At 42.2% G+C, this 114,083-nt stretch overlaps 2 protein-coding genes across 3 annotated transcripts; one reads left to right on the top strand and one right to left on the bottom strand.

The window, feature by feature from the left end:
• Nucleotides 1–4,480: 4,480 nt before the first annotated feature.
• Nucleotides 4,481–71,091, bottom strand: LOC133527255 (ATP-dependent Clp protease ATP-binding subunit clpX-like, mitochondrial). The gene is made up of 14 exons (XM_061864193.1): nt 70,767–71,091; nt 61,085–61,210; nt 58,261–58,462; nt 42,691–42,869; nt 40,169–40,285; nt 33,626–33,770; nt 32,592–32,683; nt 30,834–30,987; nt 29,597–29,678; nt 25,177–25,290; nt 23,064–23,156; nt 22,792–22,920; nt 6,306–6,452; nt 4,481–4,555 (listed from the first exon to the last, which is right to left on the bottom strand). The coding sequence occupies exons 1-14, from the start codon at nt 70,837–70,839 to the stop codon at nt 4,490–4,492; spliced, it is 1,719 nt and encodes a 572-aa protein (XP_061720177.1). The 5' UTR covers nt 70,840–71,091; the 3' UTR covers nt 4,481–4,489.
• A 264-nt stretch (nt 71,092–71,355) lies between these two features.
• LOC133527253 (sorting nexin-27) lies at nt 71,356–113,540 on the top strand. 2 transcript variants are annotated; one of them, XM_061864190.1, is made up of 11 exons: nt 71,356–71,827; nt 96,091–96,193; nt 96,806–96,948; nt 97,875–98,005; nt 98,352–98,449; nt 98,940–99,035; nt 100,995–101,145; nt 103,197–103,357; nt 105,176–105,365; nt 107,022–107,188; nt 108,519–113,540. In XM_061864190.1, exons 1-11 carry the CDS (start codon nt 71,559–71,561, stop codon nt 108,585–108,587), a joined length of 1,578 nt encoding a protein of 525 aa, XP_061720174.1. In that variant the 5' UTR covers nt 71,356–71,558; the 3' UTR covers nt 108,588–113,540. The 2 variants fall into 2 exon arrangements, with proteins under 2 accessions (XP_061720174.1, XP_061720175.1); XM_061864191.1 differs by lacking the exon at nt 71,356–71,827 and adding an exon at nt 87,860–90,562.
• Nucleotides 113,541–114,083: the final 543 nt, after the last annotated feature.

Genomic DNA, 114,083 nt, shown 5'->3' on the forward strand with positions numbered 1-114,083 from the left:
CAGCATTGACCGCTTATCATGGATACGCGTCATCTGTCCTTGGTTATGGGTTGATATTGTGGGGAAACGCAGTGGAAGTGGACAGAGTTTTTAAAATACAAAAAAAATGTGTCTAGGTCATTAGTAATTCGGCAGGATGAAAGTTGCGTGCCCCTTTTCAAAAAACTAAAAATCCTTCCATTACCGTGTCTATATTTAAGAGAGAATAGGTTTCAAAATAATAAACAAGTACATTTTTCATTATTTTAATTTGAAAATAGGCTTAAAACTATTTAATCCGTCGCAATGTGATTTTACAGCAATTTCTCATCCCTTCGGCATTCAGATGTACATACTCGTACATAAATCACACCACAACTTATCTATATAAATTAAAAAAATAACTATGTATAGTATAAGAAAATAACAAATGTCAAAACATGAAATTTTTATCAGTATTTCCCTTTCCGTAGCGGGGGACTAAGTTTACCTTAAAAAATATTAAAATGTTCTATTTTTAAGTACAATAATTTACATCACATTGTTGCTTGATGGATAACAACACTCGATAAATTGCCAACTATTTAATAACATATAACATAGCCAAGTTCACACGCGACGCACTCGTTATGACATTTCGTGACGCTTCGCAACATTTTGTGACGCTGCACGACATTTCGTGACGCTTCGCAACATTTTGTGACGCTGCACGACATTTCGTGACGCTTCGAAACATTTTGTGACGCTGCACGATACTTCGTGACGCTTCGCAACATTTCGTGACGCTGCACGACATTTCGTGACGCTTCGCAACTTTTTGTGATACTGCACGACATTTCGTGATGCTTCGCAACATTTTGTGACGCTGCACGATACTTCGTGACGCTTCGCAACATTTCGTGACGCTGCACGACATTTCGTGACGCTTCACAGCATTTCGTGACGCTTTATGCCATTATGTGACGACACGTGTGCGTTAAGCGCTCGTTGTTAGAACGTTTATGTCACAACGTAGTGCGTCACACGGGATTAGGCTCAACAAGGAACTACGCATTAAGATCACTGTATGAAGACTACTCTGAAAACACTTCGTATATTTAAAATCTTTGAATTTGATAAAAACAGTAATACTAGTTACTGTCTGACGTCCCTTCCACTTTATCATTTTACTCACGTCTTATTCTGGAGACTCATTTTCAAATGATGAGACAGTATAGTCGTAAAGTTAGTATAAATCCAAATGACAATTATTGATGTTATATGCGGGATTTTCAAGTTTGTGGCTAGCCTTACAGCTATAAATTATTAAATATATAAAATGTTTTCAGAGTTGTTCTCATGATATATACCTCAAAGGTCCGAATATGAATTAATTGCATTCTACTCTATCAGAAACCCATTCCATGATATTACTGTAATTTTTTGAAAACTCAAAAATAAAGTTCGTTTGCTCGTTTACATTTATATTTTTAATTTTATAGCTCTTTTGTAAACCTTAATTTTCCTTTTTTGTCCACATCTATAAATACGAATTTAAACACCGTGTTTTTATTGAATTCCGTTAACTTCGGGGTATCGGTAAGTATGTTTAAGGAAACTAAATGGCAAAGTAAATTTTCAAAAAAAAATATTTTTTTTGTTTTATTTTTTACTATTTTTATAAAAAGTAACTAAATGTTGCATATAGCGTTGTTGTAACACGGGCATTACATTTAAGTCAACCAAAAAAATTAAAAACTGTGACATATCAATGTCATTTCGAACATCGATCGTCCGAGATAGTATAGTAGCAAATGTATGAACTCGCACTAAACACGAATCAATAAGTAAACAGGCCCTAAGGCAACTGTACACGCTCGTAAGGGCCTTATAAGGTAAAAATTAATGATTGATTATCTCCGAAATGGAGTTGATTAGAATATCGGTGTCTTTGAAAAAGTTACTTAATTTAAGCTCAGGAATGCCTCGAAATTAACGCAAATCAAAAAAACACGGTGTATAACAGCCCAGTCTTAGTTTTTGAGATAACAGTTTTTACAAGATTTTAAGTTATGCCAGGGTGCTGACAGTACTTTTAATGGACCGTAAGGGTACACATATGTGTTATTATGTATATGGTGTGTTTGGCATATGTATCGGAGTGTACTGTCGAGTACACAGATATCTTTACAACCCAACATTTCAAATATATGTCAACGCGACCTTAAAGTCAGTGTCATAGAGGCGTGTAAATATATTATTGGCATGTTGGCTTGTAAAGATGTTGGTGACGTCGACTGTACATCTGTGGACTGGACAAGCTGCAAGAATTTGTGATATATCAGCGATGGTTCTTAGATATGATAGCGGTTTTTTTTTTGGTAAAATTACAGTAATATAATGCGTCGGGCACTTTCATGAAATGCTATCTCGAGTACTAGAAGACTACATAACAGTTTAGCTACGTATTATGCTAGGGCGTTGCGTCTTCGTAATCGATGAACAGATTTGGATTCAGTTTTGCAGATTTTTTTTTACAGTTTTTAACAAATTCGTCTTTTATTTGCCTTTTGTGTAGTTCGAACACGCTTCTAACATAATACTATAATTTATTGTACTTCGAACTAATTTTAACTATAGTAAAGTAGTTCACGAGTCAACGAGCAACTTCGTACGAATTTCACCTTTATGCGGTATTTAATAAGGTTGACGACAAGAGACTATTTATATTTTTTTGCAGTTTGCTTTATATTTTGTTATAACGATTTTTTTTTACTGAATCATCTTTTTACAAGTATTTGTCATATAACTTATGCTGCACGAAAAAAAAATGTACACGTGCAAATATATTTTTATAGAAGTTTGACATTTATGGTGGTACTTACACACTCTGTCGCCAGATCAGTGTATAAAAAGCTTGTACTCTAGTAAATTCTATGGTATTTTATAGATTTAACAGTTAAATGTGATTTGACAGAACAGCCAAACCTCGGTGACAGTTCGCACGACGTCGCTCGTCATTGACAGTACAGCGCTGAGCGGCAATTTAGTATGTCTGTCTGTCTGTCTGCTCACAGCGCGCAGGACTGCTCCACGGTCGTGTCTTCTTTCTGGTGATAAAATGGAAACCTATATTAGTCGTTATAGTAATAACATAAAACGAGGCAATCTATATGAATAGTGATGAAATGAGTAAAAACTGTTTAACTTTGTTGTTCATTAAACTACAGATGTACATAAGCGTGTATTACCGATAATTATGTTTAGAGCAATTTATTTTCTAGTTATTCTCACATCTAAATGTACAGTAAAACCAAAGCACTTATTAGGTAACCAAAAACAAATTCTGTGTGCTTAAAATATTAAGAAAAATCGGCCAAGTGCGAGTCGGACTCGATCACTTTTTTGTATGGGAGCCCCTCTAAATATTTATTTTATTCTGTTTTTAGTATAGCGGCAACAGAAATACATAATCTGTACAAATTTCAACTAACTATCACGGTTCATGAGATACAGCCTGGTGACAGACGGACGGACGGACAGCGGAGTCTCAGTAATAGGGTCCCGTTTGACCCTTTGGGTACGGAACCTTAATTACTAAACATAAAAGGATAAAACTAACATAAAGTATAAACAGCACAACAACAAATGACTTAATATAAGCTGGGTAAGATTGAAAGCACAAATTGCCCCACATGTAATAATTACCGAAGTAATAATCAATATCACAGATCCCTAATTGTAATAACACAATTGAATTGGGTCTAAAATTGTATATTAATTGCAAATTGTAATGTAATCTCCCGACACAAGTATTGTTATACTTAATGGGAGATTCCAGCCGTTTTATGTTTCGTGTATTGTAAGTTAAACCAAATAAACTATTTTGTATTAGTACATTACTATAGAGACCGGGAAACGTAGAGTTGCAGGCCAAGTAGATATAGACCAAGTAGGATATAGATACGCGGCCGGCAACCCCGTTTCTCGCCGAGATTTGTATAGTGCTTTCCTCGCAAGTAAAACAAAAAAAAAATAGTCAATTTGTTTTGTGGCGACCTACTCGGCTCGCCACTCTACCAGCGCTGTACAACCTTACGCGCGTGAGTCCGCGCGCCTGCGCGACGCGCCACCGCCGTTGCCTAGCAACGAAAATGTACAACAAATCACCGTACCGTACCTATATTTGTTGATGGTTGAATGCCAAGACGTTGTGTCACATTTGAAGTTAAAAAACCAAAAGAATGTTGCTTTAAAGTCCTAGGTGTGTAAGGCAGTATGAAATTCCGTTACATATCATCTTCACTAATTTCACCTGATATGTAGTATTCCGGACCTAATTTGACGTAAGTCATGTCATCATTTCATAGCAAGTTTGAGAAATATATTTTTTCTAGTAAGATTTTACGTACATAACTAATTAAATAAGATGAAATGTACAGGTATACAAACTTGAATGTTGTAATTTACTATCTAATTATAATTCTATAATAATAACGTATGATCAAGCATGTCAAATTACCGATGGTCGTTAAAATCCATTTTGTGAGGACCAAAAGCAATTAGTATTGTTCGGTTCGGCGGTGTATTCGTTCACCTGGGAAATGGTGGCACTTAATTATTAGGCGTTAGTAATATATTATTTTAATATCTAGAGGATGTTGTCGAAATAGCCCAGATGTTAATTTTCCGAAGAACGTACAGAGGGTACTTTTTTTCTGAAAACCCTCATATGTCGTGTAAGAATAGTAATTGTTACACGTAGAGCCATGAGTTTATCTCGGGCCAGTAGTCTCTCTGCGTCCGGGCGGGTGGTCTGTCTCCTCCGTTGTATGTCTAACATAAGTATTTGTGGTAGAGCCATATGTAGAGGTTACCTCGGGCCAGTAGTGTCTCTGTGTCCGGTCGGGTGGTCTGTCTCCTCCGTTGTATGTCTAACATCAGTATTTGTGGTAGAGCCACATGTCGAGGTTACCTCGGGCCAGTAGTGTCTCTGTGTCCGGTCGGGTGGTCTGTCTCCTCCGTTGTATGTCTAACATCAGTATTTGTGGTAGAGCCACATGTCGAGGTTACCTCGGGCCAGTAGTGTCTCTGTGTCCGGTCGGGTGGTCTGTCTCCTCCGTTGTATGTCTAACATCAGTATTTGTGGTAGAGCCACATGTCGAGGTTACCTCGGGCCAGTAGTGTCTCTGTGTCCGGTCGGGTGGTCTGTCTCCTCCGTTGTATGTCTAACATCAGTAGTTGTGGTAGAGCCACATGTCGAGGTTACCTCGGGCCAGTAGTGTCTCTGTGTCCGGTCGGGTGGTCTGTCTCCTCCGTTGTATGTCTAACATCAGTATTTGTGGTAGAGCCACATGTCGAGGTTACCTCGGGCCAGTAGTGTCTCTGTGTCCGGTCGGGTGGTCTGTCTCCTCCGTTGTATGTCTAACATCAGTAGTTGTGGTAGAGCCACATGTCGAGGTTACCTCGGGCCAGTAGTGTCTCTGTGTCCGGTCGGGTGGTCTGTCTCCTCCGTTGTATGTCTAACATCAGTATTTGTGGTAGAGCCACATGTCGAGGTTACCTCGGGCCAGTAGTGTCTCTGTGTCCGGTCGGGTGGTCTGTCTCCTCCGTTGTATGTCTAACATCAGTATTTGTGGTAGAGCCACATGTCGAGGTTACCTCGGGCCAGTAGTGTCTCTGTGTCCGGTCGGGTGGTCTGTCTCCTCCGTTGTATGTCTAACATCAGTAGTTGTGGTAGAGCCACATGTCGAGGTTACCTCGGGCCAGTAGTGTCTCTGTGTCCGGTCGGGTGGTCTGTCTCCTCCGTTGTATGTCTAACATCAGTAGTTGTGGTAGAGCCACATGTCGAGGTTACCTCGGGCCAGTAGTGTCTCTGTGTCCGGGCGGGTGGTCTGTCTCCTCCGTTGTATGTCTAACATCAGTAGTTGTGGTAGAGCCACATGTCGAGGTTACCTCGGGCCAGTAGTGTCTCTGTGTCCGGTCGGGTGGTCTGTCTCCTCCGTTGTATGTCTAACATCAGTAGTTGTGGTAGAGCCACATGTCGAGGTTACCTCGGGCCAGTAGTGTCTCTGTGTCCGGGCGGGTGGTCTGTCTCCTCCGTTGTATGTCTAACATCAGTAGTTGTGGTAGAGCCACATGTGGAGGTTACCTCGGGCCAGTAGTGTCTCTGTGTCCGGGCGGGTGGTCTGTCTCCTCCGTTGTATGTCTAACATCAGTAGTTGTGGTAGAGCCACACGTGGAGGTTACCTCGGGCCAGTAGTGTCTCTGTGTCCGGGCGGGTGGTCTGTCTCCTCCGTTGTATGTCTAACATCAGTAGTTGTGGTAGAGCCACACGTGGAGGTTACCTCGGGCCAGGCGTCCCGCTGCGCGCGCGCGGGCTGCCTCCGGGACCGCAGCGGCGGCTCGGCGCGCAGCACGCAGCCCTCGGCGATGTGCACGGCGCCGATGTCCGACCCCGGGATCTCGAACATCACTTCAAGGAGGAGCGATTCCTAGAAAACGAATGTTATATTATATAAACATTGTTAAACTAATGTGTTATTCCAATTAAAATTAACACAGCTTCTCAAAATGCTTAAAAAATATAAATATAAATATATATTATAGAACATTATTACACAAATTGACTAAGTCCCACAGTAATAAGATTTGTGTTGAGGGTATTTAGACAACGATATATATAAAATATAATTATATATAAATACTTAAATACATAGAAAACACCCATGACTCAGGAACAAATATCCATGCTCATCACACGAATAAATGCCCTTACCAGGATTTGAACCCGGGACCGTCGGCTTCGTAGACAGGGTCCCTACCTACTAGGCCAAATTGGTCTTCAAAAAAATGACAGAAAAGTGACAGACGCGCGTTAAGAATATGTACATTATTTAGAATGGTACAACGGTCGTGGTCTAACCCACGGTTTGAACAGTGATATCAGAATATGTCCGTATAAGTACACAGCGCGTCCTCGCTGAACGTCAGCTCGCACTTGTCCATCGCGAACAGCAGCTTGTATTGTATGTCCCTACAGTCGGAGCGGCCACTAACCATGATGGCGCGCAGGCCGCGCGCGCCGGTCTTGCGCTCCATGGCCAGCGCGGCCACGGCGCGCAGCGCGTCCTCGCTGAACGTCAGCTCGCACTTGTCCATCGCGAACAGCAGCTTGTATTGTATGTCCCTACAGTCGGAGCGGCCACTAACCATGATGGCGCGCAGGCCGCGCGCGCCGGTCTTGCGCTCCATGGCCAGCGCGGCCACGGCGCGCAGCGCGTCCTCGCTGAACGTCAGCTCGCACTTGTCCATCGCGAACAGCAGCTTGTATTGTATGTCCCTACAGTCGGAGCGGCCACTAACCATGATGGCGCGCAGGCCGCGCGCGCCGGTCTTGCGCTCCATGGCCAGCGCGGCCACGGCGCGCAGCGCGTCCTCGCTGAACGTCAGCTCGCACTTGTCCATCGCGAACAGCAGCTTGTATTGTATGTCCCTACAGTCGGAGCGGCCACTAACCATGATGGCGCGCAGGCCGCGCGCGCCGGTCTTGCGCTCCATGGCCAGCGCGGCCACGGCGCGCAGCGCGTCCTCGCTGAACGTCAGCTCGCACTTGTCCATCGCGAACAGCAGCTTGTATTGTATGTCCCTACAGTCGGAGCGGCCACTAACCATGATGGCGCGCAGGCCGCGCGCGCCGGTCTTGCGCTCCATGGCCAGCGCGGCCACGGCGCGCAGCGCGTCCTCGCTGAACGTCAGCTCGCACTTGTCCATCGCGAACAGCAGCTTGTATTGTATGTCCCTACAGTCGGAGCGGCCACTAACCATGATGGCGCGCAGGCCGCGCGCGCCGGTCTTGCGCTCCATGGCCAGCGCGGCCACGGCGCGCAGCGCGTCCTCGCTGAACGTCAGCTCGCACTTGTCCATCGCGAACAGCAGCTTGTATTGTATGTCCCTACAGTCGGAGCGGCCACTAACCATGATGGCGCGCAGGCCGCGCGCGCCGGTCTTGCGCTCCATGGCCAGCGCGGCCACGGCGCGCAGCGCGTCCTCGCTGAACGTCAGCTCGCACTTGTCCATCGCGAACAGCAGCTTGTATTGTATGTCCCTACAGTCGGAGCGGCCACTAACCATGATGGCGCGCAGGCCGCGCGCGCCGGTCTTGCGCTCCATGGCCAGCGCGGCCACGGCGCGCAGCGCGTCCTCGCTGAACGTCAGCTCGCACTTGTCCATCGCGAACAGCAGCTTGTATTGTATGTCCCTACAGTCGGAGCGGCCACTAACCATGATGGCGCGCAGGCCGCGCGCGCCGGTCTTGCGCTCCATGGCCAGCGCGGCCACGGCGCGCAGCGCGTCCTCGCTGAACGTCAGCTCGCACTTGTCCATCGCGAACAGCAGCTTGTATTGTATGTCCCTACAGTCGGAGCGGCCACTAACCATGATGGCGCGCAGGCCGCGCGCGCCGGTCTTGCGCTCCATGGCCAGCGCGGCCACGGCGCGCAGCGCGTCCTCGCTGAACGTCAGCTCGCACTTGTCCATCGCGAACAGCAGCTTGTATTGTATGTCCCTACAGTCGGAGCGGCCACTAACCATGATGGCGCGCAGGCCGCGCGCGCCGGTCTTGCGCTCCATGGCCAGCGCGGCCACGGCGCGCAGCGCGTCCTCGCTGAACGTCAGCTCGCACTTGTCCATCGCGAACAGCAGCTTGTATTGTATGTCCCTACAGTCGGAGCGGCCACTAACCATGATGGCGCGCAGGCCGCGCGCGCCGGTCTTGCGCTCCATGGCCAGCGCGGCCACGGCGCGCAGCGCGTCCTCGCTGAACGTCAGCTCGCACTTGTCCATCGCGAACAGCAGCTTGTATTGTATGTCCCTACAGTCGGAGCGGCCACTAACCATGATGTCGCGCAGGCCGCGCGCGCCGGTCTTGCGCTCCATGGCCAGCGCGGCCACGGCGCGCAGCGCGTCCTCGCTGAACGTCAGCTCGCACTTGTCCATCGCGAACAGCAGCTTGTATTGTATGTCCCTACAGTCGGAGCGGCCACTAACCATGATGGCGCGCAGGCCGCGCGCGCCGGTCTTGCGCTCCATGGCCAGCGCGGCCACGGCGCGCAGCGCGTCCTCGCTGAACGTCAGCTCGCACTTGTCCATCGCGAACAGCAGCTTGTATTGTATGTCCCTACAGTCGGAGCGGCCACTAACCATGATGGCGCGCAGGCCGCGCGCGCCGGTCTTGCGCTCCATGGCCAGCGCGGCCACGGCGCGCAGCGCGTCCTCGCTGAACGTCAGCTCGCACTTGTCCATCGCGAACAGCAGCTTGTATTGTATGTCCCTACAGTCGGAGCGGCCACTAACCATGATGGCGCGCAGGCCGCGCGCGCCGGTCTTGCGCTCCATGGCCAGCGCGGCCACGGCGCGCAGCGCGTCCTCGCTGAACGTCAGCTCGCACTTGTCCATCGCGAACAGCAGCTTGTATTGTATGTCCCTACAGTCGGAGCGGCCACTAACCATGATGGCGCGCAGGCCGCGCGCGCCGGTCTTGCGCTCCATGGCCAGCGCGGCCACGGCGCGCAGCGCGTCCTCGCTGAACGTCAGCTCGCACTTGTCCATCGCGAACAGCAGCTTGTATTGTATGTCCCTACAGTCGGAGCGGCCACTAACCATGATGGCGCGCAGGCCGCGCGCGCCGGTCTTGCGCTCCATGGCCAGCGCGGCCACGGCGCGCAGCGCGTCCTCGCTGAACGTCAGCTCGCACTTGTCCATCGCGAACAGCAGCTTGTATTGTATGTCCCTACAGTCGGAGCGGCCACTAACCATGATGGCGCGCAGGCCGCGCGCGCCGGTCTTGCGCTCCATGGCCAGCGCGGCCACGGCGCGCAGCGCGTCCTCGCTGAACGTCAGCTCGCACTTGTCCATCGCGAACAGCAGCTTGTATTGTATGTCCCTACAGTCGGAGCGGCCACTAACCATGATGGCGCGCAGGCCGCGCGCGCCGGTCTTGCGCTCCATGGCCAGCGCGGCCACGGCGCGCAGCGCGTCCTCGCTGAACGTCAGCTCGCACTTGTCCATCGCGAACAGCAGCTTGTATTGTATGTCCCTACAGTCGGAGCGGCCACTAACCATGATGGCGCGCAGGCCGCGCGCGCCGGTCTTGCGCTCCATGGCCAGCGCGGCCACGGCGCGCAGCGCGTCCTCGCTGAACGTCAGCTCGCACTTGTCCATCGCGAACAGCAGCTTGTATTGTATGTCCCTACAGTCGGAGCGGCCACTAACCATGATGGCGCGCAGGCCGCGCGCGCCGGTCTTGCGCTCCATGGCCAGCGCGGCCACGGCGCGCAGCGCGTCCTCGCTGAACGTCAGCTCGCACTTGTCCATCGCGAACAGCAGCTTGTATTGTATGTCCCTACAGTCGGAGCGGCCACTAACCATGATGGCGCGCAGGCCGCGCGCGCCGGTCTTGCGCTCCATGGCCAGCGCGGCCACGGCGCGCAGCGCGTCCTCGCTGAACGTCAGCTCGCACTTGTCCATCGCGAACAGCAGCTTGTATTGTATGTCCCTACAGTCGGAGCGGCCACTAACCATGATGGCGCGCAGGCCGCGCGCGCCGGTCTTGCGCTCCATGGCCAGCGCGGCCACGGCGCGCAGCGCGTCCTCGCTGAACGTCAGCTCGCACTTGTCCATCGCGAACAGCAGCTTGTATTGTATGTCCCTACAGTCGGAGCGGCCACTAACCATGATGGCGCGCAGGCCGCGCGCGCCGGTCTTGCGCTCCATGGCCAGCGCGGCCACGGCGCGCAGCGCGTCCTCGCTGAACGTCAGCTCGCACTTGTCCATCGCGAACAGCAGCTTGTATTGTATGTCCCTACAGTCGGAGCGGCCACTAACCATGATGGCGCGCAGGCCGCGCGCGCCGGTCTTGCGCTCCATGGCCAGCGCGGCCACGGCGCGCAGCGCGTCCTCGCTGAACGTCAGCTCGCACTTGTCCATCGCGAACAGCAGCTTGTATTGTATGTCCCTACAGTCGGAGCGGCCACTAACCATGATGGCGCGCAGGCCGCGCGCGCCGGTCTTGCGCTCCATGGCCAGCGCGGCCACGGCGCGCAGCGCGTCCTCGCTGAACGTCAGCTCGCACTTGTCCATCGCGAACAGCAGCTTGTATTGTATGTCCCTACAGTCGGAGCGGCCACTAACCATGATGGCGCGCAGGCCGCGCGCGCCGGTCTTGCGCTCCATGGCCAGCGCGGCCACGGCGCGCAGCGCGTCCTCGCTGAACGTCAGCTCGCACTTGTCCATCGCGAACAGCAGCTTGTATTGTATGTCCCTACAGTCGGAGCGGCCACTAACCATGATGGCGCGCAGGCCGCGCGCGCCGGTCTTGCGCTCCATGGCCAGCGCGGCCACGGCGCGCAGCGCGTCCTCGCTGAACGTCAGCTCGCACTTGTCCATCGCGAACAGCAGCTTGTATTGTATGTCCCTACAGTCGGAGCGGCCACTAACCATGATGGCGCGCAGGCCGCGCGCGCCGGTCTTGCGCTCCATGGCCAGCGCGGCCACGGCGCGCAGCGCGTCCTCGCTGAACGTCAGCTCGCACTTGTCCATCGCGAACAGCAGCTTGTATTGTATGTCCCTACAGTCGGAGCGGCCACTAACCATGATGGCGCGCAGGCCGCGCGCGCCGGTCTTGCGCTCCATGGCCAGCGCGGCCACGGCGCGCAGCGCGTCCTCGCTGAACGTCAGCTCGCACTTGTCCATCGCGAACAGCAGCTTGTATTGTATGTCCCTACAGTCGGAGCGGCCACTAACCATGATGGCGCGCAGGCCGCGCGCGCCGGTCTTGCGCTCCATGGCCAGCGCGGCCACGGCGCGCAGCGCGTCCTCGCTGAACGTCAGCTCGCACTTGTCCATCGCGAACAGCAGCTTGTATTGTATGTCCCTACAGTCGGAGCGGCCACTAACCATGATGGCGCGCAGGCCGCGCGCGCCGGTCTTGCGCTCCATGGCCAGCGCGGCCACGGCGCGCAGCGCGTCCTCGCTGAACGTCAGCTCGCACTTGTCCATCGCGAACAGCAGCTTGTATTGTATGTCCCTACAGTCGGAGCGGCCACTAACCATGATGGCGCGCAGGCCGCGCGCGCCGGTCTTGCGCTCCATGGCCAGCGCGGCCACGGCGCGCAGCGCGTCCTCGCTGAACGTCAGCTCGCACTTGTCCATCGCGAACAGCAGCTTGTATTGTATGTCCCTACAGTCGGAGCGGCCACTAACCATGATGGCGCGCAGGCCGCGCGCGCCGGTCTTGCGCTCCATGGCCAGCGCGGCCACGGCGCGCAGCGCGTCCTCGCTGAACGTCAGCTCGCACTTGTCCATCGCGAACAGCAGCTTGTATTGTATGTCCCTACAGTCGGAGCGGCCACTAACCATGATGGCGCGCAGGCCGCGCGCGCCGGTCTTGCGCTCCATGGCCAGCGCGGCCACGGCGCGCAGCGCGTCCTCGCTGAACGTCAGCTCGCACTTGTCCATCGCGAACAGCAGCTTGTATTGTATGTCCCTACAGTCGGAGCGGCCACTAACCATGATGGCGCGCAGGCCGCGCGCGCCGGTCTTGCGCTCCATGGCCAGCGCGGCCACGGCGCGCAGCGCGTCCTCGCTGAACGTCAGCTCGCACTTGTCCATCGCGAACAGCAGCTTGTATTGTATGTCCCTACAGTCGGAGCGGCCACTAACCATGATGTCGCGCAGGCCGCGCGCGCCGGTCTTGCGCTCCATGGCCAGCGCGGCCACGGCGCGCAGCGCGTCCTCGCTGAACGTCAGCTCGCACTTGTCCATCGCGAACAGCAGCTTGTATTGTATGTCCCTTTTTTTTTTTTTTTTTTTTGTTGACGCAGGGGTGAATGCCTTTACGCATCATCGCCCCCCGGGCGAGGGAAGCCCATTGGGGGGGCGGTATGTGGGACTCGCTCCTTCCGTAACCCCCTCTGCTATTCAGAGGGAGAGGAGGAGAATACCCACTAACCTCCCCTGCGGCGTTTCCGTCCATGCCGTTAAGGGGGGTGCTGGGGGCTCGCAAGCACGTCACCTCAGCACCCCCCCGGCGGTCCCGACCCGGATGAACCGGGACTTCACACCAGTTTGGGGAGAGTCAGCAAACGCATAACTGACTCTCCCCCCTCCCATGTAGGGCCGTGTTGCGGGTCCCTCACCCGCTGCCCTACTGGGGTATAGCGCGGTTCGCAATGGCGAACCGCCTAGCCCTCCTGCCCACTCGCTTTCGCCTGATCGGGAGCGCGTCCGGATCCTCCTCGCGCTCCCGCTCCTCGACCTCCTTTTGCGAGACAACCGCGTCACAAAAGGAGGTCACCGCCTCCCAGGATCTCTCGCTGCCCAGCATGGCCGCCACGACACTGTGCAGCGAGAGATCATTGGTCCCGATGGCTACCACCAGCGCACTCCGCTCCACCGCCCAGCGATTGCACACCTGCAGGGTGTGCTGGGCGGTGTCGTCCGTCTCGTCACATTGATGGCAGGATTGGGTAGGCTCGCGACCGATCCAGTGCAGGTAGTGACCGAAGCACCCGTGTCCGGTCAGTACCTGCACCAGTCTAAACCCAACCCTGCCGTGCGTCCGGTCAAGCCATCGGTCTAGCGACGGGAGAACTGCCCCTATAGTGTAGGTTCCATAGGGGGAGTTCTCCAGGTCCTCCTTCCACTTTTCACGGAGTCTCCTCTGCGCCATTCTGCGTGCCTCCCTCACTTCTTCAGGAGCAGGGAAGTCGCCCGTCTCCCTGCTCCTGATTCTCCATCTGTGCGCATCAGCGAGCACCTCAGCATCCAGTTCCCAAGGGGAGGTGCCCGCCAATACGCACGCTGCCGCCCAACTCACCGTCACATAGGCCCTGCAGACGCGTACAGCTATTACCCGTTGGGGCCTCCGAAGCAGGGCTTTATTCTCCCCATTGAGTTTGTCGGCCCAGATCGGGGCCCCATAGAGGGCCATGGATCGGGCTACTCCAGCGTACAGACGTCTGCAGGCATGGGACGGTCCTCCCACGTTGGGCAGCAGCCGACCCATCTCCGACGCCGCCGTCACTATTCGGGGAGCAATTTGGCGGAAGTGCTCACCGAAGTTCCAACATCTGTCCAGCGTGAGGCCGAGGTACTTTATATGGGGCCTCACCTGGACATCCTCGCCGGCTATTCTGAGGGAGGATCCGGCGGGCACCCTCCAACCTCTCCTCGCAAAGACTATTGCATCAGTCTTTGCGAGGGAGACCCTCAGTCCTAGGAGGCGGATCCTATAAATCATGAGGTCCGCCGCCACTTCCGCCCTCCGCATTGCCTCCCCCAGATCCTTACCCCGAATGGCCACCATCGTGTCATCGGCGTAACACATGAGGGCCATCCGGGGGAGCAGCTCTGCTCGGATGGCCCAGTCGAAGCCGATGTTCCACAACAGGGGTCCAAGCACCGACCCCTGGGGAACACCGCAGGCCATCCGCCTTTCCAGTCGCCCATCAGGCGTGTTGCAGACCACCACCCTATCTGACAGGTAGTGGTCTACAACTCGCCCCAGGTATGGGGGCACCTCGTGGTACCTCAGGGCCTCCCGTATTACCGAGTACGGGAGGGTACCGAACGCGTTGGCGATGTCCAGAGACACCGCAATGGTACCCTCCCCTCTCTTCAAAGCATTCTCACGGAAGGCCCGAAGTGCCCCCAATGCGTCCATCGTGGACCTACCGCTTCGGAACCCATATTGGCGTCCAGTGAGATTGGGGCCCGTCTCCTGTAAGTGCCGGTTAATTCTTGACGCCAATATGCGTTCCAGCATTTTGCCCGCTTCGTCCAACAGGACTATTGGCCTCCATCCGGATGGGGAGTCCGCCGGCCTGTTCTCCTTCCGGAGGAGGCACACAATACCCTCTTTCCAGCACCTTGGAAACTGTCCATCCTTAAGGCACCGATTAAAGATGGATTGGAGACAGTCTCCAAGGTGCTCCATCACGATGGGTAGGACCCTCCCATGGACTCCGTCTGGGCCAGGGGCTTTCCTGCAGGCCCTAACCCTGTGGGCGACACGGGCCATTTCGCCCTCAGTCACGAGGGGCACCTCCTCAGGATCCAGCGGCTCCTCCTCCCCGGGGACCACCATTGCAGGAGGGGCGAAGTCTGGGGCTGGAGGGAACAAACCTTCTAAAATACCCCGGAGGGTCCCCATGTCCATGGCATCCATGGGGGCGGCCTGACGGAGCTTCTTCCTTACAAGTTTATAAGGCCGTCCCCATGGGTCCTCATCTAACGAGGCCAAAAAGGCCCCGTGCGCCGCATCCTTTGCCTTGGCGATGGCAAGGTTGAGGGCCTTCTTGGCCTCATTCAGCGCCCGGTGGTACGCTTCCAGCTCCTCCTGGGAGTGCCGCCTCCTCCGACAGCGCGTGAATTGCCGCCTCGCGGCATTACTGGCAGTCCGGAGAGCGGCCACTTCCGGACACCACCAATACGTCGCCTTTTTCCTCAGAGGAGGCCCCGCTCTCCTCATTGAGGCGTCGCATGCCCGTGTGAGGGAAGCGCGGAAGCCAAGGGCCATACTGTCTGCATTGGCTTCCTCTGGCATTTGACGCCCCCATCTGGCCTCCACCATGGCCGCCTCTCTGGCCGCCTCCCGATCCAGGGTGGCCAGGCTCCACCTCGGAGTTCTCCTCGTGTCCCTCGGTTGCCTGGGCTGTTGACCTTGCTGGGCCCTGGAGACCCTCATTCTGATGTACAGATGATCAGAGAGGGTCTCGGTGTCCTCCAGGACACGCCAATCCGCAATGCTCGCTGCCGCCACTGGGGAGGCCAGAGTGATGTCAATAATAGACCCCCCCCCCAGGCGCACGCAGGTGTTGGCTGTGCCCTGGTTCACCACTTCAAGCCCCAGCCCGACCAACCACTCGAGGAGCTCTGTTCCCCTGGGGTCGGTCCTAGGGGAGCCCCATGCAGCGCACTTGGCGTTGAGATCCCCCAGGACCATTATGGGGGAGGGAGCCGCACCAGCCACCGCCCGTCCCAGCCTCTCCAGGTAGGCCTCGAACTCGTGTAGTGGCCTATTTGGGGAGAAGTACACGCCAATCAATACAATGTCCCCCAATCTGGCCACCACATAGCCAGGGCCCGTGGAGACTCTGGAGAGGGGCAGACCGCCCATGGCCGGCGCCACAATGGCTACCGTGGCTTTCGTGCCTACCCCGTCACCCACCCAGTTAGCCTGCTGCGGGACATAGTATGGCTCCGATACAGCCGCCGCAGCAACCTCCCACTCCGCCATGTGCTGGATCATAAGATCTTGTGCACGCGCGGAGTGGTTGAGGTTGCACTGGAGCAATTCCAGGTTTTGTCTGGGAGGCATTAACTTTCCATGCGCTGCTGATCCGTCCGGTTTTCAGGTTCATTCCTGGGCGCGGCCGCTGCTGAATTTGCAGGACCAGCAGCGTAGGCCTCCTTTCCTCTGATTGGTGGGGGGGTGCAGGCTAGCCCTCCCATCACGTGTCCCGCCTTTAAACCGGCATGGTGGCATACCGCGCACCAGGGGGCCGACGCGGAGCAGTCCCTGCTCATGTGGCCTGGTTTGCTGCATCTGTAGCACCAGCTGCCCCTATCCACCGGGGACGGGCACAGAGGCCGCGTATGTCCCGTCCCCATGCAGCGGTAACAGCGCAAAGGCAGCTGTTCCAACGCCTCCACCCGGGCCGCAGACCACCCGACGACTATGCGTCCTGCTGTGACCACTACCTTGGCCGCTGTCAGTGGGCACCGCAGGATGACCGAGCCGGTCCCGTTGGCCGCCATCCGTATTGCCCCCACCGACACCTGGTCTTCCAGGCATCTGCCTCTGGCGGCAACCTCCCTTTTTAGAATCTCCGGAGTGACGGATTCGTCGAATCCGGAGATTTTGATTTCGGCCTTCTTGACCGGCCGGTAAACCTCAGCTACATCGCCCACAAGACTCCGGAGCCGGTCCACCAGGTTGTCCGCCGCCTGACTGCTCTGCGCCCCTGGGACCTCTATGATGCGCGCCCCTGTGGCCGTTCTGCGCACATTCAGGTGGTCCACGCCAAGCTCCGCCAACTTAAGTGTGGTGGCCCTCTCCATAACCGACCTGTAGTCGGTTTGGGCGTCCGGCTTGAGGGCCACAACAACCGCCGCCATAGTTGGGGCCACTAATTTTGGGGCTGTCACCTTCCTCTGGGTTTGCTGTGGTTGGGGCTGGGGAGGGGCCTTAGCCCTAGCCTTGCCCTTTTTGACCACAGTGGACCAACCTTCTTGTTGGGGAGTAGGCGGCGCAGGTGGCGGCACACTCGGGCGGGCCTGTCTTCCCGGTACCCTGGGAGCAGGGATCGCCGGCTGGGGTTTTTTGCCCCTTGGTTTTGGGACCGGCCTGGTTTGGGTCTGTCCAGCCTGTGTCTGCCGCAGTGGGGGCGCTTCAGCCACTCGGGGCGCTCCTGCTGTTTGACTGGACGCCATTGGGGAGGCCAATTGAGATGCCCCTCCAGCCTTCCTTTGTGTCCTTGGGACACTGGGTACCTCCGCTTGGTGCCCCGTCACATCCAGGTCCATTTCCTGGTCCGGGAGCGTCCTTCTCCTATCAGCCGCCAGTGGTGGTCGGCGGATGGGCTCCGGCGGCAGTCGTCCCTCCACACTCTCGAGGCGGGCATTCACCATGTTCCCCAGGGATTGGAACATTTCCCTCTGGAAGCTCCCCAGGCGGACCTCCATGAGTTTGCCCAATTCCTCGAGAAGGGTTTGCGTCTCCGTCCCTGCCCTGATTGGCTCCGCCTGCCTGCGCTCGGAGAAGGCCTTGCGCAGAGCCTTCGTCTCCAGGCGGAGGTGCTCCAACTCACTCCTCATCCTTTCGTTGTCCGCTTTAAGCGAGCGGACAACTTCGGACTCACCGAGCGAGTCTGCCAGCCTCATCAACTCCCTACAGGCAGAGTTGATTCTCCCCCGTATGTCGCCTTTTAAATTTTTACTTTTGGCCGCATCACTTAATATCTCCCGCGCACAGGCCTTGATGCGGCCGCCAGGAGTTTCATACCCCTCCGAAGTCTCTCCCATTTGTACTGGGCTCCGCGAACGCCTACCGGTGCTCCGTCTCGGTTTCGGACTGTATGGGACTTCCGTCTCAGATACCGTCTCATAGTCCTCCAGTTGCGCCTTGGCGGCGCTGAGTCCCGTGTAGTGCCCTTTGCCACGGCCACGGCGGGAAGTGCTCAGTTTGCGCACTGGCGTCTCACCCTCACTGTCCTGGTGGTCTCTGCCCCTTTTCTCCCGTCTCTCTCTGATATTCCCCCCTGTTTCGTCCCGGTTCGAGCTCCTGGCTCCGTCCGTCACCACACTGCCCCACTCGTCAGTAGACGTCTCAGAGAGACGTCTTACCCCTCTTCTTCCCCCCGACCAGAATCTTCCCAAAGTAGGGGTGGGGGATACATCCCCCCCCCAATATACCCCCTTCCAGAGTCCTCGCCGTCCTCGCCTTCCTGGCTAACCTCCAGGCTCGCCTCCCTTTGGGACACCGAGTTGGTCCCCATTCCTCCAGATCGTCCGCAACCCCCCCTTTTTCTTGCCTCCCCCCCTTCTCCTCTCTTATCCCCACCCGGATCCGGCGTTTCCCCCTCCAAAACCATGGAGGAAGCGACCGAAAACACTAATTCCGTAAAAACGGTCAAGCGTGATCTGTGCCACACTTGACAAACTTAAGGAATTAGCGTTCTAAAATTATTTTTTCCCCCCTTGCAGTCGTCCGAAAATTTTGGGACTAGGATAGGAATACGGAGTTTCACCTCCCCTATCCAGATACCCAAACGCCCGGACACCAGCTAGCCAGGTTACGACGCTATCTTTTTTCAAAAGTTTACCAACTTAAGAAAAGTAGTTGGAAGCGCCGCAAAAACTGGAATAGCAATCCGGATTTTAATTTATAACTTCCGACTCTAACGTCGGAGAGTTATAAACCAAACGTTGCTAGGTAGGTCTTACTCTTACCTAACTACTCCTATCGCTCAAAAAGAAGAAAGAAGAAAGAAAAAGAAGATAAATTTTTATTTCCGAAAATTAAGACAACACACAAAACTTCAAAACAAACAATTGTTTCCCCTATAACTCCGGAACCAAGAGTCCCAGCGTTACCGGGAAAACGGAAGAAGAAAGAAGAAAAGAAATTTAAAATTACCAGCAAAAAACAAAGAACAGAAAAAGAAAGAAAAAGAAGATAGAAATTTTTTAACACAAAACAAAAACCGCACAAAAATCACTCCAATCGAAAAACACCAAAAATCCAAATAGAATGCCAAGTCGTAAAGTAAGCTGCGTTTCGGTAACCGGGATGAATAGCCAAAATTTGTTTACGTCTAAACTCCAAAAATCACCAAAATCGCACTATAAACACCTCACGAAAAAACCTCTGTATTGTATGTCCCTACAGTCGGAGCGGCCACTAACCATGATGGCGCGCAGGCCGCGCGCGCCGGTCTTGCGCTCCATGGCCAGCGCGGCCACGGCGCGCAGCGCGTCCTCGCTGAACGTCAGCTCGCACTTGTCCATCGCGAACAGCAGCTTGTATTGTATGTCCCTACAGTCGGAGCGGCCACTAACCATGATGGCGCGCAGGCCGCGCGCGCCGGTCTTGCGCTCCATGGCCAGCGCGGCCACGGCGCGCAGCGCGTCCTCGCTGAACGTCAGCTCGCACTTGTCCATCGCGAACAGCAGCTTGTATTGTATGTCCCTACAGTCGGAGCGGCCACTAACCATGATGGCGCGCAGGCCGCGCGCGCCGGTCTTGCGCTCCATGGCCAGCGCGGCCACGGCGCGCAGCGCGTCCTCGCTGAACGTCAGCTCGCACTTGTCCATCGCGAACAGCAGCTTGTATTGTATGTCCCTACAGTCGGAGCGGCCACTAACCATGATGGCGCGCAGGCCGCGCGCGCCGGTCTTGCGCTCCATGGCCAGCGCGGCCACGGCGCGCAGCGCGTCCTCGCTGAACGTCAGCTCGCACTTGTCCATCGCGAACAGCAGCTTGTATTGTATGTCCCTACAGTCGGAGCGGCCACTAACCATGATGGCGCGCAGGCCGCGCGCGCCGGTCTTGCGCTCCATGGCCAGCGCGGCCACGGCGCGCAGCGCGTCCTCGCTGAACGTCAGCTCGCACTTGTCCATCGCGAACAGCAGCTTGTATTGTATGTCCCTACAGTCGGAGCGGCCACTAACCATGATGGCGCGCAGGCCGCGCGCGCCGGTCTTGCGCTCCATGGCCAGCGCGGCCACGGCGCGCAGCGCGTCCTCGCTGAACGTCAGCTCGCACTTGTCCATCGCGAACAGCAGCTTGTATTGTATGTCCCTACAGTCGGAGCGGCCACTAACCATGATGGCGCGCAGGCCGCGCGCGCCGGTCTTGCGCTCCATGGCCAGCGCGGCCACGGCGCGCAGCGCGTCCTCGCTGAACGTCAGCTCGCACTTGTCCATCGCGAACAGCAGCTTGTATTGTATGTCCCTACAGTCGGAGCGGCCACTAACCATGATGGCGCGCAGGCCGCGCGCGCCGGTCTTGCGCTCCATGGCCAGCGCGGCCACGGCGCGCAGCGCGTCCTCGCTGAACGTCAGCTCGCACTTGTCCATCGCGAACAGCAGCTTGTATTGTATGTCCCTACAGTCGGAGCGGCCACTAACCATGATGGCGCGCAGGCCGCGCGCGCCGGTCTTGCGCTCCATGGCCAGCGCGGCCACGGCGCGCAGCGCGTCCTCGCTGAACGTCAGCTCGCACTTGTCCATCGCGAACAGCAGCTTGTATTGTATGTCCCTACAGTCGGAGCGGCCACTAACCATGATGGCGCGCAGGCCGCGCGCGCCGGTCTTGCGCTCCATGGCCAGCGCGGCCACGGCGCGCAGCGCGTCCTCGCTGAACGTCAGCTCGCACTTGTCCATCGCGAACAGCAGCTTGTATTGTATGTCCCTACAGTCGGAGCGGCCACTAACCATGATGGCGCGCAGGCCGCGCGCGCCGGTCTTGCGCTCCATGGCCAGCGCGGCCACGGCGCGCAGCGCGTCCTCGCTGAACGTCAGCTCGCACTTGTCCATCGCGAACAGCAGCTTGTATTGTATGTCCCTACAGTCGGAGCGGCCACTAACCATGATGGCGCGCAGGCCGCGCGCGCCGGTCTTGCGCTCCATGGCCAGCGCGGCCACGGCGCGCAGCGCGTCCTCGCTGAACGTCAGCTCGCACTTGTCCATCGCGAACAGCAGCTTGTATTGTATGTCCCTACAGTCGGAGCGGCCACTAACCATGATGGCGCGCAGGCCGCGCGCGCCGGTCTTGCGCTCCATGGCCAGCGCGGCCACGGCGCGCAGCGCGTCCTCGCTGAACGTCAGCTCGCACTTGTCCATCGCGAACAGCAGCTTGTATTGTATGTCCCTACAGTCGGAGCGGCCACTAACCATGATGGCGCGCAGGCCGCGCGCGCCGGTCTTGCGCTCCATGGCCAGCGCGGCCACGGCGCGCAGCGCGTCCTCGCTGAACGTCAGCTCGCACTTGTCCATCGCGAACAGCAGCTTGTATTGTATGTCCCTACAGTCGGAGCGGCCACTAACCATGATGGCGCGCAGGCCGCGCGCGCCGGTCTTGCGCTCCATGGCCAGCGCGGCCACGGCGCGCAGCGCGTCCTCGCTGAACGTCAGCTCGCACTTGTCCATCGCGAACAGCAGCTTGTATTGTATGTCCCTACAGTCGGAGCGGCCACTAACCATGATGGCGCGCAGGCCGCGCGCGCCGGTCTTGCGCTCCATGGCCAGCGCGGCCACGGCGCGCAGCGCGTCCTCGCTGAACGTCAGCTCGCACTTGTCCATCGCGAACAGCAGCTTGTATTGTATGTCCCTACAGTCGGAGCGGCCACTAACCATGATGGCGCGCAGGCCGCGCGCGCCGGTCTTGCGCTCCATGGCCAGCGCGGCCACGGCGCGCAGCGCGTCCTCGCTGAACGTCAGCTCGCACTTGTCCATCGCGAACAGCAGCTTGTATTGTATGTCCCTACAGTCGGAGCGGCCACTAACCATGATGGCGCGCAGGCCGCGCGCGCCGGTCTTGCGCTCCATGGCCAGCGCGGCCACGGCGCGCAGCGCGTCCTCGCTGAACGTCAGCTCGCACTTGTCCATCGCGAACAGCAGCTTGTATTGTATGTCCCTACAGTCGGAGCGGCCACTAACCATGATGGCGCGCAGGCCGCGCGCGCCGGTCTTGCGCTCCATGGCCAGCGCGGCCACGGCGCGCAGCGCGTCCTCGCTGAACGTCAGCTCGCACTTGTCCATCGCGAACAGCAGCTTGTATTGTATGTCCCTACAGTCGGAGCGGCCACTAACCATGATGGCGCGCAGGCCGCGCGCGCCGGTCTTGCGCTCCATGGCCAGCGCGGCCACGGCGCGCAGCGCGTCCTCGCTGAACGTCAGCTCGCACTTGTCCATCGCGAACAGCAGCTTGTATTGTATGTCCCTACAGTCGGAGCGGCCACTAACCATGATGGCGCGCAGGCCGCGCGCGCCGGTCTTGCGCTCCATGGCCAGCGCGGCCACGGCGCGCAGCGCGTCCTCGCTGAACGTCAGCTCGCACTTGTCCATCGCGAACAGCAGCTTGTATTGTATGTCCCTACAGTCGGAGCGGCCACTAACCATGATGGCGCGCAGGCCGCGCGCGCCGGTCTTGCGCTCCATGGCCAGCGCGGCCACGGCGCGCAGCGCGTCCTCGCTGAACGTCAGCTCGCACTTGTCCATCGCGAACAGCAGCTTGTATTGTATGTCCCTACAGTCGGAGCGGCCACTAACCATGATGGCGCGCAGGCCGCGCGCGCCGGTCTTGCGCTCCATGGCCAGCGCGGCCACGGCGCGCAGCGCGTCCTCGCTGAACGTCAGCTCGCACTTGTCCATCGCGAACAGCAGCTTGTATTGGTTCACCTGAAACAATTGTTTATGCTTTAAATAAAATTATAAACAAAAAAATTGTGGAAAAAATCATCGCCGCGAAAGTTACTGAAACAGCAGACGTTTATTAAGACAACAATTTGTCACTTGGCCATTAGAAGAGTATTAATATTTACCATAGCATTCTTAGGCTCGGTGAGTATCCTGACGAGCAGATCTTGGTTGAGGGAGTGGAACGGCACCAGCACCGGGAACCTGCCTACGAACTCCTGCAATACGACATACGTACAATTTATAAACTGAAATAGATATCATACACTAAAGAAGAAGGGTTCAAATCATATTTGAATTAGATAATGTTTGTTCATTTAAAACTTATGTAACTAACTACTTATGTAGCCAGCCATCAGCAGCCTTACCGGGATCATGCCGAAGTCGATGAGGTCCCTCACCTGCACCTTGCGCAGCCAGCCGTCGCGTTCCTCGTTCTCCAGCAACAGTAACAGTAGCCAGCCATCAGCAGCCTTACCGGGATCATGCCGAAGTCGATGAGGTCCCTCACCTGCACCTTGCGCAGCCAGCCGTCGCGTTCCTCGTTCTCCAGCAACAGTAACAGTAGCCAGCCATCAGCAGCCTTACCGGGATCATGCCGAAGTCGATGAGGTCCCTCACCTGCACCTTGCGCAGCCAGCCGTCGCGTTCCTCGTTCTCCAGCAACAGTAACAGTAGCCAGCCATCAGCAGCCTTACCGGGATCATGCCGAAGTCGATGAGGTCCCGAGCCTGCACCTTGCGCAGCCAGCCGTCGCGTTCCTCGTTCTCCAGCAACAGTAACAGTAGCCAGCCATCAGCAGCCTTACCGGGATCATGCCGAAGTCGATGAGGTCCCTCACCTGCACCTTGCGCAGCCAGCCGTCGCGTTCCTCGTTCTCCAGCAACAGTAACAGTAGCCAGCCATCAGCAGCCTTACCGGGATCATGCCGAAGTCGATGAGGTCCCTCACCTGCACCTTGCGCAGCCAGCCGTCGCGTTCCTCGTTCTCCAGCAACAGTAACAGTAGCCAGCCATCAGCAGCCTTACCGGGATCATGCCGAAGTCGATGAGGTCCCTCACCTGCACCTTGCGCAGCCAGCCGTCGCGTTCCTCGTTCTCCAGCAACAGTAACAGTAGCCAGCCATCAGCAGCCTTACCGGGATCATGCCGAAGTCGATGAGGTCCCTCACCTGCACCTTGCGCAGCCAGCCGTCGCGTTCCTCGTTCTCCAGCAACAGTAACAGTAGCCAGCCATCAGCAGCCTTACCGGGATCATGCCGAAGTCGATGAGGTCCCTCACCTGCACCTTGCGCAGCCAGCCGTCGCGTTCCTCGTTCTCCAGCAACAGTAACAGTAGCCAGCCATCAGCAGCCTTACCGGGATCATGCCGAAGTCGATGAGGTCCCTCACCTGCACCTTGCGCAGCCAGCCGTCGCGTTCCTCGTTCTCCAGCAACAGTAACAGTAGCCAGCCATCAGCAGCCTTACCGGGATCATGCCGAAGTCGATGAGGTCCCTCACCTGCACCTTGCGCAGCCAGCCGTCGCGTTCCTCGTTCTCCAGCAACAGTAACAGTAGCCAGCCATCAGCAGCCTTACCGGGATCATGCCGAAGTCGATGAGGTCCCGAGCCTGCACCTTGCGCAGCCAGCCGTCGCGTTCCTCGTTCTCCAGCAACAGTAACAGTAGCCAGCCATCAGCAGCCTTACCGGGATCATGCCGAAGTCGATGAGGTCCCGAGCCTGCACCTTGCGCAGCCAGCCGTCGCGTTCCTCGTTCTCCAGCAACAGTAACAGTAGCCAGCCATCAGCAGCCTTACCGGGATCATGCCGAAGTCGATGAGGTCCCTCACCTGCACCTTGCGCAGCCAGCCGTCGCGTTCCTCGTTCTCCAGCAACAGTAACAGTAGCCAGCCATCAGCAGCCTTACCGGGATCATGCCGAAGTCGATGAGGTCCCGAGCCTGCACCTTGCGCAGCCAGCCGTCGCGTTCCTCGTTCTCCAGCAACAGTAACAGTAGCCAGCCATCAGCAGCCTTACCGGGATCATGCCGAAGTCGATGAGGTCCCGAGCCTGCACCTTGCGCAGCCAGCCGTCGCGTTCCTCGTTCTCCAGCAACAGTAACAGTAGCCAGCCATCAGCAGCCTTACCGGGATCATGCCGAAGTCGATGAGGTCCCTCACCTGCACCTTGCGCAGCCAGCCGTCGCGTTCCTCGTTCTCCAGCAACAGTAACAGTAGCCAGCCATCAGCAGCCTTACCGGGATCATGCCGAAGTCGATGAGGTCCCGAGCCTGCACCTTGCGCAGCCAGCCGTCGCGTTCCTCGTTTTCCAAAGCTGCTGAATCCAGCGGAGACGCGTCAGCAGCCGCTGCCTGCAACCACAACAATAACATCTTATTTATTTATTTATTTAAACTTTATTGCACGATATAAAATTCTACAAATGGCGGAGAGAATGCCTTAAGGCATTTTCTACCATTCAACCATTGGGTCAAACAGAAACTTACAGTTTCCAGACCCTTCACAGTAGAAGAGATAACGTACGCTATCAAACTCCTTAAACCAGGCAAAGCAGCTGGAGAGGATGGCATATACAACGAATTTATAAAGAATTTGGGGCCTAACTGTAGAAAATGGCTGACGAACTTCTATGCGGACATACTGGCCAGAAATAAACTGCCTTCTACCTTTAACTACGCCAAAATAGTAGCCATCCTCAAACCAAATAAACCAGCAGATGATCCAAAAAGCTACAGAACAATAGCCCTGCTTAGCTCCCTATACAAACTATTAGAAAAGCTACTTGCTAACAGAATCACACCCCTTATTGAAAAAGTCGTTCCCATGGAGCAGGCAGGATTCAGAGAGGGTCGTAACTGTACAGATCAGGTACTGTCCCTCACAACGCATATTGAGACAGGATTTCAAAAACAACTAAAACAGTAGCTGTCTTCGTGGACTTATCTGCAGCTTACGACACGGTATGGCGGCATGGCCTACACTACAAATTAATGAAAGCCGTCCCCTGTCGAAGAATCACCAGCCTAATAATCAGTATGTTATGTAATAGGGAATTTGTCGTCCATCTAGGAGATAAGCAGAGTCGTCCTGGAAAACTACACAACGGCCTACCACAAGGATCCACACTGGCGCCACTGCTGTTTAATCTGTACACCCATGACCTCCCAGAAACAGCGTCCAGAAAATTTGTCTATGCTGATGACATTGCTTTAACCCACCAGCACAGCACTTTTGAATCGTCCGAAACGCAACTCACCACAGATTTGCAATTTCTTAACTTGTACTTTAAAAGGTGGAGATTGGTACCAAATGCTAGCAAGACAGAGATTTCCACATTCCACCTAAATAACAGACTGGCCTCATACACCCCCACAGTAAACTTTGACGGTAAAACCCTTGTGTACAATCCACAGCCAAAATATCTCGGCGTAACCTTAGACCGCTCTCTTACATACTGCTCCCATCTCTGTAAGTTGAGCAAAAAACTAGGAACCCGTAATAATATTCTGCACAAGCTGACTGGAACTACTTGGGGAGCCAGCGCTGACGTGTTTCGTCGGGACTCAGCCTAGTTTATTCCGCTGGTGAATATTGCGCACCCGTATGGCTCAATAGTGCACATGTGGAGAAGGTCGATGTCCAGCTGCGAAAAACCATGCGGTGCATAACCGGTACCATACAGTCCAATCCGACACAATGGCTGCCGGCTCTGAGCCACATTGCTCCGCCTCATCTCAGGAGACAACAAGCCCTGCTAAAGGAAGCAAACAAAATTGCCTCAATTCCAAAGCTACCCGTCTTTTCTGATTTTTTCTGTCCGCCTAGGCTACGCTTAAAATCCCGACGTCCACCGGCCAATACGGCACAGGAACTTAAAGAAAGCAGTTTTAACATCAAGGATAAATGGAGGGAGGACTGGATTGCTAACTTGCCCAGGGCATCCCATGCCAGCTACGATCCTACCAGCAAACCGCAAGGCTTTTCGGCTCCGAGACGGCAATGGTGCCAACTAAATAGACTTCGCACTGAAAGCGGGCCATCCGGAGAATTTATGTTTAAGTGTGGGTGGCGAGATATACCGAAGTGCGACTGTGGAGCACCGGTACAGTCCATTTACCACATTGTCCATGAGTGTCCAAAAAGAAAGTACAAAGGAGATCCTCTGGAGTTACTTAAGCTAAGCGAAAACGCAGACCATTGGGTGAAGACCTTAGATATTAATTTGTAAATTTGTAAAGCGACCAAGAATTGAAATATGCCATACGACTAAATAACCAATGAGTTTTTAGTAACTTATGTACGAAATATCATTGATATATACCAGTCGCTTTTCGGTGAAGGAAAACATCGTGAGGAAACCGGACTAATCCCAACAAGGCTTAGTTTACCCTCTGGGTTGGAAGATCAGATGGCAGTCGCTTTCGTATAAACTAGTGCCTACGCCAAATCTTGGGATTAGTAGTCAAGCGGACCCCAGGCTCCCATGAGCCACGGCAAAGACTATGCGCGTGAATCGCGGCGCGACTTCGCGGAGCGAACATACCGCGACGTTGACGTAGACTCCACACTCGCACAACTTCACGGCGATTTCGCAGTTTGGTTCGCGGCAAGATGGCGCCGAAGCGTCAGCTGATCGGATTTAGTTTGCGGCAAGGCACTGATTCAAACTGGGAACTGTCAAATTGATTTTTGGTTAATCAAGTTCGCACCCAATATAACCAAGTAGCCGCCATAGAATGTTATGACAGTTCAGATTAACCGACTCGTGAGCGAATCGCGGCGCGAAGCGATCGCGAGTGTGGAGTCTTGCAAGTTCGCGCTTCGCGTCTCCTTTGACGCGGGCCAAATACCGACAAAAAACGGGGAAAAAGGCGCGAAGGCGTGAACAATCTGCGAAATCGACGCGAGGGCCCTCCACACTCGCGTTCGCGGCTTCGCGCCTCGATTCGCGCACGAGTGTGGAGGGCCCTTAGAGTTGACAGCGATTTCGTGTTGCCAGGAAGATAGGTTCGAAGGCATCAGTCTCTGGAAGGTAGAGGCAGAATTGTTGCAAAAGCTATAAATAATAGTTCCAAATCTTTCCAGAGTAGCGCTAGAGTAGCTAAGAACCAAGGCGTTATTGACGAAGTGAAGTGCGCTGTCTATGATTAGTACTGACATATTCTGTAGTATGTATTAAAATATTGACCTATTTATTGTTTTCAACTATGGATTTTTTTTTAATTTATTATAATTATTATGTTTTTTTCTTAATTACTTCTGATTATTTTATTGTTTTCTACCTACTGACTGACTTTTACAATTTTTTTAACTATTTATGTTAAGTTTGACATTATGTTTCCACGCTTGCTTGAATAGTTCTAACATTTTTTTATTACTGTATATTTGCAAATAAATAAATGATTACTCGATAATATAACGAAAATTTAATTAAATTATCTATTAGTCCGACTAATAAATTGTTTCTTGTTCACTATTCACGTTTCTTTGTTTTATCTCTTTCGGTAAATCTTGAATAAAAAATAAAATAATATGCCAGCCCCTTAATGCCGATTGTCAATGTCACTATGCGAGGGTAACAGCAATATAATTATACGCGAGCAACAGAGATAGCAACAGGCGGCAGGCAGGCAGGTCCAGTCAAGTGTTAAAATATGGGTGTACACATCTTACTCAAAAATATGTTCCATAGCATCTTATTCCAGAGTAATAAGAGCGTAGTACCATATTTATGAGACGATTCTTTCGATACATATTTTTTCTCAAACTTGTAATGAAATGTTACATGACTTACTTCAAATTAGGTCCGGAAATACTACATATCAGATGCGATGAGTGAAGATGCTATGTAAAGGAATTTCATACAACCTTACACACCTAGGCCTTTAAACGTCAAATTATGGCACGTCTTGGCATTCAACCATAAAAAACCTATAAGCAAAATTCTGCTATTGTTTTTTTTATTTTTTGTGTTTGTTAAATATTATTAGCTGGAATTCAAAGGGGAACAAAAATTTCATTATTTTTGCGCTACGACGCACGGTTTAGGAGATACAGCCCTATAAAGTTTTTTTTAGCCATATTGAAATGCGTGCGTCGTAGCGTAAAAATAATAAAATTTTCGTTCCCCTTTCAATATCCCGAAAGTAATAATAACAATCATCATCATCATCATCCTATTTTTTATTTTATTATTTCTTTGCAAGTTTGAGAAAAGAAATATGTATAGTGCTTTTCTCAAACTTGCAATTAAAACAAAAAAAATAGTCAATTTGTTTTGTGGCGACCTACTCGGCTCGCCACTCTACCAGCGCTGTACAACCTTACGCGCGTAAGTCCGCGCGCCTGCGCGATGCGCCACCGCCGTTGCCTAGCAACGAAAATGTACAACAAATCACCGTACCGTACCTATATTTGTTGATGGTTGAATGCTAAGACGTTGTGTCATATTTGACGTTAAAAAACAAAAGAAGGTTGCTTTACAGTCCTAAGTGTGTAAGGCAGTATGAAGTTCCTTTACATATCATCTTCACTAATTTCACCTGATATGTAGTATTCCGGACCTAATTTGACGTAAGTCATCATCATTTCATAGCAAGTTTGAGTAATGTACTATTGCACTTGATTGCACAAATGAGTCAGGAGAGCGTGTTGTACCTGCAGCGCGGCGCGGCGGCCCGACCTGGCGTCCCAGGCGCCGAAGCCGAGGTACTTCTCGTTGTTCCGCCGCTGGACCAGCCTGCAAAATAAAATAAAAAACAATTTACAGTACATATGGGGCTACTTTATAGCACTAGTGCGAGAAGTAGCATATTACGTTACTGTGTCGAACATTTAAAGGGCCATATGTACTGTAAAACGTTGTACGATACATGTGCGAATAGGTAATTCGCAACTCGTGTCGATTTAAAACACTCCCTTCGGTCGTGTTTTAATATATCGCCACTCGTTTCGAATTTCCTATTTTTCGCACTTGTATCGTAATGTACTATTTTAATCGTCTATTAAATTTAGTAATACGAGGTGCCCGTGAGCATTGCGAGAGATTCCGGTGCATTCCTGATGGCAACAGAAGCAAAAAATGTTATGAATTTTTGTGAAATTCGACAAACGTTTTTTTTTTCCCTTTTTTTGAACACTGTACATAAAACGTATTTTTTATTGATAAACACATAACCTAAAATTGACTTAAAAGTTTTTTATTTATTTGGAGGTAGCCTCTCGAATACATTTTTTTAACAGGATGTTGGTGGTGTCCACCTGCACCGCGTCTCCCCTCAGCCGTCGGAGTTACATAGGTTGCCAGTAATAATAGTGACCTGTCGAGCCCGTTGTAGGCGCCGCTGGCCACGAACAGGATGTTGGTGGTGTCCACCTGCACCGCGTCTCCCCTCAGCCGTCGGAGTTACATAGGTTGCCAGTAATAATAGTGACCTGTCGAGCCCGTTGTAGGCGCCGCTGGCCACGAACAGGATGTTGGTGGTGTCCACCTGCACCGCGTCTCCCCTCAGCCGTCGGAGTTACATAGGTTGCCAGTAATAATAGTGACCTGTCGAGCCCGTTGTAGGCGCCGCTGGCCACGAACAGGATGTTGGTGGTGTCCACCTGCACCGCGTCTCCCCTCAGCCGTCGGAGTTACATAGGTTGCCAGTAATAATAGTGACCTGTCGAGCCCGTTGTAGGCGCCGCTGGCCACGAACAGGATGTTGGTGGTGTCCACCTGCACCGCGTCTCCCCTCAGCCGTCGGAGTTACATAGGTTGCCAGTAATAATAGTGACCTGTCGAGCCCGTTGTAGGCGCCGCTGGCCACGAACAGGATGTTGGTGGTGTCCACCTGCACCGCGTCTCCCCTCAGCCGTCGGAGTTACATAGGTTGCCAGTAATAATAGTGACCTGTCGAGCCCGTTGTAGGCGCCGCTGGCCACGAACAGGATGTTGGTGGTGTCCACCTGCACCGCGTCTCCCCTCAGCTTGCGCGAGTTCCTCTCGGGGACGGACACTACAGCACCTTCCAGCATTTTGAGCATGCCCTGCTGGACGCCTTCGCCTGGAACGAGAATACATACATATCAGCAAAGAGAATTTGAAATAGAGGTGTATTGTCAAAGAAAACTTTGTAGCGACGTAAATTTACTGCCATCTTTCGACGCATAATTAAAACTTTTAGAACGCCATTTGACTTAGATCCTTATTCTTTCACTGATGTGTGACTTGTTAAATATCAAAAAGCGGCAGAAATAAAAAGTCGGACTCGCGCACGAAGGGTTCCGTACCATTATTTATAAAAACGGCAAAAAAAATATGTTTGTTGTATGGGAGCCCCCCTTACATATTTATTTTATTCTGTTTTTAGTACATCATCTGTGAAAATTTCAACTGTCTAGCTATCACGGTTCATGAGATACAGCCTGGTGACAGACGGACGCACTGACGGACGGACAGCGAAGTCTCAGTAATAGGGTCCCGTTTGACCCTTTGGGTACGGAACCCTAAAAAGTTCAGCTATATTTGAAAATTGGTTAAATAAATAAACGAAGTGCATACTTAGCAAGAGTTAAGGTTCATAATTTATATTGATTACTTTGAAAAAATCGGACAAGAGCATGTCGGGCCATGCTCAGTGTAGAAGGGTTTCGTAGTTACCATTCTGTCAAGATAAGCTAAACGGGAGCTATAGTGAGTATCATGTACATTATAAGCATATGGACGCGTTTTTATTAAGAAGGGAAGAAGAAATTTTTGCAATAATTCAAAAACGGCTGGAACAATCATGTTCACTATAGTTTTCATTGAAAGTAATTGTTAAGCTTTTGTTTAAAGTTGTTTTTTTATTTATTTTGGACCCCATGATTGAAAAATTAGAAGGGGGGCACACATTTTTTTTTGCTTGGAGCTATTATTATCGAAAATATTCATGTCATCAAAAAATATTTATTGGAAACCCTTATGTGTTTTGGAACGATACCCACACTAATAGGTTAAATCGAAAAAAAGTAAAAAAAAAAAAACAAACATTACCCTAACTAATGATTAACGTATCCATTCCAAATTGCAGCTTTGTAGCACTAACGACAGGCGAACATGGCGAAACTATAAAGGTTCCTAGTTGACTACGGAACCCTAAAAAACTTAATGATAATTTCAGAACGGCTTGGTATCGACAAGGTATAATATAAATAAATAAATAATAAATAAATAAATATTATAGGACATTATTACACAAATTGGCTATGTCCCACAGTAAGCTCAATAAGGCTTGTGTTGAGGGTACTTAGACAACGATATATATAATATATAAATATTTATAAATACTTAAATACATAGAAAACATCCATGACTCAGGAACAAATATCCATGCTCATCACACGAATAAAAGCCCTTACCAGGATTTGAACCCGGGACCATCAGCTTCGTAGGCAGGGTCACTACCCACTAGGCCAAACTGGTCGTCAAAATAATATATAATCATAACCCTTCTAGTAGTCGGGTAATATTACCTCCTAAGACCCTGAGTAATTTTTTTTGTACTTAAACCAAAATCTATTTTGAACTTTTATTGTGTAACTAAGGAATCCAAATTCAAAAACAAAACAATTGCTTCTGGGTCTCAGGAGGATAAGCTAGGAAATAATTTGGAACGTAGTAGCGTACCCCCGACGTCCCTGAGTTGGTGTATGCCGGGCACGGCGCCGATCTTGTCCACCTCGTCCAGGAACACGATGCCGGTTTGCGCTCGCTCCACACTGAAACCAAACGGCAATAATTACTTAGGTTCTCTGAGAAGCATAAGACACTCGTAAACATTCCTTAATATATTTTACAGTACTTAAGCGCACTAGTGCGAAAATTAGCATATTACGTTACTGTGTCGATCATTTAAACGTTGTACGATACATGTGCGAATAGGTAATTCGCAACTCTTGTCGATTTAAAACAATTTCCTATTTTTCGCACTAGTATCGTAATGTACTATTACAGTACATATGGTGCTACTTTACCGCACTAGTGCGAAAATTAGCATATTACGTTACTGTGTCGAACATTTAAAGGGCCATATATACTGTAAAACGTTGTACGATACATGTGCGAATAGGTAATTCACAACTCGTGTCGATTTAAAACACTCCCTTCGGTCGTGTTTTAATTTATCGCCACTCGTTTCAAATTTCCTATTTTTCGCACTTGTATCGTAATGTACTATTACAGTACGCATGGTGCTAATTTGCGGCACTAGTGCGTTAATTAGCACATTACGTAATTATGTCGATGTATTTTGATCGATAAATTTAAAAGGCCATATATACTGTAAAACGTTGTACGATACATATGCGAATAGGTAATTAGCAACTGGTGTCAATTTATCGTCTTCAAATCACTCATCATCACTCGTTGCGATTTTCCAAATCTTCACAGTTGTATCATAATGTACTATTATTAAAAAATATGAAACGGGGGACCTTTAAAAAACAGACCTTCCATTCTACATGTAGAGGAGACCAATTGCAATATAACATATGATTACCAGTTTAATTTCAAAGTCAAAATCACGTCAATCTGTACAAGCTCGTTCTCGACGTGGCGTGGCCGACCAACCAGGCTGCCATATCTAGCCTACTAAGGATTTATTAAAATACTACAGGGCGACACTGCCACCGCCAACAATCTTCAATAAGGATAATACTGACTTGAAATTGGCGTCTTGGAGTAATTTGGCGATGACGCTCTCGATATCTTCTCCGACGTAACCGGCCTGCGTGAGGGTGGTGCAATCGCATATCGCGAACGGTACGTCGAGGCATTGCGCTATCGTTTGGGCGAGGAGAGTTTTGCCTGGAATTTAAAAAGAAAATGCAATTAGTTTGGTTGCAAGGAAAGAGTCGTGTGGTCTATCCCTAGAGCGATATTTATATTTCTTGGAACAAAGTTCCTTATCTCACGGTATGGACTTGGCGGCTTGGGGCTAGGCGAAAAAAAGTGTACGAGTTTTCCGTCACGACCCTTTCTTAAGTTCGTTCCAACCGAGAGTTCCAAAACACTCGCGCATTTTTTGAAACGAAGTTCCTTATCGCACGGTAGGGATTTGGCGGAATGGGGCTACGCGAAAAAATGTGTAAGATTTTTGCGTCACGAAAACCCGTAACGACCCTTTTTTATTTGGACACGGACACGAATATGACGAGTTTCCGTCACGAGCTTTTTTTTTAATTCGTTCCAACCGAGTGTTCCACGACACTCACGCATTTTTTTTTTCATCCAACTTTGATAAAAGTTGGTAATTTTGAAGAGCTCCTGATTTTTGGCAGAATTAACACGCCTTAATTTGGAACAAAACCATTATGTAATTTTGTTGAGTTACAAAAGTATCATGCGTGTTCGTCCTCTGAGTTATGAAGATTTTGTAGGACATACATTAAAATTGCGCTTACATGGTACAGAATAGGTAACTCTTTATATTCACCAAATTTTATCGAAATTTTCCGAAAACCAAACAATAATCGGCCGAAATTTCAATTGAATTGACATAATATAAATAAATAAATGGCCTTTCCGGGGTTTGAACAGGACAATCAGCTTTATAGGCCGGGTCTACTACCCACTAGGCCAGACCGGTCGTCAAAATACAAAATATTTGCAGTGACATAAGTAATTCAAACACGATTAAGAACAAATGCATCACCTAACAAACATGACATTTGCATTAGATGACGTCATGGACATAAACGAATTTTCATAGTATCTGTAAATACATTCGTTTGATTTCTATTTAAAATTTTAGTTTGTACCTTATGTGTAAGTATTAAGGTACAAATTGGATTGTGATAATTTATAATAAGCTAAGACAGTAGGGCTTCACGCTCTGTATCTTAATGTTATTAACCGACTACTAAAACAGTTTGTATTGCACCTTTGCATATTTCTGTTATTCTATCAACATGAAATAAACCATTCAATAATTCACGTAATCAAATTAATGCGTTTAGATTATTCGAAGGATTAATTACTCGTAAACATGTTAAGTCTAAGGGCGTCCGCTAGGCGCGGTTGCATGGAGCGGGTGAGCGAAAAATAGTATGAGCGACGCTAACAGGCGCGGACGCGTGCGAAGAATTATACCTACAATGGCACCGCCCGCTCCGGCTGGTGGGCGCCCTCAGACAAATTCGTGTTCAAATTCGTCTTGATGGCGCTGCCGCTGTACGGTTCCATACATTATTCGAGAACTCTGGTTGTCAAAAACGGTTTTAGTATTTCGTCAGTCATCGCCTCCCGGCTGATTCTTTGTCAGATGATAATCTAGATGCTATTTTAAATTTAAAAAACCGTCAGCCGGTTGTATCGCGGTGGAAAGACCGTCAGCTGTAAAATGAACATGTAAAAAATATGCGCCTTACCACTTTATGTGCGGCAAAGTATGCGTAATGTGTATAATGCGTAATCCGTTGATGGCTTTTCAGGCGTTACGCCAGATGAATGCTATATGCAGAGTTTCATGATTTGTTATTGCTATCATAAAAAGGTATAGAGCTTATTTTTTTACATGTTCAAGCGACCAGCTGATTTTCTTACCACCGCGATATTACCGGCTGACGATTTTTTAAATTAACAATATCATATAAACTATCATTTGACAAAGTATCAAACGGGAGGCGATAGCTTTTTTTTTGTTTTACGTGTTTCGGTGGCTGCCATTCCTCAACCCACCAACGGAGCGGCAGTTTACGTCTACGAGGGTTCACCATACCTAGCCGTTAACCACTACACGAGTTTTCGGCCGGGAGGCGATTGGTCATGGAAATCTGTTCCTGGCTCGCGGTCTACCGTCGCACGATATTTTGCTTAGACATAACGACTTTTTAACAACAATGATTTTTCACACTTTACGTGGTTATTCCACTGGATTCACATGCGGTATATGAGCGAGATAGCAGTATGTACATATTTAGGTATGTCCTGCTCGCACAACAGAACGGAACGGAACAGTCAACTTGCTTGCAATGTGAAGAACCCCAGCCTCAAAACCTTGTCATTCTCATCATACTCGTAGCTCCAGTACCAGAGGGTCTATCGCAAAAAATTTCGTTATCTGTCTCTATCGCTCGTATATGCAAAAGCGATAGACGCTTGGCAAACATGCGATTCGCAAGTGCGAGCGGGATGCTATAATACGCGCATAGCGTTGGCTCACTCAAACATCGGAGCGGCTTGAGAATCGGATGCAGTGTGTCATGCGCCATAGAAAGGCAAATAGCGAAATTACGAATTTCGCGGTAGGCCCTCAGATTCTCTAAATATGTAAGATAATAAGATAAGATAATCATTTATTTCATTTCAATCTTAGTTGGTAAATACACAGTGGTCAAGTCCTCCTATTAGGTATGAAGTACCTGTGTCAGGAGACCTCGCTCTTCCAGATTACAGATTTAGATCTACACTAAGAGAAGTTTTGATATTAACATTATAATTTTATAATGAATTTACAAATTGATAAAGTTTACAAAATTTACATTTGATTATATATTACTTATTATACTTTTTCGATTAACTTCTCTATTTCCGCTACCCAAAGGTTGTCTGGAAGAGATCGCTTTTTAGCGATAAGACCGCCTGTTGTCTGCCTCTAAATTTAATCAATGGTTTATTTTTCCTGTATATTTTTACTGAGGTGTGCCAAAAGAGTATTATATCTATCTATCTATCTTATTCTTTAATATATATATATATATATACTTTTAATATATATATATATATATATATATATATATATATATTAAAAGTATATATACAAATAAAGCATAGACTAAATGTGTGTGTGTGTGTGTGTGTGTGTGCGCGTGTGTGTGTGTATGTGTGTGTGTGTGTGTCTGTGTGTGTGTCTCTGTGTGTGTCTGCGTGTGTCTGTGTCTGTGTGTGTGTGTGTGTGTGTGCGTGCGCGTGTGTTGTATTGATGTATGTATGTAAGATTACGATTTACCAATAATCGACACTATAAATTAGTAGCCACGAAGAATTCCTCACAAGGTGTCAAGGTATACAGTAGACCTTGCTAGTACCTATTAGCGATCAAGGCGGATTGCTTAATGATTCGTTTCGTGTCATTAATCACTGCTACTACAATGATAGTAACAATACTAACAATAACATACTATATTTGTTGATTGTTCACGATTTACGGAAGTCCATCAATTAGCAGCATCGTTTCGTGTCCGGTAAGATGGCGCCACTTTTTTTATTTATTCAGAAACAAACAGTCATTCAATAACATTAATCAGTAGATTAAGCAGCAGTAAATTGACCTATAGTTTCCTTAATTTACATATCAAAATACGAAGCTAATGCACTTTTTAAATACAAAAAATTATCGTATATAAATGCAAACAATTTTTACAATACTTTAAACAAATTTCTACAGCTTGTCTATATACAGTACAAGTTGATTAACACCTAAAAATAAAAGTGAACATCAAAGTCATGTGAAATTTAAGCTAAATAACAAGGAAAGATGTATGTGTGATGTGTGTGAGATGTGTGTGTGTGGATGTTGTGTTTTTGAACACATATCAGTGAAAGTATAAGTATCAAAGTCAAATGGCGTTCTAATACTTTTAATTATGTTTCGAAAGATGGCAGTAAATTTATGTCGCTCCACAGTTTTCTTTGACGATACACCTCTATAGTAAATTCTCTTTGGTAACGTAAAGAGATGGAAATCGTGTAAGTCGCGCATAAACAACAGTTCTACCGTAAAACATGGAGGTTATATATTATTGGCCGGTACTGTACAGTCGCCATCAGATACGAGTATATCGGAGCGGCCAAGGTGCTCACAAACATCTGAACACGCCTCTATTGTCAAGGCGTTAGGTGCGTGATCAGATATTTTGACCACCTCGGCCACTCCGATATATCTGATGGCGACTGTACCAAGTCTGAACGAGATGGTCCTGTGAAACTTTTGTAGTAGTAGTAGAGGAAGCGCTATTATCGGTTGCCCTTGTCACAATGTCACTTTTTATGATATATTTTTCACTACATACCGGGAAACCCATCTCATCGACTACAACGTAGCGCTACGATCGTAGCTCAACGGTGAATGTGTTAAATCCCACGTCAAAAGGGTAAGCGTCTTGTTGTTCCCAACTCCCCACCAAAGCTCTGCAGATTAGCTTACACAAAGCTTTTTATCCCAGGAATTAACCCCTAAGAGCCTGAGGGGGGGGGGCAAAGTTCGTACAAGAGACAATAGTAAGAGGTAGCGACGAGGTACGAGTAGCTCTATAGAGGAGGTAGGTGTAGTACAGTCAAGGTATTAAATATCGACACGGACAAAGTGCCAAAAATATGTAAACACTACTTTAATGTATAGGCAATAAGGTCGTGTATACATATTTTTGCCACTTTGTCCGTGTCGATATTTAATACCTTTGAATGTACCAGGGGTCTATGAAGAGGTCGGCTGGCGGGAGTTTGCACCGTCCAGTCCACATTGGTTTATTCCCGTACAAAACGAAGACAAATCGCGTGTGGTCGCTATCCTCAGCAATGAGGGAACGAAGAGTACGAGGGGTTGGGATACTGTCTTACGAAATCTACGGGGAAAGTCGTGAGCAATGGCGCGAAATAAATTCCCAACATATCTAAAGTAAGATCTGTAACCAAAGACGCATCTGTAAGTCTTCGTCACCATTTTTAATTCATGTCACGTACGAATGACAAATGCACTTACAAAAATAGTTATAGCGAATATAGACGCACGCGCCTCCCATACTGATAGTGTTTACCAAACTATTGCCAGTACTGTTAACACGTGTGCGGTTTTGGCAACGGATATTTTTATAATATCTTTGACGTTGACAAAGTGTATAAATATAGAATTCGTCCGTAATTTTCGAGGTCGTCAAGAAAGCGTGGTATGTATACGTAGAATTGATATGTAGTTTGGCATAATGACAACAAAACACAGCTGACTTTAAAAATGATGGTAAACAGAAATATAAACAATTGTGTTTTTATTATTTGTAGGCCACATGAATAGTCAAGGAATTTGATTTCCTGTTCGCATCGTCACAATGACAATATATGAGACCGCTATCGTCTTTCATATTGGTTGTCTGATGACATGGTTGACAAGGTTCGAATTGGGACAAAAATCATTTGTACGAGTATAACATTGAGTATATTGTACATCTTGTCTTAAAACATAACAAAACGATATGGATTGAAGGATAGTATGTGTGAATCGTTTAAAAAACCTTAGCTAACAAAAATTTAGCCACTCTTTATAATGTTTCTAGAATAGTACCATAATTCACAGTTAACATTTCGAGAATTTCACTGCAAACTGCAATGACGTAAGATCTTTATCGTAAATAAATAAGACCGTAAGATTAATATTTATATTAATGACTCAACCTTAGTTCATGGTGTCGTCTCTCCAAGATATCGAACCGTCTGGTTCCCGTGACAGATCAATTCTAAACGAACCGTTACATTTGATGCCTATATTTATTACAGTTATAGCACTTTTAACAGTCGGAATGACTCAACCAGTAGGCCCCAGCAGGAGTACGTTGCTCGTATCTAGCCTTAGTTCATGCTGTCGTATCTCCAAGACATCGAGCCGTCTGATTCCCGTGACGGATCAATTCTAAACGAACCGTTACATTTGATGCCTATATTTATTACAGTTATAGCACTTTTAGCAGTCGGAATGACTCAACCAGTAGGCCCCAGCAGCAGTAGGTTGCTTTTGTCTAGCCTTAGTTCATGCTGTCGTCTCTCCAAGATAACGACCTGTGTGGTTCCCGTGACAGATCAACTCTAAACGACCCTTACATTTAATGCCTATATTTATTACAGATATAGCACTTTTAGCAGTCGGAATGACTCAACCAATAGGCCCCAGCAGGAGTACGTTGCTCTTGTCTAGCCTTAGTTCATCATGGTGTCGTCTCTCCAAGACATCGACCCGTCTGGTTCCCTCCACAGATCAACTCTAAACGAACCGTTACATTTGATGCCTATATTTATTACAGTTATAGCACTTTTAGCAGTCGGAATGACTCAACCAATATGCCCCAGCAGAAGTACGTTGCTCGTATCTAGCCTTAGTTCATGGTGTCGTCTCTCCAAGACATCGACCCGTCTGGTTCCCTCCACAGATCAACTCTATATGACCCTTACATTTGATGCCTACATTTACGACATTTATAGCAGTAGAAATGACTCACCGCAGCCAGTAGGCCCCAAAAGGAGTACGTTGCTCTTGTCTAGTCTCAGTTCATGGTGTTGTCTCTCCAGGACATCAGCTCCGCCGGTCTGGTTGCCGTGACTTAGATGCAGGAGATCTGAAATAAAAAATACAATTATAATTTGCGTCTAAGCTAACATGCACGCCGTTCCATTTTTGTGTTGATTAGTGGAGGGTAGGGTTTATACTTAGGATCCATTTATTACTTGATAATTATCTGGATCTAAACGATCCGACAGGTCTTCCGTAGGTAAATTAGTGGACGGTAGGGTTTACAATTAGGATCTTTATTCTTTATTCTTTCTTTATTGCATCCATGGTTTGTACAGGTGTTACATACTCGTAGTAGTTGTGAGTTTCACATGGACCCTGATAGGATCTATTTATTAATAGAGAATTATCTGGATCTAAACCCGGATCTGACGTCTTTCGTACAATCAAATCGGATTGAAAATACTTGCAGAGGTGCGTACATATTGTATTGGTTTTTCTCTAAACAGTACAGTCATAGATAACTCCCAAATAAAACGATCGCTCGCTTTGGTTTAGTTTGTGTTTTATAGCTGGTTTTTATTTTTTACTTTGTTGTTCTAATCATACACTCAATTTTACGAGCATCATACGATTGCACGGCGTGTATTAAATATTGAAAAACTCTTATAATCCATCAGCCAAATTGAAATCCCCGCAACAACTTGAAAATGCAAGGACGTGTAATAAAAAGCCACACAGCGCGTTAAAACTTACAAAACAACGATTACATCTACCGAGATGGCATACTAAACAGCTTTTTTATCGAGTGGAAAAACCGATCCACTTTCCTTGAAACGTGAGAGTGTGACCAATCGATAGCGCCCGACCTTCGGAGATTAGTTGAGCTCTCATTTAGCAGGTTTCCATTTTACAACCCTTTTATCATTATTTACTTGTTACTAAGGACACATACTTGACATTTAATTGTATTACAGAGATGAAAAAACGATGCATTAGCGGCCACCTAGCCTAGTTGGTAGTGATCTACGAAGCAGGAGGTCCCGGGTTCAAATTCTGCTAAGGGCATTTAGTTGTATTCGTCACAGATAATTTGTTCCTGAGTATATGTCAAAATGTGAAATTGTGCAACGTGAGAATCTTTGTCTCGTTCCCTGAGTCGACTTCTGGACAGTTTGCCTTTCGGGCATCTGAAGCAACCTCATGAACCTATCCTACCTATCTATTGAGACTACCATGAAAAAATTACGCAGGAACATTACGATCGGCAGCCGTCATATATATCGCCATCTAGTGCCCACAACACAAGCCTTATTGAGCTTGTGGAACTAGGTCAGTTTGTGCAATATTGTCTCCTAATATTTATTTGTTTATTATCTGATCTTTCGTAGGAAGACCCTGGGAGATGGAATAGTTGCACACAATCAAGCATGGCTTAACTTCCTTCACACTGGGCATGACAATCTCCTGCCCGCTATGTGGTCGCGGCTGCCGCTCTCGTATTGCACTTACTAGTCATTAAACTCATTAATAATCTCTGCCATCCCTATCCGTACTAATATTATAAAAGCGAATGTAACTATCTATCTGTTACCTCTTTACGCTTAAACCGCTGAACCGATTTACATGAAATTTGGTACGGAAATAAAGACATAGAGCGGTCTTATCAATCATTATCATCCCACGCAGACGAAGTTACAGGCTTCTGCTAGCTAATACTGCATACGTTAATTGGTAACTGCAGGATTGTTAGTTGTTCAAGTTTGACAGCATAATGTAAATACAAGATTCTGCTCGAGACTAGAACTAAAGTAAATAAATCAATATTGTTTTTGTTACCAGGCAAAAATTGTATATCTTTTTTACATATTATGTCCCACTTGGACTATTATTTTACTTTAGCTTTCTTCAAAATATACATGTACCTAAAAATGTGGCTGTGTTTTAGTGCATTGAATACATAATTGAATTATTATTTTATTGCGTTGCTTTTTACGCCCTATTTATGTAAACGAGCTAGAAACTAGTTTCAAGACGACTTCCTTATGATTTAATTCAAAATTCAGTAACATTCGTGGCGAGTTGCACGAATATATAATCCTTTGCTGTTTGCTCTTTCGTAAAATGTTGGTCCAAGAAAACGAAATGTCACTACTCTTTTTTTATAAGCACTAGAGATCTAAAATCTCTCACGTACGAGAACAATCGCTTAATAGCTGTGAATTAAACCTGAAAAATTAATATCCCTTTCTTAGAGGCGTCATTATAAGTAATTACATTATAATATTACAAATTAAGTAAGCGTTGACGTGTCAAAATGTTTGCCCAAGAACACTTCCTTGTGGTACTCCAAGCACAAATATAGGTTAAACTTGTTATGAACTCTAAGTTCAGAATCCTTCACAAACGAGTATAATAGTTGTGAAACAAACCTCATAAATAATAATCTAGTCTTAAATACACTTACAAGTAAGTTTAGTTTCGACTATGTTTAACATGTCAAAAGCTTACCTCTGTGCGTGTGGTGTAAGGGATGATGTGCGTCGCTAGGAGTGCCGCTGGTGACGTTGTTGTATATGCGTTTGTAGTGGTTGTATACGGCGACGGAGAGCACTTTCTTTGCGTATTCTTGGCCGACGACATGTTTGTTAAGGTATTCGAAGATCTTTTTTGGAGGCGGTGGCGGTTTTCTGCAACAAAATGCATGTTTAGAACTCTGGGATTTTGAAAACGCATTGGCCCAGAAGTTTGAGACTAAAATCGACTAAGAACCAAGCAAATTAAAATAAATAAGAAAACCCGACATCATAATAAATTATTTAACCAAATTTTAAATCGTTATAAATGTCAAATAATTATTTATAATGAAAAATTATAAAGGAAACCTAAAGATTATTTTCAAATCTCTATAAAATGACCCACTCGATACTTGACATTGACAGTAAAATGTATTTCTCTTTTTCTAACACTATTACACGGAGAGAAATAGACAATTGGTTACTATTTGGCATGAATACAATTCCAGGTCGCAAGAAAAGAGCACGGAAGCATATATTAACACTTTGTATCCGAAGTTCGTTCCATACGAACTCGTAGGTATGTTTATAATAGTGTGTCAATGTTTATCCGTCATCATCAATATAAACAAGTATGGGTAGGTAACAAATTAAACGATCTCAATTAAGCAGCGTTGCGTCACAACTGCGTAATTCCGGGTTACAAAGTTTTCAATTTTACGATCACTTTCACGTCTCGCTACGTGGTTGGTGTAAAACAGTTTTTTACACGTTAACTACTTTAGAAACTCACCCTTTGAGTTTCCTCGGCCGATTCGTAGTATTCTCGATGTGATTTTCTATAGAGAGATCTTTAAATGTATAAGTACCCTGTTACGTGATTATTTTTACAAGCTTTTATTTAACTTGCAATGTACCTATGTACGGTCACGTCTGAAAATATCGATACGGACAAAGTGCCAAAAATATGTATACACTACCCTAATATATGGCCATAAGGTCGTGTATATATATTTTTTGGCACTTCGATTGTGTCGATGTTTTCAGACGTCACTGTATGTTTGTACGGGTCAAATCTCACAAGTTAAATTTGATCTACTTCCCGGTTTCCGATGAATCTAAAAATGTGCATATGTAAGTGGGCGACAATGCAATATTATGGTACCATCGAGCTGATCTGATGATGGAGACAGAAATTGGCCATAGGAACTCTGTGATAAAACTATACAACTTAATTGAGTTTGGCTTTGAGTGTAAAAGTACAGTCGGCGATTAAAGCTAGTATCATACATATACCGGTAGGTATGATTCAAACCTATGGATTTCTAGGGAGACAGACAGACTGACGGGGGAAACTTTAAGAGTTTATGTTGATTACGGAACCTTGACCCCTGAACATGAACCAAATATCACAAAATGTCAATATGGGGAAATGAAAGTATTGCTAAAGAGGTTCAATGGCAATGGCAAATGGCAAAAATTTGACCGATTTTGTTATTTTCACTCAAAATATCAATAATTAATATTGTTACTATAAATTGATATAAATAAAAGATTTAAGTATATAAATTGTTGATAAGATCACGGTTTTCCTTAAAAAGTGCGAGATTAAGTATTGAAGGTAAATTGGTTCGTTTACATTATTCGCAATTTCTACTGAACTCCATTATACTTATACACTTCGACTGTTCTAATCTATTTTGCACATCATAAAAAAACATGTATAATTAGCAGTGATCGGAACTATGGGAGTAAAACTTGTTAAGCGGACATAAAATAGTGCATACAGCCCTAAAAATATTCATGTCCATAGGGATAGGAATAGTATAGTACTTACAGCCATAAAAATATTTACATTCATAGATATTCGAATATGTTTAAGGCTATAAGCACTCTTTTTACGTCCGCTTGATAAGTTTTGTTAAAGTTTTACTCCCATAGTTCCGATCACTGATAATTAGTATCATTAAAATGAAAAACAAACAATGGAAGAAAATAACATAATAATATAACCCTCACCATATTGATTACAAAGTGGTTAATTAACATTAATAGCTTCCAATCTGAATGACTTATGATTTGCGATATGATAACAAGTTTAAACGAAAACGATCTCAATAACTACAATAATAGAGTTCTATTTATAAACGCTACTACAAAGTCAGTGATCTTTAGTGAAGGTCAAAAAGTTTCTTACGTCAGAGGGCCTACCGAAGTTGGCAAATGGCGGGCATCTTTCTCTGTCACTCTAATTACGCCCTAATTGGAGTAAAAGAGAAAGATACCCGTAATTTGAGAACTTCGGTGTTCGCGGTAGGCCCTCAGAGCTGAGGAAGTAGACTTTATGATAAGGGAGTAAAGGCGATAATAATTTGACTGGATTTTAGTGCATGAAGACGTGATATCTGCACGTGTATGAGTGGTGTCAGGAAGAACGTAGCAAGCGACATAACGACATACGTATGTGGATGTAATTATATTATGTGGAGTACTTTATAACGTAGATGTCTCAGTGATCGGTATAACCCCAATAGTTGCCAATTTCATTACTAATTTCTAGTAATACACCGTGTTTTTTTTATTTATCGTAAAACCACCCAACTATAGTCCAATACTGCAACTATGGTCCACAAGTTCAAAAGGAAATTAAGTATCTATACCATTGTTCCTTGTGGTTTACTCCTAGTTTTACCTTCCATTTATAAACATCCTTGCCTTAGAACTACAAAAATATAGTAAAATACACACCTGAACGAGAAAAATTGAGTTTATTTGTGGACCATAGTTGGGAGCTTTGGACTATAGTTGGGTGGTTTTACGGTACGTTAATTTCAAGGGTGCATTCCTGAGCTTAAATTAAGTCACTTTCTCAAAGACACCGATATTCTAATTAACTCCATTTCGGAGATAATCAACAATTTATATTTATCTTATAAGGCCCTTACAAGCCCGTAAACTTGCCTTAGGGCCTGTTTACCTACATATTAATTAGTGTTTAGTACGAGTTTATACATTTGCTACTAAACGTACGTACTATCTCGGACGATCGATGATCAAAATCACATTGATATGTCACAGTTTTCAATTGTTTGGTTGGGTTAAATGTAATGCCCGTGTTACAACAACGTATTTCTATAGTAATCTAAATTGTATTTTTTTTCTTATTTAATATATTTATATATTTTTATATTTTATCTCTGACACTTAGAGACTTATACATCTCTAAAGAATTTAGTATTTTATGGTTTTATTTTTTTATCATAGTTTCTTTTGTGTAATTTGACATTTAGAGACAGTATACATCTCTAATAAAGTATTTATTATTTCATAGATTCGATATTTGTAATTGTTTTTTTTTTTTTTAATTTATTGTTTGTAAAAATGGACATGTAAAAGTGCCCCTGTGGCCTATTTGCTGAATAAATGTTTGATATTTGATATTTGAATGCAGCATGTAAATTTTTTATAAGATGTAATGTTTTGAAAGGATGTGTCCCGCCGAGTTTCTTGCCGGTCCATATTGGGATTCTCCAATTGAGAGGGGATTTAAATCTTCTCGGGTCGGAGGTGTAGGGTTAGAGCCGGTGTAGCTTTTCTTCTTCTTCTTATCTTAACGCTATATGCAACATTTTACATTACAATGCGACTTACAAAAAAAAAAAATTTTTTTTGAAAATTAAGTATGCTATTTAGTTAACGTACTTATCCATACCCTGAAGTTAACGGAATTAAAAAAAAAAACACTGTGAAGAATTGACAAACCAGCTGTGATATATCGGAATTAGGCTATCAAATGAGCGTTTAAAAAAAATACTGAAACCTGATTCTTACAAATCAGGATTTTCTTGGGCTTATTCTACTCAGAATCGTCAGCATTCTTCATTCTACCATTTTAAAAAGATTTCCTTAAATGTTCGTTCCATTACGTCACGTTTTAGTGTGAATTTTTTCACTTGTATGTGCGTAACGTACTGGAAATTAATATTTCCATACTGTTCCATTTCCATTAGTACTCTGTGTAGCTGTGTGCGTAATCATTCCCCTAAACTCTCCTCGACCTGTACCTAATATTATTCATACAATCATGGACCTTATTGCGACCAAATAAGGTTGACAAATGTACCCTATGTAACAGACAGGGTTCGAAATTATCCATATAATTATAGAGTATTTGATAATTATCTGATAAATATGGATGGTGCTATATTTATTTTCTTTGAATTATTTGATAATACAAATAATGTTTGGGGCGTTTTTGCTTATGTACGGTCACGTCTGAAAATATCGATACGGACAAAGTGCCAAAAATATTTATACACTACCCATGTATCTAATATATGGGCCATAAGGTCGTGTATACATATTTTTAGCACTTCGATCGTGTCGATGTTTTCAGACGTGACTGTACAAATAAAAACTGACCTAATATTGTTTTTTTATTAACTATTGAAATATAAGATATAATCATCATGTAGATCTAATAAGTAATACTTACAAAACTAATTACTATTTTTTTTTACTGTATTCAACTATTATAGTCCACTTTTAATTAGAACAAATTAAATCACACATAATCAATAGAAATCATTACAAAAAAAAAACTTAAATAAAACACTACTATTACAAGAAAAAAAAAAAGCACCACTATACAAACACAAACTTATAAGGGCGAGTGGCATGAATCGCCGCCTCACAGCCCAGCACAGTGCCGAAGCCCAGGGAGTAAATAACTAAATAGCCAGACATTACCTCCCTTACTGCTCGACAGCAACAGCAGATCTAATTATATTTCGTAAAATTATGGGTTATTATTAGATAGATAATTATCAGGCACAAAAATCACGATAATTATCAAAATAACTACCATTGATAATGATAATTATCAGTGATCGGAACTATGGGAGTAAAACTTTAACAAAACTTGTTAAGCGGACATAAAATAGTGCATACAGCCCTAAAAATATTCATGTCCATAGGGATAGGAATAGTATAGTACTTACAGCCATAAAAATATTTACATTCATAGATATTCGAATATTTTTAAGGCTATAAGCACTCTATTTACGTCCGCTTGATAAGTTTTGTTAAAGTTTTACTCCCATAGTTCCGATCACTGATAATTATCCTTTCGAACCCTGGTAACAGAGAACCAACAAAGAACAGCTACAAGTTCGAAGGAACAACAAAATTTCTTCCGCAATTTCGGTCAAGCACCCCACTATCAATCATGGCAACTAGATATCATTGTTTAGGAGATACTTACCTACAGACAGACGAACAATGACCTTTGTAGGGGCATTGACATTTACAATGAGGTAATCATGAGAAATACGATAATGGTTTGTTGGTACAGATGTAAGGAAACGCGGTGTAAAGAGGTTGTCAACACCAAATTTCGTTGAAACTGATGTTATTTAAGCATTTTTAAAGAAAAACTATTTGTATTTAAAAGCAAAAAAATATATGTTAATATTCATCATCATAATATATGACGACCGGTCTGGCCTCGTGGGTAGTGACCCTGCCTATGAAGCCGATGGTCCCGGGTTCAAATCCTGGTAAGGGCATTTATTCGTGTGATGAGCATGGATATTTGTTGCTGAGTCATGGGTGTTTTCTATGTATTTAAGTATTTATAAATATTTATATATTATATATATCGTTGTCTAAATACCTACCCTCAACACAAGCCTTATTGAGCTTACTGTGGGACTTAGTCAATTTGTGTAATAATGTCCTATAATATTTATTATTATTATTTATTATCATATTTCAAGGACCGTACTCGATACATGATTGCACGAAATCGGCTAGATAGAAAAGAATTGCAAAGATTGGTCTTAAAGTCACCATTAAACTCTGTCTTTATTTGTTAAGGGGCTCCCCGCGGTTTTCATCGATTTTTGGCGAGTTTTGAGTCGTTACTCCTTCCTTTGCACTACAGATAGAATTATAAGACAAACGGCTATCGGTTCTTTAATCTCTTATCTCCATTTTTGTCTGCCGGATTTTGAAAGAAATTAATACTTATTTTTTTATGATTTTTATAAACATTTTCTAAACACTATTTACGTTACTAGATTGCTATGAAGGATCTTCCATATATGAGATCTACATACACTATGAGATCTTGGGTTCGTCTTTGACGTCTCTAAAAATTTGTCAGAGAGTTATATTTTAAATTAATTAACAAAAAAGTTATGGTCAGAAAACCAGTTTTTTTGCCTAAAATTCTTCAAATTTGATGCCAAATATCTCGAAGAGAATGAACTTTGAAGTAAATTTGGGATACTATATTGCTTACAGCCGTTGCTGTGAATATGATTAGCTACTAAAAACAGAAAACTAAGGGATTCAGATCGAAGGTCATTTGCGTTAGGGACCCCCTTAACTTATGGTTCTGCAATTAAAATCACAATTTCAATATATATATATGTATATATATATATATTAAAATAATAAAAAAAGTAATATTGACAACGAAATAAAAATTGGCCCCTTATTAGCCCGCATGGATCTCTTTTTTTTTGTATGTTCCCCAATTTCCCTGGGATCCACTAATATGCGAGTACAAGCGAAATGCATAGAATGTTATTTACGCTCACGTTAACGAATATGTAAATGTGACACTGGTGGTAGCCGTACTATAATAATTTCTGTATTTTTTATGGTAACTTGTGCATTAACTTGTGCTCGAGAATAATTATCATTAAGTAAGAATCATTTGGTAAAGATAAAGATAGTAAATTTTTTCATGTAGCCATTTTTTTATACCACGTCGGTGGCAAACAATGCGCTTAAAACTTATTTGGTCTGAAATAAATATATATTGATTAATTGATTGATTGATTAAAACGCCAAGTAACCTCGGGCAGAGGTGTAAGTAGTGAACACCTCTGCCCGAGATTTAAACCCCTCCAAATTGGAGAAGAGTATCTCAATATGTGACCGGCAAGAAATTCGGCGGGACACTTTTTTTAATGCTGTGTCGGTGGCAAACAAGCATACGGCCCGCCTGACAGTAAGCAGTCTCCGTAGCCTTTGTACGCCTGCAACTCCAAAGGAGTTACATGCGCGTTGCCGACCCAAACCTCCACACACATCTTATAAAACATTACTTACATCTTATAATTAAATGCACCGCCTACAATCTTTTCTGCTTTGCCCTAGGATTGACTGGTAGAGAATGCCTCATGGTATTAAGTTCGCCTTTTGTACGTTAAATTTTCTTTTGGGTAATAAAGTTTAAATAAATAGTTAAAATAATTAACATTTATTTATTTGGTAAAGTGGAACTGCACGAATTTTTGGGCAAATACGATTACATCCATGTGTGGCACTTGTATAATACGAATATTGTATGTATAAGTGCGCCATTAATTCTGCGCTTGCGCAACGGATGAAATAAGAATATAATTTACGTTGCAAAACTTGCTACACGGAATTCGTTTGCATAACGATTGTTTATTATTGTCATTTGATACTTTTATTTAATAGTAGTAAGGGCTTGTGCACAAATCACGCGAGGTTCGATAGGAGGGGAGGGGGGTCGCGAAAAAATCACGACGGAGCACGTTGGGGGGGTTATAAGGAGACCTCACGTGTATTTTTCTATAGTGAACGAAACTAAGACAAAATATCTACCACATACTTTTTCTCGGTTTCGTTAAACATAAATCTTCATTTGGCACTTCAAAATAGCGAGTCTAAACAAGATTTACTCTATACAGTATTATTTATCTTAAAATTAGGTCGAATGAAAAAAATACACGTGGGGTTATGTGGGGGAGGTGGGTTAGCCAAGAACCTCACCAAATATCACCAGGGGGGGGGGGGGGGGATTCAAAAAGTAGCCGAAAAAACCTCGCGTGATTTGTGCACAAGCCCTAAGAAGGAAAGTAAATATTTTTGGTAAATAAATTGCCTAACTAGCGAGCCTCTAATGGTTGCGATTTATCATCGTCTGTCACCGTAGAGCAATTTAACGTTATTTACTTGACGACCGGCCTGGCCTAGTGGGTAGTGACTCTGCCTATGTAGCCGACGGTCCTGGGTTTGAATCCCGGTAAGTGCATTCATTTGTGATGTGCACAGATATTTGTTCCTGAGTCATGGGTGTTTTCTACGTGTTTATGTATTTATATATTGTATATATCGTAGTGTAAGTACCCACAACACAAGCCTTCATAGCTTACCGTGGGATTTGCGTAAGAATGTCCCCATAATATTTATTACTTAATAATTTAAAGCCATGAGTTATGGAAATTTGAAATAATCACTGTTCATCCAGGCATGATGGTCATAATTAAATATTTTAAAACGGGTCACTCACGTATTACGTACACGCTGAGTGACCCGTTTTAACATATTTAATATGTCTGTGTCTCACGGAAGTTTTGTTATTAAAATGATGGTCCTAAAGCTGCGTTTCTATCAGAAATATGTGAGGATGCGTAGCGAGAGATGTACAGTATGGGGTTCATCAAAAAAGGAGTGTACAGGTTTTTAAAGGGTCGGCAACGCGCATGTAACACCTCTGGAGTTGCAGGCGGCCATAGGCTACGGTGACTGCTTACCATCAGGCGGGTCGTATGCTTTGCCACCGACGTGGTGTAAAAAAAACTCATCCTCGTATATCTCTGGAGGAAACGCAGTCTAAAGATGACTTGCAACGCAAATAAATACATTAGGTAAAAACTGGAAATTTCACAAAGTAGATATAGCAATCTAGGGATTAGACATCCAAAAACAGACTAGACCATTTATCAGACGTCAGTTAAAATCATTAATTATGCATATTATAAAATGTTTTATAACCTACGTTGCCTAGGTCCTACTTTCAAATGATTACAAAACGAAGGAGATTATTTATGATATCAAGACTCCTAGCTTGAGCCGTATTCTTACGAAACATTAACATAATAATAAACCTCCTTGTGTCAAACTAGTTTAAAATGTCATCATTTAGTTAGTTATAATCAGCAGTTCCACTTCACCAAATGGTGCTTTCCTACAGCAAATGCACCAGTTACTAAAATATAATTGAAGTAGTCAATTGTGTCGCAAGGGAGCAAAATGATGCCTTGATTACGACGTGGGCGTACATAAAATCCTGAACAAAGTAAATTATTATGTTCAAAATATTATTTACCCTAAAAAATAGTATGCAAAAAAGGAAAAAATCGTGTCGAAGAACAGAAAAGTGCTACTTTGATCCCTCCTAGCAGGGAAGAAAAGTCCCACTTTGTACCCTCCTAGCGGCGAAGAAAAAGCAGTTTGCATAAACACTACATATAAAACGTTCGTACGACTATGTACAGTCAGCGTCAAATATTTTGTAGCAACCAAAGTAGCCAAATAGTTCGGTACACCATATATTTAGTATGGTGTACCGAACTATTTGGACACGATGACTGCTACAAAGTATTTGACGCTGACTGTACCTACAATTTGTAAGCAGCAACAATATTCAAGTTACCAATTACGTTTCAAGAGGTTTCCAAGCGTAACTAAACCGAACCGAATGCGGGACATTTGGGGACATTGTATCAATACAAATGTCAAAAGGCTAACGTGTAACGAATGAATGTCTTTTAGTTCACGGAATACTAGTAATTTTAACAGGTATATGTAAACGTAAGGTACGGTCGAGGAAATTGATACTTTAGCAATTTGCGGTTCAAGTAAATTTGGTTGTACGTACTTATGCTTAGAGCTGTCCAATGTAAAGTGAACCGTAAACTGCTATTGAATCAATTTTCTCGACCGTACCTGTCCGACAGCCAAGGTGTATGATTTTTTTTTAAGTGCTCGGAAGTACTGTCAGCAGTTAGCGACGAATAAAATCCGTAAAACTTTTATTCACACGGGATTTACACGTAAGTAAATTGCGAGAAAATTGTCGATCGCAAGACCATTTTTTACTGACGCTCGAAAAACGATAACATTCAACGAACTGACTGATTAAGAGGCTGTCGTCACCCAATGTCCTTGAAATAGATGTTACTTAAATAGTTTTTTAAGAAAGACTATTTGTTTTAGTCAAGTAAGAAAAATATATGTTCATATTAATTATATTTCAAAGACCGTGGTTGTACTCGATACATGATTGAACGAAATCGGCTCGATAGAAAATAATTGCAAAGATTGGTCTTAAAATCACAATTAAACGGTTTTATGTCTTTATTGTTTTGATTTATGGGTCTGCAATTAAAATCACAATTTCAAAACATTTATATCTAAACCGTGGTTGAGTAAAATATTACACTAATAATCCACTTTTTTTTTTTAATATTTTTTCTTATTATTCCCTTGCCCAGGCCCAGTAACATGCGACAGTGCTATCTCATTTACTCCGATACAAATAGACAGTGTGCGCGCTTTAGGTATTGACAGCCTCTTAACGTTAAATATGTCGGCAGCAGCTGTCATCCCATAGGGAACTGTCAACATATCGCACAAGCAAATTTTAACCAAATATCTACAAAGTGCAGTCGCTATCAGAGATATCGGAGCGGCCAAGGTGCTCAAAAATATCAGAACGTGCAGTGTAACGCCTTAACAATCGAGGTGTATTCAGATATTTGTGAGCACCTCTGCCGCTCCGATATCTCTGATAGCGACTGCACTTTGTAGATGGCGACTGTACAAGATTGCCTGTCAAAAATGCCACAGAAATCGGAATAATGTCAAGCGTTATTGGAAGTATTGAATTTTAAATGACGACCTAGAGTTTGGCCTAGTGGGTAGTAACCCTGCCTACGAAGTCGATGGTCCCAGGTTCAAATCCTGGTAAGGGCATTTATTCATGTGATGAGCATGGATATTTGTTCCTGAGTCATGGGTGTTTTCTATGTATTTAAGTATTTATAAATATTTATATATTATATATATCGTTGTCTAAGTACCCTCAACACTAGCCTTATTGAGCTTACTGTGGGACTTAGTCAATTTGTGTAATAATAATAATGTCCTATAATATTTTTTTTTTTTTTATTATTATTATTATTTATAATTTTTATAAATAATATGTATGTGATTGCTTAAATTATTTACAATATATAGTTTATTCCTATTTCCTAGATATAACCACCCACCAGTGTTGGAACGGGAATTCGAATCATTTGAGTCTAAATTTGAAGAAGTCGACTCGTTATTTACGCGACATTGCGCTAAAAACTTCCGAGTTTTTAAAGTCCCCAGTTCAATTTCCTATCAAGTTTTTTTCAGAAAAAGGCGAACGCTACGATGTTTTGATTTCTCTATTAAGTCTGAACAGGAGAAAACTGCATTCAACCAGTTAGCGGACATGAAGTTCAAATGAATCAGCTAACGATCTGGCAATTAGGAACTAGCAAATCACGACTTCACCTGATTCTGGGGGAAAACTATTCGCTGACGATATGGTTTGTTTCACACGCTATAATTTTTTTTTTTTTTTAATTTATTTAGGAAACAAACAGTCACATATTAATATATATAAGCTTAAGTGATAACAAACAGACCTTTAGTTCCATTGAAAATAAAAGTATACATAGTAAATTACAGATCGAAACAGGGAAGGTGTTAGGCATCTTCTTGTCTATTATTTACTTAAACGGGTATAATTAAGATTTATTACCTCTGACGTTTCGTAAAAGACATTTCTTCGTGGTCTTGAGGAAAGGCTTGCTAGAGCTGACATCAACATGTAGTTGCGCGGTTAGATGTAGTGTTATATCCTCCCAAAACCCACCATACAAAAACCGGCCAAGAGCATGTCGGGCCGTGGCCAGAGCGTGCTCAGTGTAGGGTTCCGTAGTTACTCTTCCGTCACAATAAGGTAAACTGGAGCTTAAAGTATAGTAAATTGTTTTCCAAGGGATGAAACGGTACCTTTCATCCGAGTTAAACAAATAGGCAAATTTGCATAATCAGTACCTAATTAAAGTAAGTCTTTTTACTATGAAGGGAAAACTTTTTGCGATAACTCAAAAACAGCTAAACTGATCATGTCCGCTATAGTTTTCATTTAATGTCTTTCTTAAGCTCTACTTCCACGATTTTTTTCATATTTTTTGGACCTATGGTTCAAAAGTTAGAGGGGGGGGGGGCATATTTTTTTCTTTTGGAGCGATTATCTCCGAATATATTCACTTTGTCGAAAAATGTTTCTTGAAAACCCCTATTAGTTTTGAAAGACCTTTCCAACGATACCCCACACTCTTATTTATCGATAGGGTTGAAGCGAAAAAAAAAATTCACCCCCACTTTACGTGTAAGGGAGGTACCCTAAAAAAAATTAAATTTTTAGATTTTATTGTACGACTTTGTTGGATTTATTGATTTATATATCCTTGCCCAATTTCAGTTTTCTAGCACTAACGACCACGGAGCAAAGCCTCGGACAGACAGACAGACGGACATGGCGAAACTATAAGGGTTCCTAGTTGACTACGGAACCCTAAAAAACAAGCCATTTGAATTTGAAATCCAGAGTGAAGAAAATATGATTGAATTTCTATTGTTTTGAAATCGAATGAAACAAAAGAAATGTAGCTATGTTCCAAACACAAAAGGATCTCGACTCTTACGAGGATATACAGTCACCGATAGATATGCGGCAAATATGCTCAAAAATATCTTAACATGCGCTTTAATGTTTCAACAGAGCGCCGGGTTTCTTACGTCGCGTCGGTATCTTCTTGAGGTAGGTTAGGACTAGTGGTCGTTTTTAAGATCAGTGCATCGAAGAATAAATATATTTTCGGCGATGATCAATAACTAAAATAGTAATAAAATAACAGTGGTTTAGAATACGTAAAAGTACCAACGTTCTTTCCTGAAAAAAAAAAAGTTTAGCTGCTTTTGGTTTAGGTTTAACCCGTTCGCTCTTATGTAAAATAGAAAGGAAGAACTACCGAAACTACTTAGTTTTTGAACCAAATAAACTAATTCGACGTTAAGCTCCGGACGACAAAGACCGCAGAACAATTTGGGTAAAAGTATATTAAATAACCGACAGTTATAAATAAAGACATGAGCGTTGCGTCACAGCGCGAAAGCGAAAGGTACCCTGTGTGTTGCCTATGCTGAGAGCGGAGGCGAGTCGAACCAAAAGTATCTGAGTACTGAAAGTTAGAGTTAGCAAGAACTCGAGTATTTCAAGTCTAAATTTGAAGACTTGAGCGAAGTTTTGAGCGACTCTGCGCTTAGTCTTTTAAGTCCCGAGTCTTTTAAGTGCAACTCTCGAGTCTTCAAATAAGGAATTCGTCAACAATTTTATGTGTTTTTGCTACTATTTGTTTTAATCATTTGTCCATATATATATTGTTATATTTTTGTTTGTGTTTCTATTTGCGAGTTCCTGTAATTGGCTCTGTACTACTATCTAAAAAGTTTAATGTATTTTTTATAGCTGTTGGAATTCCTTGTATAAATAAATAAATAAATAACCCATGAATTAAATGTGGAGACAATCCTTTTCGAAAACTTTTGTAGATAATTTGAGAGTTCTCTTTAAAAGGTTCAAGTCTTAGAAAAGACTTAGCTCTCAATAAGACTTCGAGTTTCGACTTATGACTAGAGCAGAGGACTCGAAGGACTTGAATCTTAACCAACACTACTAAAAGTAACACTCAAAATTGAGTCATCGGTAGATCTTATATTACATCTTTGCAATAGTGTGGATGGTGGTAACACATTTCGTCTAAAAACTTTTCGTTTATTTTAGTTCAACTATTTTTTATACCACGCGGTCACCGTGGCCGATGGACGGATTCAAGTCCAGGGGTGTTACTTGCGTATTGCGCTAAACATGTACGCTCCTTTTTCGAAGAACCCCTGTAGTCGGAGCTCATTCTACAGCCGGAGCGTCCGCGCGAAGTGATACCTCCTAATCTTAAACCATCATATTATCCTAAAATTACTTCACATAAGTAAGTATTCACTTAATATTGTCTTCGGTTACCACCAAAGTTATTCATGAATTAAAACTATTTAGATGGATTAATATCCAAACTTTAATACGGAAGATGGTTTTTTTCTCCACCACCAGCTTGAGATCCAGTTGTCCATGTAATTAAGGAACACGCAAGACAGGACTTAGACCGGAGGCGTTGTGTTAAATAAAGTGAACATTTCAGTATAGTATAATTTTACTTAAAATTGCTGTAATTTTTAACCTTTTCAACGCCAAAGACCACTAAAACGGTCATCGTCTGTCGTGCCCGCGACGCCAATGACCATTAAAAAGGCTATGGCGGACGTTGTCAAAGCGACTTTCCTACTGTCAGTTAAGCTTCATATTCGCTCTTCACCAGTTAACTTTTTGGCGTCCATGGCATTTCTTGACACGTGTGGAAAAGCGTTGAAAAGGTTAAACCTATATAGTTTTAATTGATATTTACTTTTTCATGTAATTTAGTAAAATTTCACTTCGTAAAGGTAATCACTTAAACGGTTCAACGTTGTCGTCGTTTTCATTATGCAATTAAATTGTATAACGTTATGTTATTTTGTTTCGTCTTCTAACCTGAGCTACCCTAACGTAAACCTGATGTTAAATTTTAGTGAAGGTATGTAAATATTTCGTTGTTTGCATGGCATAACATCCACGACCTAGGTATATAATAATAGTTTCGTAACGTAACAATATTTTTCTAACAACCGTATATATTATTGAAAAGTTGATAAAGAAACTGAAATTACTGGGCTCCTGAGCATTCGACACGCTACTGTATCATACACAATAACATCAGTTAGTCGCGAGAGAGCGGCAAATCTGACTACAGTAACGGTATAAAACGATATAAAACTACTCAAATTATGATGGAGATAGGATGTTTTGAAAGCGTGTGTGCGAAAGGAGTATAATGATATTAATGATGCTTGAATGCAAATTGCAGTGGTTATTTACGCGAGATGACTCAAGGAGGAATTCCCTGTTCGGGAACTAACATACATTATAAACGTACATACAATGCTCTAAGAATATTTATTAGAAACTCTTTGAACTATCGTAATATGGGGTCGGTAACAAAAACACTAGTTGTAGAAAGACACAAACTCCTAGATCCGAAAGGACAAGTAACACGCAATGTGACTGAGAGTTATTGGCTTGGAGGCGCAGACGGTGAAACGGGACGCTTACTTTACAAAGCCTAACCTCGCAAAAATCGAAGTTCGTACATTTCGAGCAACTGTCTCTGTCACTGTAATTAAACGCCTTAGTTGGAGTAAAAGACAAAGCCCGCACTTTGCGAACTTCGGTGTTCGTGATAGGCCGACAGTTCCAACACAAGGTCCGAGGAAGCAATTCTTCACCTCGCTTTCCAAGAGCCAAATACCTAACCAACGGTAGCGCATACCGTCCTACTTCTTCAGATCCCGAACCCATATTTTTATCTCTGTTTACGTTCGAAATGTCCTCATTCAATCATAGGAGGACATGACTGAATGAAGGAGAATTCGTTTCTCAGCATTGTCTTGCTCTTTAATGCTCTTCTTCGTGTCTACTTCGCTAAGTACGACGAAAATGTCATACTTGTCACACTTAACGAAGCACGAATCACAAATGTGTACTAACCTGTAGAACCCGGACTTATTCTCAGCATTATCTTTGATGCTCTTCTTCGTGTCCACTTCGCTCAGCACGACGAAGAAGTGGTGACACTTGTCGCATTTGACGAAGCGTGTGGAACTGACGAAGGTCTCGACGTGGGTGCACGGGTCGCCGCATTTTGGGCAGGTAAGGACGCCGGAGCCGCCTTTTTTGCCGCCTGAGGTGCCTGTTAACAATATCGGTTAGGTTAGTCCCAAATTTGCAGGTTTATTAAGTAAATATCCTAATGGCGCCATCTGGAGAATCGAAATCTAAGGACAAGCTGGTGTACATAATACAGTGGAGTAACATCTCCCATAGCTCGGCGTCGGCGAAAGCTGCCGTGAATCCGCGCAGGACCAAACAAAATTACGTGCTGTATTCCAACATAGCCAAGACTCATTTTTATTGATTTAACCGAAATAATTCTTAAACACGGTGAAGTTTCAAACATTCTTCCGCCATATTGTTATTTTTCAAAGATTAGGCATCGAAGGCACAGACTTATCCGGCATTCAGCCACGATTGAAGAAATGTGACGTTATTAGGAAAAGGTTCCACATTATATCACAATGTTAACGGTCGATAAAGACACTTCTAATTGCAAACTTACGCAGTAGCGCCTTATTTGACAACCGGCAACGATTTACCTTCTGCAAAATTGCACATTTATTTTGCTTTAAAGGCAATGCGAGTAAGTATAATGTAATACATTAAAGGAAGGACATGACTATAAATAAAAATGCGTATTTAGAGGACGGGGGCGACTAGGCAATTTAATCGCAAGGCAAGGGCAAGGTAACCTCGTAACTCGTAAGCCGGTTTGATGACCGCTTTAATTTGACCTCAAAAATGTGTAATGAGATATCATATACAATAACAATGCTAACACGTACATGTGACACGGATAAAAGAATTAGTTCCTGCAAAACAATTTTTTTTTTTATGTATTCCCATTCCTCAAAGACAGCTGGACCGATATTTTCCTTGTTTAATCTGATGATGGGATCCTGGAGAAATTAAGGGAAATCTTCATTTGAATATTTTATATAGTCAGTTGTGCTTTTACTACTCCCGGAAACATTTGGCGAAGTGAAAATGCTAGTGAAGACCTAAAGAAAGTCTTTGAGGTACTTATAGAGGAACACACTGAAAGAAATGTTTGCATAACTGTAACAAACATTTTGGTTACTGTTTACACAAAAATTGGGACTTGCGAACTATGTGTTATATGTTACAAAACCGTGTTTGGCTATCAGTGTTCAGTGGCTGGGTATACACTACAAAATAAGTTTTGTAAATTTATGCAAAGTTTATTTTCTTATAACCGTAGTTTAGTTATTTAGTAAAGTTACAAAACCAGTTCGGCTATTAATTTTTTTCAGTGCACGATAAAAATGAATCCCGACGAATTAAGAACTTATTCCTTTGCAATTTTTGACAATAACACAAAAAAACTACCAGGAGAATGATACCAATCAAAGGCAAAATATTCAAAGACTGAATTACCTCTAGGTTACGAAATGAGGGCTCTCTCCTTGATGTTAATCTACGTAACAAATTTTATGGGTACTTTATTGGGTAACTTCATTTTGTCTTTAGACGGCAAAGGGATTTACATTTAATTGCTTTGAATCCTTTTATGGGCAAGTGAGTTAATTGTCTCTTTCGTATTCGATAAGTGTTTAACATTTAGGAATTAATTGCCTTAAATCAATCTGGCATGTAATTTGGAGAGAAACAATCCAGAGTATTGTGGTTGTGCTTATAGAGCAAGATATGGCATGATGTTCGTTCATCATCGTTCAACGGATGTTGGACTTATTATTAAAAAGGCCATAGAGTTAAAAGTATATAAAAGTTGTCTCTTCTTGAGTTCTGTTACAAAACTCTCGGTCTCCCAGATATTTTGTATTTACCTTCGTAACAAAAAACATGTAATGTTATCGTTATACAGGTTTAATGCGTGCCGTTACGTAGTTCATTCGCCTATTGCCTGAATTCGAAAAGATAATAAAAATAATGATTTTAACTAAACAATATTAATCTAGATATAGTTATAGGAAAACTGTTTACATATCCAGTAAAATCTCTCCCAGAGGCCAGTATGAGAACATTGGTCACTTTACTTCATGTTTTACAGTCACATTATAGCACAAATATGTACTGCAGCGACACATGCGGAGATGTGACATTAAACCATCGCACTTAGGGAAATTCGGCAGTAGATCGGTCGAAGTTAAGGCATAAAATCAAGACAAAATTGCAAGAATTTTTAAATTAAAATAACATAGTCGAGTTGTATTCGCCTTTAAAACCTGTTAAACGTGATCAGTATATTTGATGATTAGATTAGAGGCTGCCAAGAGCTCATAAAGGTGGTTATCACTAGCTTGTAGAAATCCAGTCGATTGGCGACTGCCCTTTCCAGCATGGCCCTATGGGCAAAATCCGCCAAGACAAGACGATGATGTAAGCTGGGATTAGCAATAACCCTCGTAGAAATATATGAAAGAAAGTTCTTTATGACTTACCATCAGAACTGATAGCTTCCTTTGGCGGGTGTGGTACAGGGGGCTGCTCTGCCTGCTCTGTGCTCCTGCAGAGCGTTCCGTTTGAGCTGAGACATCGCTTGAACGCTGTAGATGAAAGAACGTTGAACTTGGTTGTAACTTACCGTCAGAACTGACAGCCTCCTTTGGCGGGTACGGTCCGGAAGCTGCTCTGTGCTCCTGCAGAGCATGGTGCTTGTGCTGAGACATCGCTCGAACGCCGTAGATGAAGAACGTTGAACTTGGTTATGACTTACCGTCAGAACTGACAGCCTCCTTTGGCGGGTGCGGACCGGGGGGCTGCTCTGTGCTCTTGCAAAGCGTGTTGCTTGTGCTGAGACATCTCGCGCTCGAACGCCGTAGGGAACGGCATGTTTGGACGGCTGTGGACAAAAAGAAGCAAGTCAAGTCGATATAGAGAATATCTGATAATACTGCATGGTGTATTTCCTAAAATGAAAGTATATTTCCACCTGGAATAAACCATGGAAATTGGTTAAAATTTGCGCCTCCCATAATTTGAAAACCTTAAGTCCTTGCAACATACTTCAAACTCCTCAAAGGCAAATATTGCAAAGAATTTGAAGTAGAATATATTGTTCATTTTAGTTGGAACACTCGTAACTACAACTATGTATTTATAAACTGACACAAATGGACGGAGTATGGCGCGGCCAGACATTGTCGCTGCCAAGTCAGACAGCGTATACAGACATTACAGGCTAGACATACTGTCCGAGTGAATTACCTGACCACTGTCACAATACGTTGACAATTTATCACTTGATCATACATCAAGTAATAAAATCAATAATGACCCTCGTACCTAACTTACTAATCCAGAAATCTGCAGGAAATTGTCTCAAATCAACAATAACACAATTTGTTGGTGACAATTTTTAAAAATAAGTAATTTTCATCTTGACTTGGTTGAAGCATTCACTGCCAGGGGGCGTGGCCTAGGAACAAATTTGTATGACGCTGAACGCATAAATGCGTTGGTGGCAGTGAATGCATTATTCCACTCAGATGATCATACTAGATATGTATGAGATCTCATTTTTATCACGTGTAAACTATCATAAGCCCAATATTTATGACTAATGCTGACAAAAATGCATTGATTGATTGATTATGGATGTTTTCCACCAAAATGAACCAAACAATCAAAGGCAATTGAGTAATTCTTCTTGTTCCTGGCGTTTGTCCCGGCTTATTGCCACGGCTCATGGGAGCCTCGGGTCCGTTTGGCAATTACTTAATCGCAAGAATTAGCGTTTTTACGAAAGCGACTGTCATCTGACCTTCCAACCCAGAGGGGAAACTAGGCCTTATTGGGATTCGTCCTGATTCCTCACGATATTTTACTTCACCGAAAAGCGACTGGTAAATATCAAATGAAATATTTTACATAAGTTCCGAAAAACTCATTGGTACGAATTGAGTCATTGTTATTCCTAAATAAAGGTCAATGGACGTAAGACCTTGCGGACTGTGTGTGATAATAATTAACACGATTTTTAAGGTTTTCAGTCAGTAATGCCATATAAATGATGATGAATCTTTTCTTTCCGGCCGATTTCGACCATGGCGACCACTTCAACTCCTAGTTAGTTCGGCGCTCATGCGCCCGAAGATGGCTGACATAGCCGATCTTCCGAGGTGAACCCCCGCACACCAGCCATATAAAAATAATAGCATGAATTGGTTAAGTCTTGAGATGAGTGGATATAAAGAAAATTAAATACGAACGGTGTGGAGATAGCTTGTATTTAATTGGATATCAGCTCCCTATTCCACTAATATTATAAATTAAAAATAAGTATGAGGGTTTCTATGTTTGGATATTTAAATATTTGTGTCTTTTCCAAGCCAAAAGTCCCACTTTGTTGCTTGCCATAAGGACGCTTTGACAGATTATTCGTATAAAAATAAATCTCATCTTTATGGTAAGCGACAAACTGGGACCTTTGCCTAGAATTCGACACATTTTTTTCTTCATTAAGCAAAAAACGGCTGAATTGTTTCGGTGAAATTCGGCAAACAGATACAGATGTAGTGCATAATTTTCCATCGTATTTCTCGGAAACGTTCGTATTTGTCATGCTAGTTCAGTCAATGTCAGTACTTTTTGTACCGAGACTGACTGAAATAGCAAGACACGTTCGTAAGTTTCCGTGAAAATACGATGGAAAATAATTATGCACTACATCTGTAGTTTATGGTCTGGTAAAAGACATTGATATATTTAACCACGAATGGAGGGAGGGGTTGCAAGTCAGTGCGAGAGTACTAAGGGAAGGGGGCAGTTTGACGACTTACCCCCTACATTTCTCATTTCATTTTTAGAATATGGTACAATATTGGTTAGTAGAGGGTGTTCCAGCCAAGCCTGATGGTATCCTTTTCGAACAAAAATTAGGAACACAACACAACATTAAGAGTCTTGGCGATAGCGAGTATATGAATATTGAATAACGCTATTATAAGTACATTGAATTTGCAGGAGAGGTAGTAGTGTATAAATGAGTGTCATAAGTTCATAACTGTCTTACATAACTACTTCATATTCAGTAGGAGTTTTCGTCTGATGATGACATTGATGATAAGCGTCAAAATTTGCAGTCAAAAATACAGACAAAAACCCCAAGCACGTTGCTGTTGGCCATGACCCAGAACATGCATACATTGTATGTCTTGTCATTTTGACTGCCAACTGTGTAAATTGTGTAATATCATCATCATCATCTTCCTCGCCTTGTTCCGGCGTTTTGCCACGGCTCATAGGAGTCTGGGGTCCGCTTGGCAACTAATCCCAAGAATTGGCGTAGGCACTACTGTATGAAAACTAATGTCATCTGATCTTTCAACCCAGAGCGGAAACTATTTATATATAGTCCGGTTTCCGCACTCATACTAATCTTTCTTACCATATTAAATATGTTAAAAGGTCACTCACGTATTACACCACGTACGCGAGCTCCTGATGACACTCTTCGGTACGGTACGGTACTCCGTAGTGAAACATGTCGAGCGTCTTCTTACCATATAAATAAGAATATGGTCCGATATATTTGGGCACTTTGGTCGTCAATATCTATTTGATGCTGATTGCAGACAAACATATATTTGGGTCAACAACTACTGAAGTCAACAACATATGCCGGATGATAGAGCTCATTGGTAGCATTATGAATTCCTTTGGTTCCAGGTAGCCTGCTCCAAAGTCCTTCAATATTTGTCTGGCGAGGGCGTGACATTTACACATTGGGTGTATTACTGTCTCTTCCTCTTCGCCACACATTCGACAATCGGTGTTGTCAGAGTGTCCATCTTGGCCAAAACTCCTTTGACCCCGTAATGGCCAGCAAACACCCCTGTTGTCATTTGGAGTTATCTTTAGCTAAATTTCCATATCTTTTTGCTCAAGCCGGAGTCTATTACTTGCATAAAGAGGTTTGAGCACTTTACCTTTAGGAAGCGATATGTCAGAGTCACAAACAGTAATTAGACTTCAGTATTACTTTTGCGTACGTATGATCTGCCTTTAGCCAACTTCGCGCGGTTTAACACTACGGTCCAATTACCCTGTCCCATTGTTTTCTTGTATACCAACATCAAAGCAAGTTAAACCTTCGTGCAAACACCTAAGATCTACCAATTATCAGATTGTTTTGCTGTCAGTACCGGAGGTGTCATAAGAACAATGGATTTCCACTGTGAGTAATTACGAAGCTTTAGCTCGAATTGACATTGTGACAGTTTTGTGAACTTTCTTCGGTTTTTAAACATTGGTGCCGACGCCGACGTCTGTAGGTTCATTCAACTGAGGCAGTTGGCAAGAAGTTATGATGGATTGAAGGCTTGACTGCATCAAGCTGATTTGTATTATGTGAAGTAAAGATGTAATATACAAACTAGTTTTAGTTCCACACTCAGCTAGCTTTTTCCATACTATCTTGCCATATGAAAAAAAAAAAATTCACCCCCACTTTACGTGTAGGGGAGGTACCCTAAAAAAAATTAATTTTTTAGATTTTATTGTACGACTTTGTCGGCTTTATTGATTTATATATCCATGCCAAATTTCAGCTTTCTAGCACTAACGACCACGGAGCAAAGCCTCGGACAGACAGACAGACAGACAGACAGACGGACATGGCGAAACTATAAGGGTTCCGTTTTATGCCATTTGGCTACGGAGCCCCAAAAAGGAACACCCTGACAAAAGTCCGGATATCACCTAAAAATCCTGATATTTCCTGGGAGGTAATGTCACCCAAATAAATCCCTTATTCCAAAACCTTTCGTGAGCCACTAGCCCCATAACTCGCCACCATATGCTGTAGCTACAGCATAACCTTCCCTTCTCTGTCCAACTTCACAGTTTAAATACCCTGATACTCACCAAGTCTCTCCGCAATTCTGATAAGGAACCAAAAATCCTGACAAGTCAGGAGAAATCCTGACGTATGGCAACCCTACCTGGGATAAATGGTAAATCTATGGGCGATTATATGAGCATTATTAACAGATAGACCATTATTTAAGTTCTCATTTTAAGTGAATTGTACAAATTCTTATGAGAATAAAGAATCTTTAAACCGATTATTTAAATCTGCAAACGTCATTGTGGATAAATTGCGCGGTCGGTGCTATGGTAATTGGTAAGCAGTCGAGAACCAGTAAGAGCATTTCTAAAAAAGTTTGTAGAAAATAGTCTGCACATACGGTGAATAGTTCGATACGTTATTTGAAGTATTCTTTGTAGGAAATGAAACCCACGAGATGCATACTTGCAATGATTTTAGCTTAGCCAACTAGGGGTCAAAGTTAAACTGAGTTTTCTTTTTAAATTTAGGGAGGGTTTAAATCTCGGGTCAGAGTTATAGGGGTTAGAGCCGGTGTAGCTTTATTGACGTTCATAAGCGCATTGCAATATGCCTACTTGGAAAATAAACTATCTTTATTTGTTGTGCGGCGAGCGGATAACATACAGTAAAGAACCTAAGAAAATGTATGACATTTTTTGGACACTTAAGGTCGCAAATTCTTTGGCTTGCGATTCTGAGTAAAATGGCGATTTTGACAATAAAGTGTTACTTAAGTTTGAAGAGCTCCTCATTCTGGGCGAAATAAACACGAAATAATTTGAGACAAACAAAATATTATGAACAATTTTTTAGGAAAAACGGTGAAATAGCGCTAATACGGAACGTGCATGACCTGTAGATGGCAGCACAGAAGCCGCCTATTCATTGGCGCGAAACATTACGTCATGGTTCCATCTTTAGATTTAAGCCACTAGATGGCAGACCATACTATACGAAATAGAGCCAGCGTTTAGTGGAAAGTGCAACTACTTAGAAGCTTGAATTGTTTTCTCTTTCGATTCAGGTCACGCGATGGTAGACCCTCCAACACGCGCGGCCTCTATATCGTACAGAATAGGGAACTCTGTTCACCAAGTTTTATTGTAAATTGAAAACTAAAGAAAAAAAATTGCAATATCGGCACACGTAATATTACTCATTCCACAGTCAAATTTTTTGAGGATTTTTAAAAAATGCAAGGGGTCATACGTGGGTTCCCTTGACACGGAAAAAGCCGCCTTGACACGCAAGCATCAAACATGTTTGCACGACTAGCAGTGACCCTACAGTAGTATTTTCCAAACTATGGGGAGCGAAATTTGAGTAAGCCCTGAAACATAAGACTATTGCCGACCGATCGGTTTACCAGCCGGTACCTACTAATAATATTTAATGAGCATGAAATATAGCATGTACGGTCACGGTGAAAATAGCAATACGAAAAAGTGGGCTAAAATATGTATATACGACTTTATTGCCCATATATTAAGGTTATTCGTATTGATATTTTCAGACGTGACTGTACTCTTCCATACAAAAATATTATCCATCCTCCATGGTTTTTTTGTATGTTGTTGACACAATGAAAAACTAGGTTTATAGGTTTTCCTTTTTTTCAAAATTTGCAAAACAAAAAAAAAACAATAAAGCGAAACCTATAAACCTAGAATACTCATACTCATTTATTGACAATATTCTTAAAATATTACATTTCAACAACAGAAAACACATTTAAATGATAGGAAGTTGTAAAAATAACAAAAAAATTTCAATGAAATCGTTATGTTAAATAAATTAAAATTTACAATTTAAGGTGGTTCGCTTTCCATACAAAAAACAATTGAGTTTTATGAAGTCATTAGTGTCATTCTCATTACACAATATTACTACATAAATATGTGCGCATCTATCTACTTTAGAATATTAATTCACACTAAATTGATAAAAAATACAGAAATATTTCATACAGTAATCACGCAAAAAACTGTTATATTTTTGATCAATCAATGTAACACCAAAATAACGTTTTTTGCGTGATTTCTGTATGAAACAAAGTTTTTCTATCAAATTGTTACAAAAAACCTGCCTGGCACCTATTTTACTAATACTAACTTGACACTTGACACTGTATTTTCCTGTTATGTACTTGAAAATGCACAAGAAAATCTCAGTGTCAGATCAGGTGTCAATTGTCAAGTAGGTTTGTCAAACCTGATCTGTAATTTTTTTTTATAACACGACGGTGGCAAGCAAGCATACGGCCCGCCTGGTGGTAAGCAGTCACCGTAGCCTATGGACGCCTGCAACACCAGAGGTGTTACATGCGCGTTGCCGACCCTTTAAAAATCTGTACACTCCTTTTTTGAAGAACTTCATACTACATTGACAATGTGTACTGGTACTATGTAGGCACGGTGAATTGTCAACAATGTGTACTGGTACTATGGAGGCACGGTGAATTGTCAATGGCAGGGTCTGGTGACAAATTGTCGGCATGGTGAAATACACAATTGTCTAATATAAAAAAAATTAACAATGACAAATAATGCAAGCCATTTACACACAAAAACCTTTCAGGTCTCATAGCAATCATAAGTTTACCTTTATATTATGTAAAATAATGGCATAATGGCCATAAATTATATAATTAACAAGGTACGGTCAACTTTAAGATTTCAAGGTTTAATTTCGTAACCATTGTGAGATAACAGACTGCAAAAATTTAATTTCAATATCTTGAGGTTTGTTGTCAAAACAACAACTCATGGCGCAACACTACACCTTTTATAACACTATTTATCATATTCTTGTTATTTCAACTTAGGATCATGAGTTTTATTAAATCCTAATAAAAGAGAAGTGCCCCAAGATTTTTCGATTCCATTAGAATGCCTTTCCACTAAGGCAGAGATGAGCAGAAATGAAAAAAAAAATCTTTATTTATTTGCACCAAAACTTCTCCTTGGTAAAGGTTGCTAGACATTCAGGTGGAATGCTCACCACAAAAGAATTAAAAATGAAGAAGAATTGAAAGTAATCTACATCACTTCTCCATTCAGCTAGTTTACAACTAATGCTATTGGTAGATTCCCATATATTTCCTTTTATCTCTTCTGATCTCCGCATCAGGGAAAGGGCAGCCTATCATTTTTCAATGCACTGATGATTTGGGATATTATTTTTTTCCTATTAGAATCAAAGTGGATTAAGGTTCCAAGTCGAAATAACAAAAAAGGAATCCCTTCAAAAACTATCAACAGTTTTAAGATTATGGGCCCTACCACACTAATGAGATAAATACTACACACTTTAACAAACTGAAAATTAGGTTATAATTGCTGCAAGCAACAAATTCATCCTAAATTTTACCACTTAACCACCACAACTGTTCTACATATGATCATCATAATCAATATAACTTTTAATGCATGCAAGTCGCTGACTGAATATTTGTGATTGGGCAAAGATTAAAGATTAGACATGCATCTATCTGTATAGGCCATAATAATATACCTATAAGGTCTTTTTTTCTAAAATATGTAGTTTTTAGCTAGTTGGTTGTTGCTAGCTTTTGACATTAACCTCACCTAAAGTTCTGGGTTTAAAGTTCTGTTTCATTACATAAACACTAAAACAGTTACTCCAGTGCAGAGTAGAATTATCATTGTTTACACACACTATCTATGTCATAGCACCAATATCAGTTACATGCCTTTTAATTGGCTATAAAATATTACAGCAATTTAAGCATAAATACGTTCGAAGACCTGAGGGCAGTGTCAAGCATATTATGCGTTAATGACCTTGACATAACTAATTACACTGACCTATCACACACAGACAGTTAGTCCTCATAAGGCTAATCTGCCAAAAGTGAAGCCGAAACTCGATCGATGTGTGCGTGCGACGCTCGTGTCTTACGCTCAGCGACACACACATATATACAAAAACGGGTTGCCAGAGTTCATTTATTCCCCTTAAAGTAGATGGATTTTAACCACATCCTTATACTTGGCTATCAATCATTTGGGAGTGTGTATGTAGATATTAAATTTGTAGCAAAAGCTTTCAAGGTTTCTTTTAAGGACTTTGCATTTCTGTACTTTGTGAAATAATGTTTAAATAAAAAAACGTTTATTTTTTTTATTTTACAAATGTACACAGATAATAGCTGGTAGAATTGACTTCGGAATAATGATTTTAAATGATAAATATTTAATGACGATCATTTGGATTTGATTTGGTTTGATTTTATTTGACTAATATTTTCTTCGGGTTAGTGTGGTGAAAAGTTTTGTGTTTCACTTGGGGCAAAATTTGTTTAACTCTCGTAACTTGAAACCCTCGCAACGCTCAAGATTCCATTTTTCGACATTTTGGATCTTTATTTAGCTCGAGTAGCAATATTAGCACGAGCGGTTAAACAACAACTTTTCCACTTGTAAAACAAATAACTATTTATCGTCAGTACTAGTAATTGTACCTGCAGGCCTAGCCAAGATGGCAATCGCTATTGCTTCGAACAACGAAACGCTTTGTGTCTCTCTATCAGTCTTCCATATAAGTGCGACAGTGACAGTTGCGTTTCGTTTTTACAGACCTTAACTGTAACACCTGTGTTCCACACATAAAATTTACTTTACTTGCTCATCAAAATGGCGAGAGCATATTCGACTATGTTTAGTCGGTTTCCATATTGCATCGTTCCTATTTAATCTAATTTTTTCCGTCCATCTCGCAGACAGAAGCGGATCAATCGGAAATCTAAAACGAATATCACACAAAATAAAAATATGAATTTAAACTGTAATTTTATAAAAGACAAAACATAATTTGAAATAAAAGAATGAAAAACTAAAAAAGAATATTTTCTATAGTCATACAAGGAACTTAAAGTAAGCATATTAATTTTATCAATGTAATCGTCATGCCTCATTTGGAGGAAAAAAGATTCATATCACCTGGCAACATTTATAAGTAATGGCGGCTGACGAAAATTTGGATTTTTGTATTTACAATTACGTAAAAATATCACATTAAACTGGATACTTACGCATGAAATGTTATATCAGGCGGTTTGTTTTTATTCACTGATGTGTTGTGACACCAATTCACCGCACAAACAACCATCTTTCTTGTATTTTTTAATTTATAACCGGGAGGTGTACACAAACCAACTCGACCTTGAGTACTGCGAGGGCCGTTCGGATACGATGACACGAGGGCGACATAATGTCGTACTCGAAATGGCTTCACTAGGGATGTACAGACTAGGCATCTAGGTTAGTTATAAATCTATGACTAATTATGAATTTTAAAAATATTTGCTTAATAAAGAACCAAATCGTTTCGTCATAAAACGTATGACAATAAGCGAGAAGCGCCTATGATAACCAATTTATTTATACTCCCTGATTATTCTACGACGATCTGTTATCAAACATTCGTTGTAATGTAGATTACGCGTGAACATGGCTAGGAAAGCGGACTGCGCCACTAAACTTTGGAGCGTAGCCAATGCATAAAGAAAACAAAACCGAATATGAAAATGTAGGAAACCACTTACCTGATGTCAACTTGCAATTTCTCCCGACGGCCAATCTCCCCACAGACACTAGACTCAACCTCACACTACTCATTGCTCGTATGTTTTGACGCGGTTCACAATAAACATCAGCTCCCAACACTTAGGCGACGATCGAATGAAACGCGAACCAAAGAAATGCTTACTATACTCGCCGTAATTCGCTATTCGCAATTTTTATTGTATTTTGGTTGTCAGTGAGAGAATCACGATTCTGTCATGACGCAACACTTTTTATTAGTCAACACCGACACTGTTCGTAAAAGATACAACTATTCGGTGTAAGTACGAAAACTGCACTTTCCTATTTTTTTGTATGATTTTACAAAAACAATTTATTTTCTACATATAAGAGCGGCCATACTGAAGTTCACAGCTGATTTTGATGTGAAAGAAGTTGAAAATTTCTTGTACCACGTTGTTTCGAAACTTGTGCTCTCTAGCGACGGAAAAGAAAAACTGAATTACTGCTTTACCATCTCAGCAACATGTTTTCCGTGGAAAATGTGTAGAGGGCGCTGCCAAATGTTGTCAATAAAAATAAAATCATCTTGCAAATATATCTAACCACTCTATAATATTGTTTGTTAAATTATGAAAAAATGTTATTATTTAAACTAGGAATTACTAAATGTATTAGAACTAACCGTGTGAACTATTAAACAAGTCCAATTTACATAATTAATATTTTCTGTTGAACGTGAACGCATCCATTTCGTGTTGGGTTGAACAATCTAGCCAACACAACTACACAAAACGTCAAAGTCGTCCAAAATGGCTGAGACAGAAACTGATAATAACAGTATTATTAGACCTGAGAGAAATAATATCGTTACAACGGCTACCAATGGGCCCCGTCGTGTTACCATCTATAAAACGGACACTGGGTTCGGTTTCAATGTGCGCGGTCAAGTGTCTGAGGGTGGGCAGTTGAGGTCGATCAATGGGGAGCTTTATGCTCCTTTGCAGCACGTAAGCGCTGTTTTGGAGCAAGGAGCTGCTGAACAGGCTGGTATCCGGAAGGGGGACAGGATTCTAGAAGTGTAAGTACCTGGGCTATGTAATCTGTAAGCAGTAGGTGGGTGGTACTGGCTGGGAACCTCCCATGAGTGTTCTCAGTATTGTTTGGCAATTTTAAGCCTAGCAACGCCTTTTGAAGCCGGTTGGTTTGTTTTAGAACGGTCTGTAATCCAATTAGAATCATTCCAATCTTATGAGAATCAGTAGTGTCCTGCATATTATTAAAAAAAAAACAAATACAAGTTTTATACATATAATTGACATTGTTTTTTAATTTATTTATTGGACCATGGCCCTCATAAACATCTCAATTATACTATTTTTCTATGTTAAATCATGTCTTGCATTTATATTTATTGGGTGAAATCAGACAAATGAATGAGTCATAGTTTGAAACTGGTTTGTTTGGTCAATGCAGGTCAGTCAGCTATGAAATTGGTTGTTAAGAACATAATGTTGCTATTTGGTAACTTATGCAACAACAAAAATAAAGAATGGTTATGTAGTTGCAGTAATTATTTATTGGTGTGTAGCTGTATTTGCGGAAATTAAGTAGGTCATAGTCTGATTGTGTAATTATAATTATGTTGTTATGAAATTTATTATCTATTTAAAAACATTGTTAAAAAAACTTTGTCATACTAAATGTATGTACTAAGTTTATTTTTAACTTATTTATATTTGTTGCTGTTCTTTGATATGATCAAATAGCATGGCTTTTAAAAGTTTAGCTGGGCTATTTTATTTAAAGTTATACAGATGCCACAAAATATAACAGAGCTGCAAAGGTGCAAAAAAAATATCTTAATATGCACCTTAATGTCTTGATAATAGGAGTTTGTTGAGATATTTGTGAGCACCTTGACAGCCTGATATATCTGATGGTAACTAGACTACACTTTTTTCAAATTCTGTTTTTTTTTTTACTTCCACTCATGAGCTCTTTCCTTATAGGAGAAAATAATTCTAAAATTTCCATGCATTTTAATTTTGACCCACTGTATTAAGGGGCATTCCACAATAAGGTCTACTTTGTTGGGGATGCAACACTTATGGCAACTACCTTAATAACCTGCAGAAATCTTCGTATATATACATCATATTATATACATACTGTTTTCAACATTCCGTTTCTTAGCTATTTACAGTTTAAATAAAAGTGCAGTCAGCAATAAAAAGAAATATCAAAATAATTTTATTGAAAGAAAAATCATATATTGTATAAAAACTCTGGTATAAAGCCTCTTCTGACATTTCATATGAACCATAATACCGACGACCCGTCTGGCCTAGTGGGTAGTGACCCTGCCTATGAAGCCGATGGTCCTGGGTTCAAATCCTGGTAAGGGCATTTATTCATGTGATGAGCATGGATATTTGTTCCTGAGTCATGCGTGTTTTCTATGTATTTAAGTATTTATATATTTATATCGTTGTCTAAGTACCCTCAACACAAGCCTTATTGAGCTTTCTGTGGGACTTAGTCAATTTGTGTAATAATGTCCTGTAATATTTATTTATTTATAATAGAATGCTGGTAAAGACACAGTAGAAAAATGCCCATTCTTTAAAAAATAAATGTAGTCATAATAAGCATTCACTTATGCTGTAGTTCTTTTTTTGCATTAGAAAAAAAGGTAAACAATCTTGACATATCTTTATATTGAAAAGCGCTTTATAAAAATTTGTAACTATTACTTATGAAAGCAAAGAAATGTAAATTATCGTATATGATTTGTTTTTGTCATGTGGGCTGTGTGGCACACTTGTTGAGGCTTGTTTTTAGACGACCGGTTTGGCCTAGTGGGTAGTGAGTTAGTGACCCTGCCTACGAAGCCGATGGTCCCGGGTTCAAATCCTGGTAAGGGCATTTATTCGTGTGATGAGCATGGATATTTGTTCCTGAGTCATGGGTGTTTTCTATGTATTTAAGTATTTATATATTATATATATCGTTGTCTAAGTACCCTCAACACAAGCCTTATTGAGCTTACTGTGGGACTTAGTCAATTTGTGTAATAATGTCCTATATTATTTATTTATTTATTTATTTATTTATTTATTTATGTATACATTTTTCACCTTATTGCCATGGAGAAATTTATACATATTTATGAACTTGACTGTACATATTTCTCCCTTCTTATTCGTTTTGCTTGTCTCGTCTCGTGCTTCTCCGATTGGATCAGAGCGGTGCCGAGACTCTCAGCTAGAGTTTCTCGACTAGTGTGTACAGTTGCCGTGATTTATTTTTTTACATGTCTTCAATAAAAATACATGTTGTAATCACTTATCTTCCTTCTAATGCTAAAAAACGAACTATAACATCAACTGTCAATACTGACATGATAGATATAGATGATAGATTCTAACTGTGGCAATTGTAAAAACAAATACTGCTGTTATTAACAAATATACTGCCATCAAACAATCACATGTTTCATATGGCTTCCTGAGAAAATCTTACAGTAACTTAATTGGTTCACACAGACATAATATAATAAACTATGCTCTGCCTGCAAGTTTGTCCTCATAGAAGTTGTTTATGAGGGGCTAGAACACAATTGGACATGGAACAGACAGGCTACTGACAAACGAATAGGAATAAGATGGGGGACGCCTTTATTTATTTAATCTTTATTGCACAATACATGAAGGCACAAATGGCGGACTTAAAAAAAATGCCTTAAGGCATTCTCTACCAGTTAACCAATGGGTCCCAACAATGCCTTTGCCCAACAATGAGATTCTTTGTATTACCTATGTATTACTAGGCTAAATGAATAAGACAAAATTGAAGATTTAATATTGGATTTTTACAAGTTTAAATCTAGAGCAAATACCATGAAAAAATTCACACAGAAACTACACTATATTTGTAAGGGTAGATGTCAAATAAAAGATGACAAGACGATAAAAAAAAACATGAAAACATCAAAACATGTCCACTTTGCATTTTAAGGTTTCGATTGGAAAGTCTAGTTTTCTTCTGAAATTTTCACGCCATTTCCCTGTAAAAACTCAATATAAAAACTAAACTTTGCGTTACATGTTACAATACCGTTAATTTATGTATACAGTCGAGGAAATTCATTCTTTAGCAGTTTACATTGGACAGCTCTTAGCATAAGTATGTACATATACAACCAAATTTACTTGAACCGCAAATTGCTAAATCAATTTCCTCGACCGTTCAACGCTATCATTACTTATTAGTACAGTCAAAAGATTTAATTAGTGACCCATTTCGTACCTTGTCACAGTGACAACATTATGGGGTCTCTAGCGACTTTATTACGGTCAACCAATTTGATTCCTAGGCCACTATAGAACCATGTCATAATCATAATGACTTCTACGACAGTGCTTATTGAGTGATGCATGTCATGTATAGACTAGTTAAAGCGACAAGGTTCTACAGGATGATTCAGGAGACGTGAGCAGGATCAAGCTTGAGCATTCAGTAAGTTATAAGCAACTGTTTCGTACCAGTATTTGTGAGATTAACGTTCTTTTATTTTTTACTGTTCGAAAAAAAAATGTTTTAATTTATTTACGCCATGTATGGTCACCCTCTTTGTTTTATCCATAACAAGTGACAAATTGAATGTCTGGTTCTTTGAAAAATCGTATCTCACTCAAGTGTGACATTTTGTTTTCTTCATAATCAAACTGCTGTCATAACGGTTAAAGAGGTTTTATCTTTCTTAATTAAGTGTTGTAGGGTGTCCATGATTGTAGATTATCAAATTTGTCCTTCCCAAAAAGTTAAATAACAGAAATAAAGCGAGATTGTTTTACTTAAATATGATGATGAACGGTTCATTAACATTTACTGATTGTGTAGGCTTAGTCCTGCTCACGTCTCATGAATCACCCTGTATAGTGGCCTAGGATTCAAATTGGTTGACTGTACGTAATGGGTCACAAATTAAATCTTTTGACTGTACAAGGGGATGTGATACAGACGTTATCGCTATGCAAATGGGAGCAGGACTGCAAACAGAGCCTAGAAAAACTATCCGGTTTGATATCTATATGCTTAGGTATAAATTTGAAATAGCCGTGTTATATTGGGTCACCAATTAGTTTATAAAGGGGTCCGGTTTTTAAAATATAATTACCATCGCGGTCCGTTTCTACTAGTGTTTATTATGCATATGTAATGTGCAGTATAGTACAGAATCTATTACCTTCTTTATATTTATTAAAACGCATAAAATACAAAAAAGAATATAACTAAAGTAAAGAAACATATCTAAATACATATATTTACAAATAAAAAATGGGGGCTAGCTCGTCGCCCGATGGTAGGGTGCCCAGAAGGCTGGTGGCATTACCGCGCTGTATGGCGATGCCAATTCGCTGGGCAAGGAAAGAACCAGCCCTCTGGTCACCCGTAGCATCAATGAGACGCTTCGCCAGTATAGTACATATATTGGACCTTGAAATATGCAACACATATTCTTATAATCGAATTTAAATTGTCGTGAGACATGCTAATATTAAACTAATTCTACGGATTCCACTCACGCGGTTTTAGTCACTCGCGCGACATGTTTCGGAGACTCTAGATAGGTTTACATATTAGTTTTAGAGCTTTTCGTATTTTCGCGGATTGTTCCATCCGTTCCTATTGATTAGTGTCGGTTTCGATAGCTTCGGCAAGTTTCGGTGTAAAAATTATGTTTCGGCCGAAGGTTAGATTTCAGCCAAGAACCTGCGGAATCCCTCGACTGCGCCGAAATCGTATTTTTGTTAGTGCCCGGCCGAAGTTTCTGTTATCATATTTTCGCCGAAGGTTCAGTTTCGGTCGAAACTAGCGCAAAACCGAACAATAACGGTTTCGGTTTCGGCTTTCGGACATTACCATTAATGCTGGTTGTATGTGTGTGCCTTCGTGTAGTCAAAAAAACGTTACGTACCATTGCAAAATCTTCGATTAATCCAAAGATCTAGTCCAACGAAACCAACAAGAGCGTTATGTGTTGCTGTGTCTAGTCTAATAGAATATACAGTAGAATTCATTTATAACGACGTCGCTTATAACGACTAACCGTTTTTAGCGTCGATATTATTTACTCAAGTTCGGTTTAATACATAATTACATACATATGTAAATAGTATCCGTTTTATACGTCATCCGGTTAGTACGACATAATATCGCCGGTCCCTTGAAGGTCGTTATATCCGGATTCTACTGTATGACATAAATAAATAATAATAATAAATAATAAATATTATAGGACATTATTACACAAATTGACTAAGTCCCACAGTAAGCTCAATAAGGCTTGTGTTGAGGGTACTTAGACAACGAGACATATAATATATAAATATTTATAAATACTTAAATACATAGAAAACACCCATGACTCAGGAACAAATATCCATGCTCATCACACGAATAAATGCCCTTACCAGGATTTGAACCCGGGACCTTCAGCTTCGTAGGCAGGGTCACTACCCACTAGGCCAAACCGGTCGTCTAATGATATCTTTAGATTCAAAGTTGGGCAACGAATGTCTTTACCTGTTGCGCTGTGCGTATTATTGTGTAATGCATTGTCTACGCGTTTTCGCAAACGGAAAGATTTATGCTGCTATAGGTGACTATGGCTGTACATAATATGATTGCCGCTATATGTTCCACTGGATGTTATTGAAATAAGTTTTTGACAAAAAAAAAATGCATTTTGGATACAAACTTTTATCGCTGACTGTACTTTTCCACCCACAGGCAACAACCCTAAACTCAAACATACATAGGTGCATTGCAAGTTAAATAATAGCTTGTAAAATTTGCCCAGTATCGCTAAGTTGGTATAAGTATTTGTACAGACGACTCAGACAAATTCAGGTGATACAAGATATATGTCCCTATTGTACTCATTGCTATAATCAACTTTTACTATAAGAGTAACTATGAAATCAAAAAAAAAAACCTGGTCTTCGTACAATTGTCGAATTGAACTAAGTATTGATCACCTCATTACAAAAGTTGCTTACAGTAATGTATATCTTGTTGTTGTATGTTTGTGTTGTTGTTGTGTTGTGTTGTGTTGTTGTTGTTGTGTTGTTGTTGTTGTTGGTGATCAGGTGAAGATGAGGTGATTATTAAGAAAAGGGACCTTATTGTCGATGGCAACGCAACGTTGTATTTGCATCGAAGCATCGTTTATGACGGCGGAAGCGCCATTGACAATAAGGTCACCCTTTTCATGGATAACGTCACATTTGTGTAACATTGTAAATAATGTTATTAATGTCCAAAATTGTAAATAGTTTTTCAAAATTACTTATAGTTGTCATTTTTTCTGAATTATTTTTCTCACTGCACCCACATTCGAGAATTTCTGTTTTGGTTTTACCCTATGGTTGACTGGTAGAGAATGCCTTAAGGCATTAAGTCCGCCATTTGTACTTATTTTTATTGTGCAATAAAGTTTAAAAATAATTAAATAAAAATAATAATTACTTGTGGCGAATATATAGTCCTCCTCATCGTTTTCGATAACGGCGACCCCAAATAAACACATTATGGACGTTGTCTAGCGTGAGCCCTAATGTGGCTGGCCAGGCCGAACTTGCTCTTAAATACTCTATTGCACGCGTGACAATAAAGTTGGCCAGCTGCGTTGAACGTGTTCACGTAGGAGGGCTTAGGTCTCTCTTTCCGTAACTGGCGTTTTATGTCTAGGCTAGTGAGGCGGTTATCTTCGAATGTTTTGACACCGTTATGGATGGTAGAATGCCAAGAAGACCTCCTTCCAGCAAGCTCCTCCCAACGCTCAGGGTCGATGGCGCAAGCGCTCAGATGCCGTTTGAGCACGTCCTTGTAGCGCAGGTGCTGACCACCGTGCTGTTGTGGCGAATACATGGCATATCGAAATACATAAATTATCGTTATACATTTATCATAAGATGCATAACTTGACCGTTTTATGAACCGTAAACTTTACCGCATTTAAAACATTCATACTTCAATAGCTCCTTTCAGTGAACGTGTTACATAATAATGTTGTTTTTTTATAAATGTGTTGCAATAAGTGAAAGGATATCAAAAGGCCAATATACTCATAATCTTACTCCTTTTGTGTCAACTTAAAGCAGGGGTTTCCATGCTACGGCCCGCGGACTAGGTCAGGTTCGCAGGGATCGGAACCGGAATTTGCAAAAACATCGAAATAACCATATATTTCGGTTTATTTTATACTCTAAATGTAGGACTCAGTTGTGTTTTCAGATAACGACTTCGTATTATTAGATTGCCTAATTAGAAATGAAGCCATTAACAAAGAATGAAAAAATACCGTTTTCGTTCCCATACAAAAAATACCGGTTTCCGATCCCTGCAGGTTCGACCCGCGAGTCCTTAAAATGAAGCCCGCGAAAAGTAAGAAAGTATAGGTAATTTAATTACCAATTAAGGAAGCGTGGCAATGGGCGCCAGTCGTCGAGTTGCGGAAAATCGCCCGTACTACAATACAATACAATACAAGGAAGCGTGGTGCCTCTTAACATAGATATTTGTTATGTATTTAAAAAGAGGCGCGAATATGTACAACTGTCATTCACCGAATAAACGATTTTCTTTTATTAATAATGTGAGCAATTTGCACTTGTATTTAAATACAATTTTTGTATTAAGTATATCAAAATAATTTTAAAAATAAAATTGATCTAGCATTCTATACCTATTTTTAAAGAAGATTAGGTAATATACCTTTAATATTTAATGCATAACTTGAATTTGAATTTTGTTTTGACAAGTTTTTGTGTAGTTAGTTTACTTGTTAACGTGTGAAATGCTCTTATGGCTGTTTTTAAACGAGAGAGTTCTAGGTCTGTAATTATACAAGGACTATTCTTACCATGAAAGTTTTTTTAAGAACCTGGCCCTTGGGTCAAAAACATTGAAACCCCTGACTTTAAGGATAGCTCGGTACACGTTTCGTAATAATTATGTCGAACAAACAAGCGATAAGTATTTTATAAACAGTATCATTTTATTTGCAATCGGTTTCAGTGTTTTCTTTGAGCGCTAGAGATAGATTTACACTTAAAACGTAAAAACCTAGAGTATTATCAATACACAATATTTTATGGGTAAAATACCTTTTTTTCGCAGTGTCAGTTTGATCAAGTGTCATATCATATTATTAAATACTCATTGTTCTAGCTTATTTGTATATGTGTGATACGTTTGTCCTGTATATTTGTGTTTGAGAACTTTAGAAGTGTAGTATTAACAATTTAAGTGAAAAATTAGATTTTTTGACGGTTGGTTGGTGAAAATGTTTAACAATATGTACTCCTTGTACGAACATCAGTTGACTTGTAGACATTCTGAAGTTGGATACACTTCTTTGCATAACAGGTAAGTCAAAGACACTCTAATATACATTGATAGACTACACGATTGGCTCGAATTCGTGTGCGTGAAACCGCTGTACTGGCCCCATTCCTATTGTCCGTAAGGATCGTAAAATAAATAAATAAATATTATAGGACAATATTACACAAATTGACTAAGTCCCACAGTAAGCTCAATAAGGCTTGTGTTGAGGGTACTTAGACAACGATATATATAATATGTAAATATTTATAAATACTTAAATACATAGTAAACACCCATGACTCAGGAACAAATATCCATGCTCATCAAGTCATCACACGAATAAATGCCCTTACCAGGATTTGAACCCGGGACCATCAGCTTCATAGGCAGGGTCACTACCCACTAAGCCAAACCGGTCGTCAAAAACACTATTACCACCATCAATCAATTATATTATAGCATTAATCGTCTATGTATAGCCATAGACACCTACGTCCGCCTCGTTTCCTCTGTGATAGTCACAAAACTAGATAAAAAATCCAGCGACCATTACATTGTATTCGTATAATAATGGCTCACATGCATAATCATTCATTATCTACGTAATCTAACACTAGTTTGTACTTTTATGTACTTACATAAATATTCATGCCAAATTTCATGTAATTTAAGCATTTTGCCTCGGCTCATGGGAGCCTGGGGTCCGCTTGACAACTAATCTCAAGATTTGGCATAGGCACTAGTTTTTACGAAAGCGACACCATCTGACCTTTCAACCCAGAGGGTAAACTAGGCCTTGTTGGGATTAGTCCGGTTTCCTCACGATGTTTCCTTCACCGAAAAGCGACTGGTAAATATCAAATGATATTTCGTACATAAGCTCCGAAAAACTCATTGGTACGAGCCGGGGTTTGAACCCGCGACCTCCGGATTGCAAGTCGCACGCTCTTACCGCTAGGCCACCAGCGCTTCCTAGGCCACCATGTTATTTTAAAATGAGAGCATAATGATCGACTATGGGCGCGGCTTTTTGGTGGAGGGTTCGCGTCACTTAAAAGTCCAGTGGCAGCATGGTTAAATTTTTATCACTTGTCACTATGACTGTCACTTTCGAGCTTACATACTTGTTACAACGTGACAAGCATGGTGACAAATGATAAAGAGCCGACCATCTTAGCACTACAGACCTCACCCGGTTGCTTAATACTTTTGCTCCTACGAGTAAAATGTCGTTATGTGCGGCCTCTCTCCACATTACAATATTGGGACCGTGCGAAGTGCATGGTGTTGGTGGGGGTAAGTAAAGCGATCCCAGCGCATAAGGTGGTGAAAATTAGAACTCACTGCAGATAGCGTCTTTAACATTTTGTGCAAGTTATATGGCTCGAAATGAAACTTTGATTTACGATTACTCCTGAAATATTCATTCGGACCCGGGACGTCCTTAAACTACGTCCAAAAGAGAGGTATGGGCATTGTGAATGTCATCTCGCTTTGTGTGGTAGGGCATAGCCAGTGGATGTCATTCCAGATCTAGAGCAGAGCCCAACTGGAGAAGTACCTCCACCTTACAGAAAACAGCAGCCAAATAACACTAGACCCTACTCATAGTGTTGTGTTCCTGCCGGTGAGTAAGGTTGCCAGAGCTCAACGAGGGGGGGGGGGGGGGGGGGGTTTAGGGTCGGCAACGCGCATGTAACTCCTCTGGAGTTGCAGGCGTACATAGGCTACGGAGGCTGCTTACCATCAGGCGGGCCGTATGCTTGTTTGCCACCGACGTGGTATAAAAAAAAAAATTGTATGGTCCCTTTATTGTGATCTGTATGAAACGCTGAATATAACTAATGTATTTAATTTGATAATTATTAACACTGTATCCTTGTAAATGGCTTTGCAAATGCCACATATTATGTGATATTTTTCTAGAAGTTAAGAATGGGTATAGTAAGTTATCCTTAAAAGATAGACATTCAACATCACGGACTTTTTTGTAGACCCATGAAAGAGAGACAACCCCACCATACATTTTGTTGTTATAGCTCAAACGGATAAGGCAGCGTTTTCGATTAAAGCTCCTAGCCAGTGTGACTTTTTCCGACAACATCGTTATATTTCAACCAATTTATAGAAAACCTTAACAACTTATATACCTAAACCTTCCTCAAGAATCACTCTATTGTTAAATGAAAGACGTATGAAAATCCGTTCAGTAGTTTTTAATTTTGGAGTAGTTTTATAAGATGTAGTGAATTGACGTTTTCCCTCAGACTTGCGGACGCTAGATTGCGTGAGAGTCGTGCACATAGCGAATATTTCTGCGACGCATTTTTTCCGGCTTAAACCGATGTAATAGCTGACATTAATCTTGTGCTAATTACTAATTAGTACTCGTGACATGTAGATTGTGAGGACCTAATAACCTATTTTGCTATCTGAAAGTTGTTCGCTTTGTTGCAGCTGTATTAGACCCTTATAGTGCCGTTCATATAGCCAGCAGAGTTTTTGAATTTTTTAAGTGAAAACTTCTTTAAAATAAAAATAAAATTTGTTTATTTCAGACCATCCGATCCATATTTTGTTAGTAAATCAAAACAACTTACATCCTATATTAGTACTTACATAAAACACATATACACAAACACTTATAACTATTTACTACATAACATCCCTGCGTGTAGAGAGGACCACGGGGCACGATGGTTTATTTGGCCCTGCCTATCACCACCTCAACCCAGTACTTTGTGAGGCGGCAATCGGCACGTTCGGACAATTTCCTCAGGAGGCTGTTGCTACTGCCACGCACGCGCTTCAGCAGAGACGCTATTCTTTTACGCCTAATGGCGTAAAAGTCATCTATTCGCGCCTCTGCAAAAATGCCCGAAGCACTACAGTGCTTCGGCAGTTTCAACAGCATCCTCAGAATGTTATTGTACTGAACTCTCAGCGTGTTATAGGCCCTTTGTGTAAATGTTGCCCACAGACTGCACGTGTAAAAAGTTTGACAGTATGCCCTAAAGAGCGTTAACTTTACTTGTGTGTTACAACGTGCAAATCTGCGGGCAACCATATTGCCCCTTACCGCCATAGCCCTCCTCTCCCGCTCCAGATTTACATCATCCTTCAGATCTCCGGTGAGCATATGCCCTAGATATCCAAAGCTGCGGCGCTGTGCACTTTTTGTGATGGGGAAAAAATGTTAAACTCGCGTCAGGTGTCACGTGACCTTCAGATTGAAAATTCGTAAGACGGACACGTGACATCATGGTGACGTGCAAATTAAATATCATCGAAGCCTGGTTACCACTTTGGAAGTGTCTCTCGCGCAAACTATTCAGTTTAGAAAAATATATATTAGAAACCGCAATATCATTTTTGAAGACCTATCCATAGATACCCCACACGTATGGGTTTGATGAAAAAACTTTTTTTTTTATGACCTATTAAAAAAACTACGTACTAGATCTCGTTCAAACCAATTTTCGGTGGAAGTTTGCATGGTAATGTACATCATATATTTTTTTAAAGTTTTATCATTCTCTTATTTTAGAAGTTACAGGGGGGGGGGGGGGCAAGGACACACACATTTTACCACTTTGGAAGTGTCTCTCGCACAAACTATTCAGTTTAGAGAAAAATTATATTACAAACCTCAATATCATTTTTGAAGACCTATCCTTATATACCCCAAACGTACGGGTTTGATGAAAAAAATTTTTTTCAGTTTCAGTTCTAAGTATGGGGAACCCCCCAAATTTATTGTTTTTTTTTTCTATTTTTGTGTGAAAATCTTAATGCGGTTCATAGAATACATCTACTTACCAAGTTTGAACAGTATAGTCCTTATAGTTTCCGAAAAAAGTGGCTGTAACAGACAGACGGACATGAAGAATCCATAAGGGTTCCGTTTTTTGCCATTTGGCTACGGAAGCCTAAAAAATACAATAATACTTTCTCCGCGGAACGCTCATTGTTTGAGCTCTTAACGCTCGACTGAGGCCTTCGAAGTTCGGGGGGTTTGAGATCGGGGGATTTATGTTCAAGAAGACCCGTTTTCTGGTTTTAGAGTTGTGTCCAAATTTTACATTGTCTTATGTTGACATCATTCCTTGTTGTATTTGTGGAGACCTAAGTGTGAGCTTCATCGGCGAAACGAAATGCCACAGACTTCGCTGGTTCGGCCATTTACTGAGGATGGGTGAGGATCGGGGTGTTAAGAGAGCTTGTTTGGGACAACCGACTGGTCGCCGTCCAGTGGGTCGGCCCAGATACCGCTGGAGCGACAGTGTACAGGCGGATCTGTGCCAACTCAAAGCCGATAACTGGCAGGAAGCACAGGATCGGGACAGGTGGCGTTCTCTCGTTTTGGAGGACAAGACCATCTTTGGATCACTGCGCCACAATAGTTAGTTAATTGTGAGCTAAGTGTGACCACCTTGTGGATCATATAACAAAATATTGTGACATATAGACTCCCGATAAAGTAGTCGCCATCAGATATATCGGAGCGCCTCTGTTGTTAAGGCGTTAGAGTACGTGTTCAGATATTTTTTAACGCCTTGGCCGCTCCGATATATCTGATGGCGCCTGAACTAAAAATGCTTGTACTTGTTGATCGAGATTTAGCGAAGGTGCCCATTTCAGCTTGGGCAATAAAGCTTTCGGCTACAGGTCGTATTTCTCAACCGATTCTCGTGAAATTTTGTGAGCAGGCTTGACAGTTTTTAGGGTGCCGTAGCCAAATGGCAAAAAACGGAACCCTTATAGATTCGTCATGTCCGTCTCTCTGTCCGATTCTGTCACAGCCACTTTTTTCCGAAACTATAAAAGCTATACTGTTCAAACTTGGTAAGTAGATGTATTCTATGAACCGCATTATGATGTTTACACAAAAATAGAAAAAAAACAATAAATTTTGGGGGTTCCCCATACTTAGAACTGAAACTCAAAAAATCTTTTTTCATCAAACCCATACGTGTGGGATATCTAAGGATAGGTCTTCAAAAATGATATTTAGGTTTCTAATATCATTTTTTTCTAAACTGAATAGTTTGCGCGAGAGACACTTCCAAAGTGAAAAAAGTGTGTCCCCCCCCCTGTAACTTCTAAAATAACGGAATGAAAAATCTAAAAAAAATATATGATATACATTACCATGCAAACTTCCAACGAAAATTGGTTTGAACCAGATCTAGTAAGTAGTTTTTTTAATACGTCATAAATGGTACGGAACCCTTCATGGGCGAGTCCGACTCGCACTTGGCCGCTTTTTTTGTGTTGTATTGATCATTATTATTAAGATAATCAGTAATTAAGATCATTAGTCCGCTGTGATAATGACTGAACGACGAATTTATTTTTTATTTTTCAATCTTTTAAAGCTTATCGCGAGGTCTTCAGCTCACAGAGCCAACCAGTGTTATGAATTTCTAAAAAAAAAATTTTGTGCACAAAGTAGACTAGAAAGTTGCTAATTAATTAAAATTAACTTGTATTTCAAAAGTTTAGAAATATTTATTTATTTATCGTTTAGTGCACAAAAGAAAAATATTACAGTACAAAAGGCGTACCTAATGCTATTAGGCTTTCTCTACCAGTCAACCTTAAGGCTAAACAAACTTTGTATGAAATTGATACATTACATAACGTATGCCGAAACGTTACCCAATGGAATACGAGTAGGTAGTCTAGTTCTGTCATAAACTTGAACGTATTAATGGAAGTCAATTAAGATCAATTTTTGATCGATGGGACTAAATTGATGGAGTTACAGGCAAATAAATTTGGATGGTATTGCTATTATTGAACTAAAACGTTTTTTTTTTGTTTCGTTGTTCTTATTATTATCTTTATATCTTATTTCTTTCATCTACTTGTCCTGTGTATGTGTGCTATATGGAATAAATGTCATTTCTTTCTTCTTTCTTTCTTAATATCCACGGCGTGTCTAAACAATTCGTGTTTTACGATTAGCTAGCTTCTGGGGGTCTACCGCGAAAACCGAAATTAGCAATTTGCGGGGATCTTTCTCTTTTACTCTCACTAAGACGAAATTAGAGTGACAGAGAAAAATGCCCGCAATTGACGAACTTCGATTTTCGCGGTTATAGCCCTGCTCGCTTCGTCTGCGTCGGATGAAGATGGTATAAAAACTATCCTGTCTTTCCCCGAGCCTATATATGTAAACCAAATTTCAGCCAAATAGGTTCAGCGGTTTAATACCGGTTTTATTTATTTATTTATGTGAGCCTAGTGTGTCCCACTGCTGGGCAAACGCCTCCCCCTCCCTTTCCACGTATTCCGGTCTGGACCTGTCTCGCACCAGTTCCTGTCGAAGGCGTCAAGGTGGCATGCGTTAAACTGACGTGCACTTTTAAGTGTATTCTGCCAATTTAGGGCGCATGAAAAATGTGGGCTAGTTTTGTCGACTGGTGCCAAGACAGGGTACTAGTTCAGGGTGGCAGCGGATGAACGTCTATGTCAACGGTGGCGCTCACCAGCCGAGTTAGCAGGCTTACTGTCTACTCACCAACACGCACGGGACGAACGTGGTGAATTAAACGTCCAAACCCCTCCAATCCCTCCAACATTACTGGTAATAGCGGTATATGACCAGATACATAATTTTACACCATATTTTTGTATTTTTTTTTGTAGAGCATTTTTACAAGCTTTCAATTAGATTCAATTTAAAAAAAATATTTTAGACTACATGCCCATAAATAATCACAAATTCAAATAAAAATAAAAAATCATGTCAACGACTAAAAATAAAAATAAAGAAAAAATACAATACAATACAATAGTGTATGTGCCTGGCTCCAGTTTTTAAACCCTTAAATATCGTAAGTTTAATTTATTTCAATAATAACTTAATATAATTTTTTAGAGTAAGTCGTACTAACACTGTATGGACCAAGGTCTGAAATAAATGATTTTTATTTTATTTTTATTTTATTTTATTTAATACAATTACACACTATGTCAAAAACAAGAAAATTAAAAAGAAATACATAAAATAATAGATTAAAATTACAATACATAAAATTAAAATTACAATTACTGTCTGTCTAAACAATTACACACTTTACATAATATTGTACACTGTGCCTCTAGAACCCATATGTACAGTCAGCATCAAAAGTAGCGGATCAAATAACGTTTCATAAGTATCTACCATTCTGTAACAGCTTACCAAAAAGTGATGTCTTTAATATAGAATAACTAAGACTGTAAAATATATACTTTTGAGCGCGAATTTTAACAATTTATCTATATTTGGAAAAGTTATCCGGAATATCAGATACTTTTGGCGCGTTGTTTCATCCGCTACTTTTGATGCTGACTGTACGTCATTCCAGTGCCTCCAAAAATTATACTTAACTATTATTATTATTATTTGGAGCCTGTTGTGTCCCACTGCTGGGCAAAGGCCTCCCCCCAATCTCTCCACTGATCTCTGTCCAGTGCTATGTCTGGCAACTCCTTCAAGAAGGAGTCCAGTTCATCCCGCCATCGCCGGTGAGGTCTGCCAGATCCCCGATTCGAGTTTGTGGTATACTATACTTGTGCTTTTATTTAACTTGCATTGCACACACTTGCACATTCATTTTATTGAATGTCATCTCGCCTTGTGTGGTAGGGCACAGCACAGCAGATGTCATTCCAGATCTAGAGCAGAGCCCAACTGGGGAAGTACCTCCACTTTACAGAAAACTGCAGCCAAATAACACTTGACCCTACTCATAGTGTTGTGTTCCTGCCGGTGAGTAAGGTTGCCAGAGCTCAACGAGGGGGGGTGGGGTTAGGGTCGGCAACGCGCATGTAACTCCTCTGGAGTTGCAGGTGTACATAGGCTACCGAGACTGCTTACCATCAGGCAGGCCGTATGCTTGTTTGCCACCGACGTAGTATAAAAAAAAGTGTCAAATCTTGGAAGCAAAATTTGACCCATTATCCGGTTTCCGATTGAGCTGAAAATTTGCGTACATATGTAAGTCGGGTCACAATGCAATATTATGACAGCATCGGATGATGGAGACAGGATATAGCCATAGGAACTCTGTGATGAAACAACGCAACCTAATTGTGTTAGGGGTTTTTAGAATCGTCTCTATGAGTATTAGTTGCCCGTGGTAAAAAAAAGTACAGACAGCGACAAAAGCTTGTGAAAAATTAAATTATTGCCAAAAACTTAATATGCTTTATCAGGTGCAAGAAAGATTTGGATTGCACAAAAGGGTTTCTTGAGGTTCTGAGGCGCGTATGGCAGCTAACTTAATAATCTGCAGAGATCTGTATTTGACCGTTGAATTTACAACTAAGTTATCAAACGTTATTAAGCCAAATACAGAGATCAAATATCAAACATTTATTCAGCAAATAGGCCACAGGGGCACTTTTATATGTCAATTTTTACAAACAACAAAAATTACAAAAAAACAATTACAAATATGGAATCGATGAAATATTAAATACTTTATTGGAGATGTATACTGTCTCTAAATGTCAAATTACACAAAAAAACTATGATAAAAAAATAAAACCAACAAATACTAAAATTATTTAGAGATGTATAAGTCTCTAAGTGTCAGAGATAAAATATAAAAAAAGATATTAAATTATCCTTAGAGATGTAGAGGGTCTCCAAGGCTTGAATTCTTATATAAATAATTAAAAGACAAAAAATTTAATCAGACAAGAACCGAATGAAGTGTCTCACGTTAATGCCACTCAAAAGTAAAGTTACATACTTAAACATAACATGTAGCCCGTGTAAGCTTAAACAGACCGGTCTCCACAAACAGCACCCGTTCACGAGTATGACGTGTATCTCAGCCATCGCCTCCCTCAACCTTCATTCGGGAAAGTGGCGACCCGATCAACGACGCCACCGTAAGTAAAGACTTAAGCGAGCATTATTGCCAAAAAAAGCGAGTGAGATTCAGAGATAGCTTGGTCTAAGTCGAATATCCCTAGCTGAATATCATTAGTCCCACACGTGCTATTGTTATAGTAAAACCCTAATTATATTTGAGTGCAGAGTCTAACTCCCAGGCATTACTGCGAAGTATAAATCATTATCACATCCAATTACAGTAACACTTGTAATGTATTTACAATTTGTACTGTATCAATACCGACACATATACTTCGGACCTCTTGCGATTCGCACTTATCCTTAGTTTTTGAACAGTGTTTTCATTGGTATTTAATAATAGTTGTTGCTATTATTAAAACAGGTGATATTTTGAATGTGACATTTCGAAAATTGATTGAGTTTAGTTTCTAAAAACAAGTTTAATATTCGTATGTTGTAGTTTACTAAAGTGTAAATTTTTCCTTTGTGATACATTTCCACTGTGTAACAGAACGCTTTTTCGTGCAAAAGGACTAGTAATCGTATTTATCCGATCAAAGGACAGAAATGAACTCTTTTGCATAACTCAACTATGTAAAAACGCTAAGACTATAATCGAAACTTTTGATAGATGTTATATGAAAAGTGAAAATTTTTCTCTGGTATTCACCAAGGTTCACACCTAAATTGTGAACCACTGTGAACAACTTTTTGACTTTCAACATTTGTTTGCTTATATGCCTATTGGCGCCCAGATATCTAAAAAACGATCTTCTCATGAGTGTATAAACGCGGGAAAGTAAACATTTAGTCAAATCTTTCAATGGGTGCTTAAGTTATTGTAGTATCAGTGAATTGACAGTTTGGTGTCAATGGTGAGAGAAGCATACGTGAGATTGGAATCATGTCGGTACGGAGGGGCGGGCGGGGCAGCTTCCACTACAAGTACTACTATTGCACGCGGATCGGCTTCGAGATATACGATCTGGAGACAGAGGCGGAGGCCGAGGTCCAGGAGGCCGACGAACCGGGGTTAGTACCTATCAACTAGAAGCTCTTCCTTCCTTCATGACTAAACACTTGTCGGTACAGAGGAGCGGGCGGGGCAGCTTCCACTACAAGTACTACTATTGCACGCGGATCGGCTTCGAGATATACGATCTGGAGACAGAGGCGGAGGCCGAGGTCCAGGAGGCCGACGAACCGGGGTTAGTACCTATCAACTAGAATCTCTTCATTTCTTCATGACCAAACCCTTGTTGGTACAGAGGAGCGGGCGGGGCAGCTTTAACTACAAGTAATATACTATTGCACGCGGATCGGCTTCGAGATATACGATCGAGACTGTGGCGGAGGTCGAGGCCTAGGAGGCCGACGGGCCAGGGTTAGTACCTATCCACTAGAAGCTCTTCAATCCTTCATGACCAAACTCTTGTCGGTACGGAGGGGCGGGCGGGGCAGCTTCCACTACAAGTACTACTATTGCACGCGGATCGGCTTCGAGATATACGATCTGGAGACAGAGGCGGAGGCCGAGGTCCAGGAGGCCGACGAACCGGGGTTAGTACCTATTAGGGCTCGCGGTCGTGTCCGTGATTCGTGAACCCGTAGCCGTGCGCCCGGTTTCGTGATTCACGGCTACGGTTTTCTGGTCCGTTCCGCACGTGACATTCGGCTACGTGAAATTAGGGTACGTGAATCCGTGTAGATCCGTGTAGGCGTGATCACGGCTTCACGTATCTTAAGAACACGCCGGTTCGGTCCGCCCGCGACGTTGAGTGAAGATACGATGCGGTCTCTAAGAGCTACGAATAAATATTTATCATGAATTTTTTATTCATAGCTCTAATTCCGTTTAATTACTTTTCAATTAAAATTTATTTTCAATAATAAATGAAAAGAACCAAACATTAATTACAATGAATAGCTACTTTAATATTTTTTTTTATACTACGTCGGTGGCAAACAAGCATACGGCCCGCCTGATGGTAAGCAGTCTCCGTAGCCTATGTACGCCTGCAACTCCAGAGGAGTTACATGCGCGTTGCCGACCCTAAACCCGCCCCCGCCCCCCCCCCCCTCGTTGAGCTCTGGCAACCTTACTCACCGGCAGGAACACAAACGAGTTGCTAAAATAATACAACAACACTGTGTGTCAGGAGACCAACTATGATGTCAGGAGTAACTAATGACAATGAATGTGAGTTCAAAATTCTAAACTGCTCCCTCCAGATTAAATAAAAAATACCACGAATTTGTAAAACAAAACATCGCGGTCACTTCTTTCAACATCACGAATAAAAGGTAAAGCCCACAGCTACTTATGTATATTGTTTGTTTCATTTTAATAAGTCGCTCGCAAATCTTATTATCTTTGTCTGCACGTGCAACTGCACTTCTTATCTCCAAAAAAAAACACCCGGTATGTTGGCTTAGCTTGTTAGTCATACAATAAAACGCTCTAACAATAATATGTCATTATTACCTTCAATCTAGAAATAAACAGTACTCTTTAATGTCCCGAAAGTCCGAAACTGATAAGAACTGCAGCTGCGTACTTTTTTTCCGTGGCCCCGTACATATGTTTTTGTTGAATTTGTTTACCTGTATTACCTTTATCAATTTTATCATACCTACCGAAGATTTGCAGACCCTTTTGTTTCTTTGGATTAGGATTGCTTTGTTTATATTTAGGCTACGTTATATTCTTTGATAGTAGCAAGCTTTTACAAGTATGTTTCATTCATTTCATTAATACTTAACAGAAAAAAATGTCTTCTCATGATTTAATAATGACAACCAGTAGCACAGCGTTGCTTAAGTTCATAATTATAATGATACTTACTAGGGGGTTTTACACCTTATATTTATATTAGTGCTATGCAACGAGCAGGTCGCTAGTTTTGACTATTAATCATTAGCTGGTTATACAAAAAACAGGATAACCCCATAAATTATTTAGATATAACCATTATATTCAAATCGATGCAAAAAATACAATACTAAGTGGTAACTCAATTCAATAATACCTAGGCCTTATTTATTTTTCTCCCGGGCGTGTCGAACCTACGAGACGTGCGATAAGTACCTATCCAACGGAACCGAGCACGAAGCTCCGCACACGAACGCAGGTACGGGCTACGTATCATGGCGTGTCACGGTCACGGCGTGTCACGTGAATCCGGTCGCGAACGCAGGTACGAGGTACGTACCTTGGCGTGTTCGTGAAATTCGTGATCTTAGTACCGCCGGGCTTAAGAACCCGTAGCTACGGATCGGCGTGTATCACGGATATCAGGAGCCCTAGTACCTATCCACTAGAAGCTCTTCCTTCCTTCATGACCAAACACTTGTCGGTACAGAGGAGCGGGCGGGGCAGCTTCCACTATAAGTACTACTATTGCACGCGGATCGGCTTCGAGATATACGATCTGGAGACAGAGGCGGAGGCCGAGGTCCAGGAGGCTGACGAACCGGGGTTAGTACCTTATCCACTAGAAGCTCTCCTTCCTTCATGACTAAACACTTGTCGGTACAGAGGAGCGGGCGGGGCAGCTTCCACTACAAGTACTACTATTGCACGCGGATCGGCTTCGAGATATACGATCTGGAGGCAGAGGCCCAGGAGGCCGACGAACCGGGTTAGTCCCTATCCACTAGGAGCTCTTCATTCCTACATGACTAAACCCCGTTATCAATGTTGAAGTTCATTGAAAGTCCTACTGGAGTTGCAGGCGTACATAGGCTACGGAGACTGTTTACCATTAGGCGGGCTGTATGCTTGTTTGCCACCGACGTAGTATAAACAAGTAACCGTCAAAAATATTTTTGACACAATTTTATTGCCGACTGCACTTTCTCTTTTTTGTATGTCTATCAAGTACTTCTCGAGACCTTTCAAATGAGCCTAAACTCAATGTGTTTAAGTTTTCCCATCGTAGAGTTCCTTTCGCTACCTTCCGACTGCATCATCAGATCAGCTCCATTTTAGTATACTACTGCATTGTCATCGGAAATACAGAAGTATACCAAATTTCAGCTCAAACAGACACCAGGAAGTGGTTCAAATTTAAGTTACAAGATTTGAAGCACATGTATATATGTGAATGTATACAAAGAAGATACGCGGTGAAGCTAAATAAAAGTGTGTAAAAAGTGTGTAAAAAAAGGGGGGAAATTCTTAAAAATGTCATTTGACATACAGGTCGCATTTGTAACGAGAACGTTTAGATTTAGTTTTATAGTTTATAGATTAAATATTATTTTATATATAATTAATTTTATTAACAATTACATTATTAACAGTTTTTATTTAACAATGTAGTCGAATTGTTGGGTAACTATAATATGTGCTGGTAAATTTAATGTAATTAAGTAAATTGTGCCCATATTGTATTTTTAGGACGGCGCTTCAGGAGATTTATTGTTGGATAATAAAAATATGTGCATTAATATAAAGTTAATCAACTTTTATTTGTAACGTGATGATATGTTGTCGTTTTAACTACAATGAAACATAAATTGTCCTTATCTCCCATATACATGACCTAAAGCAGTTATTGTTAGTTCCCGTGATCCTGTGCAACATTGGATTGAATTGCATAAGCTAATAGTCGTTTAACTGACATTGTTTACGGGATATAAATTATATCGATAAGCCGATTATTTACTTGACTTTGTATGATTTAATGACGTTTGTGTACACACAACACTTTTTTTTTATACCAAGGGCGTAGCCAGCCAGTGAACTAGGGGGGCGGCAAGTTGATATCGCCGGACGCCTAAGCAGACGCCGCTGAGGGGCATACATTGTATGTAAAATTTGAGCTCTAGGGGTGAGGGCAGCTGCCCCCCCGCCTGTACATGCCTACGCCCATGTTTGATACTGTGCGGCAACAGGAAATTATATAATTTTTAGGGATAGGGATTTCTATAAAAATAAGATTTTTGAATTTCGAAATGAAAAAAAAAACAAACAAAAAAAAAACATTTTTCTATTTAAATATAAGCTTGTCCATGCTTTTGGCTGGGAGTGTATCTAAAACATTATTTTTATAAGTCTCACATCCAACGGTTTATGTTGTGCGTTGTCTGTTAGTATCTATGTAACGAAACTGATTTTTAATACATTTGCTCGACAATCAGTAATCACCACTGATCATAATACAACAAAAAAAATCACTTGATGATTTCGCCCGCGTTTACGAGTTTTTTCTTGAGATTAAAGGATAATTGTAAATTCTGCGGTTAATAATACTTTCCGCGGTTTTGCATTATTCACAAGAGCTCATTTCATCAGTAAATTAAATGCATCAGAAAATTTAAACATGTGACATGGTTTTTTGTACTTACGAGTATTTAATGTGAAATGGTAAAACAAATGTTTTTAACATATATTTTTAGTGTGGACTGAAATCTGTAACCTAGAATACATAATGATAATAATAAGGTGGATATGGATAGAGAAAACGTTAATTAACTTAATTTGTTGCTACAATAACATCATATACAATAATATTAAAATCGCAAAAAAATTTCGCGAGCGCTAAAAGTACACCATTTTAGCATTTGTATTAAATAAGTACAGTCGTGTTCACAAGCATCTTTACAAGCTAACTTTCCAAAAATATATTTTCTCGACCTTATTGTCAGTCTTAGAGGCGTGTTAATATATTTTTGAAACTTAGGCCTGTAAACATGTTTATGGACTCGATTGTACATTTCCTAACACACGCCTATAATTCTCAAACCTTGTTATGGGCACCTTGATGCCTCGATACTTTGATCCGGCCTCGATCCTCGTACGCGCATCTCCTATATTTAGCCTATCGATAAACCGCCTGCTCGTTAATTTTATACCCTATTGCCTTAGAAATAGAGTTGGAACTTGTTGCGTTGTTTTAAGATTAACAATTTTCCTTATAGATCGTTGGGAGATAAAAACATCCCGGGGTTTTTAAGATTGGTCAGTTTTAGAATATTGAAAATTAAAGGTTGTTTTGTTTTTACAAGTTGCCATTGCCTTTGTCTGGTCAACGCTCTGTAGGGCTAAGATGGTCGGCTCTTTATCATTTGTCACCATACCTGTCACGTTCTAACAAGTATGTAAGCGCGAAAGTGACGAGCATAGTGACAGGTGATAACAATGGAAACATACTGCCACCGCTGGTTTTGTGTTTTATCTAGACAATAGGTCTATTTTTACTTTCACCTGTTCACTATTTCAATCGGTCTGATTTTGGGATAATCCATATTGTTGCGAACGCAATGATCACGTTATAGTCAGACCAAGCTAAGTTGGCAACGATTTTGATAGCCCAGCCTGTGCAAGTGTTAAGTAAACGTCATAATTTTAAAGAAGTTTGACGTTTAAAATAACACTCGCACTGTCGGCAAACGGTTCAAATGTTGTTCCCAAAATATGACCCGCACTAACACGGTAAATAAAATCTTGTAAAAATTTGACAGTGAATTAAAAATACTTCCACTCATAATCGAATTATAATGGGATGTTCTATAGCTGGGGAGCCGGTGATCCTAAATGTGTAGTTACTCGAGCGTCGTAGAAACCTATTGGAATAGAACTATTAGATGATAGGAAAAAGTTATAGACTCCACGGGGTTGCAAGATATCACTCATGTCTTGAAAATGCCTTCAGGCATTAAGCGTTTCGCTACCGTGCCGGGCACATTTGAGCGATTTTAGTATCAAAAACAAAAGCGCGGCGATCAATTTGTTAAATCCACCATTTCTAAAAAAAATATCTGCAATAAAGTTGATTTTTTTTAGCCTTCTATAGTGTCCCACGGCGGGGCAAAGGCCTCCCCTCGTTTTCTCCACTCGACCCTGTCGTCGGCATTTTCCCACCATTTTGGGTAGAATGCGTCCAAGTCGTCCCGCCATCTCCTTTTCGGTCTGCCTGCACCGGGGTGCATGCGGGCATAAATAAATAAAATAAATAAATATCTTAATCGAGCTCGAGTAATTACAGAAGTCCCTTCTTTGGCTCCCGGACTACTATGGATGCCACTGTTTCTTGCCAGTATGGTTTCAATAATATGCCTAACTTTGTATAAATTTGTTTCAGAAACGGTGTGAACGTCGAAGGTGCTACCCACAAGCAAGTGGTCGACCTGATCAAGTCCGGAGGCGACTGTCTCACCCTTACAGTCATCTCTGTCACACCTAAGGTAATTTATCTCATCCTCTATCTCTCTATCATAAAGTCTACACTATTTCATGTTGTCTAAATAACTTCTTGTATATTCACGTGGCAGTGTTTTAGCTTAGATGGAAAACTGTGTCCTTTTGTAATACCTAAAGAATCTGGAACTTCTTGGATTCCACGGGCATTAGTAATGAGCTTTAAAGGGCCGTCACAATAGATCACTGCTTGGTCGGCGTGGCACTCAAAGGCCCGCAACACTCCCATATAATAATAATAATAATGTATGTATGTATGTCATTTTATTGCACATAAACATAATACTTTCACGGCGTAGATGCAGCATAACCTTTTAGCTCGGATTTATTTTTATTTCGCGGATTCCTTTTGTTAATATTATGTGCAACCAGCTACAAAAATGTGCAGCTACAGTCATACAGTGGGTATGCCCTTTTGCAGTACATATATAGAACTGATTAGTACATTTTGCGTACTAAGTAGCTCCTAGAAATTCACTAGAACCCTGCGCCTTATGTGTGGTCGCAGTGTGCGCCTTCCAGCTACCTCTGTCCCCGAATCTACGCACTTTCTACGCGAACTTTAATTTATATTGCCTCACAATGCTATTATCCAACAGGAGGCCGAACGCCTAGAGCCATGTGACGACGGCTCAGCGCCGGTCGGCGTGATCGGCGGCGCCGCCAACTCCCGCGCGACCGTCTACCAACGCTACGACTACACCGACAAGCGTTCGCTACCCGTTTCCATTCCCGACTATAGGTATGTATAGTGAAAACAATAGAGTAGTTGTAGTAGTTGGTAGTCGGCTAGCTGATTGTTAAGATGGAAGCAAGACACCTCAGTCTTGCTCGTACTTGGCACAAGTCTCCACGCGCTGAAATATGCGGCCACAGCTTTGAGATCCTATGTCAGGATTTTGCCTCCAGACTCAGAGTCTTTACTCTGAGTTACGAGTGCGATGGCATCGGTATACATAAACCTGACAGAAACTGTATGCGGGAGGTCGGATATGTATAAGTTAAAAAGTATTGGTGCCAAGACAGAGCCCTGTGGGAGTCTATTGTTGAGCTTGCATTTTCGGCTCTTCTTGTTGCCCAAGAAAACTTGAAAAACCCTTTCAGTTAACATGTTGGACACGAGGTCGACCACTTTGCTTGGTATTACTGATAACATCTTGTGGATCAGACCTTGTCTCCAAACTGTGTCATAGGCAGCTGTGTCATAAGCAGCTGTGAAGTCAATAGAGGACGCCTTATATATCGGACTGGCCGAGTCGGAGATAAGGGAACATGTCCATAGGGACCGTGCGGGTTGGAGTGTCTGCCATCTTGTGACCTGAATTGGAAACATAATCATATACATTGATACTTCACGACAAAGCAAATACCGTCATCTACCATTCCCGTACGTTTTCTAGTGCATAGTAGGTTCTGTCATCTTGTGTAGCCCATTGGAAGCACAAACTTCACATTTACACCTCGCGCCAAAAATCTGACGTTTCCTGTGCAGCCCCTTACAGTTTATGTACGCTCCTTATATGTACTACGTGACCCATTTTACAGAACCCTCTAGATTTGACGTAGTAATTCAAACATATGACAAACAGGAAAAATAAAACTTTTTTCCTATCTCTTTTGCTACTGCTTTTGTCCTCGTCTGTACTAATTGTTTTTTTATACACACAGGGTGGTGATGGAACGCAACAGCGGACGGTCATACGTCGCGTTCAACGTGCACATGGCGGGGAGGCATCTCTGCAGCCGCCGTTACAGGGAATTTGCTGTTTTACATCAGCTGTTGAGGAAAGAGTTTCTAGGTTTGTTAACGCTTTTAACCTTGGCGCCTTCATTCTGAAAGAAACTGAATAATATATTAACCAGAGTAAGCGTAGGAGTTGAAAATAGAGTACCGGTTACTCTGGTTATAATATTAGCGGAAAATCGTTGAGCATTAGACTTTTTGTTTCCCGCGATATCTATTATCGAGTAGCAGTACTGAGAGTTCCGCTATTGATGCTAGATGTCGACTGCGAAAATAATAAGCATTTTGTTATCAAATCTGATGTATGGAGTGAGCACTCTATTACTTCTTATTTCTCTATGGCCGAGATAAGAATAGTTTAAAATCTCGAGGTAATGTAGACCTTATGTGTATCGTTGCAGGGTTCAATTTTCCGAAGCTGCCGGGCAAGTGGCCGTTCACACTGAGTGAGCAACAGCTAGACGGGAGACGGAGAGGGCTCGAACAGTATCTTGAAAAAGTATGTACTTTCTTTATTCTTCTGTACTATGGACTTATTTATCTTACTTGTGTTAAAGATAATTTAGCGAAAGGACCCATTCTTAAAAAAAATGCCGTAGGGTCCGGCTTTACCCTTTGGGTACGGAACCCTAAAAACGCGGATGGTCCGCGTAACTCTTAAATCCAATAAGAAATGAGAAATTCAATCCAGAATTTTCGCAGTTTTATACCCGTGCCCTTATTCACCACACTGAACGTATTTACTTATTTTACAGTACATATGGCGCTTCTTTACCGCACTAGTGCGATAATTTGCACATTACGTAACTATGTCGAAAATTTAAAAGGGCCACATGTACTGCAAAAGGTTGTACGATACATGTGCGAATAGGTAATTCGCAATTCGTGTCGATTTAAAACATTCCCTTCGGTCGTGTTTTAAGTCATCGTCGCTCGTTTCGAAATTCCTATTTTTCACACTTGTATCGTAATGTACTATTAATTTACAGGTATGCGCAGTACGAGTGATCGCGGAATCTGATGCAGTACAGGAATTCCTTACAGACTCGGACGACTCTTCCAACCCATCACCAGTCGACCTAAAGGTACATTTAAATAAATAAATAAATAAATAAATATTATAGTGTCCTTATTACACAAATTGACTAAGTCCCACAGTAAGCTCAATAAGGCTTGTGTTGAGGGTACTTAGACAACGATATATATAATATATAAATATTTATAAATACTTAAATACATAGAAAACACCCATGACTCAGGAACAAATATCCATGCTCATCACACGAATAAATGCCCTTACCAGGATTTGAACCCGGGACTATCGGCTTCGTAGGCAGGGTCACTACCCACTAGGCCAAACTGGTCGTCAAAAACATTTACCTAGTTGGTTACTAAATTCTGTTACTGTAATAATCTTTATCTACATAAAATATACGAACGAAAGTTGAATACACTACATACATGCGCGTTGCCGACCCTAACCCCGTCCCCCCCTCGTTGAGCTCTGGCAACCTTACTCACCGGCAGGAACACAACACTATGAGTAGGGTCTAGTGTGCTATCTCTTCCGTGAAAGAATAAGTATCAAAGTCAAATGGCGTTCTAAATGAAGCACTAATTTCGAAAGATGGCAGTAAATTCACGTGGCTACAGTTTTCTTTGACAATAGGGTTGTTTCCATCTACAAATCTTAGGGCAGAATTGTATCCCAATAAATTCTTTTGGATTATAAGAACATGTTAAACTACTTTTAGGGGACCTGTAATGACCATATTTTTGTAAATATTGAATTTAAAATACCTTTTGGCACACGTCACGTGACCAAACTCGAAACGTCATTGAAGATTCCGATGACGTCACAACTCTCGGATTGACACTGTTGACAGTTAGGCGATAAACAACAAATGACAAATGTCAGTTGACAGTTCGTATCTTCTACGTGTGTATGCAGTTATGTGTCAAACCGTAAACTGTGACGTCACACAATTTGCAAAGAGCGTTTTGGGCGCGAAAGCATCTGTCAAAATATATTTTGTTAATTTAACATATTTAAAGCCGTTTTTAGTATAACAATTAAATTTTAGGGCAACTTTTAGTTAATATATAACGTACTCGTAATAAAAGCGTTTCAAAAAATTGGAAACAACCCTATTTACCTCATTTTCAAATTCTCTTTGATATAGATATAGGTGCTTGAACAAGCCAGCAACACAACCTTCTTAGGGTTTGAGATAGACACGTGCCTGGCATGGAATCAGCACGTAGACAGACTTTGTGGGAAATTGGGGAGCGCGTGCTTCGCACTGAGCCGGGTTGCGAGGTCGGTGTCTGCGGAGGCGGCGCGCACCTGCTACTTCGCCACGGTGCACTCACTGCTGCAGTATGGCGCTGAGCTCTGGGGTCGCTGTGCAGAGTGGGAGCGGGTGTTCCGCCTCCAAAAACGCGCAGTGAGGATTATCGCTCGAGTTCCCCACGATACCCATGCTAAGCCTCCTTTTATTAAGCTAGGCATATTAACACTGCCGGCAATAGTCATTCTGCAAGTGGCCGTATATGTGAGAGTGCATCTGGCGTCATTTAAAACATTTAGAATGTTAAGCTTGTACGAAACGCGGAACGCAGATAAAATTGTGGGTATAAGCCGGAAGTTGACCAAGTCATCTAAACTCACTCACGTCATGGGTCCCACTGTCTACAATAAGTTGCCAAAAAACATACTTGATGCTCCAAGCTTGGGCAGCTTTAAATTTCGCTTAAAACAGTGGCTTATCGAGCAATCCTTTTACAGCTACGACGAATTCATTGCGTATAAAGCGCAATAATTATACTGATTATTATGTTATTGTAATAACTATCATAAGTACCATGTATTTACTACTAGTAAATTATTACTAAAGGTACTGTTACTAAATTATTTATTAATGACTTATAAATTGGTTTTATGAATAAATTATTATGATTATGATTATGATAACAGAGCTATTTTTATTTTTTGGATATTCTCAGGTATTCTGAACCTAAAATAATTAATTTCTCTCATTCAGGTGCTCCTTCCCGACAAAGAAGTGGTAACCGTCTCTGTTCTCAAGTCCACCAACGCCGATGACGTATACCGGGCGGTTTGCGAAAAGATCGGTCTATCCAAGTCCGTGCAAAAGTACTTCTACCTGTTCGAGATCGTCGAGTATAATTTCGGTGAGTTAATTTATATATATGTTATAGGTACGGGCTCAGTTTCCGCAAGTCGACGTCATAATTTGCGCCTATTTTGCGTGGTTGGTGGGCAGTACTCTTGCCAACCCAACTCTACCAAGAAGTCTAGCAGACCCTTGATTGCCGAAGACTTCTTGGAGAGACTCCGGCGAGCCGAGGTATTGGGTACTGGGCCATCGCTGGGCAGTGGAGAATGACGTGGGCGGCTGTCTCTTCTGTCTCCACGCCCTGCAGAGGGCTAGCTGTAGTGCGTACGGGCCCTGCTATGGGGCCTGGGGGCTATCTGTAACACGTAGGGTTAACAGGTGCTTGTTTAGTGGGGCGTGGCCGGTTGTGGCCCCAGTTAGAAGCCGGAACTGTGGCTTCTTCAGCTATCTCTGCCTCCGTGACAAACCGGGATTAAATGTCGGTGGGTTACACTTCATAGGTCTTTCTTACTGTTATCTGCGTATTATATGTATATCTATATCTACTAGCACTTTGAAAAAAAATCCAAACATTGAATCGGACATAAAACATGTAAACATAAATAGAACTTATTCAAAATGATTCACGAGAACCTGTTGAGAAATGCGGTCTGTGGAGGCAAAAAAAACCCTACGTCTGTTTTTTTTTTGCCCAAGCTGAAACGGACTTTCAACAATGATTTATTTTATATTACGACTTGGACTTACGGTCCTGTTGAGATCTGGTATATTCTTATGGAAGTTGTCGATATGCTTATAAATAAATAAATGTCAAAGAAAGAGATACACCGGGTGTTATCGTGAATGTTTTTAGGGTTCCGTAGCCAAATGGCATAAAACGGAACCCTTATAGTTTCGCCATGTCCGTCTGTCTGTCTGTCTGTCTGTCTGTCTGTCTGTCTGTCTGTCTGTCTGTCTGTCTGTCTGTCTGTCTGTCTGTCTGTCCGAGGCTTTGCTCCATGGTCGTTAGTGCTAGAAAGCTGAAATTTGGCATGGATATATAAATCAATAAAGCCGACAAAGTCGTACAATAAAATCTAAAAATTTAATTTTTTTTAGGGTACCTCCCCTACACGTAAAGTGGGGGTGAATTTTTTTTTCGCTTCAACCCTAGAGTGTGGGGTATCGTTGGAAAGGTCTTTCAAAACTAATAGGGGTTTTCAAGAAACATTTTTTGATAAAGTGAATATATTCGGAGATAATCGCTCCGAAAGAAAAAAAAAATGTGTCCCCCCCCCTCTAACTTTTGAACCATAGGTCCAAAAAATATGAAAAAAATCGTGGAAGTAGAGCTTAAGAAAGACATTAAATGAAAACTATAGCGGACATGATCAGTTTAGCTGTTTTTGAGTTATCGCAAAAAGTTTTCCCTTCATAGTAAAAAGACTTACTTTAATTAGGTACTGATTATGCAAATTTGCCTATTTGTTTAACTCGGGTGAAAGGTACCGTTTCATCCCTTGGTTAACAATTTACTATACTTTAAGCTCCAGTTTAGCTTATTGTGACGGAAGAGTAACTACGGAACCCTACACTGAGCGTGGCCCGACATGCTCTTGGCCGGTTTTATATAGTTGATTTGATTATATTCTGTCAACTTAAAATAGATTTCAATTGAAATGGCAAATAATGTAAACAAACCAATCTACCTTCATTTCTTTGTAATCTTGCACTTCTTGTCGACAGCCATGATTTTATCAACCGTTTATATACTTCAATCCTTTATTGATATTAATTACTAGTTAAAATATATGTTAGGTAATTATTAGTATTTTAATGATAACAATGTGATACGTCAAATGTGAACAAAATCTGTCATATTTGTTTTACTTGACAAAATTTGTCATTTTTTTAACTTCACTTTTTAGAGAAATTGGGATGTTACAAATCTGATAAGATGCCTCGGATTTACCAAAATTATATTTTGCCAACCAATGGCCATTATTCTTTTTTTACACTAGGTATGTCGGTGGCAAACAAGCATACGGCCCGCCTGACGGTAAGCCGTCTCCCCCCCCACCTCGTTGAGCTCGGACAGGTTCAGTCAGCAGTCAGCGGACGTTTCAGAGCGCAAGCTGCAGCCGAACGAATGCCCGCACTCGCTGTACATCCAGAACTACTCGACGGCGTCGTCGTCGTGCCTGGCCGTGCGGCGCTGGCTGTGGAGCCCGCGGCGCGAGGCCGCCGTGTGCGCCGACCCCGCTGCTAGGGCTTTTGTCTTCTGGCAGGTAGATAATATTATTATTTTATTTATATTATATATTGATAGATATATAGATAATCCGTTTATTTGTTTGCCACAATACACACAGGAAATACAATTAATAAAATGACAAAAAAAAACAGATAATACAAAATTATATGAGAGAAATACACATTTATACAAAATAGTAGTAGAAAGAGAAAAAAAAAATACATTTAAATAATACTGTTCCATACATATAGGAAATGTTGTGTGCGTCGCAGCAAAACAAAAGGGTTCTGGCTCAGTATTACGCTTCACCCTATGGGAGAGGCACTGATATTCTGCCAGGACCAGATCACGTCAACCAAGATACAGTGTAAAATATGCAATATTCAAAGTTAGTACTTACCTAAATACCTTGTTTATAAAACTAGTGACATAATTATCATTGAAAGTGTATATATTGTATTGTATAAGTTAATATATTGAATATTTATTTATTTTTATTTATATATATATATATATGTACCTATGCATTATTTTATGGTTATTTTTCTATCTATGTATATTTGTATCAATGTGTATTCAAATCGTGCATTTCATTAATTTCAGTGATTGTACACTTTTGTTTGTGTTTGTCATTCATTCACCGTTACTTCTGTTTTACTCATTTCCTCAAAGGTTAACTGGAAGAGATCCCATACAGGGATAAGTTCGCCTTTGTTGTATTTAATTTACTCTGTAACTGTGTTTTTCGTGTTTTTATTTCTATGTACAATAAAGTATATACATACATACATACATACATACATAATATATATATATATATATATATATTTGACGACCGGTTTGGCCTAGTGGGTAGTGACCCTGCCTACGAAGCTGATGGTCCCGGGTTCAAATCCTGGTAAGGGCATTTATTCGTGTGATGAGCATGGATATTTGTTCCTGAGTCATGGGTGTTTTCTATGTATTTAAGTATTTATAAATATTTATATATTATATATATCGTTGTCTAAGTACCCTCAACACAAGCCTTATTGAGCTTACTGTGGGACTTAGTCAATTTGTGTAATAATGTCCTATAATATTTATTTATTTATATACAAGGTGCTCGTGAGCATTGCGAGACATTTTAACTAAGCATTCCTGGTAATATTTACAAACTAAAACGTCATATAAAATTTTCTGGATGAGGCCTAGTTTCCAAGATAATTAAATGTTTTTCGAAATCATTATTTCGCCATAAGTCGGTACAAAACACATTTTTGACTGCGGTATTGCCACTTTGAGGCCTAGTCTGGATATACCTATTGATTGACATCAAAAAATGTATTCGAGAGGCTACCCCCAAAGAAATACTTTTTAGTTAATTTTTAATAATAAAAAATTACTTTTTATGTACAGGAGTGTTCAGAAAAAAGGAAAAAAAAAACAAAAAAGTTTTTTTTTTAATTTCATAAAAAGTCATAACATTTTTTGCTTTTGTTGCCATTAAGAATGCACCGTTAAAATCTCTCGCAATGCTCACGAGCACCTTGTATATATAGGATATTATTACACAGATTGACCAAGTCCCACAGTAAGTTCAATAAGGCTTGTGTTGAGGGTACTTAGACAACGATATATATATAATATATAAATATTTATAAATACTTAAATACATAGAAAACACCCATGACTCAGGAACAAATATCCATGCTCATCACACGAATAAATGCCCTTACCAGGATTTGAACCCGGGACCATAAGCTTCGTAGGCAGGGTCACTACCCACTATGTCCTATAATATTTTTTTTTATGAACAAAAACGCCAATTTCATAAGCAATGACCCAATATAATACAGTATGTGTTTGGCAGGCCGTGGAGGACGTGAACCGCGGCGTGTGCGCGGCGGGCGCGCGCCTGTACCAGCTGAAGGCGCTGCAGGACGTGCGGCGCGCCGCCGACTATCTCGCGCTCGCTCGCACGCTGCCCGGCTACGGCGACGTCGCCTTCCCGCCGCTGCGGACCGACGCCTGTCTCACTCCCACGCTGAACGTTACCGTCGGTGAGATATACAAATATCGTTACTTCTTACATTGTTAGCTCAAAACTTTTTGGTGCCAGACTTTTAAAAGATGGATCAATTATTATTATTAATCGTGTGGCAAGATTTGAGTCGCTTAAGGTATTAGAAAGTATATTAAGAGTTAGAGAACTATATCCAATGTCTTGGCCCATAGGGCTGCGTCTTCACTAGGAGCGAGCAAGTCTTCGATGGATCAATTATTTCATCATATAATCGGACTTCCGTTTTCTTTCGTGTCCTCGGCTCAGTTTCATTGGTCGATATAAAGCGTGCGGGGACTCCCCGCAGGTTGTAAAATGACTAGTGAAACTCAAGTCGATAGTTCGGTCGATATACAACGACATGTGAAACTCGTAATGGCATGCGTTTCGGAAATCTCCCGCACCCCGCATACGGGCCCTATCGACCAATGAAAACAGTTCCCCGATTGCGGGACCTATGGCATGCTTTATGAAAATATCCCGCATCCCGCATGCAGGCCATATCGACCAATTAAACTGAGTCATTAAGTTATGATTTAAATAAAACTATACTTAAAGTAAATTAATGTCAAAAAAGAAAATGAAAGAGAACAGTCAAAGGCGGCTTGAAACAGAAATCAATTGCCGTTATTACAAGTTCCGTATTTAATGTTGTTATACCCTCCATACTTGCTACCATAAAAAAAAAATATACACCAAATCTGATAATTTACTATCCCTACCTAAATACCATTCAAGAATATGAAAGAAATATGATGAAAAAGAAACATGTATACAAAGATATATTTTGTGTTTTTGCAATGGTGCAGCTTTAACAGGGAATAAGTATCACGTAATTATCCATGCCAAAAAGATAAAATGTTCTTCCACAAACATTTTCCAATCTCCATGATTTTATAGGATGTTACTGACACAATGAAAAACTAGGTTTATGAGTTTTCCTTTATTTATTTATTTGCAAAACAAAGAAAAAAGCGAAACATTTAAACCTAGAATATATAATGCTGAAGCGATCGACATTAAAATCAAAGTGATTTGTTAAGATTTGGTCAGTGGAAACCGTTTTCTCTCGAAATTGAATTTCATACAAAAAATACCGGTATAGATTTGTGCGGTATTTATTATTTTGAATCTATTTGACGACCGGTCTGGCCTAGTGGGTAGGGACCTCGCCTACGAAGCCGACGGTCCCGGGTTCAAATCCTGGTAAGGGCATTTATTCGTGTGATGTGCATGGATATTTGTTCCCGAGTCATGGGTGTTTTCTATGTATTTAAGTATTTATATATTATATATATCGTCGTCCAAGTACCCTCAACACAAGCCTTATTGAGCTTACTGTGGGACTTAGTCAATTTGTGTAATTATGTCCTATAATATTTTACAGTACATATAGTGCTACTTTACCGCACTAGTGCGCAAATTGGCATATTACGTTACTGTGCCGAACATTTAAAGGGCCATATGTACTGTAAAACGTTGTACGATACATGTGAGAATAGGTAATTCACAACTCGTGTAGATTTAAAACACTCCCTTCGGTCGTGTTTTAATTTATCGCCGCTCGTTTCGAATTTCCTATTTTTCGCACTTGTATCGTAATGTACTATATTATTATTATTATTTATTTATTTATTTGACTGCGTTTTCCCAGGTTGGAACGGACTGAAATTAACAGCGTGCACGGACGGCAGCGCCCAGACGGCGGAGGTGCCGTGGCGCGCGGTGCGCGAGTGGCGCGCCGACGACGACGCGGCCGCCGCCCGGCTCACGTACGCCGCGCTCGACCACACGAGGACCATCGCTCTGTTCACGCCATACGTAAGTTTATTTAACGATCTTTGAACATATTTATAATTAACAAAATAGGTTTTTTGAGGCCCATTGACTAATTTTTTTTTTTTTTAATACTACGTCGGTGGCAAACAAGCATACGGCCCGCCTGATGGTAAGCAGCCTCCGTAGCCTATGTACGCCTGCAACTCCAGAGGAGTTACATGCGCGTTGCCGACCCTAAACCCGCCCCCCCTCATGGAGCTCTGGCAACCTTACTCACCGGCAGGAACACAACACTATGAGTAGGGTCTAGTGTTATTTGGCTGCTGTTTTCTGTAAGGTGGAGGTACTTCCCCAGTTGGGCTCTGCTCTAGATCTGGAATGACATCCACTGGCTGTGCCCTACCACACAAAGCGAAATGACATTCACAGTGCCCATACCTCTCTTTTGGACGTAGTTTAAGGACGTACCCGGGTCCGAAAATAAATAAATATTATAAAGACGCCGACGATATATTGGGGCGGCGGTTGAGTGAGAGAGGTCATGCCCCTCGTTCCGGGTCACTCCTGATGCGGAGGCTGTCTATCGAGATTCAGCGTGACAACGCGGCGAGCGTGATGGGCACCTTCGCATCTGGTAAGGCTCGCAACGGGCTGTTTGACTAGGTTTTTGTATTTCTGTCTTTCTTTATGTTTAGTTTTATTTCAATTTAGTTTATAGTCTAATTTAATGTTTTTTTTTTTTTGTGTGACCAATTAAATTATAAAAACATTATTATTTATTACACAAATTGACTAAGCCCCACAGTAAGCTCAATTAAGGCTTGTGTTGGGGTAAGAGTTGTAAGGGTACTTAGACAATGATATATATAATATATAAATACTTAAATACATAAAAAATACCCATGACTCGGGACCAAATATCCGTAATCATCACAAAAATAAATGCCCTTATCAGGATTTGAACCCGGGACCATTGGCTTCTTAGGCGGGGTACCCACTAGGACAGACCGGTCGTCAAATGATTATATTTTCATCAAGCACCAAAAATCTCCATGAATTTTTTTCATGTTTAAAAAACTTATACTTAGAATATAATACCAAATAAGCCCTTAAACAGATCCCACTATTTTTGTTACACCTTGTATACTAAAATAATAGTCGATTGGCTCTCGGGCCATCAAGAAACTTATGATTAAATTAACTCTTTACCGCATAAGAAGCCATATATGGCGGATATGATAATCTACTCTATCGAAAACTATTAAAGTTCAAGTTTCAACAAATATTTTTTATTACATGCAGTAAGGGTTAAAACTTAGGAAATTCAAGAAAATTAGGAAATATTAATCACGAAACTATATTTTGTTCACAGTACCAGTTCCTGTGTAACTGCATGGACAGAATAGCCGAGGAGATGAGCTGGGTCGACACAGGCGACTAAGGAATACTCAGCGCGCGAGCATAGTTTGTAAGACCGTATTACGCCATCACAACTCCCGAATTGGTAGAAAACTACTGGCAACATTATCAACACAACTGGAGACTAAGGAACCCTCGGTGCGCGAGCATAGCTAGTAAAACCGTATTACGCCACCAAAACTCCCAAATTGGTAGAAAACTACTGGCAACATTATCAACACAACTGGAGACCAAGGAACCCTCAGCGCGCGAGCATAGCTAGTAAGACCGTAATATGCTATAAAAACTCCCAAATTGGTAGAAAACTACTGGCAACATTATCGACACAACTAGAGACTAAGGAAACCTCGGTGCGCGAGCATTGCTAGTAAGATCCTATTACGCCATAAAAACTTCCAAATTGGTAGAAAACAACTGGCAACATCACCAATTCAACAACAATTAAACGTAGATATACCAAACGGGACAAAGGCAAAAGGAGTAGTAGAGTATTATGTCATAAAAACGACTAAATTAGTAGAAAATACTGGCAACATTCCGAACCCACACTAAAGGTAAGGAACCTATAATAGACGCAATTCAACCTGACGACGGGTCATATTTCCCTCTCTCTTACTCTACCTACGACCACGCGAGTGTGAATGAGAAGTTCACGACCCCGGTCGTCCGTAGTTTGCGTCTACTATAGCAACTGAGAACGTATTACGCCATCAATACTCCCGATTTGGTAGAAAACTACTACTACTGCTTACGACAGTATCTCGCGTGCGTGATAGACTACCCATCCCTTTCTAATTAATACAGTTTGAAAAAAAGGGGGATACTAGAATGACGACTTGGAATTATTATTACGTTAAAGGTAGACCTTGGTCTTACTCTATGAAGTCTGTCACAAATCTAATAGTAATCGATGTTGTCACAGAATAAATAATTGCACTACCGTACAGAAATGACACTTGCTACAAAACCGAAGTTTGACAGCGATTCAGGGACGAATTATGCTGTCCCTTTCTAATGTATGGCACTATCCCTTTCGGCCATTTAGGGTTGTTAAAATTCAAGTCATTATCTGTGGTCGTGCACGGAGCAATGCTGATGCGAACGGAGCCGAGGAAAGCCGAAAGGAGGAGTGTCGCCCCACTGGTTATGTTTTTGAAAATTTGGGACAAATAGTGAAAATATAATCAATGTTGCTAGTGAAAAAAAAAACTACCAGAACGCGATTAGTAGTTCGATGTTCTTATCATTATTATAAAATATACTAATGTTAATATAATACGTTTATTTATCTTGTAGTTAAAATATTTAGGTAATGTTACTCTATGCAATTACTCGAAGCGTTAAGTATTTCTTTATGGTACCATTTCTAACAAATATGACAGGTCTTTGATCGATATGAATTTATGATTTTAGTGATGGTACCATATATGTTTATGTAAGGTATTCTATCAAATATATGAGAATTAGTAGGTACAGTTGGACACATTTAACGTATCTTTATAGCATCTTTTGGGCCGATTTTTTTATGGTCATTTTTCGTCAGATTTTGATAATATTTGCTGGATAGACAGAGTTGCCTATTCTGTACAATATAAACGCAATTTAAATGACCCGAAAGCCCGAAAATCTCATAACTCCGTGGAAAATTACGTAACTAACTTTTTTGTCCTTAATTGGAATTTCGTGTTTATTCTACCTATAATGAGAGGCTCTTCAAATTTACCGTATTTAAAAAAAAATCTGACGAAAAAAAAACAATATGAAAGTAAAAATCGTCTCTTTTACGACTTCAGCACTCTTTTCAATACAATTTATAACTTTTAGGTTGCAAAATATATTGAAATGACAGGTGTCAAAAGTGACTCGTTGGTCAAAAAATGGTCGTTTAAGTGTCTGTAAGCGTGACTTTTATATTAGGTCCGTTTTCCTGTAGTTTTTAAGCAACTTTGATCCTAGGTTGCTATTATATCTCAATTTTGATACCCTAATTTTAGTTAGGTAATTTTGTACTTACCAATCTTAATTTAATTTATACTATACTTATACAATTATATTAAATAAATCATGGAAAATTTGTGTGTAGGAAAGCGTAATGCATTTAAAAATTAAAGTAATTAAAAAAAATTACGTCGTATGTAAACTCATTGATCTTAACTGCCATCATCATCATATTATTCGTATAAATAAATAAAACTTTATTAATGGCTCTCTTTATATATCTGTTTTAATAGATTGACTGAACTCATTTAATATAAAATTCCTTAAATCATTCCCCTTTTAGATTAAATACTAAGTCCGCCATATAGTCAGAAAGTAACTAAGCGGACATGATGATACATTGTGTATTAAAAGCGGTTAACACGAATTTACGAACGAGTGCGAATTGAAAGCCGAAGGCGAGGGCTTAACTAACACGAGTTCGTAATTCCTGTACCGCCCGTGGCACACATAGTGTTTTTCATCACACTTGACAAAAAAGGGAAACAAATAAAACTTCTGCCTAATTTAGTATGTATATTACAACCCTCGAAACTTAGGGTTTACGGCATCGCCTGCGTGTAAAATAGTACATTACGATACAAGTGCGAAAAATAGGAAATTCGAAACGAGTGGCGATAAATTAAAACACGACCGAAGGGAGTGTTTTAAATCGACACGAGTTGCGAATTACCTATTCGCACATGTATCGTACAACGTTTTACAGTACATATGGCCCTTTAAATTTTCGACGCAGTAACGTAATATGCTACTTCTCGCACTAGTGCTATAAAGTAGTCCCATATGTACTGTAAAGACCTTTTACGAACAAGTGAGATGAGAAACGACTTACGCTCTTGTGTTATCAATAAAATTGTGTGCAGCTCATTTTGAACGTCTCGCCCGCTTAGTATTTTCTGCTACTTTACATACGTCAAGGAATTATAAACATATTTGCATTACGTTCTTATTCGCATGCTATTTTAACCCTTTACGACGGTGTTTAGTGGTTGGTCCATGAAAATGTACTTTAAACTATTTTCCATACATATCCTTGTTATGCGAAGTCAATATTTTTATATACTTTCTGTAAATATTATAGGTTAGCGTATTTTTCCGTGGCATCTGTGCGTTGCTTTAAAAGTCAGGATGGGTGAATTGTATTCATATAATTTGCTGTTAAATTTGATAATAGGGCCGATTTAATTTTGTTGTCGAATTTTTCTCTCGTCGGATTTTGATGAAATTTGGTGGATTGGTTAGCTATTCTGTACAACATTAGCGCAATTTCATCCTAAGTCTTAAAAAAAAACTTCATATGAGTTACGAATTTCGAAAAAGGTATGGTATTTTCGTATATTAATGGAAAATTCCATACATTGTTTTCGGGACAAGTTATTTCGTATTTTTACCGCCCAGAATTGGGAGCTCTTCATACCAGCCGACTTTTATCAAAATGTAACGAAAAATCAACAACAAAATAAATATCGGCAAATCTAGGAATACAGTAGGCGCTCGGTAATCCGCAGCTCGTCAATGACCCGCTCTATTGGCTCGGTTTCATTGGTCGATAACTTGGCCGACATAAAGCGTGCGACATAAGGCGGTGTAACGACTAGTAAAACTCATAAATCGATAGTTCGGTCGATATACAGCATGCGGGTGACCCCCCGCAGGCGGTAAGTTGGTATAACGACTAGTGAAACTCATAAGTCGATAGTTCGGGCGATATACAGCATGTGGGTGACTCCCCGTAGACGGTAAGGTGGTATAACGACTAATGAAACTCATAAGTCGATAGTTCGGTCGATATACAGCATGCGGGTGACTCCCCGCAGGCGGTAAGGTGGTATAACGACTAGTGAAACTCATAAGTCGATAGTTCTGGTGATATACAGCATGCGGGCGACTCCCCGCAGACGGTAAGGTGGTATACCGACTAGAGAAACTCATATAAGTCGATAGTTCGGTCGATATACAGCATGCGGATGACTCCCCGCAGGCGGTAAGTTGGTATAACGACTAGTGAAACTCATAAGGCGATAGTTCGGGCGATATACAGCATGCGGATGAGTCCCCGCAGGCGGTAAGTTGGTATAACGACTAGTGAAACTCATAATGGCATGCGTTTTGTAAATCTCCTGCACACCGCATACGGGCCCTATTGACCAATGAAAACAGTTCCCCGAATGCGGGCCCTATGGCATGCTTTATGAGAATCTCCCGCACCCCGCACGCGAGCCCTGTCGACCAATGAAACTGAGCCATATGATCCGGCAGTTTCAGCCCGAGTACAAAGCGGTTACATTGTTCGGTAGTACAGTCAGCGTCAAATACTTTGTAGCAACCAAAGTAGCCAAATAGTTCGGTACACCATATATTTAGTATGGTGTACCGAACTATTTGGCCACTTTGACTGCTACAATGTATTTGACGCTGACTGTACAGTCACCATCAAAAGCAGCGGATCAAACAAGGTGTCAAAAGTATCTACCATCTTGAAACAGCTTAACAAAAAGTGATGGTTCTATATATTACTATTATATTAAGACTGTAAAAGATATACTCTTAAACGTAAATTTTAGAGATTTATTTATATTTGGAAAAGTTATCCGGAATATCAGATACTTTTGACGCGTTGTTTATTTCGTGTTTTTATTACCCATAAAATTCCAGTAATTCAGTTCCAACAGTCCGGCAAAGTGGGAAAAAAAATCGGGTGCAGATTTACCGAGCGCCTATTGTATGTTTAAATTTGGTTCGTTGTAGCAAAATATGTAGATATTTTGTAACGGTTAAATGTTATTTAAGTTACGTTTATATGTGTAATGTGATATGGATTGCAGTATTTGTCTCAATATTATTGAGATTTGAGATATATAGTTGGTTTTAATAAGAATATACAGTGTAGATTTACATAACTGGTAGCAGTGTCTTCATCAATTTAAATCTTGTTTCTATAAATACTTTAAAAATAGGAGAAAACCGCTTGTTCATACATACGTAATTCCCATTTTCCTCCCCGGATATTGACTTTAAGGAAAATATTCTACACATATTTTATATTAACCTATGCCCCTGCGTGTGACTTTTTCCTTTTTTTTTAAATAGGGTTCGTAGCCAACGTCCGCGGCTTTGCTTCGCGGTCGTTAGTGCTAGAAAACTGCAATGTGGCATGGATACATAAATCAATCATGGCGATAAAATGTTTTTTATTTTTATTTTATTTTTTTTATATTACGTCGGTGGCAAACAAGCATACGGCCCGCCTGATGGTAAGCAGTCTCCGTAGCCTATGTACGCCTGCAACTCCAGATGAGTTACATGCGCGTTGCCGACCCTAACCCCCCCTCCCCCTCGTTGAGCTCTGGCAACCTTACTCACCGGCAGGAACACAACACTATGAGTAGGGTCTAGTGTTATTTGGCTGCGGTTTTCTGTAAGGTGGAGGTACTTCCCCAGTTGGGCTCTGCTCTAGATCTGGAATGACATCCACTGGCTGTGCCCTACCACACAAAGCGAGATGAAATAAAAAGAACAA

The sequence above is a fragment of the Cydia pomonella genome, chromosome 17 (genome assembly GCF_033807575.1).
Source record: "Cydia pomonella isolate Wapato2018A chromosome 17, ilCydPomo1, whole genome shotgun sequence".
In the NCBI taxonomy this organism is placed as follows: domain Eukaryota; kingdom Metazoa; phylum Arthropoda; class Insecta; order Lepidoptera; family Tortricidae; genus Cydia; species Cydia pomonella.

What these genes read in the sequence shown, in the direction of transcription:
- LOC133527255 (XM_061864193.1), bottom strand. Translation starts at nt 70,839, where the DNA reads ATGAGTAGTGTGAGGTTGAGTCTAGTGTCTGTGGGGAGATTGGCCGTC. An exon ending in CTCCAAGACGCCAATTTCAA is followed by an intron (nt 32,684 to 33,625) that starts GTCAGTATTATC and finishes GTTTGGTTTCAG; the next exon opens with TGTGGAGCGAGCGCAAACCG. An exon ending in GCCGCCGCGCCGCGCTGCAG is followed by an intron (nt 25,291 to 29,596) that starts GTACAACACGCT and finishes TTGTGGTTGCAG; the next exon opens with GCAGCGGCTGCTGACGCGTC.
- LOC133527253 (XM_061864190.1), top strand. Translation starts at nt 71,559, where the DNA reads ATGGCTGAGACAGAAACTGATAATAACAGTATTATTAGACCTGAGAGA. An exon ending in GGGGACAGGATTCTAGAAGT is followed by an intron (nt 71,828 to 96,090) that starts GTAAGTACCTGG and finishes AATTTGTTTCAG; the next exon opens with AAACGGTGTGAACGTCGAAG. An exon ending in GATCGTCGAGTATAATTTCG is followed by an intron (nt 101,146 to 103,196) that starts GTGAGTTAATTT and finishes CGGACGTTTCAG; the next exon opens with AGCGCAAGCTGCAGCCGAAC.